This window comes from Rhipicephalus microplus, chromosome 3 (genome assembly GCF_043290135.1).
Source record: "Rhipicephalus microplus isolate Deutch F79 chromosome 3, USDA_Rmic, whole genome shotgun sequence".
Lineage (NCBI taxonomy): Eukaryota > Metazoa > Arthropoda > Arachnida > Ixodida > Ixodidae > Rhipicephalus > Rhipicephalus microplus.
In genome coordinates, this window is record NC_134702.1 from 64,326,261 (window position 1) to 64,470,439 (window position 144,179).

A 144,179-nucleotide genomic window follows, 5' to 3' on the forward strand; every position below is an offset into this window, starting at 1 on the left:
TACCAAGTAACAATGCCAGAATTACCCGCTCGTTTCCGGCGGCTCTCCGTCGCTCCTTTCTAGTTCCTCTCCTTCTTCTGCTTCTTGTTGTCTGTTGCTACCTCGTTCGCCCGCTTGTTTTTTTTTTTTTTCTCTCTCTTTTTTTTTGGAGGGTCTTTAAACTGTGAGGGTGACCCTCTGCTACGGGAACTTGTATCATTTCACTTACATCCTCCGAAGAAGGCTGGTCCACCAGCCGAAACTGTTAGGATTAAATAAATATTTTATTGTTTTGTTTGCACTATTCTCGAAGTTTATAACTTTTATTACGGTAGCCGGAAGAAACTCTGATCATCTATTTCATCTATATATATATATATATATATATATATATATATATATATATATATATATATATATATATATATATATATATATATATATATATATATATATATATATATATATATATATATATATATACGAGGAAAGATACGCTAGCCTCCTGTTTCTGCGGAGCGAACATCGCCTTTCCGACCGTGGTCGTTTGCGCGCGCGCTTATCTCGTCAGCGAACAAGGGGAGGGGGGGGGGCGCTCATAATTGCCAATGCTTTCGCAGCTGCGATGAGCGCGTGCCTCGTGCCCGCATTACAGGCGGGAGCTTCTACGGAATGGGCTCTCAACAAGAAAAAATGGTGCCAAACGTGTACCTTAGGCGGCCACGTTCTCTTAAGGTACGTTTACAACAGCGAGACATGACACCGATTTTGGTACACCGACTGTCTTTGGGAGGGCATTTCGGCTTGTCGTCATAATTACACAACGACACATATGTTCGACCGATGGTCTCTGGAAGACTCCGTCCGTGTTTTGTCGTGCTCGCAGCCTTTCGTTGGCCAAGTCTGCAGTCACACTGGAGGCACACGCAGCGACACTGACTAAACCTGCACCTCATTTTCAGCTATGCTCCCTGCTCGGCCATTGTTCCTCTCCGGCTACGCGGCGCCGCCCCCGCCATAATCCACGGCGTCGAGGGATGGCAGTGGAGATAAACAAAAGTAAAGCGAAGTAGGGTGCGCAAGATGCGTATTCAAACGCTGTGGAAGCCTCGGAAAGGGCATCAGTGTCTCTCCCAAGATTTCACCCTTCTTGGTCAAGCAAAGACATGGACAAATTTTCGCTCGGCCGCAGATTTCCAAACGACACGCCGATGACAGATCTCCCGATGCGTTTTGCTGGTGTTTTTGGTCTCTCATTATGTTACACTACGACGACACGCTTTCTTTTGAGGCGTCATCGTCGTCGCCGGCCTAGTGTGGTCATGGGGTCTGGCGACTTAGTCCGTGAGCGAATCGTCAGCCTTAGGTCTGTGGCCGCCTCGTGGCTTTGTCAAAACCGTGTCAGTTTCGTGTCACTCTAGTGTAAACGCGCTTTTACACCAGCGCTTTGTTGAGTTAAGTGAGGTCGGATGTTATCCTTTCCTTGTAAAAAAATTATAATATGTTGCGATCGAATTAATTGCTTCGCCGTTTTGGCGAAACTGTGACACGTTTTAGGCGTCTCTGGTCTTCATTATCATAAGCTTTTTGTGAAAAGCTGCAGCCAGCGCTATATGCGGAGGTGCAAACATCTCACGAAAAACATATCTTTAAAAAAATGGCAGCATATCCACGGAGTGAATGATGGAGAGTGGGGCGAAGAATTCGTCCGTCCATTCGTTCTTGCTTCCGTCCGTCCATGCGTCCGTCAGTGTGACCGTCCATGCGTCCATCCGCCCGTCCGTATATGCGTCTGTTCGTGCGTCCGTCCCTGCGTTCATTCATGCATCCGCTCCTGCGTCCGTTCATGCGTCTATCCATGCATCTGTCTGTGTGTCCGTTCGTCCATCTATTCAACACTCAGAGTACCACCATCTCGCATCTTTTCATCATATATTCCCCATATAGAAGCACCGCCATCCAGCGGATATTCCAAGGACTAAACGAGAGGTGGCACACGCACACTTTCTTACGGCTTGCGCTTCGGGTCTATTTCCCACCGTTAACCACCTCGAGTTCATGGTATATACTAGTTCACTGTATTCATGGCACTGTGGCCAAACGCTCGCTAAACCTTTCGAGAACCAAGGAGGTTACGCCCAGCGAGTATGACGTAGCAAACTTTTTCAGTCAGATAGTGCTCAATGTACATGCCAATGGTTGCTAATGGGAAATGAGAGGCGGAGAATTCTGCTTTTACTTTCTTACGGCTTGCGCTTCGTATCTACTTCCCACCATTCATGTGAGACTGCGGGCCAGTTGACGAATCTGCCTCGCCGCGTTTGCTCTTGAAAGCGGAATTGGAACGCTGTTTGCTTCTTCTTTTTCTTTTCTTTTAACATATATTTTAACATATATACTTAACTTCTTCTTTTTAACATATAGACACACGTAGTGATTTCCATTGAGAGACGCTACTCTTTGTCGAACAAAAGTGAGTTCTCTACAGATATGCAAAGCAACTTGACTTCGCTCAATGCACGATGAAGAAACAAATGATTCATAGCCCGATAGTCGAGGTGTTTTCGAAAAATGCGATTCACAGATGACGATGATGGGAAACTTATTCTCGAAGAACTGTCTAAACTCGGGCATTCTTGACTGTAGACTCCTGGTGTTCCACTGAAATACGAAAGAACGCTCAATTTTTTTCTCAGAAAGGATGATGAAGCTTACGGTGCGCCATCTTGTTACTGAAGGCTGGCAAGACTTGATCCTAGTGTGTCCATCACTTGCAGCGAGCATTTAATGGCAGGGATCTGTAGACTAGCCATGGGAGTGCAATACCACCATTGAACGACCTCAATACAGAAAATAACTTGTACCTTTTGGGCGGATAGATTGCCTGCTGGGGGCGTAGCCGTTGTTGACTGTCAACGCTGTGATTCCGTAGACACGTGTCCCCACGGTAAAGCGGGCCAGTCCGAGTCGGATGTTCTCTTTTATGCCACAGTGTCTTTCGGCACCTCTGAGCGTACCCCACCTGGTGGCGGGGGTGGGGGAGGTCACTGCGGTAGTGGCGGTGGTGGTGGAAGTGGCGGCGAAAGTGAACGCAGATTCGGCCCAAGACTGCTTTTTTTCTTTTCTTCGAGCACCGCCGTCGACGGTAATGCCGTCATTGAACAACCGTTACCGCTTCCTTTCGTGAGGATCCGTCTTTCATTATTTACCTCAGAATGATCCTGTTCTTCTTGAGTACAGTGCATTATTTGGATGAGGTCTCATGGTTTCCGCTGCAGTTGTGGCATTTTAAGAGAGTTGCTTGGCAAGCCTCTGCTTTGTGGAGTCCAGCGCAACGTGGGCATGCATGCTTGTTGTTACACACAGCACTAACATGACCCAGTTTTAGACAGTTGTGGCGCTGCAATGGCCTTGGGATGTATAGTTGAACAACGGGTTAAAAGTGGCCAACCTTTACATGTGATGGGATAATCACCTCTGAAAATCACCTTGATACAACGGAATTTACCAAGCCGGCATACTTGCACTTTGTCCGTTGGCTCAGTGCCTAGTTTTATCAGCACAGGTAGGTCGGTGTTCCGTATGGAAACATCAAGGTCATAAATGACGCCCGTCGTCGTGTCACTATCCTGCGGAATGTAAGCACTGAGATTGATGCATCTAAGCTCCATGACAGTTCACAAGGTATGTAGTGCAGCCGGGTGCTCAGCGTCTATGGCCGAGATATTTTTCCATGGGTTGAGTTTAAAATCCTGTACCTCATTTGGCACGATAGCTTCAAGACGTGCCGATATCACTTGCCTGTTTATGTTGTTCTGGTTGATCGAAGAGTCAACAGAAATAAAAGGTGTGGAATGGCGTTTAGAACTGCACGCAGCCTTCACGGTAGAGATGCTAGCTGGCGAAGACGTGCCGACGATTCTCTTTTTAGCTTTGTGCTTCACTGCCGGGATAAAATCGTCTTCACTATTCGCCGTGTAAACGTCACTAATGTCACGGATGCTGTTGACATCTCGGCTATTATACTTCCTTCAGGTTGACGTCGAAGCTGACGCCAAGTCCTGACTGCGTACTGTTGGGTCTGAATCCATCACTACCCTCAGGAGAGCATGGATTCTCGAAAAATGCGTAAATTCACAAATAAACCACCGCATGAAATGAGCAGCATTTGGCAGAAAAACACTTCGCGCGAAATTAGAAGAAAAATTAAGCACCAATGACACAGTGGAGCTCAAACCCGGGTCCGCTGGGTGCCAGCCCAGCATTCTACCACTGAGCTACGCCGGTGCTTGTGACTTGTTGGCAAACTTGCCTTAGGCAGGCTTGATATCTGGAAAGCAGTCACGTTATTGTGACTTTAAAGCGATTTAAAACAGTGAAATAACAACCAGTCAGTTCACAATGCTAATCGCGTAACGAGTGGGCCATGTAATGCTCCAACCCAATACAAAAGCTTCTTCTTGTTCTCCGTTTAACTGCGGCGCGTACCCACTTCCACCATAATTCCTCATCGTCGGCAGCCAATGCATGAACAATTAACACAAAATTTCTTACAAGTGTTTTGCGGATACCACGCTTCTAAGAAGAATGACGAAAAATAGCATAGCGAATGCCAGCCTACTACCCCAAAAATTTTATTAATAATGCCCTAGTGGGTATCAAGCAAATGTGCTTGAAGTAGTTGCCCAACGGGTGTTTTGAAAAGACTCTGAAAGGCCGCTTTTCTAGCTTTCGCTGTGACTGTGCTGCGCCTTCCGTGAAAGCCTGTCATTTTTTCTCTTACGAAGAATTGATACGTAAGATGTTTTCATGATTACGTTCGATGCTGAGGCCACGCTGGCCGTCATTAGCTTTTTCAGGTGACTTTTAAGTGGCATCGGTAATTTGAATCACACTTGGAAACCAAACTCACGTAATACAAAAATTACAAACACATTTTTACTTTATTGATGCTTGTCATGGCACAAACTCGGATGGCATCGCCGAAGCACTGTTAAGTTTAACGTCAGTCATTGTCAATTCTGAGGATGACTTTCTTCCAGCACCATACTTCAACAGCACAATGTATAAAATATACAACTCAAGCACGCACCATGTCCATCGCGTAACATCATTGTCCTTTCCGCAAAACACCTTAAAACAAAGTTCAACACCATTTCACTGCACAACACACTAGCCCACTGCGTATGAATATCCCCATTTATGTGGCCTGCTGTATGGTTCATCGCACTGCCAGCAGCGCCAGCTACAATGCTTAACAGAGTACTAGTCACTACACGAACAACTCACTGGTTGCACAGAGCAATAATCCGCAGGGTCGCGCACTGGCTTCGACACAACAAAATGATCACCTTGCACCTCCCAGAGCACATAAAGTTCTCCAACTGATTAGTGGTGAATGAAACCTCTTTTTGTCCTTGGACACCTGCAGTACTTATCGCTATGCGCTTTTCGATCTGTTTGCTTCAAGCGTGGTGGCATAAGTACGTTCCACTCCTCTGACTTCCGCATTCTTCCAGAAAACAAGATGGACAGGGAATTACGGGTGATTCTAGTCTCGGAGTCTGCACAACGCACTCACTTTAAGCATGTCACACAAAGATTTCGGAACTCGTCCATTTTTGCCATGTTCGGGAGCCTTCAAAAGATTGTCTCGAACGCAGTGTCCATCATTGAGAGGCCAGTAGTTCATCCTAAAGAAGAAGAAGGACAAAACCGCTGCTATCATTTCTTCTTTTTCCCAATCTTGAAGACAAATCTCCCATTTGGTAAATCGAAGCAGCACTTAGCCGGCGTGTCTCTAGAAGACCTCGATTTTAGTAGACTGCCGTTGTCTTCGAAAAGCAGCTGCCCACTGTCCGTCGTCAAGGGAGAGTTCAGTTGACCATTTATTTGAATCGGATGTAGATTTGTGTTGAAAAGTGTCATCGGATCTGTGGTCAGACGCAATGGTGAGTTAAGTGATGTCGAAGGGAGAAGGTGCGCCGGTGTGTTTTGCTGGATGGTGCGCAGTCGGTCGAGGAAAATGCCCTGCTGAGCATTGAGTAGCTGCGTTGGGTGCGCCGAAAACTGTTGCGTGTTGGTGAAACCCCCACCTGTGACTGTGGGTCCTGGTTGTGTGCTAGGATTGTTGAAGGCCTGCTTTGTAGGTGGCGAACTAACTGGAGTCATTTTTTCTGGGGGCGAATGGTCCGGTTTAATGAGGCGGTGAAAAATCGCTATGGCTTTTGCGAGCTCGGCGCTGTATTCCTCTTCGCTGCTAGGCAGGGGCGGTGGTGTTGTAGGCGCCCTGGGTCTCAGAGTTGTATGCCCATTGCTGTGACCGAAAAGGTGTGGAGGTGGTGCCAGCGATGAGGGCGGGAGTGTGGTGATCACGCTTGGTGGTGTTGGAGTAGCTGGAGTAAATATGTCGTGAGGCACGTACCGAACATCCTTTGAAACGGGCGCTTGAGATGTCAACTCCTGCGAAGTTAGTGTTCCAGTGTGATGACCACCAGAAAATGATTCGCCCGCAGAAGGTTGCTCCGTCACAAACTGTGCCGGTGTCGACGTGTAAATACTCTTTTCCGCAGAGTTTCTATGTTCTTCGTGAGAGGAAGGTCTGTCAAAAGTGTGCGTATGTTTGGGCAGCTCACCGAAGCTGTTTGAAATGTCTGATGGAACCCTGCTAACGGGACGATTCGCCAAATGTTTCACATGAATAACTTCTCCTGAGTGTCCAGCAGTTGAGAAATCTGGAACTTTGCCTTCAATATCGGGTAATTCAGTTGAAGTTTCTGCCGACGTTGTGGTCCTAACGTTTTGATGATTTCCAAGCTGAGGTGGCACGGTGTGAACCTCCTGGTGGTCGTGGTAGGCCATGAGCGATTCGGGAAAAGCATGCTGCTCAGGGTGTCCCGTCACGGGAGGTGATCTATCTTGCGTGCGCACGGGTTCTATCGTGTACGGATGATGGTCACCTTTATCTCGAGATGCGCCATTCGGGTGGCGTGTTCCGTCTTGATAGGGACGCATGCCATCTACGAGAGATGCGCTTAGCTGCTTTTGCGGTAAGGGATGAGTGTGCGATGGAACACTGGAGACAGAAGAAGAAGTGAAAGTTTTTGGTAACTCAGCAGAAGTAGGTTCGTAGTGAGATAAGCCCAGGTGAACATTTCCAGCAATTTCGGTTTGAGCGTTCTGTGGTGGAGTCGCTTTGTGTTCCGGTGGTGTTAGTGAACTCTCACGACTAGCGTCATTCTGGTTCTTTAACGAGGACGTTTTTAGGAGAAGAGCAATGGCTCTGCGCAACTGTTCAGGTGGAATGTCTTCAAGGGTCAGGAGTGCTGGAGTTTTTGTCTCGGTTGTGTGGTGTTGGTTTTGAGGCGCATGTCCACCCAGGCCACTTGCAGATCCTCGGGTTTTCGGATATGCAGTCTGGGTTGTGTGCTCCTGTTGGCCATGCAAAAGTTGCCTTTCTTCTTCATGTTGGGCTGTAGATCCATGATGTGATACCGTTGGCAAACCTGTCGGTTTCTGATGCACAACTGCTCCTGTGGAGACTGTTTCGATAAGAGGATCTTGCTGAAAGTTTTGAGTTGTTGTCTTTTCTGGGGCCGTCACTAGCCCATCGTTTTCCGTAAGACCTGTATTTCTAGAAAGCTTGTCAGTTTCGTTGGGCACCTGCGTATTGTGGGTAGGCACTGAATACTGCATTCTTTCAGGACGCTGTTGGCTGTGTGGTACATGCGTTGAAACGATGTTGCCACCCCGAGTACTTCCAGAAGACGCGCTCTGGTGCGTCACTTTCACATAATCTCGAGTCTGAGGATCATATTCGAACAAAACAGGTGTCGACGAAGGACGGACTTGAAGTTTTTCCTCAGGCGTTTCCCTGAAAGGCTGGTGCTGGCGCTGTGCTCCATAAGTAGACTGGGTCATTGCGGGTCTCTCACTTATCTGGTGCTGTTGCCGTATGTCTTCAGCATTTTTCGCCGGCGTTGAAACTGCTTCAGGCTTGTTTAGTCCGTGCTTTGTCGTGAAAGCGTACTCATTGGTGTACCTTGGAGTCGAAGTGTTTGCTACGTCTTGTTGTCTCTGTGTCACTGTGAATGCAACCGTGTTCGGTTCTTGAATTGCGCGCAGCAGAGTTGTTTTAAGTTCTTTAGAAGGTACATTACGAGTGTGTTCTTGGAACATAAATGGGGGAGATTGAGGGGGCCTGATTGTGCGAGAAGTAGGAGCGAACTTCCCCTCAGAAGCGCCTCCGTATGCTTGTCCAGTTCCACCATTCGCGGTTGCCGTTCCTTGAGTTGATATGTCCGAGTCAGTTGGTTGTGGTGGTGATGCAGTCTCATGATTACCTGTGACTAACTGCGCCGTTTCTCGAAACTGATCAACTTGCGCCTGTCCTTGACCTTGACTGCTTGTCGGAATATATGTGTGGTCTGCGTAGGAAGTTCTTGCGTGCTGCTGATGTTCCTGATTACCTTGGGTCGTTATGTAACCTCTAGATGTCGTCGGTACGAGACCTTCATTTGCCTGAGACTGTGTTGATACTGCAGGAACACTGTTAGTGCTTTCATCAACATACTGGAGCTCGTCCCCGCGACTCGCAGGACTACTTTTTGCAGATGCATTAAACGTTGACGGTGTTCTATCTGCTGGTAATGTTTCAAAGTAACTGTGTGGCTTCTGTATACTGGATGTTGAGAATCGCGGTGGCACAGTAGGCCTATAGGGCCGGTTTTGACTCGCCTCGGTGTACAGCGGTGGACTTTGCGTTCCTGGCCGTGTCGGTCTTGACGGTGTTCTCGCTGGGAAAATTCGATGCTCATTTCCATTGCTTTGAGGAATTCCTGTGGCAATATGCTGATCTATTGTAGTCTGCCGTGAGCCATGACCAATGTCAGATGGTCTTGGGGTAAGCGTCACACTTATAGGCATGCCACTTGTCGTATCTTGTACTCTCAGGCTTGCATTTTCTAGCGTTACAGTGCCTTGAATCTTGAACACCTTTTCTGGATGGCTAGAGACCTGTGCTGCTGTTAGCTCCTTTAATACCATTCTTCCAAGTCCCGTCGGTTCTTGCGATGATGTTTGTTCATCTTGTTTTAGATCGATATTTTTATACGGGAATGATTCCTGTGAATGCGCGGATGCTTCGCTTAACGTTTTTGGCCTTGTGAGTTGCTCTCTCGGCCTAGCGGCAATCGTGACATGTTCTCTTGGTGCAGGTCTCGGTGTACCCCGTTCATATGTCGCTGATTGAGACTGTGGAGGCAGTGATGGTTTGTACGATGTGAACGCTGTCGTCGGGTAAGCTGGTTCTCGGGAATGGGAAGTGTCTTGGGACTCAGCCTTGTCGGTTGGCATCGTTATATCTGTAAGTGGTTTCGAGTTATCTAGGTCATACGGTGAAGTTTGTTCCACACCTGCATATTGCTTCAAAGTGTCTGCGCCAAGGTCTGTGTTTGCAAGTGATTCTGAAGAAGTCGAAGATACCTTGCTTTTTGTGACTGCCTCCCGGTAATGGTTAGGGTATGGCCCGGAATTCGAGGGGGTGGTGTCTGTCAAGGGCTGGTCAGAAGGACGAGAATTCATAGCCTGGTGAGAAGATGAAGGTTCTCTATGAGGCATACTGTACGATTGCTGCGACACTTGAGGCGTTTCGGTGATACGCTGCTTTAAAACTTGTGACGAGTCTTGGGATGTTGGGAGAGCAGTCCTCGGCCTCGCTGTCAACGTTGTTTGCAAAGTAGCCGTATATGGCGTGTTTTTCTGTGCTTCAGCAAGAGCGTGCTGAGGCCGTTGCGGCCTATTAGTTCGTCGTGGCTGAGTGGATTGAGGCTCCTGGATAAACGGTAATTGCGATCCTTGAGTAGGAGCAGGAACATAGCTGCCCTTATCTGCTGCGTTAAAATGGACTACGGGCCTTTTAATAGGTCTGACTGTTTCCGTTTGAGCATGCTGTGGAGGCCGGGACGTGCGGCGTTGTGATGAGCTCGGAACAGTGCCTTGAGCCAGGCTTGAGTGTCGTATTGCGCTGCTTGTTGCCCTCGTGGAGGACGTGTATTTTGCCTTGTTTCCGACTGTCGGTTCTGTCATTGTTACTACGCTCCCTCGTACGACAAACTCTTGTGGAGAATGGGGCTCATAGGGAGATGACTCGGTCAGTTCTCGTTCACTGTTCAGCGAATCTTCTTTCGCATGTTCCTCAGGAAAAATTGATCGTGAATGTTCTGCGACCACCGGCCGCGAGATTGCTACCGACGCTCCTTCTACTCTCTGCGTGGTCCGTGCTGCTGTGGCTCTCGTAACTGTTGAACCTGCACTTTCACCATTCTTTTGGAGCAAAGTTTCGATACCGGTGGTCTGTTTACCATGTGATTCAGACACTTGTGTGCCTGCTGGTGGCTCCTCCGTCACTGAGACATATGGACGTCGTAGATGACTGCTTGTCATTGGCTTTGGTGCAAACCTATGTCGAGGGCCAACTGAATATTTCTTCGTTGTAATAAAGGACCTTGTACTTGTTGTCGCTCCGGTTCCCTCGGTATCCTTGGTTTGTGTATAAGTGAGCGACTTCGAGCGCTGCTCCTGGTGATCGTCAGTGCCTTGTGTTGACGATGCATGATGTAAACCTAGTGAACTGGCCTCATCCTTTTCTGTGCTGTAATACAAAGATGCTCCGATAGTTTGTGCGGTTGGCCTCGGCTGATCAACATCAATAGTTGGTGTTAGTGGCTTATGTGTGTGGACTGTCATTTGGCGGTACCTCGACGTTGTGTGTGCAGGCTCACCCTGACTGACTGATGCTGTCGAATGCACTTTTGCACCTGCATCGTGGTTCTTTGTCGTTGCTCTAGCTTGCGCAGTCTTGGATATCCTCCTGAACGGCTCGTCGTCGACACCTTCTGAGGAAGTTCCTTTCGATGGCTCTATATTAGATGGAAACGTGCCAAATGCGACGTTTCCTATTTTCGTCCAAGAATAAAGAGACGTGCCGAAATTTGACGCTGATTCTCGTGTCGGAGAGGTCAAATTTCGTGTTCTCTGCCGAGTCCGCTCAAATATCTCCGTAGGAGAAGGTGGACTCCTGTGGGACAACTGAGGTCGCTGCTTGTCTTGTGGCTGGACTGTATATTCTGGGTCATTTGCCTTCGACTTACCGGTGTTGTTAGGTCGCCTACTCAAGGCTCTAGGTGTTCCTTGTCCTTCTACTCCGGTTACAGTATCCACCATCGGTAAGCTTGCAAGGTAGTTACGTTCTAGTAAAGTCGAAACACCTGAGACAGCGTTTTGCGTTGGTTGTCTTGTAGTAGTTACGGTTGGCCTGCCACTCGACTTTGTTCTTCCTGGTGACAGCGAATCTTCGGAGTCATATTCAACGCTACTAGTCACGTCTTCATTGTTTAAGTAAGCCTCTTCGGTAGGCCTTATTCCTTTTGTGGTAGTAACCAATGAAGCAGTTGGAGGCGAGGCTGATGGGGGAGCCTGTGTTGGCGTTTCTTGAACCGGTTGATCATGTGGTCGACTTTCGGGGGGAGATGGAAAGTGTGTGCCTAAATCTGCACCTGGTGCATCTGGCAAACTTTTTTCAGACCCAGACAATCTCGAACTGGTCTCCGGGTCGGTGAAATATGACGTGGACGCCTCGGACTCCGTAGTCTTACTGGAAAATATAGAAGCGGGAAATGTGTCTTGAAGTGACATACTGACCATACGGTGTGACTGCGGCCTTCCATTGGGAGGCTCTGGCATGTAGAACACCTTCTCTGGCACCTGTCTGTTAGGTGCAGTATTGACGCCCCCTTTGTTATCAGAGGGAGGAGTCATTGTCTTGTATTCACCAGTAACTGTGATTATACCTTTGGTAGTTCGTGCAGTTTTAGAACGCTGTGAAATGCTCTGCGTATCACCATCTGCTATGGCGTATCCACTATTAGTCGTATGACTGAGTGTTGTGCTGTGTGTGCCAATAGTTTGGGCATGGTTTGTTGATAACGTCCCCTTCTCGCGACCAGTTGATTGCTCATATTGAGTAACACCGGGTGATGAGATTGTCATTTGGGTCCTGAACACGGAAGCATTTGTGGGATATGGGGTCGACTGGCGTTGCTGGGCCTGCCACGTTGCCACCGTTTTGTTTTTGTCCAGTACAATAGTAGTATACCTCGCCGGCCCTCTTTGTCCACTGACATTCATGGTGTCGGTCATAAGGGTCATTTCCAGAGGACCACCCGTCACCCATTTTTCAGTGCTAGAAATCGGTGGTATTCTGGTAGCGGCAGAGACGTCGTCAAAAGTGGCGGTGTCAGAAATGCGTGCATCGTTCTGCGTTACGTCACGATTCGCACTCGTCGTAGTCGTTTGGTTCTGGGGGACTCCGCTGTTGGAAACAAACGAGATGGTCCGTTCTTGAGCGCCACCATGGTGAACGACTTCAACCGGCTCTTCTGACCGTGTATGGGGCGGTAGTGCTGTGGGAGCGGGTGTCGCTCTCGGAATGGCCGTCACTGGGTAGCTGTAGTTCAGCGGGTCTTCGAGTTGGGTGTTTTCGAGGAACTCTGGCTCGTCGTCGACGGAGGTGCGACGCTGAATCACCGTGGTGCCAACCGGACTGCTTCCTGCGGACGTGTACGCCCGCCTCTCGAGTGGTAACTCCTGGAAATTGGAAGGCCCATTAGTGTGCGAGTTTGTGTTGAAGTCCACTGGCTTGTGGCGTGCTTCTTCATTTGAGAGAGTTCGTATTGCTTGGTAGAGAGTGCGATAGTAGTCCGCTATCGACTGTTTAGGGGAAGCCTCCGTTTCTTGAACTGCCGCGTTCTTGCCTTGCGAAACGAAGGGATCCAGGTTGTTAAAGTTGGGAGCCGATAGTGAGTTGTCGGTCGTGTCGACGTCGTATTCGTCTTCGAGGTTTGGCTTTACGTTGCTATAAAAGTCGCTGTGGCTGGGCCTAGACTTGTCGTATTCGACGCCGGACGGGTAGTAGGAGCGGACCTTGCGAACCAGCGTGATGTTTACGACTGTCGTTTGACCTTCGACGATCTGGACGGGCACCTCAGCGTCGTTGTGTTCAGGAGACGATGCCTGGAAACACCAGAAGAGTGCATCAATATACAAATATAAGTGACAGATCATTAAATTTACGAATTGGCTATGTTAGTTGACTCAACATTGCTGGTTACAATTTTAACAAAACTGTTGTAAAATACAGTATCGAATACTGATGTGCTTTCCCATTGTATATAGTGCCAAGGAAAGACATGAAGGATGTATCTAGTTGAGTCCGAGAATAATGACAATTTCTGGTGCCATTATCGCATGTTCATAGGTGCACCTTATTTTATCGTTCGAGTTGAAAACACTTGCCTAGCGTGGATATAATGACAGTGAGTTTAAAGCACCGAACGTTAGCATAAGTACCAAGCGAGGCTTCCTGATAGTTCTTTAGCATTTTGCTTCGTGTCAGATACTCTTTGATGGTCACTTACTTACAGATGGTGATTTCACTCATGTGATAGCTAAGCTGAGCGTTACTGGAATGATGTGTAGTGTAAGTTTTCTATTGAATTCATGTGACACTAGTAATAAAATAAATTGTAGGTGATGTTTCATTTCACCGTTACTGCGCCCATTTTAGAGATGGGTTAATACTGTCCCAGGGCCAAATATTAGAAAATTAACGCCGAAGTAGAAAATTGTTCAGCTGTTGGCGCAATAATCGCAGTTATGACGAGTGAACCCACGACGATCAATGTTTCCATTAAACATTGCTTAATAATTTCAGAAACATCGTTATCGATTACAGAACCCGTGCTCACCATCAGTGTATACGTCCCAGGCAGCAAGATCCTCCAGTACTCGCCTTTGGGGCTTGTTCTGAACGGCATGTAACGTCCTTTGATCATGAGCCTGACGTTTGTCACGGGGTACCCTTCATCATCCGTGATAATTCCTCGCAGACCTGCAGTCATAAAGCAAGAAAGTGAAACGATGTTCCTGCGAATTGCGTAAAAGACAACAATACAGTTCCTGAGAATGTCAAGCAGTGGTGTTCGCCAGCGAGCATGTAAATATTGGTCGAATGCCTATCAAGGGGTTCGATGGCGTCCTATCACAATCGTTCCTTTACTAATTAAAGTAAACGAGATTGATCCCTCTTTCTAGGAATCGGTGTAACACGAAAAGGACACGTGTCTTCGCAGAGGTAGTTGAGCATTCCTTCTGCATAGTTTCGCTGCATATATGAATGAATTAATGCTGCAGTAATGAACTGCAATGTGATGCAAAGAACGGCAAGCAGCTCGAAACTTACGGCGCACGCCTCAAGCAGAAAACACGCACGAAATGACCGCACACAGAACGAGCGCGGGCAAACGACTGTCACGATCTTACGTCGTATGTGAGCAGTGGACTCCCTTCCTTAACGCGGCCGTGGCAGCGAGTAAATTGAAGCTCGTGCTCTGTTTAACTACTGTAACTTAAACTTGCGGTGGAAGCACAAAACCTACAAAGCACCCGAATCCGTAGATAGGCGCGCGGGCTAGTTGGCCACCACGCCAGAGAACTTCTATACGCACTTTGACCACGCCATGTGGAGGCGCGCGCGCACAGTGACGCGTAAAGTGGCGCGGCGCGACGACTTTATAGCACGCGCGCGCCCAACACGGACCCGTCGTACCTCACAGTTACTGATTACCAAGACGCGCTGAAGTATCCGAGCTCTGAGGACCACCAGTGATACTTGGTGTATATAAACGGCTCGCCGTAGACATGTTAAAGAAGGGTGTCTATGTGGTGTATTTGGTAACGCCGAGCGCAGAGGAGCGCGAAATCGGTGGTTCGATGCCACGCTGCAAAACTGTTCTTTCTCGTTTTTTTTTTTCTCTTTCCAATCTGTTAGTAAACATTTTACAACATCATATTCGTGACGGAAATACGTCATTGTGCTGTGGTGGACACCGGCACAAAAGACTTTCGTGTTAAAATTAAGCTTTGGCATTTTCCTTCAATCGTATATTTGTTCAAGCCAACTGATAAAGAGTTTTCACGTAGGAATGGCGAGCATGTTATAGAACAATATTCTTAACATGCTAATGGGAACTAGACTATATGAAAGACTATTCGTTTCATCTGGACATAACCAAAAGACAGAGGCAGTGATTGTGTCATTGATGATACAGGCATCAGGCAGTAATGCTGATCGCTGCCATAAATCCATTACCTTGAAGGCATTCAGATAAATCAAAACACAACCCGTCCGGACCAGGGTTGCACTGTAATAGTTGGCTAGCGCTGTTGTTTTCGTCGTTTAGGTTTGATGCTATCTATGAGACATTGCCTCTTACAAGATAACAACAGATTATGCTAACGGCCAGACCTTCTATCAAAAACGCCGATAACACAACGCAATGTAAGAATAGTGTTAGTGATTTCGCATTAAAGGGTTCGCTTAAGGTCACTGGCTGTCCTTCGCTCGTGCGCATAAACGGTGACCGATACATGGAGGTTCTTCCGAAACCACATATAGTGTCTTAAACGTACGACGTCGGTAACATATGTTGAAGGAGCAAGAATATATACAATATCGCGTGAGCGCACACATATCCTTCAACTTAGTGTCGTGGTACCTTGTGTATTTTCACGGGCCTGGATTGACTTCACATTTATGAACGAAGTTGATTTCCTGCATCTACGCGGAAAAACGTAATTCTGGCAGAAATTCAGCAATATGCTCACTTGATGGAACTTCGAGTTGAGTACGCCGAGCTCAAAGCTGGCTCAACGGTCTTTTGTGTTTCGAAGTCTATTCGGAATTGGAGAGCAAGGAAAATAATGTTATTCCAAAAGCTAAAGCACATGCTTCCGTCGCTCCTAAGTTTCGATATTCTCCTTACAGTTCTCGGTTAAAGCAATAAGAAAACAAACAATTGCTCACCTCTGTGCGATTCTTCAAGCAACTTCATGAGAGGCTTCCTGTTGTCCGTCCAGAAACGCTTCAGCTGATACGACAGCGGGTGCTTGCAGCACGACAGCTCTAGAGTCACCTCCATGCAGCCTCCTTGCACGTACGTGTAGTCCGGCATGCTGCCTGCGTGCGTTTGCTTTAAATGATTTGCAAACTAGATCTGGCGAATTCAGCCATTCCATCGAAGAATATATGAAATAAACGTGCATGGCGGTGGACCAAGGACCCTTTATCATACACAAGACTTAAACCCCTACAGCGCAGCTGTTTGAGGGGAAGTAAGGTCTGTGCCGTGCGAATAAAACTCGGCCTGTGTCGTACGAGTGAAACTCGGTTGGCCAGCGCCACAGAATGAGAGTATGTGTCAAGCAGCTCCTAGAATAGGATAGCCATGTATAGTATAGTATAACAAAGAGTATGGGGAAGGAAAGCGAGAATGGGGAAGAAAAAACTAATGTCAGGGTCAGGATGCGGTAAACAAGACAAAAAAGGTAAGGGGAGAGAGTAGATCATAACATAACAATGTAGAGTATAGTGTGGAGTGGTCGTGACGTTGAAAAGGGCAGCTGTCAATGGGTTTAAGAGGGAAATCTTTGTTTGGATGAACTTCTGGTAAAGGAAATTAAAATTCAAAGTCCGTCTACCTGAGGAACGTCTGTTGAGACTGCAACAAAGCTCATCAGTCAGATGCATTCAAGATGAGGGTAACTTTTCGGTTCAGGAAACATTGTGCGACCAACCTAAGTACACTGGTTCTTTTCCTTTCCTTGGTCTCACGATATGCCAACGTTGGTGAGTAAATAGTTTGGACGCAGTGAATGAGTGACACAACTTTATTAGTTGTCCTCAATACTGATGACCTGCGGGGGCAAAACATTTACAGGTCCGTCAGCTAACGCTAGCGAGAACACAGGCGAAGGGCATATGCCATATGATTTCACTTGACGCTCAATGAAGTATTATAAGGTTACCATTTGCATAGCATTTAACCTTTTTGCATCTTTCTCGGTGTTGCACTACCACCGTGATGGGCCCGACTTCGAACAAGCAATGATGGGATATGATGACGTCGTGATGACGGCGGGACATCACCTGACATTTTGCTCTTAGGATCACTTGACGTATCTGTTACGTCACGTGTCTCTTTGTTTCATTCATGCTCACGCCGCCTCTAACGCGGGATCTTTTTTTTTTTACATGTGAGACCTGAGGATTCTGACATTACAACAGAAATGCGATGAAGAAGATTTGGTAAAAGTGGCGTATATACTCGCCCTTGAATGGGTACCACTTGGCGCCGTTGACGATGCCGTCGTGGAAGGTCTGGCGCTCACATGAGAACTGCCGCATGGTCGGGTGGTTGAAGGAGTAGGTGCGCGCCAGGTGCTGGAACACGTCGTCATCGGGCGTCTTCGACTCCACGGTGTCTGCGGTCCAATGTAAAAGCATATAAGTACTCATCACGTACGAAGTTGAGACGTTCCACTCATTAGCGTTATGCAAGTGCTTCACATTTCGAGTATCAGGCACAAAGGTCACATAAATGCAACGAAAAAAGATATTGAGAAGGGAAGAAACAGTTTTTATGGTAAAAAAGTTGACAAGTGGGCTTTGCCGGATGTTTCTTTTTCTTGCTGCTCACCGTTGGGGAAGGAGATGTGAGAAAAAGAGGACAGTGAAGGTGTTGGTGAGACAGAAACTCATTTGTTCAAAGACTATTTATGGTATCTTGTTCAGTTCATCCTCTTGCACGAATTAGTTAAGAGCTCTGACAATCTTGAGCTGACGACGAAGATCAGGTGAAGATCGCAACACAACTTTTTTTGATAACTGCTGCTTTGCGAAATTCAACATGGTCTTCAGGCGATTTTGTTTGCCCAGCATATCGTGGGCAGGTGAGCAATTGGTCTGCAATGGCATCCATAGGGTGACATTCTTTATTTTCGTGACCTTGATCTAGACATGCACGTGGGAATAACACCGACCACAAGGTGCAGTGCAAGCTTACTGCACAGATTATGACTCGGTAGGGCTTTCACTCATCGTTACCTACACTCGTTAACTACACTTTATCTACACTAAAGACAGTACGAACTGAGAGGAAAAAGAGTTAACAAAGTACGAAGAAGATGGTAGAAAGAGAGGCAAATATTTTTTTCTGCCTACCTGTTATACATGCTATGTAAGAGACAAGATATGACAATTTTTTGCTCAATATTTAATAGTCCATTTATATTTCGATCTTCGGTAAAGCTTGCCGTTGATGCACTGTCCCACTCTATGCTTGTCACTTTTTGTTTATGTCATATGATGAAAACAGCACACAATTTACAACAGAATCTAATACAGTGCATCGTATTTATAGATATTGTTGGGACTCCAGAAGTCCAGTTAAGCTTTTGAAAGAGTCGCTGCGTTAGCGCGGGTCGTGTAAATATGTGTAACAAAATTTTAAAGAAGGGTACATGTATAACAAGATTTAAATAATACACAATATGTGATAAAAATATTGACTGTATATTTTCCCAAGTTTAAAAAAAATGTGAAGTCTGCTTTTGATTTTCCGCTCTTTCGTCATCACTGTATGCCCCACTCTGTCTGCAATTTCTTCGTGACAGTCGATCTTCTTCGAATGGACCTATAGCTAAGTGTGCTAAACACGCAACCGGGTTCATTCGAATACCGCGCGTCTGCGGTTCACTCACTCTGTCCATACGTGTCGTCATACGGGTACCGAACCAGCATGGCGCCCCCGTGCAAGTTGCCCGAGAGCACGAAGGGGATGGTGTCGATCCACTTGCGCACCGCCGCCGTCTCCGGCTCCTCCACGTTGCGCACCGTGTGACTCGGGTCCGGGAAGTTGCGATTCAAGTCCACGCCCGCACTGTTGTACCTGCAGTGTTAGGAAGTTTGATATTAGGGGCGAAGTTCCTTAGGCCCCTACGATGTTCGAGAAGTCGTCGAGGGTAGTCGTCGTCCTTAGTCGAAGCGCCGGTGCGAAACATTTGTGCTTAGTACTGTCTATGCAGAACCAGCACATGGCGGCAGATTTCGACGTCAACATCTCTGTCAGCGATTGGTTTGTCCACCACGTGGAAGTGTATAACCTGGAACTCGTTTCTCAGAGGAGACACCACAACTAACATAAGGTCACGCATAGATTCGCGTTTGCCAAATTTCCTCTGCAACTCCTTCCTCTGAAACTTTTCCTTTCTCTCAACTCCTTCCTCTGCAACTCCTCGACCTCGCCTTCAGCCACCAAGCCGTTATACTAAAGAGAAGCATTAATCCGAGACTTTATCAGCAACAACAACAGGAATCATGGTCGTTTTTTTAGTAGTCCCGATCCGGTGCATAGTGCATAGTCCCGATCCGGTGCATAGTGATTCGCGAGCATTCACTTCGTGGATATGCAGTGATTTGCGTTGCAGTCACTTCAGATTGAGCGTCAGGGTCTATCAGCCTGTTAGTTATCTGCTGGCTATGAGACTACAATATAATAACAACCAATAGTTGATTAAGCGAGTGAAAGTACGTGTCGCAGGTTCGATACCGGCCGGCGGCAAGTTGTCTTTTCGTCCACTCCATTTTCTCCACATTTCTATCATAATTACTATAAAAGACGTCACTTTTACTTTTTTGGCTTGTTTGTCTGTTTAAAGTCACATCTGGGGATGCAGAGAGATATGGCTGCATAGCTCTTTGTTGGTTCTCATTAATGTTGAGTTTAACCCCCCCCCCCCCAAAAAAAAATATACCCTTAATGTCTACTTTTCTCGTGAGATTGAGCATGGAAGGTGCCAATTTCCTGACCGTCATTTCCTGACCACAGGACTTTGTTACGACACAAATGCGCGAAATTCAACGGAGGCAAAATGTTAGAGGCCCGTGTACTGTATTTGGTGCGCATTAAAGAACTCCAGGTGGTCGAAAGAGCCGGAGTTGCATCGAGAGAATAAATTCCATAAACCAACCGACCTGCATCCGCACAGCTTAACTAGCTATCTGGACGCTTGTTGTGAAGGAACATGTGCTCATTTCGTTAATAAAATAAAAAGGGCATATTTTGAACTATATCTTATACAGAAAGCAGTTGGACAAATTTAGGAATATCAGACAGCTTGAGCTTATTGCGAGCTCTAATGCTTGACTCATGCTTGCGTTTAAATACCTGTAGTGCTACGTTTTTTTTTTTACATAATCACGCATGCAAGCTTTCTCGTAGACGTCACACTACACCAGTTCCCATGTTATTGAAGAAGTCCGATAAAACAGCGAGATTGGTGCACTCGTCCGACATATAATTTAGAATGCCACGACTTGCTTCTATATTTCTCATAATACCTGACAACTTTTCATCTCTATAGGTCGCATCAAATCAAGCTAATGTCAGCGTCAATGTCAACGGGAAACGGGTAAGGTGATGGGGCGGGGTGTGGCGAGGGAGGTTTTGGAAAGGATCCCCGCGTGATCAACTGGCTCCTTTAGCGGCGGCTGCATTTACGATGGAGGCGCAAATGTTGTAGGCCCGTGTGCTCCGATTTGGGTGCGCGTTAAAGAACCCCAGGTGGTCGAAATTTCCCGGAGCCCTCCACTACGGCGTCTCTCATATTCATATGGTGGTTTTGGGACGTTAAACCCCACATATCAATCAATCAGCTGGCTCCTTTACGGCCTCCACCAAGTTGGCAAAGACGAGGTCGATGCACGACCTTGTGTTGGTTGTGGCATGTTTCCCCTGATGAACGCATGTGCGTAGAACAGGACATGTGCGTAAAGAACAGGAGGCAGTGAAGACAGGAAAACGTTTAGCGAACGTATATCGTCATAGGGACTCACCGACCACGTAGGCCCACGCACTGTCCTTCTCTGGAGATGGACATGCCATCGGGGTTCATGCTGGGCATGATGTGGACGTTGGTGTTGTCCAGCAGCCACCGGATGCGCGGGTCGTTGTCGTATCCGTTGATCAGGTGGGCTATCAGCTGAAGCATGAGCTCCTTGCCCACAACCTGCATGCGTGTACGTATATTGAGAGGAAGATAACAGGGGCCAAGTTAAATGACAAAAAAAGGTGAAAAAGGTGATGTATTGGTGAGAGATGTCTGCAAGCCTCTCCAAAAGCCTCGAATGGCAGCATCGTAAGCATTTGGAGTACCATGTAATCAACCGCCTGCCAACGTTCGCTACTCGAACGCTCACTTTTCGAACAACCTCGAACACGCCCTCGAAGATGACTAAAGTTGCGTTAAGATTTTTCTGTTACGGCTTTCTGGCAAGAGTGGGCTCGTGCAATGAAACATGTAATGTTATCGCATTACAGTACAGACAATTTGCAGCACTGTCTTCTAGCTCACCGTAGTACTATCGTGCTCTGGCTTGCCGAGTGTGTTTTAGTATAGGCTGTGAACGCTTTAAAGCGCTATGTACACTCGCTACTATACCAGAGCCGTAAGTTGACTCAGTCACAATGAGACGCGTGTAAGTCGGACAAGCTTTATGGATGCTTTCACTGTTTACAAACACGGGCCCTTGATTACATACGGTTTCTTCCACCGATGTGCCATATAGCATCGGTGGGCAAAAAGAGCTGTAAAAATAGTCTGCTCATTTTCTACACTTTTCTTCCTTTATTTGGCGAAATATATTTGAAAAAATATTCTTTTTAGCTACATGAAATTGAACTTCACGCGCACTCCTAATTTCTGAAAAACTAAAAACAGGCTTTCCTTACCCTTGAAAAACACTTGAATGCGTGCCTTCAGTTTTGTCGTTAAGAGCTGGTAAACGAGGTGACAGGAAGTTTTTCGTGGTACAACGCTTGCGATATTGAAACCCTCTGTTTAGCAAAAGTGGTACTGGTTTAGCGTACTGGGTACTCTATTATGGGAAAGCATGAATCCATCCCGCGAGGCCTCACACTTGATGTTTTTAGAAAAGGGGGTTAAGATATAGAGTACTAGTTACTCTACTAAGGGAGAGCTTAAAGCCGTCCCGTAAAGGATTTAGAATATTTGATACCATACAAACAACACAAAGCGGAGGAGCGTTTTCCTCGTACTCCTAAGGAGTGATGTGTGTTTAAAAAAAGTGGTTGACGATTTGGAGTACTTAGTACTCTATAATGTGAGAGCTGAAAACCGTCCCGTGGACCTGCTTACCAAGCAGTAAGCGGAAGAGGTGTGAATTTTGTGTTTAGAAAAAAAAATGAGCATTTTCCATGTACAGGGGGAATCGGTGATATGTGAAGCACGAATGGGAAATGTTGATATGTCACTTTAAAATAACCGCAACGTTACGAGGTGGAGGTAAATGATGCCGTACGTGACTTCCGTGTCATGGTTATCATGTTTGAATGTGTCGTTTACCTTCGTCATCTATTCACGTCCCGTGACACCAAATTTAGTGTTTGTGGAGCTATCAAAACGGCTGCGAGCACGCTATGAGCGTGGTATGTTGTCATGTTCTTACATGAAGCGCACGTCAGGATTGTCATGTTTGCACCAGTCATGTATTTCGTCATCCATCGACATCACGTAACACCGAAATTTGTATATGTTGAGCCAGCAAAACTGCCGCGAGCACATCACGAAGGGCACAGTATACTACAATGTAGCGTTGACGCGTGCGCATTGGCAGAGCGACGCTACGTTAGCAAAACGCGAGCACTCTTTAGTCTGACGCCAGACGCGACCAGCGTCCGTCGGCGCGGCCCGACGGCAACCAGCGCGAAATGCGACATGCTGCATTTCGCGCCGATGCGTTACCCATCAACACTGCGTCTCCCTCTTTTCGTGATAGAGGGACGCTGGATGCACTGAAACGCGCATGCGTCGAAGCAACGCAGTGCGGCGCGTGCCTGCGAGTATATGGCAGGACCGGCGCCTGGCGTGGCAACGCCGGCGAGCAGGCGCACCGCGTCACGTCTAAGTGTATTGGCACCTTGACTGTGGAGTGTAGTCATGTTCTCACATGACAAGCATCTCATGATTATCATGTTTGTCCCAGTCACATACCTTCATCATTTATTGGCGTCACTTAATGCCAAATTTGGCATATGTGAAGCTAGCGAGACGGCCGCGAGCGCATCTAGAGTGTGGCATGCAGCTATGTTGTTACAGGACACGCATGTCGGGATTATCATGTTTGGATGTGTCATTTACCTATGTCGTCCGTTCGCGTCACGTAATACCGAGTTTGGTACAAGTGAAGCTAGCGAAACGGCCGCGAGCGCATCATGAGCGTAGCATGCAGTGATGTTCTCACATGACACGCACCTTATGCTTATCATGTTTGAACCAGTATCATACCTTCGTCATTCATTCACGTCCCGTAATACCAAATTTGGTATAAGTGAAGCTAGCGAAACGGCCGCCAGCGCATCATGAGCGTGGCATGTAGTCAAGCTGTTTCCTGACACACATCTGATTATTATTATGTTTGCACCAGTCACATGCCTTCGTCATCCATTCACGTCCCGTAATACCACATTTGGTATAAGTGAAGCTAGCGAAATTGCCGCCAGCGCGTCATGAGCGTAGCATGTAGTCATGTTATTACATGACACGCATGTCATGATTTTCATGTTAGGGTCTGTCGCTTGCGCTCGCCATGCAATCATGCCATACTATACTAGTTTGGCAACATGCCATGTGAACTAGACCACCGTAAGAACTGCAGGACAATAAAATGTAAATCATGTCATTCATGACATCCATCTTTTCATTTTCATAGTATGACTAGTCAAATATGTTCTTCATACAGTCATGTTAAGACATACCAAATTTGGTATCGATACGATTATCGAAACGGCCAGGAGAGCTAAAAGTCGTAGGCGGCTATATAGATACGCTCAAAGTCGCCGAAGTTCGCCAAGAAATACTTCGCATTTAAAAGTGTTTTACAATATCGAGTACTTCGTACTCAACTATGGGAGAGCACTGGGCCGTCCCGTACAAGGGGGGGGGGGGGTGTTAGAAAAAGAGGTAACGATTTAGAGCACAGGGTACTCTACTATGGGAGAGCTTAAAGCCGTCCCCAGGCAAAAGGTTCACAGTATTAGGCTTCTGTGAAACACCGTATAAATGCCTTTTGTGTGACAAGTGCTCCATCTGTGTTTAGAAAAATGTTCAACGATTTAGAGTACTTGGTACTCTACTATGGGAGAGCAGAAAGCCGTCCCCACTACATAATAAAATTCACAACATCGAGAGATGCTGGGTTCGGTGAAGTTTATTGCTACAGAACGTAACTGCATCGATTGCACGGAGTCAAGTAAACGAAGGAACACATAATTTGATACATCCCGGAAAGCCTCTGTTCTTGGTCTGGTTTTGTTGTAGCGTTTTATTGTTCGTCATAATAGCTTTACATATAACGTCCTCAACAAAAAATACCAGAAAGAATAATTACATTTCCATGTCATCCTTTAGGAAAATCTGTGCACTGTGCGGAACCCACCTGTGATTCGGCCATTGAAATGCCTATACAAGAATTTGTCACCAATCAAGGAGTAGGTTCAACCTGATTCTTTTTAAACCTTCCATATTTAAAATAGGTTTAGACAAAATAAAACAATTAGATATTAACTAAGGAGGTTTTAAAAAATGCTGGAGTCAAAATTTTTGCCCACGTCTGAAGTGGTAAGGCCGTGCCAACCGTAAGATGGCGGCTGGGGCAGCCATCTTACTTGGTGCATGATGAGCTGTTGGTGTTCGGCGATTGGGAAGGAGCGTTTTTCACGCATGCTCAACAAGTTTAACATGACAACCTTTTCGGGTTAGATAGTGCTTAAAGTGCGTCCTTGTGTTACTAGTTTTCCTTAGGAAGCCTCGATGTAAAGGCAAATTTTATTGGAGATTAAGTCACCGACACTACTAGTCTCGGCAGATTATTTCTTCGAAACAACTATCTTTGAATTTATGATTAACGTAGCCTGTAAACTAACAGATAAAAGCCACTTGATGTCTAAGTGGGCACCACCAAAAAATGGCATGTTTCTGAGATATTTCGAGGGCAAAAGCTGGCTTCACTACTGCTGGCAAAGCATTGCGGGAGCTTCCACTCCAGAAAATTTTTTTCAACTTCCTTAGTAATAACCAAATAATTAATGAAAAACATTTATGATATATACACGTGTGGTGGCCTAAGAGGATGTTACGTGCGTCCAAGTGACACGCACGGACTTCCCAAGCCTAAATTACGCGGTGACATAATTGGGTTCCGATGCTTTACATGTTTCATGAGGGTCGCACCGCTTCTATGGCACAGTTTTTGAACAGGTCCTCGTCGAAGTCAGTGGTTAGGCAGTACTGTAGCATGCAATATCTAACACTATGACCTACACTATCCGTCATTTGCTGGCACAGTCAATATTAGTTATCATTTCACAAACAGTAGCGAGAATTGGTGATTATTTATGCTACACTATAGCTCGTAGGGTATCGTTGCTTGTAGCTGGCAACTGCACAGTACTGCTTTCCTCCTGCAGCAATTCCGCATTGTCATATAATAACCAAAGTAAGGACTGACGCACCGCTTGAGACTGCAGCACGTCACCTTGAGAACATGCTGTTTTATTTTTCTTTTTGGGAGGGGGTTGAGGCGGTATAACTTGTCCTAGAATGCTGAAACCTTTAGTAAAACATTAACGTAACTTGCGCTGGGGGTGCAATGCTAAAGAGAAAGATGAGCTGGTGAGCAGCTTCGCAATAGTGGGGCCAAGCCTGATGGCAATGTGGAACTTGGCGACCTTCTATGCTTCTAAGCAGATTTACAGCAACGCTCTATACTTCAAACTGGTCGGAAAAGTGTGTGGCGTTAACACAAAACGCCTGCTTAAAGGGCCCTTACATCACCAGAAGATGCTCGCACGCGCCCCTGCTAGAAGATGCGCGCGATCTTTGCGTTTTCACCTCGCACGCTGAAGAAGGGCATTCGGAGATGTGGAGAGACGAGCCTATGAACAAGTTTGCTGTAGAATAGAGTGCCTTTATCCAGCGGTAGTTCCAGTGCACTACTACAACACCACAACTAAATTTCGACCTCTTAGCAGTTCAAGGTTTCTTTGCAATCAAGCATGAAACTTAGAGCTCAACAGTCATTTCAAAGAAGAAAACCCCAAAACGAGCACCGAATCCGCATGATGGATGATAGTGCGTCTTTCAAAAACGGGAACATCCTCTCATGCGTTTCAGATTATGTTGCAGCTGCCTTGAACTTCGCACAAAGGCTTTGAATGACGACCAACGGTGCCTTCTTCTCCCCACGCGTTTTTACCGTTTTCATACGAAGAAGGGAGGCCCCTGTCATGACTGCCATGGGTAGATTGCAGAAATTATTGACACCAGAAGAACAGAGTGAGGCTCGACGAAGGCAACAAGCTCGTCTAGCTAAATATGGTCGCCGTCTGCCACTGCGACTGGTCTGCCACAGCGACCACAAATGTCGATGTGGCAGACTTTTGGCAGGTAATATCGTCACGTCTGCCACAACCACCGCAAAGGGATTATCACCCACATTATTCTAAAGTAATGACAGAGCATACCCCTTTTCCTTCCTGTATACAGCATGTGTTGCGTTTGAAACAGCCTTGCTAAACATTTGCGATCGCAGGGTGGGATGGCGGCCAACTTTTTGAGGCTATAGTCTTAGATGCCTCATCAAGCGCGAAAAGTAAAGTGATCGTCGGCAACCCGCGGCGTCGGGGACGATCAAGGGAGTAGGGTTTTCACATCTCCCGTTTTAGACCAACAGGCCTAAACCAACCGGCTCGGCTGGTTTCTTGGCCAGCGAGCTGGTTGCCGGTCCACACCCACCGTCATTGACCAGTTTTTCTTTGAGAGCAGTGAAGGAAGTGTCATTCTTATCACAGGTATTTTTATGCCGGCAGTTAGACAAGTACTTATTCTCATTGTGCAGTTTATGTTTGCGCATCTGGTTTATTTGCTCAAGGAAAGCAACGTTATTTTAACCTGCTAGCCGTGTCAATACACATAAGTATTCTTTATTCCCAATGGCCATTAGTTTTCGGAATAGGCTGCCAGTCAATGCTGTGAATTGTTCTACGCTGGAATCTTTGGTCAACCGTCTAGAAGAGATTGATTTTTCTAAAAATGTATACATGTGAATCGTGAAGTATCCTATGTGTATCAATACTTTCTTTCTTTTCTTTTTGTGGAGCGTTATTATGCCTCATGTTACTTCTATGTATCCACTCCTGCATGGGCCCGATTAGGGCCTGCAGTATGTACAAATAAATAAATAAAAACATTAAATGGCACTGGACGCCAGTAAATTGGCATGGCGTCTATTGTTCAGCAATAATTTAGTCTCCTGGTAGCTCATCACCCCTCCCCCCTCAACATTCGAAGGACTGGCTTTTTGTTTCAGAAAAGGTGACTACCCTACTGAAAAGGCAGAAAATATTCAATTGATGACGTCACTATATGACGTCACGATGCCGTTGCAGATTGCCGATATTAGTGACGGTAGTATGAAGTCATCATGACACCACTGGGAGGTCACACGACGTATAGCCACATGATGACGTGATAACGTGACATCTTAGCTTGGTCAAAGGTGGTTCGATTGCGGAGGCAACGCAAAAGCAGGTCAGGTGCCTCCAAACTTGGCATTGCGGAACTACGTAAGGTGCAGAAAGTTTTCGAAAGCTGACAGGGCAGCATCAATACATCGACTGAAAAGAAAAAAAAAAGATGTCTTTACCTTCGAGTTTTCTGTCTAGCAAATGCATGACTGACCCTATAAATCTTTTTTTCTATTTCCCCTTTCTTTTCTTTTTTTGTCTTTCTGTTGTACTGTTTTCCTTATTATTACTTATTGCTACCCCTTTCTCCTTTTTTCTTTCTTTATAACTTTCTCTTCTTTCTTTTCTTCGTCTTTCCCTCTCTTTATTTCTTTCTCACTGTTTTTATATATATAGCGAAGCTCTCAAAGCTCGAGGTAAAGCGCCGAATGTCCTTAAAAATTTTGGTTCCGTATCTGCATGTTTCACTGCAATTTTCGTATAAAAGGCGATAGTCTTGCGCCTCAAGAAAGTGAACAAAACTTTTATTTGATGTTCTGTGCGAGAAAATCGGTGAACGTGATTCTAGAGGCAGCGCCTCGATGCGCCCAGTGGAGGCGAACGAGCGCATCGAGGCACTCGGCGGTGTGCGACATGATCACCGTCAAGCAGTTACATTGGAAAACGAAAGAATGGCCTCTGATATACAAAAAACCTCCACGCATTTGCTTATCACGCGCCAATGCTTACCAGCCACGCCCACCGACGGAGACAGCCTGTGTATACCCATCGCTCAGAGTTGGCCCGCAACGCGAACCGAATGCGAGCAACGAAAGACCTGTTTTCTTTTACCAATAATGCCGCAGCCGAAAATAATAATATCTGGGGTCTTACCGCCCCGCCGTGGTGGTCTAGTGGCTAAGGTACTCGGCAATGACCCGCAGGTCGCGGGATCGAGTTTCAGCTGCGGCGGCTGCATTTTTGATGAAGGCAGAAATGTAGGCCCGTTTGCTTAGTTAGATTTGGGCGCACGCTAAAGAACCCCAGGTGGTCGAAATTTCCGGAGCCCTCTGCTACGGCGTTTCTAATAATCATATGGTGGTTTTGAGACGTTAAATTTCACATATATGTGGAATTTAACGTGATATATCAATCTGGGGTCCTACGTCCCGCAACCCCGAGATGATCATGAGAGACGCCGTAGTAGAGGGCTCCGGAAATTTCGATCATCTAGTGTTCTTTAACGGGCACTGACCTCGCACAGTACATGGTCCTCTACCATTCTGCCGTCATCGGAATGCGCCTGCCACGGCTGGGATCGAAGCCGAGACCTTCGAGGCCGCAGCCGAGCACCACATGTTTCACAGAGGCGGACAAGTGTCACAGCCAGCTTTGTAAGTTAGCTCCGGCGCTGGAGCATTCACATGGCCTCTCGGCTTCAACATGGAATTAGCCCACAGCAAGCCAGGGGTCCTCTGCCGGACTGCACTGGCTGGCTCCTCAGGATCTCAATAAGGAGGAGAAGGAACGTTTAAGCGGAAGGACAGGGAGGTTAGCTAGTTCTTAAACCGGCTGGCTACCCTGTGCTGGGAAAAGGGGTGAGGGGAATAAAAGATAATAAAAAGAAATAGTTCCTTTTCTGCCTGTCTGCCTTGCAGCTTACTTCATTTTAGACGAAGTGCCGAAGCGATTGTAGTGCGCACTTGCGTACCTCGTTCCCGTGCATGTTCGCGACGTATTTCATGGAGGGCTTCAGCAGTTTGCCATTCGTCGAACGCGACGACAGCATGAGAACCCACAGCTCTCGGCCTGCAAGAACGCAAAGACAAAAGTTCGAGAAACAAGAGGTTACTTCAGGGGCTTGAAAAGTTACGGTTAAGTAATAGTACCATTGTAAAGTAAAAACTCAAGTTAGACTTGTGCTCCACAACCCTACCACTGGCTGCTATTTTCAATGCAGGGGATCCGTAACTGGCATTTAATCACCCTGTACCTGTATTGATCAATGTACGTTCATCGCTTAGATTATTTATTTATTTATTTATTTATTTATTTATTCACCTATTTATTTATTTATTTACAGAATACTGTAAGCTCAAATCACAGCCCATGCATGAGTGGGAACAAGCACTTGTACAAAAAAATCATAGTCAATCAGTAGTCCACACGCGCATTATACACACGAAATTAATACACTCATGCAAACAATAACACATAGCAATTTATATTCAACACCATTTTCCCCACATAAATCAGTAACAATTCACTGCCAGAAGAAGTAAATGTACACAAATACATACTCGCAATATAACACATGGAACAGCAATTCGAGTATTATTACGTTAACACATTCGTGTAAACGGCTGGGATTACTAGTGCACGTACTTCCTGTACATACGAACAAAAAAAGAGATAGTGTTTACAGTTATGACGTGATGAAGTCGAAGTACTCAATGTGTTGTAGCGACTCAAACGGCAGGGCGTTTTACTCTGCAATGGTACGATGAAAAAAAAAAAAGAGAACTTCAATGTGTTGGTACGTGTCAGGAATGGTGTTATCGACGCAGCATGACGATTTCTAGTTTCTCATGATGTCAGTGGCTGTATAAACGTAGAGGCATCTAGTGTGGAACGTTTGTTTTTTTAAATTGAAAATAAATTTTTATCTCAGAATTTTTCAACGAAGCTAGAGTTCTTGTATATTATTTTCTTTCATGATAGCAGTGGGGGAGTCTGTCATAGTATTTAGAAAATATAAACCTAATGCATTTACGTGGAATCATTTCTATTGCATGAACGTTTTTTTCTAGTGTAGGGGTCCCAAATGACGCGTGCATATTCGAGAGTAGGTCTAATGATGGTATTATAGGCTAACAGCTTTGCAGATGGCGGGGCAAGACGAAGTTTGTACTTGAGAAAGCATAGCTTACGGAAGGTGAATGCGCAAATGTTCGATGCATGCATATTCCAACCTAGATTTTTGGTTATTGTTACGCCAAGGTACCTATATTCACTGAACTCTTTGAGTATGTGAGTTTGTTGCGCATATGGAAAAGAAGAAAAGTTTTTCATTTTGTTGGTCACTTATGTAACTTATGGTGATCGCGTTTGTTGATGGCCCGGGTAAAAGTTCGCATGAATTCATCATCACGTCCTGTTACTGATACCTGGGTACATTATTCTGTGCATTCGTCGCATAGGCCAGAACTAAAAATTCGCTAGGAACCAAAAATGTTTTTGTAATCCGACCTTTACTTGTTTTGTCGCGAAAGAAGCGAAATTGAATTGTAGAAATGAAAATGTAATGACAGACCACGCTGACAGAGCTGCATGCCCTCAAAGCGTTACAGTGTGTTCTTTAAAGGCACTCGGTCTGTTTGAAAGTGTCACACCATGTTGTTCAAGTAGCCATGGTGCCCGAGTGGTGACCTTAAGATCGCGGGATTTCATGACTGAATAATAGATTGGTGGGGGCAAAAATGCTTGAAGCACACGTACATAGGTTTAGGCCCAAGGTAAAGAACCCCAGGTGGTCAACACTTCCGGAGCCATGAACTACGGCGTTCCTCACAGCCATCTAATAGCTTTGGGATACCAAATGCCAACAATTACCGTGACTATCACTTACTGCAAAAACCGCATTGCCATGTCATGCCATTCGGCGATTTCGTCGTCAAGTCACTGTGAATTTATACACCTTATCTGAATGCATTATTCTAAGCATCATTTGACGCCTCCTCCAAACGCTTAACAAATAAACCGAAATGATAGTACACGTGGGCTTGTTGGCAATATTTTAAACTATACGGCGAGAAGCTGCACAAGTCTAGAATTTCTATTCATCGTGTGCAGTTACACGCTATACTTTCAAATAGGCCTCCATGAGCCGTGTACACTTGTATACTAATCGTTCACAGACAACTGAGATATGCGTTGTCATTATCGCCCCCCCCCCCCCTACCTTGTCTTGACTGTCCGACAGAGTAGAGTGTCGCCAGGTCCGGCCTGACGGACGTCGCGTTGATCAGCACTCCCGTCATATCCTCGTAGTTGTGGTACTTGAAGGGCACTCGCAGCCATTGACTTCCTCCGTACGGGGCGCCCGACGCGCTAGAAGCGAGGCACGACAGCAGCACCACCGTCCCAAAGCATAGCGCTGACATTGGCAGCACGGCGACGGCTCGCCTCCCGCACCATAGTCGTAGCGACGCCATTGCACTGGGTGCCGGGACTCTCTCGTGGCGCCGACGCTGTCGGCAAGAGTTCCTTGCCGATGTGTTTATCTCGGCAGCATGAGTCTGGCCGGTGGGCTCTTCTCGTCACGAAAGTTCCTGCAAATGGTTGGGAGAGGAATTATGATGCTTGGAAAAGAACAGAACAAAAATTATTAAAGCATCTAATATTGTTTTGGTGGGACCAATATAGTTTGGTCAATAAACGATGTAGCCTATGGTGCCTACTCATGTCCTTGTATTCGCGCCGGCCTTTCAGGTTGCAAAACCTGCGAGCACAATGCCACGAACTCCGTGAATATCTTCTCATGTGCATTACTTGCACTATATGCTACTCGATGTGTGATTCGTTTTCGTTTTTATTATGAGCCTCTGTTTGCCTTTCGTCTTCCTTTTCTGAGGTGATTGTGACATCCTCGCTGCGTACATAGTGCTCGACTGCTAACCCATCAAATCCCGGCTGCGGCGGCTGCATTTCCGATGGAGGCGGAAATGTTGTAGGCCCGTGTGCTTAAATTTGGGTGCACGATAAAGAACCTATTTCCGGAGCCCTCCACTACAGCGTCTATCATAATCCTATGGTGGTTTGGGGATGTTAAACCTCAACAATTATTATTAATATTGTTCCGAGAACGCTTATCTTCACTTTCTCACATCCCCTTCTTATTTCATTATTGCCCCTTAGGCGGACTGCAGAGTTAAAAAAATACAGGTTCCGATGTTTAAAGTAGCTGGTACCCGTTTTTATTCCAAACACTGAAAGACACTCAGATATGCTTGGCTACACTTCTTCGGACTGCCCATGACAAGGTTGAGAGTCTCCCGCTTATAACGCGTTCCAATTGACGCTTATCTCTCAAAAGGAACAACGAAAGTGACAACAAATATGCGTGAGTGCTCATTCATGAGTAGGATGATCTGATTATGTAGGACCTGAACTGTATTCGTAGGGCTACTCAAATATAGAAAACTTTCTATCTCAACAATATTGAACGCGAGTCAGTTGGTATGTGTTAACAACAGTTGAAAACCACGTAAAAAAATCACAGCATATCCACGGAGTGAATGATGATGGGTGGGGCGCAGCGTTCGTCAGTCTGTCTGTCCATTCGTTCTTGCGTCCGCCTATCTATGTGATCCTTGGTGCATACGTCCGTTTGTTCATTCGTCTGTCTGTCCGTCCATCTCTTTTTGCGGCCATCCCTCTGTCTGTCCGTCCGTGCGTGTGTCAGTCTGTTCGTCCGTCCATATGTCTAGTGAAAACTTCAAGCACAGCCATCTCACATCTTTTCATCATGTATTCATCATATACAAGTGCCCCCATTCAGCAGACATTGTAAGGACCGCTATTTCGGGTATGTGCCACTGGTGGTTACGTACTACGAGGGATGCACAAGCCACGCCATAAGGAGCTTCGCCCCTAAAACGAAGACAAAAAATCACACAAGATCAGCACTGGTCCTGTGTGAATTCTTGTCCGTGTCTACCTCGCGCTGTTTCTAATATGAAATATTTTGTAGTGAACGGGATACAAAATGCCTAAATGCACCAGATTCAGCGTCTATAACAACGTGCATTTAATTTCGAATGTTTGTGTTTTGGACTCCGAAAAAATTATGTTGAGAAACTTGAGCGAAGAAAGACTACGAAGCCGCAAACTGGTTATCAGCTTTATCTGCTGCGTTGGAAGAAGCCGCAAATTGTTGCCGGGCAATCACGACGATTTACTATTTCGACGAAGGCATAGCCAAGTATAACTAAAATTATTGGATTTGCCACTGTGAAGAGACACAACGACCACTGCCTTTTTGTCTGCCCTCCAGTGGCGATTGCCTGTGTATTCCTTCGAGCTTTGAAAACATAGCACAACTTAAAACGCACTCCGTTTCTTTTTTTTTTTCATTTTTACTGTTTTCATCTGTTATGCTGTTTTTGAATGCGATATCGTGAGCAGAAGCAAACACAAGTTATAAAGTGAAATACGGTAATATAAATTGCGCGAAGCTACCGCTGTATGGGAATCGTACGTCGCGCCAGAGAACAGGACAAGACGGCACCGCCTTAATGACCTCCGTAAATGGAAAGCTGGGACACTTATCCACAGGAGCTGTACAAGGCCGAGCTGAGTAATCTCGTCGGAGCTAACGCGAATCGTGACGACAGCGCGAACAAGCTTTCTCGTCGACCCTTCGCGCATGCTCAATCCACCCACTTCGCTCAATCAAAGCCCGAAGAAAAAGATTGCGGACATCCGTTAAGTACAAATCGCCAAGATCCTCGAGATTCAAGCGATGCTATCAAGCGTTTATTATCGAAAGTGCCGTGCCGTGAGAACTGCGCAGAAGAGTGGAGCATTGCAATATTATTTACAGGCGCCACTCAGGCGACTACGCCACTACCGCAGAATGTTTTATGTAGAATAACCACTGGCGCCGTCTCGCCCTATAGGTAAACCTGATCCCGACGCCATTGAGTCCAGTGAGATTTGATATCATCGCTCCGTATGGGGCTCTTTGTCCTCGCCGTAGGATTTCTGCACGAGCTTTGACTCGAAATGCACCTGTTATGCATTACGCGTTTGCGATATAGAGAGCTGACGCTACCGTCTTCCAGAATGCATTACGTATACCCAAGCGAAACGGCATAATTTTCGCATTAACGCAACGAAATCGAGCGCTGACTGCTCGAACTTCGCTGTTTATGGGAGTAAGGGCGTTCTACTCTTGTGAATGCACGCGGCAAGACCAGCGGCGCCCTGTCGCTAGTCTATTTTTCTAGCAGTGCGTTCTCCCACTTTGCGTGCACGTGCTTCCCAGCAGGGGGCGCTTTAGTATATGCTCCCACAAGGCCCATTCACGAACTATCGTACCATCGGCGCAGAACGTAGCCTTCGGGTGTCACTGTGCAGCGATGGTGTATAAATCAGCATCGGTGTTCTCAAAACGATCTTCCCTTTTCTCCCTGTTTCTTTTCGTCTGTCTTGCTTTATTTAATGGGTCATTTTCGTACCCCGCAGCGACGGGCTAACTATTCCTTCCATACGCCACATTCAGCACTGTAGTTTATTTCTTCTTTATTGCTTTCGGGTGATCCTGTCGACTACGTATATGGATGTTCATTTGATGGTCAAGAATGCAAAAGTCTTTACTGAACGAATATAACTCCCCAGCCCAAAGGTCAAAGCCGCAGGGCTAGCGCCATGTTTTCATCTGCCCTCTTTCCGACCCTTTTCCCCACCCCCGTACAGGGTAGCAAACCAGTTCGTCTAGGTTAACCTCCCTGTCTCTTCCTTTTAATTATTTCTCTCTCTCTTTCATCTGCCCTAGCTTTGGTGGGAACTAGCACTGACCATTCATGAAAACAAAATAGGTATTTTGACCCCGCTACTTGGGCCTCGTTCACACACAATTGTTTTTGCCACGGGTTATATTGCCCGCGCTTTATTTTAGTTTGAACCGTTTTAGCCATGGATGCGTATACCAACCGGTTCTCATTTAGATGCTATAGAATCGGCATGTATTTACCTATGCCACCCCATTCCCCACATTCTCTACCTCTTCTATAGACATGTTTCATGTTCCTAAACAGCGGTACGCAGCGTCGACGTATACTGAGGCCCTTGTAGCGACGTCGCTACAAGCGCCTCAGTATGTCGACGGCGCCTGCTGTTGTTTACAACCATGAAATTTGTCTTTACCAGTGCATATATGGTACATGAAATATGGTAGAATAGTACTGCAGCTAGCTCTGGTCAGCAACGCCGCAGCACTGACAACAGAGACTAAGTTGTCACTATGTACTTGGGAATAAATTGAATAAAACAAAAGCCAGAGACGGACAATGCAAAGCAGCTTAGACGCCTGAGTATAGGAAAAGCCAACATACAGGCCTTGCTGGGCCGTCCTCTCGCTCTGCCACTTCTTACGTTGCGAGACCTGCGCCAAAATGGCCACAGCCCTGCACATTGGAAAGGGTGCAAACGCGTCCGTGTCGTATATTCTCTCTTACTATGTAACTACAATGTCGCAGTGACATCAAGACGCCCGCCGATAGGCACCACGTTGAAGAAGGCCCGATACAATATCGAGACAAGTTTGTTGCTGAAAACGCACAGGCAACTTACGCTTCCAGGTATTTTTATATTCTGGACACACAGCCGTATCGCTGTAACAGAACCCTGAAAGGTGTTGTCGTTGCTCTCTGTTTAAATTTGGCGACCGCTAGTAATCTTTCTTTAGTGCGTACGTCTCTCATCATATACCTTGCAGAAGGACAAGTATTCAGGCCTTGGGCAATCTATAGTTGCATTTCTCAAAAAAAAAAAACCACCATGTTATGACTGATGGCACAGAGGCTTGCACGTGTACTGCTAGCACTTTACTGGCTGCCTTAAGTGGGGAAGATCAGCTACTAATTTTCGGTGAATTTTATGTACACAGCTTGTTCACTCAAGTGATAAGCAAGCACGATAACCGTGAATGATTTCCCCAGGGCGAAAACTTCACCCCTTCTCCTCTCCCCACTTTCCCTTCTCCGCGTGGCCGAGAAGTATATATGCTAACAACGGGATATTAGCGCAAAATAAGACGAACGCGAATACAGGGCAGTCAATCTTCTCTTGTGCTAATTTTGGTTCGTTAAAATGTGAGACGAATGAACGAAACAGCTTTTCCCACTGCTAAAAGGTGCGCGGATGTTCTCGTTCATCACTGCGCGTATTTGAAATGCGTGAGCAAGTCCTTTCGGTATAGCATAAGAGGGCCGAGCCGAGTGTCCAACATTCGCGCTCATGTGTTCCCATTGGTTGTGCGTAACACTGTTTACGCTAGACTGAGCAAGATATAAACAGAAACCGCTGTAAACTTCTCGAAGACCTTGGCATAGGCGCTTCATTTGTGTAAGTTAAAGGGCAAGCCTCTTGTCGTTTCTTTTCTGTGAAATAGCACATGAAAATATGAAAGAATATCAACACTAGGGTTTTGCTTAAAACATAAAACGTAATAGCTAATCCCAAGATGCATCTGATCGGTATCGTTGAGTCGAAACACAGGCAAGATGATCGTGAGCCGTGCATATAACGCGCACACTGAATCGTATTCAGGACCCATATTCACGAGATCGACTTACGCTAATAATATTATTGAGAGACTATTTCAGGTAATCACGACGTGGAACATAGGATTAGCGAATTCAGCTGACCAATGGGAAAATTCACTTGTGAAATAGGGTTTTTGCGAATTTGACGCCAAGAATGTGAAATGGCTACACGCAGCGTACAATTTTTCTCCTTATTTGTAGCACACACATAGCCATAAGTTGCATCTTGAGCTCGAATGGAAATTTTTTTATTCATCCCTAATTTTTTTCACTCTCTGTTTTCCTTCACATATGTATGTTTTTTTTTCATTTCTTTTTGTCTATCTTTTCTCCCTGCACCAAGACACGCTACCCACAAAAGAGTGAATTCATGAAGGTGTTTCGCGCGCTCTTTGCGACGCTTCATGACGTCTCTTCCGTCTCCTCTTTTTTGCTCATACTGCAGATGCATACACATCTGCAGTGCACCTGTATACTTTATTCATAAGACAATAATGAACTCGCCGTCTCAGAGTATGCTAGATGAAATGGTAGTGGGGGGGGGGGGGATGTGTGTGGGTGACGTACTCTGTATAACGTGTAGGCGTTGATCTGTAGGGCGCTCGCCCTCCCACTGTGAGTCGCTGCGTTTTCACCAGCAGTGCCTCCAGGCGTATGTATCGCACATCACAGTGGGGTGCATCCGGTCCCACGCATTTGCCGACCGCGTGAGTACTGCTTGACACCAATTCACGTATCGCGTCCCGTTCTCAATATCAACGCCGGCGTGACTTCACCTTTCTACAAACTGGACGGGACTTTCACTCACTGGGCTTATAAAACCTGCGGGAAGTGCACTCTGCGATTAATTTATGTTGTTTTTTTACAGCGAAACTCTTATCAGATCGCACTTTGATTTTGGTGGCGTAGTTATCTGCCGCCGTCAATTTACATAAACACTGTTGCCCGTAACAATTGTATTTTTTATGTAGGGTTTAACGTCCCAAAACGACCATATGATTATGAGAGACGCCGTAGTGGAGGGCTCCGGAAATTTCGACCACCCGGGGTTCTTCAACGTGCACCCAAACCTGAGCACACGGGCCTACACCATTTCCGCCTTCATCGGAAATGCAGCAGCCGCAGCCGGGATTGAAACCCGCGACCTGAGGGTCAGCAGCCGAGTACCTTAGCCACTAGACCACCGTGGCGGGGCCCGTAACAATTGTAGGAACAACAACAACAACAACAACAACAACAACAACAACAACAACAACAACAACAACAACAACAAAATCCAGTATTGAACAGGACTGGAAACCTGGCCCCCTGCTGGACAGCCGCGTGTTCTATCACAGAGCCATGGCGTGGCCTAAAGCTCCTTTGGGAAAATATCTTACAGATTTTATGTAGGGCAAGCAATTAGGTTAAATCTAATACACCAAGGTAGTAGAGAAAAATGGCAATTAGGCGTCGCACAATGCGAATTTAGTATTGAGTGGGTTGGTTACTGCTTCACACCCACTGCAAAAGGGTGGGCCATAATTCTTCATCGTCATCAGCCACCACATCAACGAAGTGGGCAACAAACCAGACGTGTAGCGGACACGTCGCTTCTCCGCAGAATGGCTGTTTTGCAAAGTTATAATTTATTGCGTAACCTGTACCTTGCTATTTTAATTTCAATTGTACTCGCAAATATCGGTTCAAGCGAGTTTACAAAGGATTTTAGAATGACCGGTTCTCCGGCTTTCACTGTGGCTGCTCAGCGCGCCCCGCAGAGACCAGACGTCCTTTCTTTTCTTCTCTCTCTCTCTCTGTCTCTCTTTGCGTATGAGGCGCAACAGAACAGAAGGCGAGTTTTGCGGTTTGGGAGAATACGACAGGCACAAAATAAAGACATTTCTTATCAAAAGAAAAAGAAGAACACAGTTAAAAAAATAGCGGGTCGAGAAGTACTTTTCAAATATGGATAAATCCGTGACATAACAAATTAATCGGTTTGGCAAAACCAGCTGTCCGGTCGGCTCCCGAAATCAAGGTATAGCTAATAATAATAATAATAATAATAATAATAATAATAATAATAATAATAATAATAATAATAATAATAATAATAATAATAATAATAATAATAATAATAAACTTTTATTTCTTCAAATAGAACAGTACATGTGAGTAGGCCTGCCAAAGCCAATTGGTGGCTAATTGAGTCAATTAGTGTCTACTTTCTTGTTGATTTTTTTCTCACTATCGGAATCTTTGGTTTCATTTCTTTTTGTAATATACTGTCTTAATTCTACAACTTTTTCCCCCTTTTTTATTGTAAGCAATAGTGCAGTTATCGTCCATATGAGACTATATGTTCTCTTGGCCAATCCCCCAGCGTGGATTTGAGCCATGGATTCTAGGCTACAAACAATCTTTCACAATGCATAGTTGACGCCAAGCGCATACGGAAAGTCAGACGATGCGACAGATGCTGCGGAAGATTCATATCGGGGGTTTAATGTCCCAAAACCACCATATGATTATGAGAGACGCCGTATTGGAGGGCTCCGGAAATTTAGACCACCTGGGGTTCCTTAACGTGCACCCAAATCTGAGCACACGAGCCTACAACATTTCCGCCTCCATCGCAAATGCAGCCGCCGCAGCCGGGATTCGATCCCGCAACCTGCGGGTCAGCAGCCGAGTACCTTAGCCACTAGACCACCGTGGCGGAGCATGCTGCGGAAGAATACGCAAGCTCCTCAATAAGGACCGTCTGAAAACACTTTCCGGATTTAATTGCGGCCTGTGTAGTCGGTTGTGGTTGAAAATCATTCTTCGTTTTTGTGCCGTGTGGGAAACAGCTTCACTGGGCACTTAGCTAAACAGAGTAATAATAATATCAGGGGTATTACATTCCAAAACAATGATGCGATCACGGTAGACGCTGTGGTGAAGTCAGTCAGTCAAGAACTTCATTAATTTGTCTGGGGAGTTCAAGCCACCAGTGTGTCCACGAGCGACATCGCAGCAGCAGCTACTGTAGGCGACACCTGAGTCGGAGCGGGAACGTGGTGGCGTTCCGCCAGTTCTTGAGCCCTCTGGACTGCCTTTTGTTAATTTCGGAGGTTGGGGCTTCTCAGTGCCTCCTCCCAGTCGGAATCACTGGTGAGACGTCCTCGAGGTGACGCGGAACATTGACAGAGCATGTGCTTGAGTGAACGGTACACTTCAGAGCAGTCTGAACATTGTGAATCTATGTCCGAGCTGTAACGGCTGAGTTGGCCCCGTAATGGGTACGATCTATTTGTAGCATGCAAAAGGCTACCTCTTTCGCGCGTTGGATTTTTGCATGAGGTAAAGGGTATTGGCTTCTCTGGTTTCGGTAGTAAGAGGCAATTTCGTGAGAGGTGAGTAAAGGGTCGTTAAACTGCACGTCTGGGCCCAGCTCTTGGGTGACTGAATGATCGTCGCGGTAGGTGAGTTCTCGCGCTCGATCATGAGCCATTTCGTTGAGGTAGGGTTGCGGTGGGTGGACGTCTTTGGCCATGTGGCCAGGAAACCAAGATAGGTATTGCAAGCTCACGTATTTGCGCGTTTGTAGAATGTGGGCTGCTTCTCGAGCGATGTTGCCGTTTTCCAAATCCCGAATGGTGGCGCGAGAGTCTGTGAAGACGTGGGTGTGTGAGAGGTCGATCATCGCTAAAGCTATAAAAACCTGCTCGGCTATGGCGCTCATTGCTAGCTAGGGTTCTGAATATCTCGACCATATGATGTCCTTTGATGTGAAATGTCATCTCATGGTATACACGGGTCTCTTCTATTCTGCCTCCACCAAAATTTTATCGACGCGGCTGAGATCTAACTCGTGACATTTAGACCAGCAGCTGAGCGCTCTAGTCACTGATCCACACCGTGTATAGTGTACAATAACACAGCGTACAGTGACTTCTCAATTTTCGCAGTTTCTGCACCAATATTGAAACAAGTTCGCCTCTGCATAACGCAAATAAACAAATATTATTGGTTAGTGCATACACACGGTCCGTGCCTTTTCGGTGTGCTTCAACCAATTTTCGAACATGAAGGTAGGCCAACTGGCCCACCTTGCTATCTTGCTGACACATCGTTTGTTAGTTAAAAATTGCGTATATTCAATTGTAATGGACTGTCGTCGACTATACCGTAACCCTACAAGCCTGCACAAGCCAACGAGAGTACCACGACCGGCGACATCAGCTGAGTGAAAGGACATGCTATTGTAAGGTATATATACCCTTCACGTTTTGAATCCATATTTGTCATGCAAAGAACTTTTGCTCGTGTTAAAGCTTTGATGTCGAAGGAGAATCGAAGCGCAAGTCGTCGGATCGAATTCTGGCTACGGCGGCTGCATTTTCGATAGATGCGTAAGTGCTGTAGGCCCGTGTGCTCAGATTTGGGTGCACGCTAAAGAAACCCAAGTGGGCGAAATTTCCCGAGCCCTTCATTACGGGGTCTCTCATAATCATATGATGGTCTTAGGATTAAACCTCACGTAACAATCAATCAATCAATCAATCAATCAATCAATCTATTGAAGGAGCATCGAAGATTGACACAAATTCGAGGCAAAGGATTCACTTGCGCGTGTGCTATCAGTGCAACAGCACAAAAGAGCAAACGCAAAAAAAATAAAAGCGCATGATATAAACTTAATTCTACGCTGGATACTGCTCGCTTGATAATTGCTTAAATTAAGAGCTCAACAACACTTCAGCAATGTGCGCCCAGCCTTCAGTAGGGCACACGGAAATTTAGATTTCACCTGCATCGAGGCACCGACCGTTAGATGCCTTCAAGGATCCCGGATTCTCGGTCGCCCGACAGCGGCCTTCCTATATAATTTTTTTTTGTTTCTTCTCAACCGTGCTCTCCTTTCACCCTATAGTCTTTCTTGTCTCGGCCGCTCACTTTCCTCGACGCAAGCTGCGGCGCATCTTATCTACGCACTGATGACTCGCGTTGCATTCACAATAGGTGCCTTGGCCCGTTTACTGAATGCGAAATGTTTCTCCAAACGGTGCCGCGTTCGTGCACTACGAATACACAGAAAAATCAAACCGGGGTGTTTCCTTGATGCAACTTTCTGGCATTTAAAAAAAAACGTCAAAAGAAGATATTTTCTTTTTCTGTGGTGAATTAGCATACCCATAAACTTACTTCCTTTGTAGATATCGTATCGTTTGTTGCGCGTGTTGCGTGTGTACGAAAGAAAAAGTTACTCACTGTAGGAAGTAAACGTATTTGAAAGCGTAGTAGACGGACTTAGTGTTGCCGCTGTTTGTTCTGTGTCTGACTATGCCTGCAATATACTGACGTGATACAACATTCAGCAGCTCTTGAATACGTATACTATTGTTCGCTTCATATATATGATATAAATGTTCGAACGTTCAAAGAAAGTGTCCTGTATAACCGTTTATATTTCGAGGCGACAGGGTACACATATGGTCGGCATTTCACAATTACGCGAAGTGAATGACGTTTCTTGAAACGAACAATTCTTGTTCAACTGAATTTGTCCTAATATTAGTCCTAAAGGCAGTTAACGCACGTTTTCTTGGACTCAGAAATTCACCGTTGAAATATAAAAAAAGGTGCCCCCTAGCCACGAATAGAATCTGAATCCGGGACCCACCCCTCATTGGAGTGGTTGCGTCAACAACATCCTATTTGCGCGGAGCAGATTAGCAATAGTATATAATGTTTCGGTGCTTCAATTGAATTTTTCTTTCTGTACACTTATTCCCTGACGCTGTTTCTATTCAGGCGAAAGCCTCGCGTGTCTCGTGATACACAAAAATTGATCGTCGGTGGCCACGGCGTCAGCACGAGTGGTGCAAAAAATTATAATCACGTGACGGCGTAATTATATGATGGCACCAAGACGTCACGTATCACCAAATTTGATGGCTTTACTATGACGACATGACGACGTCCGCGAAGTGGCGTCACAGGTCAACGTCATCACATCACATCGCCGCGTGGTCAGAGGTGGGCAGGTCCCGGAGGCAATGCAAAACTAGGTATAGGTGCAGAAAGCTTTTGGAGGGGGTGGAGGAGTGCACGTCGACTGGGAACAAAAAGAAGGTGACTTCGCCTTCAATTCGGCTTAGGCGAATGCTTAAGGGACCCTGTTAGTTTCTGCTCTTGGGTGGTGTAATTGTGCCGTTATGTTTGATATATCGCTCCTACACTCTTTAGGTTCACGACTTTAGGTTCACGACAATGAAGTGATTATTGTACGGTAAAGATGAAAAAGGGCTCGTTGGGACAATTTATGGCCTCATCGTAAACCTCCACAATATGTCAACGACCTTTTTTTGAGCAACCAGCTCAATGCGAATACGCAGACAGAACTTCTTCGACCTCGACAAACGCTTTGACCGCCGGTGTGAAGAAACTTGACCGTCTGCATTCATGTTCGCTGCTTCGGAGGCAAACGCCAAGAGATGACGGCTAAAGATAGAAAACTCTCGAATGTCGTTATGCATTGCTCTTTTTCTTTCCCGAGTCGATAAGGCCAACCTTTTTGCCGATCTGTTTCGCATTATGTGAAACTAAATCACTCATAAAATAGGTTTTTTTTTTCATTTCATTAAGAACGCTCGCCGACTTATCAACGCCCAGTTCTATACCTTGTTTCAATCTCTGAGATCAACTAGCTCTCCTCTCAATTTGGGCGGTGATGTTTTTCTCTCTCTCTCTGACTGACGCGTGCATATACGTATTCAGTTCACGATCACAGTTCATCGTCGTCTGGGAGAAACACAAGCCGTGCGAACAGTGAATTCAGCCTGCAGCATGCATCACGAGCGCGCAGCGTATGTGTCTACAGCCTTCGGCATGGGGCGTTCCCCGAGAGCGCCACGCAACACAGGTATACTCTTGGAAGCGCATTTCTTACCAGCAAGGACATCGCTGGCAGCAGCGGACTGCCAAGCACTCGCTCTCTTTATGTGAGGCTGCCTTCTTCCTCCTCCCTGCAGCCAGCAGCATTGTCTGTACGCCCCCGACGAAGATCTGTGGCGCGCGCTAATCTTCGTACTCGCCGGACAGAAATGAAAACTGTATACTGTATAGGAGTGTGGGGTGGGGGTTGATTGAGATTCGTAGTGGTGCTAGCTGGCGCACGCCAGCTTTGTGTGGGAAACGTTTCTTTGAGTAACAATACCACTTATCCAAGCAAAGAAAGGAGGAATATATGGCTTGATCATCGTTTTTGATAGTATTATAAGCAAAATTATGCTTTATATATTGAAATGCAGCTAAGATAAAAAATGAACCCAAAGAACAACATGTGCCATAATTATCGAATGAATATTGATCCTAAGATCAAGGATAGAAGCGGCTAAAAGGATAAGTAACGTGTAAATTTACGCGTAGTCCTGTTGATTGTTGATTGTATGGAAAAATTGTGTGTATGCTTGAGGAGGGGGAGGGGGGGTGGCGCTTCATGAGTGCACCAATTCTAGGTAGATGAGACGGAAGAAGCACGTGCTGTATGATCTTCATACTTGTCATATTTCTGGGCTGTTCCCCTGCACGAGCCATAGGTAATTTATGCACTTTAATAAGGTAACCGTTTCCTATTCCCAGTGCAATAATGTCGATTGCCCCTGTCTAGTCAGCTCGGTGGAAACAATTCACAGTGGCACGCCCATTGCCGCCGTTCATCGTCAGACAACCTGCCCCGCAAAGCGGCAAACAGTGGTTCTCCCTTGTCCTATTTAGCCCCCCTGCGTTTTATTTTATTGGTTTATTTTTTTTTTGCTGTTCTTTTCACAAATGAAGATAAGCAGCCTGCCCCAGTGGCAGGAATCGGTTCGGCATCCTTGCCAGCGGACGTGAGCCGACTGCAGCGCGCTTTCAAACCTGGCAAGCGCCGGCCTTCATTATACACGGCGCGGAGAAAGCCCCCGTGAAACTTCGCGCGCATGAGCGGCGTGCAGCGGCGATTGCGTGACGCCGGCCGCCGTCGTCGAACGCTCTCGTCTGGCGTCACCGCCGCCAAGGTGTGGGAGGCGCACGCATTCATTAATACAGGAAGCCGGCTATGTCTCGCACTCGATCGTTGCTGCTGCTGCTGCCGTTCCGCTAGCGGTTCATATACGAGGCGATCTCCTCTCTCTCTCTCTCTCTCTCTCTCTCTCTCTCTATTTCTCAGTACACGTATTTGGACACGCTTCGCGCCCTGTAATCACTTCCCATTGGCCATTGCGCGGTCACGGGCACGCTTAATCGAGCAGCCGGAACCGACGGCACTTGGGGAGTCCGCTGCATGTGCGCGCGTTCTCACTGAGAAGGCCGGATGTTTATACGCACGAAAAGGCCTCGCGAGGTTATAATTGTGGCCACTGCGCGTCCGATGCCAGGTTATATATATAATACGGGATTACACGAGTAGAAAGAACGGACTAGCAGCTGACACACTGGCACTGGTACACAGTGGAAGTGATTGATATGGCGCGTAAGTGCGCGACTGTCCTTGTGGAAGGGTGCCGGTACCGGCAGGAATCGTGTGATCGCCCGTATGTTGAGCGCCATAATGCTGCCTGGGCACGCGTTGCTCCAAAGTAACTCTTCTTATAAACGCGAGACATTTGCTTGTGTACTGCAGGCACTTTGATATCTATCTATCTATCTATATATCTATCTATCTATCTATCTATCTATCTATCTATCTATCTATCTATCTATCTATCTATCTATCTATCTATCTATCTATCTGTCTATCTGTCTGTCTGTCTGTCTGTCTGTCTATCTATCTATCTATCTATCTATCTATCTATCTATCTATCTATCTATCTATCTATCTATCTATCTATCTATCTATCTATCTATCTATCTATCTATCTATCTGTCTGTCTGTCTATCTATCTATCTATCTATCTATCTATCTATCTATCTATCTATCTATCTATCTATCTATCTATCTATCTATCTATCTATCTATCTATCTATCTATCTATCTATCTATCTATCTATCTGTCTGTCTGTCTGTCTGTCTGTCTATCTATCTATCTATCTATCTATCTATCTATCTATCTATCTATCTATCTATCTATCTATCTATCTATCTATCTATCTATCTATCTATCTATCTATCTATCTATCTATCTATCTGTCTGTCTGTCTGTCTGTCTGTCTGTCTGTCTGTCTGTCTGTCTGTCTGTCTGTCTATCTATCTATCTATCTATCTATCTATCTATCTATCTATCTATCTATCTATCTATCTATCTATCTATCTATCTATCTATCTATCTATCTGTCTGTCTGTCTGTCTGTCTGTCTGTCTGTCTGTCTGTCTGTCTGTCTGTCTATCTATCTATCTATCTATCTATCTATCTTGTGAGTGAGTGAATGAGTGAGTGAGTGAGTGAGTGAGTGAGTGAGTGAGCGAGTGAGTGAGTGAGCCAGCCAGCCAGCCAGCCAGCCGCCTACATCTGGGCGCTCTCGTGATCACCCCCTTAACTCGGAGTAAAACAAAATCAGTATAGGGCGGTAAGATAGTTTGACAATTATGACTCGCTGGTCATGGCATACGAATAATCATTATGTCACAAACCTGTCGCGTACACTGTCAAACCCTTTACGCCAGACGTGTGGTACATACGAGCGGGTGGATATGTACCCCAGGTAATTGACAGTTTATAGTTTATATCTACTCAAGAACGGCGAAAACAGACAAGGGTAATTTTAACGCATGAGCGTTAAGAATAGCCGACATCGGCAGCGTTCACCAAACGAACGCAAAGAATAAATGTCAAGGTCGCAGCAGGAATCAATCCCGAACGTTCTGCTCGGCAATCAAGTATTATACCACAGAACCATGCGAGGTCTCTGAACTGCTTTTCGAATAGACGCTAATGTTCGAGAAAGATCAATCACGTTTGCAGCGCCGGCTATCCAAGTTCATAAAGATCACATAAGCACTGCTATGATACAGCCGTCACGTGGGGTAATGTGAATTGTAAATAAGCACCACCTGCTGAAGTTGAGAGAGAAAATAAAATGAGGAAAAGTTAGGTAGGTTAACCAGAAATTGGAGCATATGGTTTGCTACTCTGCACTAAGGGAAGAGAGAATGGGGAAAAAAGATGGAAAAAAAGTGAAGAGCGAAATAGACGCGTGAAAAAAAGAGTGAGCAGGGGTGCTATAGCCTGTTCAATAGGCCACTACCACGCAAAAATTTCAATAAGGCCTTCACTGATTTTCTGTGCGAAGACAGATTATGTCACCTTTCAAGCACTGATTGTTCTGACAAAGGTCTTTCGTCAAGGCGAGCTAACGCAGCAGCTAGCTGCCATCTTTGCACGCTATAACGAGGGCAATGACAGAGAACCTGCTCCATCGTTTCATCGCTGCCGCAATGATCGCAAGCAACACTGTCTTCCACGCTGATTCGGAAGGCTAAAACTTTGGTGAAAGCAACAGCAAGCTCCAGTCGGCAAAGCATCGTTGTCGCAATTCGAGAAAGTACGAACGGAGGCCGAAGTCGACGAGATGGGTCCAGCTTATGTAGTCGCGTGGGCCGTAAACTTGCTGTATACCGCAGAGATTTTACGTCTTCATTAACTATATGTCACGCTTTTATGGCAGCATCAGCCCTCGAGATTGTGACAAATTCTTCTACACCGTCTTTGTGTGCCGACCGAGAAGCGGCGTCGGCATATTCGTTATCTAATATGCTGTAGTGACTTGAAAGCCACTGAAACGTGATTCCGTGTCCTTCGTCGAAAAGGTGGTGAAGCAGCTCTCTGATTTCCAGCATTAGTTGTTTATGAGGTCACGGCGTAAGGCGGATGCCGAACACTGTAGTGCTGCCTGGAGTCCGTCAAAACGCATCATTTCTCGGCTTCTTGGTGTTTAATAACTTTAACTGCGCTACGTAAAGCAGCAAGTTCCACAGCTGTCGATCTCGTCTGGTGGGATAACCGAGTCTTCGTCGTCGTTGCTGTTGCAGGAAAGATCACCGATCCTGCATACCCATCCACTTTAGTTGAAGCGTCACTATATAGATAATTATGCTCACTGCAGTTCTCACACAAAAAGAGACGAGAAAGCTGCTTTAGCTCTGGAGATGAGTGCTTGGCTTTTGACCGTATGCCTGGAACCGTGTGTTAAACCTGTGGGTGAGCCATACACCATGAGGGTGTTGCAAGTCTGGCTGAAGTTGATTATATAGCAATATCTATAGGGCAACAATCGTTTTGAGCGCCAGCAATTCATATCAGCTTACCGGTTTTGGTGTTGCTAATATCTGTGTTGCTCTCGGCATTAATAGATAACTGTGAACAATTGGTTGCATAAAACGTATATGCCTGTCTAATGTGCGTCTGTCTGTGCGTTTGTACATATCTTTAGCGCGACTTCGTCACCTTTCGCACAATAATAAAACTACAACACAGTCACCTTCCATTCATATGCTTCGCTTAACATCGATTCCCAAGATGTGTCGGATCTGCCGAATTTTTTCTACGGTTAAAGACAAGAACTAACTTGCTGCGTTAGCGTAGAAAAGGAGTACAAAAGTTTTATTAACGTCAAAGAAAGTTTTTTCTTTAATTGCGGGAGGTGACGACGGTTACTCCTTGTGCCAAGGAGCAGGTATCCCTTTCTTGGCGCGAAGTTCGAATCATGGATTCGCTCAATAGTGAAACAACTCGTGCATATGTTCAGTCTTTCAATCTTGTACTCATGTTCAGGTGATATGTAGAAGAGCAAATGTCGTGCCAGCTACCACAGTTATTCGCTATGGTGAGTCGGGATGCCGGAGTTGTGATTGCTCTATTCGATCGAATTCTGCTGACACTTTAACCGATATAGCTACGATGTGGTGTTATTACAGCGGTTAATGAATAACAATAAATTTAAAGAAATATAGGAAGAGATAGACAATAAGAATAGAAGAAAGCACAGCAGGCTACTCTGCACGTGGGTAGAAAAGTTATGGGGTAGAGGAGAGAAGTCATGGTTTGAGTTTTATTGTACACGTAAGTTGTGCATAAATAAGCGATGCATCTAAAACAAGTAAATACATTGTATACATCTTACAAATGAGCGCCTAAAATCCCATCGATATCTGTGTATAGAAATGCTACAAGTTAAAGAAAACTCAAAATGGATTGAGATATTCACATTTCAGAAAATACCTCGCATGCATGCGTACTATAGTGAGCACATGCAAGGCTAATAAGGAACAACTGCAAACTCCAGCTGTTTCTTCCTTACTCTGAAGAAACGTGTGTGCCGCCGTCGAAGAAAAACCTCTTCGTCATGTGTTTCCAGCTGCTCATCGAGGTAATTCTACACAACGAGCCGTATTTTTTCGAGTGCGGAATAAGTGTCTCTATGAGGTTTGTGACGTGCTTCCGGTAAACAGCGTCGCTGCCACAGTACGTACAAGGTCACTGCAAAGACTCGTCTTGTGCACAGCCCACGTTCTGGTTCCATGCACGTTGTCAGAAAACCGTTGTGTTTAGAACAAATGTTCGACTATTTAGTGTACAAGGTACTGTATTATGAGCTTTGTTTCGAACAAAATAGCAACGATTTAGACTCTATAGAGTAGTACGGGCTCTGCTACGGGAAGAATTAGCCGTTCGTGTGTTTATAAAGGAGTGGTTAATAGCTTAGAATACTAGGTACCCTACTAATGGAGAGCTTAAAGCCGTCCCGTGGCCCTCACGCTTGATGAGGCCCTGTCCGACGACCCCAGCTCTGTTTAGGAAAAAAGTGGTTAATGATTTAGAGTATTTGGTACTCTACTCTGGGAGAGCAAAAAGTTGTCCCGTGGGTTTCACCTTCCTAAACGAGGAATGTGTTTATAAAGAGTGGTTAACGATTTTGAGTATTTGGTACTCGACTATTGAAGAGCATGAAGCCACCCACTTTGCCAAAGCAGCTGTATATGAATAAACATCTTCGGAACCATGGAAGGTGCTGAGAAAAAGACACTGAGCATCTGAGGCCTCGTCAGAGGGTGTTGCCTCGTCCCTCCCGTGTGCCCTAGTTTTCCGATAACACGAAAACACAACTGGATTTGTGTTTTCGGCACTACTGGATTAAACCGGCCTTCGCAGCCTGCCTTCTTCAATTGTGTTCTTTCCTTTATTTTTCTCTCCAACGCCCCCCCCCCCCCCACCTTCCCCTTTCGCAGTTTCTCTTTCGGATTCTTTTCTTCTAAGTTATCAGACCCTCTCGCCATGGATGCGTCTAGTTCCTTCTTTCGCTGGTTGCTTGCCGCGATTCGCGTGCAGACTTGCTGGGTGGCAAGGAAAAAGAAATTTCGAAGTATAAACAATAATAACAAAAATCTAGATCCATGGCAGATCACGGTCGGACTAGAGGAGTGGCACGCATGCACTCTGCAGACGTACGCACAGAAGCCTCACAAAGCCCTTGCGTGCAGGAGAAATCCTTGGTGCAAAGGGATCTTCCGCGTCGTAGGCGGTTTGATACAAAGCACCTGGCTTTATATGAGGCACTCTGATTCCAGCTTCATTGGTTCACGCATGCTATCGATACATTGAGAACGTGCTATATTCACTGGCGTGGCCATGGTTGTGGGCGTACGCTTTTTTTGTTTAATATTTCAGACGTAAACCCCGCCTTGCCTTGGTCGCATGCATTACGTGATCGCGCCGTAACAGTGCAGGTCTCGACCGGCGATCGCTTTTGTTTTTTCGTGGTGCGTTTTACGAAGACTGGGGGGAGAGTAGATCGTGTCTTTCATTGCTGTTTATATTTTCCGGAAACCATGCCGTGGCTGTGATGTTACGGCTGCTGGAAAGAAGTGGGACGTTTCGGTGCCCGTATATCGTACTCTTTCTACTTTCGGTTTTCTGGTAATGTGCCGCGTATAAGAACACGTTAGCCGTGGTGCTTTTTAGATGCGGAGCATCTAATACTCGAGGCTTGTAGTGCGGCGCCGTCCGCAAGCTTCCTCCTCCTTATTCCACCATCTGTGCACCCTTCCTCCTCTACACACCGCGTGCGCTTCTCCTCTTCACGAACATTCGCTAGCTGTATAATGTAGCGCGCATGCGCCGTCACGCTTCGAGAACATCGGCAGCTGACGCGCGCGCATGCGCCGTCGCGCTTCGAGAACATTGGCAGCTGACGCGCGCGCATGCGCCGTTGCGCTTCTCCCCCTTCTCGAACATTCGACAGCTGATAGTGCATGCGCCGTCGCGCTGTATATATACTCAAGGTCGGTGCTCGCTCGCTCAGTTGCCGCTCGTCGGTTGGTTTGTACGGCGCGTCGACGTCCGAGGTCGCAATGATCGACGTCCCTTCGACCAGCGCCGGCCAAAGTGTTGGCGGAACCGCAACCAAGTCGTCGTCCGAAGACAAGGCAGCGCGGAGAAGAGCTCGCGACGCCGAACGTAAACGTCGGCGTCGAGCGGAAGATTCTCAACTTAGAGAATGTGAAGCCGCTGAGAGACGTCAGCGTCGAGCAGCAGCACCGGATTCGGCCGCTTTGAAACGTAAGCGTCGACAAGAGGACCCGGACTTTCGAAAACGGGAAGCCGAGTGCAAGCGTCGGCGACGAGAGGCCGATCCCGTTAACCCCGTTAACCAATTATACGCTCCGCATCCTCCTCAGTGTTCCCCCGAGGGAAGCTGCGGGCAATTTTTTTGCACGTCTGGTTGGTTTGGTTGCCACAAAAAAAAAGCGTGAAGAAGGAAGCCAGAGTTTCACGTAAGCTTGCCGATGGAGCAGTTGTTATATAAAACGGTGGTGGAACGTTTGGCCCCTCCTTGGCTATAGAATCTTCTACGAGTATCACACGAAAGATTTTGATGGTTGCCCGGCATAAAAAACCACGTTATTTAGTTGGCATGTTACCGCGTAAAAAATTATTTTTGTTTAAGTCATTTATTGTCCAGTGGCCGACGTAGTGACAGACGTTGCGTTTAACCTGTAAATAAAACTATAGGGGCCATGATTAGTCGGTTGAGCTCTTTACGTGCGATAGCGTATGTGATGATGGTAGTACCGATGTTGCCATAGGCAAGGTAAGCCTGAAATTTCTAGTCAGCTTTTTCAAATATAACCTTCCGTTTTCATTTCAGTGTACTACAGAAATGACAGCAGGAGGGACACTTCTCGGGCACTATACATGGTCCTTCCGAAAAGGTACGTGTTACACATAGTTGTGTTAAAACTCTTTTTATTGGGTTGTCAAGAGGCCCTTTAGCACAGAATTATGTTGTGGTAAAAATGAGAGACTGAGACAGAAACGAACGAAAGACAGTGAAGTAAACAAGGTTCCGCGTGGCTTCCTACCCTACGTGGGGAAAGGGGTTAAGGGAAGGAATATAGTAGAGAATTAAATAAGGAAAGCGAGGTAAAGTAATACACTTGAACGAATAGCAGCTTCTACCACGCATGTCTGAAAGTCATAAAATTGCGAACTGCCGCAATGGCCTAGTGGCTAAGGTAATCGGCTGCTGACCCGCTTGTCGTGGGATCGAATCCCTGCTGCAGTGGCTGCCATTTTATGGAGGCGAAAATGCTGTAGGCCCGTGTGCTGAGATTTGGGTGCATGTTAAAACACCTCAGGTGGTCGAAATTTCCGCAACCCTCCACTACGGCGTTTCTCATAATCATATGGTAGTTTTGGGACGTTAAACTCCACATATCAATCAATCAATCAATCAATCAATCAATCAATCAATCAATCAATCCCAGAGCACAAGTTGACTTCGACTGTTTGATATGACGTGCACTCGAACCCATGATGTCAAAGAAGACTTGCAAAGACTGGCTCAAAAGTATCCAAAACTTGCTGTGCGCTTCGAATGCGACGAAGACCTATGTGTAATCGCTGTTTTCTTATCACTGATTATCACAATGCACAAACTCGTCGCCGAGGGGAAAAGGAAGAGCTTGGTATGCTCAATAACCCTACAGTCCCGCGTAAATGAAGACTTTTCACGCTTCCCGAGACAGAGACCGTTTTCTGGCACCTTGCTTGTTAGAGGTATTGCGAAAAGATGCCGTATATAGCTATGCCACCCTATTGTCATTATAACTTCGGCTCCAGGGTATACTCAGATATCGAGACAAATAGTCATTTGTTTTCTATACCGCAGGTTTAGCTCGGGAGTAAAGGGTTTGCTAGCCACCGTGCCATACAGTTGTACTACCATTGTTGTTCCAGCTCTATACCGTAGTAGTGCCGTTGGCACAGCGTTGAGTACTGTTGGCACCGCAACAGCGAAACTGTTGTTGTACTGCTGTAGTGACGTTATTATTCGTACTAATTTCGGGCTGTCGTCGTGCCAGTGTCATCACCGTGTTATCATAGAAACGCCCTGGAAATAGCAATAGCTCTCTTGCGTCTCGCGTGCCAAAACTATGATATTCTATGGTTCTGAGGCACGCCGTTAGTGGAGGTCTCTGGAAGTTTCGGCCATCTGGTCTTTTCGAACATGCACTGGCATCACACATTGCACGGACCTCTAGCTTTTCACCTCCATTGAAAATGCGATCGCAGTGGCCAGTATTGAAAACGAGAACTTAGGGTCGTAAGTGCAACACTGTAACTATACTGCATCATTGCTGTGGACGTTCTTTGTGATTATGTTAGCAATATTCACTATTTTATATCGACACGTCGCATGTCTACGTCAGGCCTGTTATCCCCGTCTTCTCGGCTTCTTTATGTCGTTCGTTGTAGTGGTCTTCCATATTTTTTTTCTTCTTGTAAACCTAGTTTGCTAAGAAGTGAATGATCGCAAAATGTGCGATCTAGCCAGAACAGCCGTCATAAAACATTCATTGGGAGCGTGAAGGCTTTTCACTCGCACTGAAAAGAAACATGATGGGTGGAGTAGAACCGCAAGCACCTAAAGGAGGCCCCGAGAATATCGCCGTTGAAAAGAGGGGGAAAACACACACACAAGTGGTTGGACGCACCATCGTCAAAAGAAGTGCAGGGCGTATGGGCGTGGTGGCCTTTTGAGCTCGCTGCGTCGACACCCACGCTGTATACTGAATAGCAACGAGTCGTGGCCCCTAAAGCGAGCAATCGTGCGTGATGTATCTCACCTTGGGAGACGCGCTAGAGCCACCCTTGTATAAGCACGCATATCCCGAAGGTGCGTAGCTGAACGAGTCTCTCACCAAAGAGGTACCGCTACTAATGCGCAAAGCGAATTACAAAAGCAGAAGATAGACTGGTGATTTTTTCCCACGTGCCAATTCCGAACGCATCTTAGTACGTAAAGCCTCTAGATAAGCTTTCTCAAAGCAAACAAACCAGTGGTATAGAGTGCATTTTTTTTTTGCTCACGTGCCAATTCAGAATGCATATAGTATGCAAAGCCTCTAGATAAGCTTTCTCAAACAGAGCAAAAAAACCAGTGGTATTTTTAGCGACAACTGCACCCGAAATTCCTCACTTAAATCAACATCGTACAGGAAAGCGGTGAAATATCTAGATATTACGACAGAAAACGGGCAAGAGTGGACAACACCGCGCTGCATCTACTTGGTCATCTTTTTCTTTCTTGTTCTGTTCCTTTTGCGTTTGCTTTCTTTCAGAAGCGCAGATCATTCTTGCTTACTTGTTTGCCTAGTTTGTGCAAACCAACCATGAAAGTACAGCGCGTGGTGTCAGTTCTCCGCATAAGTCTGAGGAAGGAGTAAGGAAGCAGACAAAGAAGTCAGGTAGCTTAACCAGAAAGACATCCGGTCTTTCTGAAGAAGCTCTTGAACATATGGCTATGCCCTTGCCTATGTTGTGACATTCAGCGCACTGCATGGTATACTTCAAGACCTGTGTGTGTGTGTGTGTGTGTGTGTGTGTGTGTGTGTGTGTGTGTGTGTGTGTGTGTGTGTGTGTGTGTGCGTGTGTGTGTGTGTGCGTGTGTGTGTGTGTGTGTGTGCGTGTGTGTGTGTGTGTGTGTGTGTGTGTGTGTGTGTGTGTGTGTGTGTGTGTGTGTGTGTGTGTGTGTGTGTGTGTGTGTGTGTGTGTGTGTGTGTGTGTGTGTGTGTGTGTGTGTGTGTGTGTGTGTGCCGTGCGTGCGTGCGCGCGCGTAGTAGTGCTGCCATGTGTCGGCCTCTCTGCACGTTGGTGTTCTATATTTTGGACCACTTTCGGCACGTCTTTCACACTCTGCGTACGGTAACAAAATCTGTGCACGAAACGTTAATGCCACGCAGCCCAAATAAAGCAAACTAAATTACTTTGACATAATGAAACATTTTAATTTTAGCAATCGCTGTCGTTTTTGTGCTACACGTGTCACCAAACAGCGCACACGTTAAAACCACACTACGGCGGTTCTGCTCTAGACAAGTGCAATATAATGTGGGTAAGCCCTTTTTCAAACAGCACGTCTTCGCCTCACAATTGTGCTCAGTTCGTGTTGCGTGGACGCCGGAGTTATTTTTACGCCTTAAAGATTGTGGACATATAAAGGATTATTCAGCATGTTGCCCTAAACATAGGCACTGTGATTTAACCAGTTGCAGAGTGGTATATGAAAGAGACCAAACTTCGCAAGCGTCCGTACGTGAAATTGTTGGTTCGTTATCTTTATGGCCGAGTTGTGCTAAATTTCGGCAGCGAAACAGACAAGACACAACACTGTACTATGTCCTGTGTGTTTCATTGTACATACTACATTTTCGGAAAGACGATGCTTTTTTTTTTCTGCAGCCGTCAACAACCTTCGAGCTAGCTTTGGGTCTCATCAACGCGTTCTCATTTTAAAAGTCTGTTGTAAGTTCAGCCATTGGGACCTCTGTGTGTCTTTCTACGCCCTATTCTATTTTGTTTTTGTATATCGTAGGCGTTGTGGCCAGCGCAATTGCATAAGAGACTTCTTTAATTGGAATTGCTTATCGCAGCTGCTAATCAAACAGCGTATAGGAGTGCCAAAAATAGCACGGACATTGAGTTGTTCAACCACGGCTCTTGCTGAGAACGTATTATTTATGTCCGCTGATGAGAGGAGGGCGTCTCCGCAAGGGCGACGCGGGGAAATCCGGCTAACTCGATCGTTTTTCTACTGAGACCTTGATGCGATCAGAAGAACTCTTAAACGAGCACGTCGTCTAAGCAGTCGCTCGCAGCTAGCTCGTCCATTAAAGCCGCGTCATGTGTTAGCCATGAACAAAGTCGAATCGAATGAGCTATCGTGAAAGTACGTGCTAGCGGCTTGCCTGTTATTTAAGAATAAACTAACAAAGAGGTTTTTCGTTCTATATATTTCTTCAAAGAGGCGGAGGCCTTGAAATTTGTCATTTCAGGATGTTTGTTTGGTATTATAAGCAATATATTCATGTTGTATTACTACATGAGACATTGTTCCATGTTTGTATGACTTTATTAGTGAAAACGTTCTTTCGAACCACTCAGAAACAGCTGGTTGCGAGTACGTTTCCTATGCTGCGATTTGGCTGGCGTTACCATGTAGACGGGATAGCTGATCCAGCCTTAGCTAGCTCGAACCATTCTAGCCGCGCATGTAAGTGTGGGTGCTCAACATTTGTTCTAAATTATTTCAAATGGCTGGTTTAGTTTAGATTTAAGGTGGCCTCGCAGCGATTACGTCTTCTTTCCTCATCGGGTCGCTGACTATTTCTGCGATCTGATGTTGACAGGTGGACAGGTTCATGTAAGAGTTTTTTTTTTTATCAAAATAGCTTGCCGACTTTTTAGTCGTCCCGCTGGTCTCAGTTCATGAAACGAAGAATTTTTCGCATGTTATGTCTTATTCGATATGAACATGTTAGTTTTCGAATTGGAAATTGACATTACAAGAAAATTATATGAATATTGCAAATCTAGTGATTAGCGGTTAGCAGTGCTCATTTTGAGTTGCTGATTGATTTGCGCTCGCGCTGCCACCTTCTAGCGTCCTGCTTTGCTCAATCGGTAGAGCGACCATCTTGGAAATACGTTGGTCTCAGCTTTTAACCCTGGACGAGGGTGAAATTTTCGTCAGAAGGTTGGTTGTGTTTCTGGAAACTCCATATAGATTTCAAGTTAGGTTTGTGCTACATACGAATGGCTGTTAATTTTCTCTTGATTGTAAACAGCTTAACGTCCAGATGAACTGGCTTTTTCTCGTATGCGAAAGGTTTTCAGAGCAAGAAGGTCTTCGTGAATGCGGACTCTTTTACGTAATTGACCTCTGCAAATGCAAAAATCACGACTGCAACTTCTTTCGCAATCGATTTCGATGACAATCGTGTGCGGCAAGTGTTCGAATACCGAGATCGCTTTCACGCCAGTGAATAGCCAGTGTAATGTCATGCTTCTATTCAAAATCTATTGTTTATAAGACTTCATAAGTGGTTTCATTAGATCGCTGGCTACGTAATAACTAGGGTCGGCCAGTCGTGAACAATGAATCAAAATAAGTGTAGAGGATAGGGCAAAAAAGATCTGTTTATTATACCGGCCAAGGCTGCCATTTTAGCGATGTCGTCATAAGGAAACTGACGGCCAAGTAGGTCTGTCAAACTTGAGTGCGTGTTCGTCCTATATCTTAGTAAAGCATCTAGTGAGAGATTCAAGGTTATGGAAGGGAAATAGTCCGCTGAACATGCCACAGTTCTCGTTTACATCGTGTCTAACGAGACTCCAATTGGGCTCATAGTAAACAGGGTCATATTGTTTCGTCCCTGCGTGACGGACGGCGGAGCGCATGCCTCCTTCTTACGTCGGGGGTCAATCACGTGGAACTCGTAGTAAGCACGTAGTAAGCACACGCACGATTGTGTCGAAGCAGCGAGACAAGAGGCCGTACTTTGTTTGATCCGTTAATTATGGGCACGCTGGAGGACGTGCTTTCCGAAAAGGACGAGCGAGTCCGCGCCCACTCTGGTTTGTGCGCCTGCGTCGTGAGTACGTAGACAGTTGCGAGACAAAAGCAGGACCCAACTTTGTGGGAAACGCACCTCTGACCTTTGATGCAGCACCGCCTCCCTGGCATTGTCCGGAGGAGGGCAATAACCATAGCCGCGGCACTTTCTCATACGCTTTGTTTGGGCTCGCACCCGAGGCCTATGCGTTTGAGTGAGAGTGCCTGTGAAAGTAAGAGGCCAGGGCGCCAGAGGTTAGTGTACACAGAATGACTGGGCAAAAGGAACGCTTCGACCAGTGCGTTATGACTCTTTCACAACGAAATATCGCGTGAGCTCTGGTAGTGGAGCTGAGACCGTCAGGGTTGGCCTGGCATGCAATGTCAACAATTGTTCGTATCGAGCTCTGTGGTAATCACTTTCGCCATTGGACTATAGACAATATGACCCGTCGTGGTAGCTTCCGTAAGTTGTAACGTTGTTGAGCTATACGGCGCGGGTTCCATACCCGGTTACGGCGGCCGTATATTGATGCGTGCGAAATTCGAAGAACGCGCGTTTGCTTATATTTTGGTGCTAGTTAAAAAAAACTCCAGGTGGCCGATATTGATGAGGAGTTCCCCGCTATGGTGCGCCTCATATTTATATTGCGATTGTGGTGCGCAAAGCCCCAGCAAAGACCGTATAGTTGCTTTGAACTAACTTGAAAAGAACTATCTTACTGAGCATGCGGGACAAGCGAAAATGTCATCATACTTGGAAAACTTCCAATTTCGGGTGGAAATGCGCTACGAGAGAAACACGCACGAAAATAGCTTCTCGTTGTACATATATTACATGGTAAAATAGATGAGTGTCTTGTACCAATTAACTGCGTACATATTTAGTCATTGCGCATAAGTGTCAAAGTTTGACAACATATATGTGCGCCATAGGTGGTGGCACTCACGGCGCATTCACGTGGGCGCTGAGTGTGGTATGCGAATGTAAGTGTTCTGCATTAGGTTCACGTTTTCAGTTATCAATCGAGCAAGTGCAACTTGCTCTACCAAGGCAAAGGAGAGAGAGAGAGAGAGAAAGAAAGAGAGAAATAGAAAAAGCGTGGAGGCCAACCAAACTTGGCTTGGTTAGCCACCCTACATTTGGGGTGGGAAAAAGGGGGAACAATAGAAAGGAAAGAGATAGAGAAAAAATAAGAAGAGTAAGAAAGAGGTGAATATATAGTGAGCTCGACACTACGCAGCACGGTCTCGCGCTGTTTTTTCACAAGCGCTGTTGAAAAAAAAAAACGACTGGGCAAATATAGCGAACGCATGAGTGACTGACAGATTTCAACGCGCTCTTCTTGAAGAACTAGGACAGTAGGAGCATCTGGGTAAACTATACAATCTCCGCGAGCCTTGAGACAGCCGCATAGACGCGTTTACCTCGCCTTTCTTCAAGAGTATGTCGCTAAGTGTAAGATCATGTCCTCACAGTTGTCGGTAGTTGGTCGCGTCGTACACCCCTCGGATCTATGTTTAAGGTTGCGAAACCTGCAACAAACGACAGCTTCGTTCGTCTCCGATATCATCAAATATCGCAGCGCCTTTTATCTCTTCACCTCTTCAACTCGCTTTATATCTCGAACTTATCTGCATACTATAGACTAGAGAGATCGCTCTCTCTTCTGACAATAAGGATAGTTACTCCATTTCCTTTCATCCTCCTCCCCTTATTTCATTTTGCGCGGCACAATAAAAAATAACAGCGAGAGGAAGGTGCCCAGTAGGTTATACGACTCAGGCTTTTCGGATTATAGTGTCGCCTGCCTGATAACGCCCCACTGCGTATCGATGTTTCAGTATAAAAGGTCCACGCCAAGGCGGGGGGGGGGGGGGGGAGTTTCTTCCGCAAACATTTCTCTGCGCTTCGTGCCAAGCAAAAACAAAACAGTCAAGGTCTCTCAAGCGTTGTTTCCAAAGATGTCCTTGCAGTTCTACCCCCCCCCCCACCCCCCCGTTTCTTTTCTCATAAATTTGAAGCAGGAAACAACTGGGATAATGAAGGCAGACTGGCGCCTCGCATCGCCTGCAAGGCCAAGTTGTGGTGCGGCTGCACTGCATCCTGGAGTTTAAGCCACGAATTACCAGTGCTTAGTCTGGAAGTTAACGTAAGTGCCTATCTGATGGAGACACTTGTTTTGTCGTAGATGGTCGCAGCTTCCGTATTACGCACGTACTTTATCTTGCGGAGCTCACCGACTATTAATTTTAACCACGACGAGTCGTATGTGGTTCCCTACGCGATCTAATAATGATCGCATTCGCAAGCACTCCTTTCTCTGTTATTGCACATGCGCGTATGTGTACTTGCGTCCTATCTATGCACTGTTGAACAGCTGTACAGTTCAGTGGTCATCACTATTAGTACCTATCAGCGTACAATCAAGAGTTGGGACACCATTTATCAGAAGCCATTCAAGGATCAGGAAAATTCTAATATGGTATCCAACGGAAACTATATCTAAGTGTTCTTTGGAACACTTCTGGAACTGACATATAGTTCCCGTTGTCTGTGAAGGTTTTCACCTTCTCGATATTTGAGCAAAATGTTACTGCTGTTAAGATGACACAACACGATGCCAACAATGCTCAGTCGTTCATTCGTGACAGTTAAGAGCACTTCCATGCGTTCTCTCTTTTTTCTACTTTTGTTAAATAGACTTTTACTCTTTGAAACGTGACCTGCCTTTCCATAGAGAGTATAGCCTGAAGATGATCTGTTGTCATCTATAGGCATACAGATATTGAAGACACTGTCTACAAATCGAAATTTTTTTTTGTGATTGGGGCACAAATAAGAAAATCGTTCATTATGTTGGTGGCAACGAGCATGCTTTTGACCCTTAAAAAGGAATGATAATGTGAACTCGGTGTTAAAAGTCGACAAGAAGTGACCGCTAGCGTCATCCAACATCGATGTGGTCAATCGATTGGTCGGACAAGTAATCTCCACAGGTTTACTATTTTGTTTAAAACCAACACGTATACCTTCAAAATTGTATTTTACGCGCATGAGACAGCATAAAGAAGCACCAGAAACTAGTTTTACTTTTCTTTCTCACGCGTTCAAAGGGGCGCCTGGTGGCGCTACCGGCGGTCTGTTCACTTGCCTGCATGCCTGCCTAGAAACGGCGGAGAAATGCACGCATGGCGTCCGCTGCCGCTCGTAGGAACTTTAAAAAAAGTGTGTTCGTGTCTTAAACGACCACTAAAGTGTTTGTTTGATTAATAAACAAAACATGACGAAGCCTTCAAAAATGGTCGGGGTTTCAGTTTTTGACCTTCACCAGCAGTACAATTTTCATCGCCTCCGTCTATTAGTGTTGTGGGCATTCATCCCACCGACGAAAGGAGACCTAACACAGATCGAAAAATTTTGTTTTGAAATTTTCTACACACTTAAAAAAAACACTGCAAGGTTTGGCACTTCAGATGGTATAAGCTTTTTATTGCGACATGAAGTGAAGTGAAGAATAGTAGACAGTCCTTTTAAGGGGAGTCTTGATGCCTTATTGAACTGAAAATTTGACTCTCCTGTGACCTCGGGGACGAGTCATGCGAAAAATCACCATCGCGTGATAACGTCACTACGAGACGTCAACATGACATCACAGGTCACAAAAACTTTTAACTCATCATGACGTCACAAATTTTGGTGTAGCGTCATGTGACGTAACGCCACACGATGGCGTGGTAGTGCCCTCCGTTGGTTGGCAAACATAATCGGTGAGCGTGTGACCTCACAAGAAGAACATGAAGCAGGCGCTTGACAGTGACTCGTGAAGCCATGGCTCGAGTTCCCAGCTCCTCCATTTTGCACCGTTTGAGAAAAAAAAGAATAGCGTTTTTGCCTTCAAGTCGTCTTAGGCGAATGTACAAAGGTCTATTGGAGGTTTGCGTTACTGTTTAACAGCGCTGCGTCTCGTGTCTGTTACTCGGGTGGTTGTGTGAGTGCTTGTGTGAATGTTTGCGAGAGTCGAGGTTTCACCAAATTTCTAACAATATCACGAATAACCAACTAGCCCAACAACAAGTTTTATTTTGTTTGACAGAACAGCACAAAACTGAAGGATGACTGTAATCTGTCACTTGGTTGTCTGGAAGTGGCACTCACACGTCGGCGATTGTCAGTTCTCGTCACGCTACCGAAGTTGGTCGCGGAAGCCGCGTAGAAATAAACGCATGATTGAAATATGCTCCGACAGGTGGCGCAATAACCCGAGCGGCTCTCAAGGTAACCATCTGCAATTTTACTTACTCATTCAATTGAATTTAATAGTTACTTCGGTGGTTGTTTGGCCGCCAAGGTAAAAGTAAATTTATGCTCTGGTATCGTATTATTCAATACAACTCTCATCTTGAAGTGTGGCAGCTTGGGCTAGTTGGTATGGCATGACGATAGTTATAGCGCGAGAACAAAACGACGACACAGAGACAAGAAGGAAGAAGTGTCTTTCGTGTCCTTCTTGCCTCTGTGTCCCGAAAAACGTAAAAAAAAACTGCATTTGCTATGGGTACCAGGCCACCGCGGATTATATTTGAACGAAATGGCGGACTCTTTAGCAGCAGTATCCCTGGGTGGGCCCACCATCCCAGTTTTGCCAGATACGGCTTACGTAACCGCGCTAAGGTTCCGAAATGCTTGCCTGCAACGGAGAAAAGGTAGTTTGGATAAATTCAAAGATTTCGAGCATGTGAGCTATTGCTGGAATAAACAGTGGTGTGTATCTCGCCAGTTAGAGGTCACTTATACCAGATTGCGCTGTGCAGTTCCACAACTAAATTATTACCTTAATAAAGCTCAGCTCAAGGCGTCACCGCTATGCATTTGGTGCAACGAAATTGAAACAATTGAACATTTCTTTTTACTCTGTCATCGTTATTCTTATCAGAGAAAAAGATTTTTAGTAGCCCCATTACAAAAGCTAGGAATACAAGTAAATTTACCAGTAATTTTATCACTTGGCGGAACTTTATTTGGTTACTGCCACAGGGATGTATGCTCCGCTGTGTTTGATTACATCAACGCAACTAAAAGATTACCATGCTAGTGAACCACTACCTTTTCAGATCTTTAGTTTAAAATTCGTAGTTCTGTCTTTCAAAAACAAAAGATGGTTTGACCGCTTGCTCAGCACACATTTTTGTTTTTTGGTAGTATTATTTTAAGCTACTTTTTCAGATTGGCTTCTTTTTCAGTTTAGTTTTATTCAAGTATCCTGCCGCCCGGTTCTTGGCCCATCCCCCTTTGTAGGTAAGCGCCATCCATCAGAGGTCATCAGCATCAGCATCAGTGTCGTCGTTTTGTTCTCGCGTTATAACTATCGTCTCATCTTGACCCACAAACATGAATTTCGTACCAGTTTTATATTGTAAGGAAGCTTTCTTGTCTTCGGGAAGCAGGAAATAAGTCTTCAACCGGAAGTGTTTGGAAGAGAAACAATTGCTTCACTTGGTGTTCATGCAACAAATGCGATGATAATTGCAAATACGTTATGCAATAACATAATAGCAGAGCCTTTTGAATTGAAAAACTTTATTAATTGTGTGGCAATATAATGACCCTGTTTCAAGTCAACCGTAGTTTTGAAAAAGGTTCGTGGGCCCACAGCTGTTAAAGGAAATGTTAAATTTCGAATGCAGCCGCTCTTTCTGCTTTTGATCCCTGATTGGCTTCGACGCCGTCATTCACGCCTCCATTAACTTACCAACTCACCCAGCTTGCTGTGCTGGTTCATCCGCCGCACCACAATCTGATCCTCCAAACTCATTTAGTAAGAAGGGTGAGAGCTCATGAGTCACGGCGCGTCGCCATTAGCGTTGTCCTGCTTGTAGCTGGCCCGTAGCCAGGTGAAAAGGGGAGCGCTTGGGCTCCACGCCTCACCCCGAATTTTCAGGACCACTTTCGGGATATTAAAATTTCAGGGGGAGGTAGACTACGGATTTGTCCCTTTGCCCCCAAGCCTCGTAATTTTGATGGAGCTGGGTGTTTTACCAAAAAGGAACAATTAGAATAGGTTGTTTTCTTAAACAGTCCAGGATGGCACCAAGTAGACCCTCCCACCTTCCCCAAAAATAGAAAAAGAGAGAGATAAGTAGAGAGAAAAGGCAGAGAGATTAACCGGGATTTAGGTCGGTGGGCTACCCTACACTCGGTATGGGGGAAGTTTTGGCTACAGGCCTGGCTTGCATTATTGTACCAGACCCGAGGAACCCAACAGTATTGGTGCACGACATACAATACGTATGGCTAACTGATGCATCATGAAAAAAAAAAAGCACTTCTTGACACTACTTGATGCACCATTTTGCTTAGGAATCGCATACATGCACTTCAGGCTGTAATGCCAGAGGGTATACTTCAATTTATTCGCACTCAAATAGGAACATATCCATTCGGGTCACGTTTGACTTAATCCTACTTATGAACAAACACCAAATATCAGTCAATCCTACGTATAACGGCAATATATTATGCGCTCCGTGTGAAGCATCGCAAATCAGAAGGGACAGGATGAAATCCGGCAAAGCTAGCAGATTGACTCTCCACCCGTTCTCCGTCAAGTCCTTTTAGTGTGACTTTCGATTATTTGTTTTCTCTCGTTCTTTTCTTCTTTCTTTCCTCGGGGAAATCGGGAAACCGGCCAAGGCGATTCACCTGTTCTCACGAGAGCAAACAAAAAAGCCTTCGTTTAACAATTGGCGTCGGTTTTCACTGGCACCCAGTTGGCATTTCTATCATAAGTTCCATTTCTGAGTAGTTGAAACTGTTTTCAAATGACGTCTAAATGTAATAGGTTGCATTACGTCCTTCGTATTATTCTTGCAGGCGTAAGGATGGTAGCGGCACTGCTTCGACTGTCATGATGTACCTTTCTTGCAATAGCGCATTGCTGATTGTGCCTTTGTATGTACTATGACAAATATTTGCTATTTTTCTGGCCTCTTTATGCGTTGTTTAAAAGTAGACGCGAATTTTCTTGAAGCTCTGAGACGTTCATTAGTGCGTACGAACCAGAACATTGAAACACTGTTTAAAAAATTTGTTTCCAAATTACCGCTCTATTTCATTTTTCTTGTTGTTGTCGTCGTCGTCGTCATCGTCGTCGTCGTCGTCGTTGTTGTTGTTGTTGTTGTTGTTGTTGTTGTTGTTGTTGTTGTTGTTGTTGTTGTTGTTGTTGTTGTTGTTGTTGTTGTTGTTGTTGTTGTTGTTGTTGTTGTTGTTGTTGTTGTTGTTGTTGTTTGCAAAGAGCGCATTGCTAGGCAGGACTCGTCTAGCATCGTACAAAACAAGGAAAACGACTCAAGACAGAGAACTGTAAAAAACTTGGCAGCTCGCGGTTGTACTCCGTTGAGAAATTTACTGATGCATTACTTATCCGAATCGGAAATAAATATTCATGAATCCATACTTTTTGCATATAGAACAAAGAAATACTGGTACAACTAATAACACAGTTGTCAAGGTTAATTCGATTATCACTAAAATACTTTAGTGACGCACTATGGTACGTTCACACTCACACGAAGTGGAAGTTTCTATGCCCGATACCAACTTCTAACCAGAAACAACGTACTATATTGTCACTATTGTACACTCGTAGAAAAATAGCAGCGTATCTCTATAGCACCCTGCCCTTACTGGAAATTATATGAATTGGCTATTTATGGTCAGCCGCGATCAACGCGGCAGTGTCCGTTTTGAGTGGAATACTAACGCTTAATTTCGTTCAGATGTACGTGTACCTATTGTGTCTACTTGGCTCAACCATTCTTAGAGCTTGGTCAAAGAGCATACTAATTAACCGTAAACAACGCTTATACAGTATGGCGAATGCAGCACGACCTTGATGAAAACAGGAGACACAGGTAGACACAGACAAACGCAGACTTACGATTGAAATTACTTACACTTTACCTTTAGCTGTGAAGCTGTATCTGTGAGCGTCTGTGTCTATCTGCGCCTCCTGTGCTCGTCTAAGTCGCGCCTCCTTCGTCGGAGTATATACCGACTCACCAAAGTCAAAGTAATAATGACCATGTGCTGTCTATTAGGGCGTAAACCCAGAGACGCAAATTGTCTCATATATTCGTCCGAAAGTATTTAGTATGCACCGTTATGTACATGTGAAACGTGAGCACGAAATTACAAAGTAAAACAGCTTCTGAAAGCCGGAAACTACAATCTCTCATCAGTGATTTTGTGAGGAGGAAGGAGGAAGCACAGAAGAGAGAAATGCAGGGAGGTTAACCAAAAAGACATCTGGTTGGCTACCTCACACTGGGGGATTAGGGAAGCGGACAAGAAAGGTGAAAAGGAGTGAAAAGAAGAAAAAGAGAAAGTGAGAGACAGGCAGTAAATTCACTGCAGCATGTAGAACTTCACCGCAAGTCAGAGGTGTTCACACAAACCCGTCTTCCTCAAGAAACACAAGAGAGCTTTCACTGCCTTGTGGGCAGTCGAGAGATGTGGGCGGTGCTGTAATAGCACCTGAACAGAAAGAGGCCGATCATCCAGTCACCGCAATGCGTTGTCAAGCACTTGTCTCTCTGTGGCAAATCGAGGACAGTGGCAAAGCAGGTGTTCGATGTTTTCATCGGTGCTGCAAACATCGCACGCCGCACTGTCAGTTATTCCAATCAACGTGGTATAAGCTTTTGTCAAAGCAACTCTCAGCCAAAGGCGATAGAGAAGCGGAGCCTCACGTCGATTGAGGCCGGGTAGAGGCCGGATATTTAGTGAAAAGCATGTGGTTCATGTAGTCTGGTACGTCGTATGCTTGGTGTGTTCCACTCAGTCAGTGTGACACTGCGAGCTATCCGACAAGTCTGCCTCGCAACGTCCGATTTTGAAAGTGGAATTTTAATGCTGTTCGCTTCCTCATGTGACGTGCGAGTAGCAAGATTGGGAGAATAATTTCCGCTCACACCGCAATGCCCTGGTAACCACTGAAAGACGATGTCGTGGCCTTTTTGTATTAAGAGGTGGTGAAGTTTCACGGTTTCATAGGTCAACTGACCGTGGCATCCACGTCAGAGAAATGACCGCAGGCCCTGTAACGTTGGTTTCGAATCGAAAAACACTGCCCATTCACTTGGTCTTTCTTCACAATGTTTGAGTTCAAGGGCACTACGCACTGCCTCGAGTTCTACGGCCGTGGACGTCATCGCATGCGAAGTTTTAAAACGCCGAGTTACCCCTTGTGATGGTATAACCACTGCTCCACCTAAACTGGATGGTGTAGTCGAGCCATTCGTGTAGATGTGCACGTGGTTACTGTAGTTCAGGTCTAGTAGGAATAGACTCAGTTGTTTTAGGGCATGTGTCGGTAATTCTGATTTTCTCCGCATTTTCCGGATCATTAAATAAACTCGCGACCGGCTCAAGCTCCAAGGAGGAAGCAGTGGCTTTGGTGCAGCTGCGTACGCCTCAATAAAAGATTGGTGGTTCTTGCAGACAGTGGCACCGTATGTCGTGCGGGGCTTTTCAGCAGTGAGGCTCGCCAGGTGGTGGGAAGGGGTCCTGGCGTAATGTCTGAGGCGCATGTGGATTGTCTCTGTAATAATATGAGTCTTGATTGATTGATCTTGAGCGATAGAAATGGTTTCAGCCGCCGAAGCACTGCGCGGTAATCTAACGCGTATCTTAAGTGGTTGGATTTGAATGCTCTGAATTGTACGCAGGTTAGTATTACCGGTGTTAGAGATTGTAAGTAAGCTGTGCTGCAATAACCCAATAAAAACACCCTGTAGAGCAGTAGCATGAATGGTATGAGCACTCCCCATTTCTTTCCTGCAATAAATTTGAACATGCGACATGTTGCGATCAGCCGATTCCTCAGATAGTTCACGTGCGGAGTCCACGACAGGTTTGTGTATATTATGACTCTTAAGAACCTGTGGTTTCTGTTGAACGATATGTGTTGTCCATTAATGGTTATGCTGTAAGCAGACATTGTTTTTGTGTGAATGCTACAACTGCACATTTTCCGCAGGACACCTCGAGACCTTGTTTACGAAGGTAGCATGACGTCGTTGTGGCAGCCTTCTGAAGGCGGCGCGAAGCTGAAGCCTTGTCACACCTGATGTCCAAATGCAGCTGTCCTCAGCGTAGATAGAAAGTTCTACAGTGATTGGTAGATCTTTGACTAGTCCAATGAGGATTAGATTAAAAAGCGTAGGGCTTGGCAATCCTCCCTGAAGGACTCCTCGGCCACTGTAATACTCAGGTGATGGGCCATTTGCTGTCGTCACGTAGAATGATCTCAGTTGTAAGTAGCTGTACACCCACATACATACCTTGCCACGAAGGCCTGCTGTTTCCAAAGCACCAAGGATGGCTTCATGGGTGACATTGTCATAAGCCCTCTTAACGTCTAGAAACAGGGCAGCACACAGTCTCTTACAGGCTTTCCGGTGTTCAACATATGTCACCAGATCAACAACGTGGTCGATTGATGACGTTGCTGCGCCTGAAACGTGTCATGGATACTGGATAAATGTCGTAGTGCTCTAAATACCACTCCATTCATGCTAGAATCATTCTTTCAATTGTTTTTCTCACACAACTGGAAAGCGCGAGAGGACGGTATGAGGCAATATCTGTAGGAGGTTTACCAGCTTTGAGAAACGGAATTAAGTGACTTAACTTCCATGCTTGGGGAACCGTATCAGTCAGCCAGGAGTCGTAGTATAGGTGTAAGAGTGTCTTCCGAGCTTCGTCTCTAAGGTAGCGAAGGGCACGGTACGTAATGCTGGCAGGTCCAGGTTGTTTTCTGGTCGCAAACGATTGTTCCGGCCCAGTTTAAAAGTTCAAGCCCAAGTAATGCCGGCATTAGGCATATGACACAACTCAAGAACGAAATGATGTGCTTTTAGAGTTATTGCTAATTTGTTCATATATGAGTTGTCTACAACCAAACTTAGTTTTCAAAGTTATTAGACAGCTTCAGTCACTGGATTAAAATAGATACAGTGGGGCATTGCGCAAAACTCGTGGGTTGATTGATACGCGGGGTTTAACGTCCGAAGACCATCATATGATTATGAGAGACGCCGTAGTGGAGGGCTCCGTAATTTCCGACCACCTGGGGTTCTTTAACGTGCACCCGAATCTGAGCGCTCAGGCCTACAGCATTTTCGCCTCCATCGGAAATGCAGCCGCTGCAGCCGGGATTCCATTCCACTACCTGCGGGTCAGCAACCGAGTACCTTAGCACCAACGCGGCGGAGCAAGCTCGTGGGTAGAATAAATAGGTTTCCAAGGAATGCCAACCACATCGCAAGAATCATACAGTGACCAAGTTTAAAAAAAAGAAACGAAAAGTAGTCAATATTACCAATTGCGATTAATCTATTAGGCTTATTTGCAACCTAATCTTGTCCTAATCTTGTCTCTGCAGCTTTTTTTCCGGCCACCATCTTGTCAGCAAGAGCGTGGACAGCGCGTCAGTTGCGACATAGCTATTCAGTGTTCGAGCTTCAGAATGACGACACTGCAAGGCAAGCGCTGATAACACCTCGCTAATAGGCTCAATCCAAATGTACGCGGTTTTCAGTATTCGCGAGAGCTGTTATTCACGTCCTGTGTGACAACATATTGGTTGAGTATGCCAGCCATTTCGATGTTGTGAGGGCTCTGACCGTTCCAAGAAGGATGTGGGGCAATAGCTGAAAGACGAAATGTGGAGACACGGGGATGTTCTATTCGTTTGGCCAACCCGCCTTGGCTTTTCTGAGGTTTCGTTATAGTAGAGAGACCTCTACATGAGATTCTGACGGTAGCGAAGAGACAATCGAACACGTTCTGGGCATCTGATCTCGCCGAGACACCCAGAAAAACACGCTCGGGGTGCTTCTGAATCAACGGGATTTGACCTTTTTCTGCCACAGGGGCACCGAAGGGTGGACTCGAAAAGGCGTCAGAACTCAATCCAAATGTAGCCACAGTAGCCACGTCATTTAATACCACCGCCAAATTTGTAGCCAAATAGAACAGGAGTGGTATTATGGACAGAGTCTTCAGGGTCGATCAATTAATAAAACCATTTTGAATGAGTGAAACCAGAAGTTTAAAAGCAGACGAAAAATTGACATGGCGCCAACTCGAAATTTTCGCCACCAAACTGGGTAAAAAAGGAGCCAATTTGGCACAAAGTAGCAACCAACGGTAACTCTCTCTGCAACCAAGATTCTATAGGACAATGTGCAGAGGTGTTCAAAAGTTCCTAGGCCGCAATCCCGTGTAATCATATGGTAGCGTGGTCTGAGTATTTTCGAACAACCCTATACGCATTCCTTTAAGACGTAGGGGGCATCAAAAACGTTGCTAACGTGCTTAATGCGAACAGGCCTGTTTGACCACCTAAAAACAATATGATTCCCGATCTTTTCATGGGATTCTGTCTATATCTCTCTTTTATAGGCTCTCTTTTAGCGCCTTTATTCCTTCCCCCCGTGAAAGGTATAGCAAACCGAGCTTCTGTATAGTCAATCTATCTGCCTTTTCTTGCTTATTTTTCTCACTCGTTGTCATTATAGAACAGCCATGACTGCCCCATTACATCATATTGAGTTTAGATAATAATCAGGTACAAACCGGAGCAGAAATGTGAAGGGGTCCTTGCTTTTCTCGTACAAAAAATATAAAGAATCATTGTGAATTAATCCTTCAAAACTACGTTAGTCTAAAATGCCACTTAGCGGTCAAAACTGTAAAACGTACTCTGCTAGAGAATTTCTAGTCGGACGAACAATCGGCAATGAAGACACAGCTGCCCGCCGTGCAACCGCTGCGGTTGAATTTTGTTTTCGCATTAGTCTATTGTAATACGACTCCCTTTTTTACTTGTGAGGAATTCAGCGGTTGGGATGGGACGGGAGAACTAGACAACACATTTATTTCACTCATCGTCTTCGTTGTTTCACCGTATCGAACGTAAACCAAGTAACTCGTTTCAACATCCCGATATTCTTCTAAAACGTCTTCACTAAAAGTATAGCTCATTGCGGTTCCTTTCGTTGTTGCGTCATCTTCACATTTGAGTCAAGCGTGGTACGAGAGCACGCTTACAATTATCGACTGCTCTACAAAGACAAGATCTTCTTCAATGGCGCAAGTGCAACTAGAAAGAAACGTTGAAGCAATGCGAACACACATTGAAACGAAGAAAAGAGCAAAAGAATCCGACTGAAGCGTTTATCACTGCGTTGAAGAGCAACGGGCGATCGAAAAGACGGTGGCGAAGAAAACGAGGCCGCACGAAGTGCAACGGCTTTGCATTAACGCCGCACAGATAAACTCGCTTCTTTCGATGTTCCCCACGGCGCGCGCCAGCATACATGCCCGTATCACCTCCATCCCAGCACGCAACGAAGAAGTTCAACGCACCATATAGTGGCGGAGGTGAGAGGGTCAAAAGTGGGTTGCTCATGTAAGCACGCAAGCAATCATTACATCTATTCTCACTCGCACGTGGCGTTCGTCGAACGTAACCCAAACCCTGCCTGCGCTAAACAGTGGTACGCCGAAATAACCGCCACCATCCCCGATGGCCACGCAGGCATGAAATCCATCGTGGTTTGAGGACTCCCTGCCGAGAAAAAAAAAGCAATACAAATAAAAGACAGCGTCAATACGAGAGAAGGTATATTTAATATACGGGTTAAGCAGGGTTGCCATAAAATACCGGCGATGTATAGGGACCTGTTTAATTAAGGCTGTCTTCAGGCCACTAGAGCACAACTGAGGGGAGGCAATCCCAGAGCCAGTGGCGCGCCCGTGTTATCCAACCGTGGTAAATAGTAGACCTGGCTTCTTCTCCGCAACTTTCTTCGGGTCGCGACGCAATGAAACGACGCGGAAAGTATGTACGGGACCGACTGCGCTGTGCGTGAACTGGAGTAAGAGGAAGAAGATGACCGCTCGTTTCCTCATAGGTTACAGTTGGCACGCTCGCCGTTCGCGACTTGTTTCCACTTCAGACGCGCCCTTGAAGTGAAAGACAGGAGTGTGCCGGGGAAAGGGAAGCTAGACGAGGATGGGGGGGCCTAAGGCTGTATTCTCCTCGCTATCGCTTCGAACAAGGAAAGGAAAAGTTGGTGGCCGAGCGGCCAGTATACCCGTCGCTGCCAGGTTGTTCACCCGTGAAGTATGGCTATAACGGGCCGAACGTTACCTTCACGCCGAGATACATTGAAAGGGGAGGAGGTATTGCTAGAAGGTATGCGTGTGTACCGGTTACCTGAGTCGATGCTCTGGAGAGCGACAACACAGGACACCTATACGACACTTGGCTATTCGCTACTTTGTCCTCGGCTTGTGCATGGTCGTGCGCGCGACAGATGCCAACCGTAAACGTTCCCCGTCACGTGCTGCTTTCTCTTGTTTTGTCTAACGGGCTTTCACTCTCAGGCTCAACAGCAAAAAAGAAGGTGTGCGAAGGACAGTGTGCGGTTGCTCCCTCGATGTCAAACTCTGCCAGCTATGTTAGCAGTGCCTTAGTCCCGAATGTTTGCCAAAACACTTAATTAAAACCGCCAAGGTGGTCTACTGACTAAGGCAGTCGGCTGCTGGCCCGCAGGTTGCGGGATCGAATCCTGGCCGTGGCCGCTGCATTTTCGATGCAGGCGAAAAGGCTTGAGGCCCATGGGCTTGGATTTAGACGGATGATAAAGAAGCTCAGGTGGTCGAAATTTCCGGAGTCCTCCACAACGGCGTCTCTCATAATCATATAGTGGTTTTGGAACGATAAACCCAAATTATTATTATTATTATTATTATTATTATTATTATTATTATTATTATTATTATTATTATTATTATTATTATTATTATTATTATTATTGTTGTTGTTGTTGTTGTTGTTAAAACTTAATTTTTATTTGTTGTAAAATCAATGTCTCACGCGGGATACAAACAGTTCTCTGCCAGTGTTTAGCTGCTTTCGGCTCCTGTCAATGCCAATTTCTTCGGTAACAAGTAATTGTGACGCAACTTTCAAGCTTCCCCGCTTAGCATCAACCATACTTTATGTGTGTTCGTGAATGCTTATGCATGTGGGTACGTATGTATACACATGAGAAATTGAGAACCTCCGATTTTTGGCACTACGTGTTATCAGAAGAAAGCGTTTTTTTTTCCCATTTTGTTCACTCTGTTAGTGTCCGAGAAAGTGCACCCAAATTCCGTAGAGATGCAGTTGCGCTAACTGTCGACATAATACTGTTAGAGATTTGAAGTAAGAGAAGGCAGCCGTCGTACCGCGAAATGTGTCAGCGAGGGCCCCAGGAATGCCCGTGGAATCTTTCGTCCTCGCGTTCTTTGACAAGGGCAACGGCATCGCAGGTGTGCAGTAATCTGGCCCCTCCGGTGGCGGCTGCTCTCTTGTCACCCTCAGGGAACAACAACCCGCTATGCGCGGTTCCCTCTCTGCTCCTCGGATTGCGAGACACTCCTCCGTCGTGTACGACCGAAGGACATGCGGGTGTCGACGGCGTACCAACGGGCTGCTCGGGAAAAAGATTTGTAGACGCTAGACAACGGAATAATCGCGACTCATACTTGCAGCGTATGGGCAGTAAGCCCGTTATGAACCAGGGGCGTAATTTACAAAACTTCTCTTTCGTAAGTGTTCGTTGCCATTGGCTTCCCGAATTCTCCTACACAATGTCTGCCATGAAGGTTGAGCTAAATGTTCTCTTACCAATATTTCTAGCGTGAGACGGCTCTGTGAATACGAACTTTGAATACTAGTTGTAGATTATAAGAAACTGTGGAGCTTAATCTCCTGAATTTCTGTAGGTGTTTAAAATCGACACTACCGGTAGGCTAAGGGTCAATTTTAACCACCTGGTGTTGCTTGGAATGCTAAGCCTAAGTACCCGACTACTGGTTAATTTAGCCCCAGGCTGAAATGAAAATAGAACCCGCGATCTCACACTAAGCTCTATAGAATATACTTTAATATAGAAGCCTCGGTGGCACAGTGCCGTAACTACTACACCAGTTCAAAATATCGTAATTCTATGAAACAATTCACACCCATGCATGTATTTTATTCTTCAGCGTTTTTATTTATATCACCATTTTGGAGCTTATACTTTGTATAAAGTGAGCCACCTCGGGGCACTAAACGAAGCTCTACGCATCCTACACCACGCTGCACAAAATCTCGCCTCGAGCAACACGGGACCTTATCTGCGCCACATAAAATATATGAGACTCTACGGTGCTACGTAAGTCAATTTATAAGCCGATCGCAGTACTCCCTCATTTCTTTTTTTCTTTTTTGACGATGTGCGAGAATCAGTGGCGACCACGTCTATGCGAAAACCTATTACTAGAATCACATGTGTATCGCTTGCTTTAACTATGAGTACTCACTGACGCAGTATAAAGCTCAAAACTGACCAGAAAATGTCAAAACATTTCTTTTATTGGTCTCTGTCAGGGGGAGGTTGTCCTGGCCCACCAGGTCTGAATCACGAGCTGCTCTGAAGGCGTTGTTGTGGTTCTTGCAAGCAACTGGACTTAGAGATGTGACCATTCGCGGACAGCATTGCTACCTATAGTGATCGCATATTGCTCCAGTCACTACATCTTTTTTCTTACTGTCACCAACTCTTTTTCTTCTGCTCCTTCACTATTTTACAGCTCTTTTCCCCTTCCCAAGTTCTGGGTAGTGAGCCGGAACCTTTTGCTTAACTTCCCTGTCTTTCCTTTAGCTTTCTCTCTCTCTTTTCTTTAATGTATCCAGTTCTTAAGATAGCGTCGTGTCAGCAACCCACCTGAAAGCTTACTCCTCGCGATAAATTCAATAAAAAAGTATACGTCTTCATGACTTTGCAGTCTACTGAATAATAATTTTCTCTTGGCAGCCGTGAGTGGGTGCACTGTTTTTCACTACCATGTGTAAATGTTAGATGTGACTGCGAGCGAATTTCCACAGATTGTATTTGTTACACACTAGGAGCAGCCAACCAAGGCACGGCCGTGACTGTTGTGACTTATACACGCCTCAATAAAACATTCATGCGCTCGCTTCGTCGTTTATATTAAGCCGGTACGGCTGCACTTGGTTCACAAACGAAGTAGAATCTGGCACCATACAGACATCACGTGTGTGTGTTTGTTTGTTTGTTTGTGTGTGTGCGTGTGTGTGTGCGTGTGTGTGTGTGTGTGTGTGTGTGTGTGTGTGTGCGTGTGCGTGTTTGTGTTTCTTGCCCTAAAATTATTATATTACGGCGTTCCAATTTTGTATAATAGGGCATCTTGTGCCAACGCAGGCGACAACGAATGGCATTTATGTATTACCTTGATTATCGTCATTTGTGGCATGACGCGTTAACTTTCCGGGTGAGTACACTGCAAAGATTAGATGAAAAAATGTTGGCTTCTATCCTTGTTGGTGCGATCTGTTCCTGCAGCAGTTATTTGTTTTATAAATTTATAGAAACATCCCTTACATGCCCAAAAGACGTTGAGTTAGGGGGGTTACAGTTGAATCAAGTGTAAACTTATAGCGAACAACGTTACAGGGCTGGTTAATAATAACAAGAACGAAATACGTAGAACATAGGCTTTTGAGAAAAGAAGCTTTTTGCCAACAAAAACATACACACAGATTTCAAAATATTTTTTTTCTCATGAAAGTTTCTGGTCTCTCTTTCGAAAAAAAGAGGTAAAGAAAGAGAGAAAAAAGGCGTGTGACTTCGTGAAACAAGTTTCCTACAGGCCTACACGCGTATAATGAACCAAAGAGTTTGTTGGGGACAGTGGTCCTCAGGTGACCGAAAGCTGCAGTAGGTGACCTCATCCATAATGAGTGATACGATCGAAATTCTCAGCGAAAGAAGAACACATTGTTATAACGTGATGATCGATACGTGCAACTCCTCTTCACAAACAAAAAACTGCGATTACTTTTCAGCCCATAATTACATAAAATGTAAATTACATAAAACGTATTCTCCTCCTTTCGCGAACAAGGTTCGTTTCTAAGTGACTGTGTCAGACCAAAATTACCGAAACGAAAACGCAGGCGGCAAGGCTTCCAAAGCGCTCGAAATTGATTTGTGGGCTTCTGGAAGACTTTGGAACACCGTCTGTCATTAAACATTTCGATTAGAGATCCGAACATCAACCTGAATTTATGAAAACCACGCTTCAAAAAAAAAAACAAAAAAAACGAAAGGATCCAATAAGATGACCTTGCGTGATCGACTGCGGGATTCATATTTCATCAAACGTACACAGCTCTTATCTTCCATTGATCTGCCTGTACCGATTTAATGCGTGCTCGTTGACAGTTCGCCTGCACTGAGTGTGCGCTTGACGAATGAACTGCTGCCACAGATGAAGCGCCGAGTGGATTATATCGTGATTAAGTGTGCTGAGCGTTTACCTTAGCGATTAGCTTCTGATCAAGAAGCGAGGTGAAGGTACAGCCAGCGTGTACCAATAATCCTGCAAGGCGGGATCAAGGGCGGGATTACAGGTAGCTATGGCGTATTTGCATGCGCGACGCTTCCTGCATGAGTTCTCAAAAGGACTTCGTTTACTTCATGTGCGACGCGCGCACGGAACGTGTCAGTTGGGAAACGTAAAGGCTAATATTCAGTATCGAGGGAAGGATTACCGCTCGGATTCAGCACAACGTATCGTGCAGTCATGGTTATTTTAAGCAGATGGGGAGCAGCGAGCCGTACATCGGGCTGATTTAATTTGGCCTTCTTTTTTTATTTTTTCGTCGTTGCTCTTGTTGAGAGCGTACATGAAATACTGGTATCATCATCATTATCATCATCATCATCATCATCATCATCATCGTCCTGACTACGCTCACTGCAGGACAAAAGCTTCTCCCATGTTCCCCCAGTCAACTTGGTCCTGTGCTTGCAGCTGCCACTTCATAGCCGCAGACTTCTTAATCTCATCTGCCCTAATTTTTTGTCTCCCCCTCACCCACCTGCCTTCTCTTGGAATCCAGTCTCTGATCCTTGATGACCATCGGTTATTTTGCCTTCGTGCCACGTACCCTGCCCATCACCATTTCATCTTCTTTATTTCGACATTGATGTCCTCAACACTCGTTTGTTGCCTGATCCACTCTGCTCCCTTCTTGTCTCTTGAGGTTACGCCTGTCATTTTCATTCCCATCGCTCGCTGCGTCGTACTTACTATAAGCAGAATCATCTTTGTAATCCTCCAGGTTTCTGATCTCTAAGAGAGTAGCGGTAAGATGCAGCTGTTATATTCTTTCCTCTTGACGGACAGTGGCAGTCTACCATTCATGATTTGAGAACGCTTGCCGAATGTGCTCCACCCCATTCTTATTCCTCCAGTTACTTCACTCTCGTGGTTAGGCTTCATGGTTTCTACCTCAAGTACACTGCTACCTATCTCGAAGCGCTGTTCTCTTCCGAGGCTGTGGTACATTACTTTCATTTTCTGCAGATTAATTTTAAGGCTTACTTTGAAGTTCTCCTTGTCTAATTCACTAATCATGAACTACAATTCGTCCCGTGAGTTACTCAGCAGTGCAATGTCATCGATGAAGCGCAGATTACTAAAGTACTCTTCATTAACTTGTATACTTTACTCTTCCCATTCTAGACATCTGAAAACCTTCTCTGAGCACGTGGCGAATAGCATTGGGGAAATTGAATACCATTTTCTTACCCCCTTCTTTATTGGTATTCGGTCAATTTATTTATGGAGCACTATGGTGGCAGTTTATCCACTGTAGATTTCTTCCATGGTCTTTATATATGCTTCATCAACACCCTGATTCCATAGTGTCTTCATGACTGCTGATATCTCTACTTAATCAAATGCCTTTTCGAAATCTACGAAGGCTATGTATAGGGGTTGGGTGTATGCTGAGCATTTTTGTATCACCTGACTGATAGTATGATTGTGGTCAATTGTTAAGTATAGCCTGTAAGAAATCTTGATTGATATTTTGGCTGATTGAATTCTAATGTTGTCTTAAGTCTGTTACCTCTTACTTTTGCAAATAGCTTGTATACGATGGAGAGCAAGCTGATATGCATGTAATTCTTCAAGTACTTGTCGCCCTTTCTTATGAATTAAGATGATGTTAGCATTCTTCCAAGACTTTGGTAGCCTTCCCGTCAGGAGACGCTTCGTAAACAGGGTGGCCAGTTTTTCTAACACAATCTGTCTTCCGTCTTTCAGCAGATCTGATGTTACCTGATTCTCTTCCACGGCTTTGCCTCCTTGCACTCTCTTCAAGGCTTTTCTGACTTCTTCTATCATTGCTGGTAGAATGCCATCTGGGTTACTGCTAGTTCTTGCATTATGGTGTGGTTGTTTTGGATACTGTACAGATCTCTGTGAAATTCTTCCTCTATTTTAACTATCCTATCCATATTAGTAGTTACCTCGCCTTCCTTGTCCTTCAGTACATACATCTAGTTTTTGCTTCTACCAAGTTTTCTGTTCACCGCTTTGATACTTCCTCCCTTCTTTAGAGCGTGTTTTCTTCATATTATACCTTCTTACATCAGATACCTTACGCTCATGAATCAATTTAGCAAGCTCTGTCACTTCTATTTTGTCTGTTGTGTTTGAGGCTTTCATGCTTTGACGTTTCCTAATGAGGCTCTTCGCCTCCTGGGACAGCTTGCTAGTGTACTGTCTAACTGCCGTACCTCCAACTTCCACTGCACACTCCGTAATGATAGTCGTCAGATTATCATTCATTGCTTCAACGCTGAAGCCGGTTTTCTCGATAAGAGCCGAGTATCTGTACTGAAGCGAGACTCTGAATTCCTGTATACTTTCCCTCTGAGCGCTACCTCATTATTTGGCTTCTTACGTATCAGCTTCTGCCGTTACTCCTTCAAGTCTAGGTGGATTCGAGACCTTATACTGTTCTATGGTCACTTCATCGTACCGTGCACAGCACTTCCACATTGGCAATATATTGGCATTAAAAACAACAAGACGTTCGTTCTAGCCGTACACTATAGCGTGCAATGCGTTGCCAAAGCAGAGGCCGCGGATCCTAAGCTGTATAGGCTGATAAGTGTCGCTGCAATACTGTACATGGAGCTCGCGCATAATCATAGGCGCATAGCGGACGCCTGTGCCACATCTATAGATCGAGCGATGTCTACTCGATGAATGATGGACACCCCTTCTCTTCTTATTCCCTGTTCTCTACATCTTTATTACCCTGTCCTCATTCCCCTACACAGGCGCTGAGCGGTGCTTCCAACTTTAGGGCCGCAGAAGTTGCGTCTTTCCTTCTCCTCAACTTCTCCTACTCCTCTACTCGACATGTGCCGTGAAGCTCGTGTACTTACTATTTCAACAGCTCACAGACTTCCGTCTGCATTTGGCTAATATGACCAGAAAACGTAATACATCATCTTTTTTTTCTTTTCAGTCGACGTATTGATCCTCCTCTCCGAGAGCTTGGTTGTTCGTTGCTTCAGCCATAGACTCACTCTTGACCAAGTGATGTGATGCGATGACGTCACAAATTTAGGACGTTTGAAAATTTATTATAGTTTCATGTGGTGGCGTCGTCACGTGATCATGAGTTTTTCCTCGTTCACATTCACTCCTCTGATGCGGACGATCCATTTGTCAGTTCAATGAACCATCTGTGGCTTTCGCCCTAAAATGCACGATTCACGCGAGAAGGCCATGCCGTCCCAACGGCGCCAACTCGTCTGCAGATAGAACACGCGTCCCTAGACCTCTCGCTAACGTGGTTACTTTGTATGCGCGTCACTGCAATCACGTGTGGTACAAAATGAAAAGCACGCTTTGTCGCTTGAGTACGTGCGTTTTGCCGTGTAAGCGTGTTTCTCATTGGCCCGCACAGGCGCCCTTTCGAGGTGCTTGGTTATCGTTGAAGAGGTCAAGGCTAGCTTCTGTTCAGCCACACACAAATGCAAACAGAAGAAACCCGAACCCCGCTCCAACTCGGCCACATTCCCTTCGTTCTCTTCGCTCGCTCTCCTTTCATCCGTCGTAGAAGCTCGGGAGGCTCATTAGCATTTCATTTAGTTTCCAGCTCAGGTGGACTCGTGTGCGTTTTCTACGCTATGCGCTGATTAACTGCTCGAGCAAGGCCTCGTCTGCGCGGCAGCGGAAAGGCGTGCCTTCCTTCCTTAACAATCGCACGGAGCCGAATTTCCGTCCCTCACCCTTTTGTGGGCTTTCCTTTCGGTAATCACATAGTGCCGGACTGAGAGACAGAGTGACGCTACTATTTCCTGAAACTGGGTTGCAAGACAGAGACTGGCGTCACAGTATGTCCGCTGAGAGAGGATTTTTCTTTTTTATTTAAGAGAAGCTCTGCATATCGAGAACATTCCGTTTTTCAGTGAGCGGAAACGCATGTGGCACAGAAATAGGAATAACTTCCGATTTCTGTGCCACATACGTTTCAACTCAACTGGTCGTCTGAAAATGACGAAGGAGACACGCGGACGTCGAACACGAACGCATGCACGCAAAAAGTCAGACAAGACGAATCAATGTCACGAAACTATTATTGCTGCAGTAAGACGCACCGTGTTTTGAACAAACACGCTCAACTCAAGAGGGAGTTTCTAGACGGACATTTCGGATTTAGTTACAGTTGCAGTGAGTGGGATCTGCTGTGGTTACAAATCCTGTGCTACCTCTGTGACGTATACGTTAAACAGTTTCGCAGGGCAGAATGGCCCCACAATTTTTTTCAAGCATATTGCTTATCGCGTTCACGGGCATAGGATGGGTAAGTTGAAACAAAAATAAAATAAAATGCAGAGATGAGTAGATTTTTTAGATAGAGAGATTGAAATAAAGAGAGACGAAAGGCAAAGGCGGGTAGGCTAATAACACTTTCGGTTGGTTTGCTACCCTAAACGCGAGGTGGGACAAAGGGGTAATAGTAGAAAGGATAGAAAAGAAAGCTTAGGAGTGGGTAAAAGAGGAATGAATGATTACTACATACACAAAACGAGCTCGCTCTGCTTCTTCACAAGCGCTCGAAAAGTCGGGTTGTCTTATAGAGTACAGTAAGGAAGTCCTGCAGTGATATAGAACAAAGCGTGTCTCTGATGTCCTTGAGCTTCATTAGCAATAGACGTTGCATAGAGAGTGTGGCTTTCCACGCTGACTGAAACGCCGGCACGAAGTAATAAGTTTGCGTCAATTGCATTCCACTGCTGGCTACAAAGTGGACTTCGTAACTTCGCAAACAAAGAACTTATGATCGTGCATAAAGATGTTAATGTGACTGAATTCTAATAATATTTAATTCATGTGGAAACCGATCATTCTACGGTGGGATAAGAATTGAAGGTGTTTGCTTAGAAAATTAGGAACCTATTGCGCACTAAACAGGCCATATTAACAGCACGAAGCAAATGCAGGAGTTTTACATAGGTTTATTCATACATCTTGCTATGAGCTCATGACACATCGTATAACTGAACACATAACGTGTTAATTTTCCCAGTATACAAGTGAACGTCAGCGCTAGTTTCACTAGTAACGTTTCGTAGCAAAGCTTGCTCAGCGAGGAGGAATGTGCTGCGCTTTTCTGAGACGAAAAGGAAAGCGAGACAACAGTGGCGACCACCGCAACTCTATTCACAATGTCGGGGTTCAACAAAAACAAGGTGTCACACCCTCGCGCTGGCCTGTTTATTCACTGCCGCAGTTTCTTTGTCTCTTCCGTATAATGTGTGGGCAAAACTCAGAACCCGCGACAAATATAAACAGCACCCCGCACCCGCGACAAATATAAACGGCACCCCGCAGCCAGATTGTTGCGTTTTAACGTCATTAGTATGCATATGCACGCAGCATTATTTAGAGAAAGAACTCAGGTCTACAGACATGCATGTTATGCAGAACTGTGGCTCCTTTCTCTAATTGTAGGCGTGCTAAGAACCTTTGCATATGCAGACATAGACAATGGACATTTTTGCCATTGTTAGCAATCTTGTTTTGCCGTAATTATTCTTGCTTCTCAGTCGCTGTTGTTGCGACTTCTGTCCTCTGCGACCCCCATCGTACACAGCGAGAAACATGACAAGAAGAAACAAGGTTACGGCACTAAATAGCACTTCAAGCGTTTAACTTTTCGCAAGACATGCTCTAACAAGGCCAAAATAAACAACTGTATATAATCTGCGGTCACCCATTAGCATCTTTGTCTGTACAGCAAACGCGGTGTCTTATTTCAGCTTTTCTTCAAATTCGTCCGCTACTCAGAGATGGTGAGTATATGAGCAGGAATGATGACGGAACTATAGCAGTGTATTGTGGGAAAGATGGAAAGCTGTGATTTGCAGACCACAAGGTTTAAATCTCTCATCGCCTTAGTCTAAATCTCTGAAGCACTTTAACGAGCTCTGGGAGTCTGTTTCAGTTCATCGATGCTGAAAAAACAGTTTTTCGTGTTTGTTTGTTTGTTTGTTTTCTTCCTTGTGAGTCAGTTCGTCAAAGTAGAACTGCAACAACCAACACACCTTCTTCCGTTTTGTAACTCCTGTTTTAGTTTGCAGAACTATTTCTAAACAAAAATTATTTGTTGGCTGATTCTAGTCGATCATGTAATTTGACAATATACGAACGAACTGCCAGCTAATTGCAAACAGCTCGACGAACAAAAAGTGTTGTGACCCCACCTCTTTTTTGTTTGTTTGTTTATAAATGTTCGTGCTTTACGGCCCAACCGCCCCCACTATATTCTTTGCACCGTTTTAGTACCATCATCCTGCACAAACAGATTCTGACCTTAGTCAGATCTGTCTGTGAAAATCGACACAGTGATGACATCAACGCAATGATGACTTCGACACAGTGATGAAATCGACACAATGATCGTTATCGTTCCCAGAGACCTAATTGCCATGGGCAGAGTGCGCTTGAAACGAATAACGTATTCTTGCAGTCATCATGCGTTGCGTAATTACCAACAGCTTGTACGACCTCTTAAAAGGCCGCTGCTTCCCCCGCTGACTGCATACACCGACATAAAGATAGCTATAATGGCCAAGTCAAAAGATCCCGGGGTGCGTGCCTGAGATGGGCCACACCTTTCAAGAGGTATTTGCGTGGACACGCATTATAAACTACCGGGGTCAACGAGGGTTCGGTACCATCTGGGCTCTTTCGCGAAAAATTTCGTCATCGCTTCATCTGGGCCTTTTAGCCTCCTTGACTAAAGCTGTTGCACCTTTTGGGCATGCGCTGAGAAAATTAGCGCTTGCGCAGCTTCGTTAAGCGCGAAACGCAATTATCGGCTTAGCAGTTTTTTTTTGTGTGTGGGCGTATGCGCTAAAGAGGTCCACATGTATGAAGGAATAAGACTAGAACATGCGAGTTTTACGTAGAATCAGCCCCTACGATGCCATTCATCATTGTTCTAATGGCGTCTTTCAACTCCATTCGGGCCAGTGAGTCGTTTGCGGCTGCGCTGTGAAATGTAAGCGAGATGTACTCATTGTACACAGTTCACCAAGCTCTAGACTCTACGATACTCATGAAGCCTAACACCTCCAGCATTTAATTAAATCATTTCTTTTTCTCTTTTTTCCACGGTACCCTTCCACTTGGCTACTTGTTATTAACAGTCTTTTACGTCTGTGCGAGAGTACGAAATTGAGTGTTTGAGTGGTAACCCTGACCTTCAAGTCAAAGCATCCTGCTTCGCGGACATGGCTAATACCACATCAGCAAGAAGGCGTGGCACAAAAACAGGAATGTGATATGATAATCTTGGCGATTAGTAAATATCTTAGGATTACAAAGGAAGCGACGACAAGCGAGTCAAACAACGCATCAGGAAACTGGCACAATGACTACAGGTCCACCCTTGCTACCACGAAACACATGCATGTGCACTTCAAACACAATGATCCTGAAAACTTTTTTCAAATGTACCGCTGCTTGCTCATGAAGCATTAGCCACCACCTCGGTAGCGTTCGAATCACTGCGTAAGTATCTGGCAAATTTGCAGGCGTCATCTTTGCCGCGGTTTTGTCAGCTATTCATATACAATATGTATCTAAAGATTGCACCATAACTTTCGCAGTTTAACCCAGGCACAGTTTACAGTGTCACTTCAATGTATGAGAAGTGAGAAGAGTTCGAAATAAGAGCTGCTGTAAGAGCAACCTATAGACTGAGGCAGATGTCTGCACTCGGAATCCAGGTTGTGTGGGTAGGTCTGGCTGCTGTTGTACGCTTCCTCAGACACTGCAGCCACTAAATGTTCAAGCTCGTCTGAACGTGTTAATGGGAGGAAGCTTACATTTCGAGAGAAATTAGGTCTTACTTATATAACAATCACAGTGCTGGAGAAGTGCCCTGAAGCGGCCCATTGAACGTGAACCTGCGCTGTCCTGGACACTGTCACAAAGCAAAGTACGCACAAAAGTCGTTGGCTTCAGCATGGCCTGTATTTAAGAAACTGGAAAATGTTACGATAGTGTTTACCATCGCGAAGCACGCCAACGATTTCCGTGTTTTCTGGTCCTTATATCGTCGCATTTTGCGCGCGTATGCGCTTTCAGCCGTGTCCAGTTGTCCACCTAGAAAACGAATTGCGAAAATTTTCAGGAAACGAGTTCTTTATACATATATAAATAAAGAACACGCTCACAACGACGGCGAACCAACATGAGCCTCACAAAACGCATGTGAGCCCACATCCTGTGCTCATGCGAGTCGATGGCCAAGGCGGCTGTTTCAAAATGTTTACACCCCTGAGCTGAAGTATATACACACTATACGCACTCACGCGTGGTAAGCACAACACACCGGAACCTCACGTGTATCGCGACCGTTGTAAATATATTTTGGCTTCGTTTTGTCTACCTCTGCGAAGATCGCCCACCGGCAAACGTGAGATGCGTACGTGAGTGATGCCCTCCTGCTTTATCTCTTTCACCCTCTCGCTGTCGCGTCGCTTGCTTTGATAAGCGTCTGCGAGAATTGCGTAAGTACCCGCGCGTAAGAAGTCTACTATATTCACGTTGTCGGTCATCTCTCCCCAATGTCTGGAGACGCACGGTCGTTATTTATCTGTAATCGACACTTAGTATTGCTTCAGCTCGGGCACGTTTGTGTTCCTCCTCGAAACCTATGACGTCCGTAAAGGACAATACGATAATACTATCCTTTTAATCCCTCCTTACCCCCATCTCTCGTGAGCTACTGTTGAGATGTCGCACTTTGACGCAGACAGTTACGGGGGCTCACTTTTCTCTTCTTTTCTCTTTAAGAATCGCTTTAGAAGTACGACGCGGACACGGCGCCAGCGTCGTGTGCTCGTTGTTTCCTTGTCGTACATCAACGTATTGTCCCTAATGTGCGCTATATAGGTGTTAAAATACCGCTTGGCGATCTACTGCATTAAAATATATGAGGTAGAAGGTTAGGAGGTAAGATGCCCCAGGTGGTCAAAATTTCCGGAGCTCTCCACTACGGCGTCTCTCATAATCATATGGTGGTTTTGGGACGTTAAACCCCACATATCAACCAGGTAAGATGACACCAAGGAGTCTACGGAAACTACTGCAAGCACATACCTGGTTAATTGAAGAAACACGGGAGAGGCCCTTGCCTTGCAGTGGGCGGAATCAGTCTCAATATGACGATCATTATGAACGATCGTACGCGGATGAGCAACAGACGCACATGTTCCACCATAATATCACCTTCTTTCTTCTTCGGCCTTTCTCCTTATCTCTTGATTACCTTCGCCTAGAGTGGAGTAGCGAACCGGACGTACATTTGTTAGGTTGTGCTCTTTACCTTTCTTTCCCTTTTATCCTCCTCAATCGAAGCTTGCATAATCGGCTTGAGTGTATAGCTCGGTGCATGATGTCTACGTGCCGCAGTATCTGCGAGAACTCAAACCCTTTATAAAGATCGAAGCGTGGTACACCATTCCAGAGATGTCCGCTCCGATGCTCGATGCCAGAAGAGTAAGACGTGCACTGACAGGTCCGGATCATGGCATAGCAGGTGTCCCTGAACGTGCGAGCATCGACTGTAATTCACACTTGCTGACCATCCTTTTAAACTTCGTCGCCTTCCGTCGACCTTCACCCGATAATGGCTCCACGCACAGTCAATATGTACGTACTTACATTAACACGCGCACTACTTACTCTCCGCCCAGACGGGCATGGGAGCGCCGCTCTCGTGATGTATCTGGCCTTAATCTAGCGCTACTGTATTAACATTCCGCGGTGTTACTCACCGCATACTTAAACGTGAGTCACCGCATACTTAAACAATTAGAACTCGCTCAACTACTGTTACCAAATACATTTTGCCTTACATTTAAGTCTGCTCCAAGCAACTTGAGGGAAAGGCATCAGCGGGCAGTAGCTGCACCTCTCGCCGTGCCCCCTTTTCACAAGGTCTTTGCACGCAACGTATAAAAATCACCCCTAATTACTCGCAAGTACGCTCGCATTGTTCTCTGGACCACAGAGGTCAGCCTAATTTAGTCCTGTCTGCGACTCCCTTCAGTTACGAGTTAGGGGCAGCCCTTTCAGCTGCCGATAAGATAATTTCTTTTGATGTGCCCCAGAGTCCCGGGTGGCTTTGTGTCTGACCGAAGCCTGCACTGGCCACAGTAAAGCATTCGTGCTACACTTTGCGAACACCAGGTATTCTTTACTCGTTTTTCTAAGTTCCATTGTTTTGTACCATTCAGCCTATTTCACGCGACCTCTAGCTCTCTAATTCACTGGTTCTTGACCTTTGAACAACGAGCCCCACCACCACAAAATCAAGAGAGAGAGAGAGAAACACCTTATTTCTTTCTGTCGGTTCCTCATTTTAGAGCATCTAATTTTCAATCGTTGTTCTGGTTTTCGTGTAAGGCTGCGGGTAGAATGAATGCCACTTACACTAAACTTGACTTGCGCCTTTACATGTTACCTCACATGTTAACTTACTGTTGTACGCCAGGGAAGAAACCGGCCTTAAGGATATCATAGTTAACATCAAAAAGAAGAAATGGTCATGGGCTGCGCACGTAGTACGTAGGCAGGATAACCACTGATCATTGAAGGTAACTGAGGGTAACTGACTGGATTCCCTGAGAAGGCAAACACATGAAGGAGAGACAAAAAGTTAGGTAGGCCGATGAGGTTCAAAAGTTAGCAGGTATAACGTGGCATCAGAAAGCACACGACCAGATTGATTGAAGGATTATGGGAGAGGCCTTCGCCCCACAGTGGGCGTAGTCAGGATGATGATGATGATGATGATATGATGATGCTGCTGCTGCTGATGGTGATGATGATGATGATTGTGATGATGGTGATACGTTTCTCTACCCCTATTTTGTGTTACCTCGCAGTGTATAGCTGTTCGAACGTGGAAATTTTCACTGATGTCCTGTGTTGCTCTGCTTGTCAGTGAAGTTTTGTCAAAGAAGGGCGATACAATATGGTAAATGCACGGGGAAAATGGCATGTCGCTCTTGGCGGCTTAACAACAATTTTGTTGACGCAGCGGCTATAGGTGAAGACGCTGGCGAGTGTGCGGATATGACACGCTCACGGTACAACCAGCGACCACTAACACTGCGAACCACGCTTGCGTGGCAGAACGAAATACGAATCGGACGAGCCCTTTCCCATAAATACGTCGTTTCCGATAAGGACCCGAAAATTTCGTCTACGACGGCCCACACGAACACACACACGTTCGACACAAATTCTGCGCACATTTAGTAGACAAGGAGACATCGTACCACTTTCGCGGGGAACTCGGCGATCCGGAAGGCACGACTTCACCCCGAGGGAGTATCCCGAAGGTGTTTGCGTCGAGCGTGTATACATACATATACCAATACCATACAGATACAGGGGCTGTGTTAACTGTGTTTTGCGTATCGGAATCGGGTCTCGCGATTGGATCATTGTTCCTCGCGCGACGCTTGTCCTTCCGCGTTCTCTCCGGCCATTCTCGCCTGAGACGACAATGGTCTTGCGGGTGCACGTTTGTATAATATACGAATGCGTGGGGGCGCCCTGAGCGTTCGCCTTCGTCCGCGCTTCCGGGACTGAGTTTTAATGCGTGCTACGAATCATGCGTGACAACGTCTGTGGTCGTAGATGCGCGCAGGCCAAGTAACGTTAAATCGTCGCGCGAAGAAGGTGCCAAAAGTATGAGTGGGTTGCGTATTGAGTGCGTAGGTAACGACAGATCTGTGCCACTCCAGTTACGCCACGTTTGCAATAAAACCAAAAGGACGTTTGTAGATCTGAATTGCTTCGCTTTTTCGCTATGCGAGCATATTCAGTGTATGCGGTCTGCGTCAGTAGTTTATTAATCGCGATACACGAACGAAAATCTAAATATCCCTGCTGCTTGGAGAGGCAGTAATTCAATTATATTTCTGGCTTGCAGTTCAATTCCATTCAGTCGCATGTTGCTGAAAAAAGTTAGAGTTTCACTATACGAACATATCTCTAAACTCTTGACGCTGGCCATATGTACAATTGTGTTCAATATAATATAGGAACACACTGTCCAGGCTCAAAACGGCGCCAACGCTGCAAATCAGCGCCTACAGAGAATAAAAACGTTCGTGAATTAAACAATCACAGCGGTACTTTCTTAAACTAATTTAGCATTTGTTAGTGTTATTGTTCAGGTTTGGGGTCTCTTTAATCACGTTCAGTGTGTTTCAACTCTTATTGAGTCGCGACTGTACATGACACGCTTAAAATATGCATCTATATTGAGAAAAGGTATCGTATATCAGCTCTAGTAATAATACAATATGAGAACATCCCGCTTACCTTACGGTACACCTTCTCATAGTTCACATATATAAAAAGAAAACGTGCAATGACGTTGGAAGAAATAATGCGAAAGGTGCACGGGACGCTGAGAGCAGCCTGGCGAATTGGCCGCCGCGGGTGGTCAGTAACCTTTTGCCCGGATGTTTCAGTAGGAACAGTTCTTTCTCTCGTCGTCGCCGAAGTTTCATCTTTGAGAGCTCCAGTTAATCTCTGGTGCAGAGGCCACGGCTGAGATCCCAGGTAAAAGAAAGCCACGTCAATATTCGGAAATACGTTCAGTGCGAAAATCATGGACTGCATTGACACAGCGTTCTCGTACATAACTCATTAATGTTATTAGAACCATACTACCTTTACGTTTACTAGCATGTCAGACAGTACGCGATTCTCGGTCATTTGCTCTTACAAAATTTTCTAGGTATAATACGTATGCACCAACTTTCCCGTAAATATATTTAGTATAAAAACATTATATGGGGATATAGATTCCGAGTACTTACAGTCAATGACATGTGTTGAACACACGCGCCTGTTGACAAGCAGATATTATTACAAGCATTTATGTGTCATCACATTTGGCAAGCACTCTCAAGTCAAGACAGGTATATTGTCACTATCCCTCAAGAGGAATGTATATAACAGCTGCAACTTGCCGGTACTTTGCTATGGAGCAGAAACCTAGAGACTTACACAGAGGGTTGAGCTTAAATTGAGGACGACGCAGTGAGCAATGGAAAGAAAAATGGTAGGTGTAACCTTAAGAGACAAGAAGAGAGCAGAGTGAATTAGGGAACAAACGGGGGTCAAGGATATCATATTTGAAATCAAGAAGAGGAAATGGACATGAGCCGGGCATGTAGTGCGTAGACAGGATAACCGCTGGTCATTAAGGTTAACTAACTGGATCCCCAGAGAAGGCAAGCGGGTTTGGGGGAAACAGAAGGTTAGGTGGGCAGATGAGATTAAGAAGTTTGCGGGTATAAATTGGCAGGAGCAACCACAGGATCGAGTTGACTGGCGGAACATGGGAGAGGCCCTTGTCCTGCAGTGGACGTAGTCAGGCTAATGATGATGATGATCATGTGCCATCAAAACGAAAATAAAGAGGATTGCATACCTTGTGACGTAGCTGATGAAGTAAAACATGAGAACCTCGAGAAGTGCCGACATCAAATGTAAACAAGAAACGAAGTTTTCAAACTGAATTAAGTCACGACAGTTTGTATGATGGCCAATGGTACTTGTCAAATAATTTAGTAGTCTATAAGTAATCAGTAATATATATATATATATATATATATATATATATATATATATATATATATATATATATATATATATATATATATATATATATATATATATATATATATATTGTTATGTTAATGTTAGACTCATTGCCATTGCCAATATTAATTCTGCCAGCACCTCTACCAATTGAGAAGACGTTGGTAGGCGGTACGTTTCTGTGGTGTTTCTGCGAATACAACGCTGAACGCTGTGACTCAGAGCAGAGCACAGTATAGACAGATGCCAGGAACCATAAGCGCACGGCCAGTCAGCCGACCCAGCCCAGGACTTGAGTTTTGACGGAGGCGCGTCTACTTAAAGGGTCACTCAACACTCCGCGTTCAAAGAAAATTCAGGATTTCACGCTTCTCGGCTACGCGCGCTGTTGTCGCTGCTTGCGTACTTGCGAACAGACAAAATGATGTGTGACCGGCTGATCGTGCACGATATTCATGCGAAATCAGGAAGAATGAATGGGAGGCTGCATGGGAAAAGAGTGAAGGAGAGAAATAACATTTGATATCCCTACTGAAACGTTCCGTATGCGATGTCCAATAATTCAGTATGTTTCCGTAAAAATCTTACGGAAATATATGGGAAATACATGGGAAACATGTGTATTCTTTATGGAAACATATGAAATTATAGGACTCGCATACGGAACGTTTCAGTAGGGTATTCCATATATGAGGTACAATCGAAAGCATGTACGCTATCAACGTCACGGGAACCACTATCGGCGTCACAGAAGTGCGCAAGAAGGCGAATAAATATCAGTAGAATATATCGTGCTCGTTTTTTTTTTTTTGTAATCTGGGAGCCAGGTGCATTGCCCCTTAACATCCCTATTGTCGCAGCTGGCTGGCACTTGCACTTACGAACATATTCCCAAGCTCGAGCGTAAGAACGTTCTAGCTAATATGCGTTGCGGTTGCCTCACATTCACGTGCTAATGCCTCTTATTTCAACATCTGTGACACATGCCTGAGTTATCTGTCAACTCATCTTCACACGATGTACGTATTTTATGATGATTTGTTACAGCTGCTCGGCAGCTGATACTTGAAGTCGAAACGTAATGAAGCCCGTAGTATGTTTCTAGCAGGCAACTTGAGCGGGGCACTCACTCGCCGTTTTCATACACTCATTTGTCTGGAGAGTAGTGAGAATAGTTGTATGGCATAATTACGGCAATTATAATCCATATCGAATATAAGGGTACTGTCGCTGTATACCTCAACTATAAACATCAACGACGAGGATAAGCGCAGAATCCCGAGATATTTCAAATAAACCACTTGTCACAACTATACATAACTATATTTCTCTATTTTTTCAGTCACTGTAGTTTCAAACATTCGAAATGTCTTCCGGTTACTGCACAGCTTGTTGCGATAAGCGTCTCTTGGGTGCCGGCCGCTAACCGACCACAGTCGTGATTAACGCTGACTCTATCATATACAAAAGTTGTAGACTTGTTTGGATGACAGGCTGCTTGCTTGATCTTGAACACCTTACCTTGACCGAAGAAAGTACATGCGTGATCTTGAGACATCCTGGCATACTCATGAAGAAAGTGAACACCAACGACTCTCTGACTTTTTCGCGCACACACAATCTCCTGCTCTCGGGCTCATCTCGGCATAAGTCAGAAAGTCGTGACTCCACGAGCGATGTCAGGACATGGCGAATGAAGAAGAAAAGAGAAAGAGAAAGAAATGCAATTAAGCGCATCTGCTGTGGAATGGCGATGCTCCAGTACTTACATAGCTGTGGGAGTGACAGCAGCAATCAGCACCGATGCGAGTTGGTATATAGAAAGGCTTGAAACAAGAAAAAAGAAAACTGGCCGTTTCCTTTACAAAAGACGGTTCTAGCGTCAGAAAATGAGGCCTGTGTGACTTTAGGAACTAGTGTAACTTGATTATATTCGTTTTCTAATGCTCACCACCCAATGAAATGGTTCAAAATATTGCCAATAAAATATACGAAGAGCGTCTCTCTGGCCTGTGAAGAAGCTTGAGAAGTTGTGGTTTGCATACTGTATCTAACGTCCGCCCTATATATATACAGCCACAATGTAAAAAAAAAATACTGAAAAACTTCCTGTTTAATTTCACAGTATTCCACTGGCCATATCTTGCGTCTGTGGTAGCAGCGCAACACCGACAAAGCCTCTAACTGTATCCTGCTCATTGGGTGCATATACGACAAGCTTAGTGGCACTTTCAACGTCGATTTTTGCTTGCTCCAATTATCGCTTTATTCGCTAATCAACGGAACGACACAGAGGGATACAACGTGCAATCAGAATCATCTGTGGACTGTTGGACTATGAGAAACCCTTCAGTCGTATTGATCACAACGTGCGGTAGCAAATAGGGTGAATGCCTCACTTTATACACTTTTGCCTAAGCTGGAAGATTCGCCCTTACTAACCCGGACACTAGCAGCGTAAACAATCGACAGTAAATCTGGAATTGCACAATTGCAAAACAATGTCTACATAAGCTATCATAAGTCATCGAAGTGTGCTCAACGGGGGCTTACGAAACAATGAAAGAATAGGGAGGCGTTTTTCCCGAACGTTTCATCGCTTCTCGTACACGCTGCAGCAATAGTGCTCGAATGTTTCTTTCTTGCAGCGCATCTCTTATCCAAACGTTTTCTCCGCGACATGCGCTCCAGCGAGCATGAGGAGCTTCGAAGTGCGGAACGTTTCGCCACTTATCGAACGGCTCGCTCATGTCCCGATCGTTCCGCTAAATGCGCCACCTTACCCCACTTCCGTTCTTCATTCAGAAGACGTCTGCACGTTACTCCGCACATCATACGCCTCACTGCCCGTTTCCTACACTTGCGCCGTGTATATACGTCATCAGTGACGAAACGCCATTGTTCTTCACGGAATGCGGCTCGCACACCGCGCCTTTCGAGCCGTATACGTATGCATGGACATGCTCTACTTCCTTACTTTCGTTTCCTTCGGGCATCGTATACGAAATATTGCGTACACATACATACGTATGCCGTCGGTTGTCTATTATGCATCCAGGCATTGCGGGGTGATCAGTTCCTCTTGTCTTTATGGATCGGAGTAACCTTGGCTTCGAATGTTACCTGTTCCACATTTCGACCCCTCTCTCACGCGGAATGAATGACTGTTCCCTTCAGCTTCCCTGTAGAGAAAAATTACAGCAATGTGCGTAAGTGGTGGTATGGCGAAAGAGAGAAGGTTCTTCTTCGCAAAAGCTTACACGTTCTTGTCTACGTGAGAGACTGACGCAACCTCTGATGTCATGGAAGCTCAGGAGGTGGCCGATGCGTGGAGCGTAAACCGAAGCCCAGCGCTATCGACTGAAATGAAGCTTATATCATTGTCTATAGCGGACAGGTAGTAATCGCGGAGCTGAACCATCAGAGTGAAATAACCAGAAGAACAAGGATGGGGTGGATCACATTCGGCAAGAATTCCCAAATTATGAATGGTAATCTGTCACTAACTCTCAAGAGCAATGCATAACACCTGCATCTTCCCGGTACTTACCTACGGAGCACAAACATGGAGACTCACAAAAAGGGTTCAGCTTAAATTGGTCACGATGCAGCGAGTGATGGAAAGGAAAGTGATAGGTGTAACCTTAAGAGACAAGAAGAGAGCAGAATGGGTCAGGGAACAAACCGGGGTTAAAGATACCATAGTTGAAATCAAGAAGAAGAAATGGACATGGGCTGGGCACGGAGCACGTAGGCAGGATAACCGCTGGTCATTAAGGGTAACTGACAGGATTGCCAGAGAATGCAAACGCACGAAAGGGAGGCAGGAAGTTAGCTGGACCGATGAGATTAAAACGTTCGCAAATATAACGGGGCAGCGAAAAGCACAAGACCGGGTTGATTGGCGGATCATGCGAGAGGCCTTTGCCCTACAGTGGGCGTAGTCGGGCTGATGATGATGATTGTTCATGTGCCAATTCCAAGCCCATTTGCTTCAGAAAAAAATTACTCGTGAAACTCTCATCTATCAGTCAGTTCTCGATGTTTAGAGTCAAAGCAGAGCGATACATACTATGCGCCCAGCCATCCGCGTCGAATCAACCCTGCTTTCGATGCTCGAACGAGTTCGTTTCTACTGAACGTTCTTTACGCCAGCTGAATTGAAGGACGTACCTTCGACTATAGCGTTTTGTGTCATTAGAAAAGACGACCTTCTCGAGATAAGAAAACTGTGCACGGTCTGTTAAAAATGAAAAAAAAAAAAGGGGACGTCCTTTGTTATCTGATCGCGCGATGGAAAGCCGCGTTAACCTATAGCCCCGATCTTATTTAAGACTCAAAAAACAAATCGCACCGCTTGCCCGAAAGTTACTCAGTAGCTAATCTGACTTTTCCTAAAAAAAACGTTAAGGCTAACGGAGTAAGTTCACGAGGCCTATAAGAAGCTAAACAAAGCACCTATAACTATCCTGTTTGCGGATATTCTTGAAACATTTCAATGTGCGCATCTGACCCTGCAGTCGAAAAGACAAGAGCTTTCCGAGTGATTTCTTTCATTGACGACGCCCGATTTGATGCTAACCAGAACATGTCCATATGGACGTGCCACGGCTGTGCACGTGGAAGCTGAAGAGGAAATAACTTGAAGAGCAAACATGCCTGGGAAATTGAACGGAATTACATGTGAGTGGCGTTCGTGTTCCTTTTGCCTGTGTGCTTCATTGATGTTTCTTTTCTTTGTTTCCTTTTTTTTGTAGAGTGAGGGCAACTCGATCTATCGGCGAAAAGAGGTCGACGTTGCGCGGTGGACGAAACCTGAACAACCGTCGCAGGTACACCGATTTAGAAGCTGCAGATCGGCTTATCTCTGCACGTCGTTCTGTGTCCCCGATTCCAGAGAGGCAGCTACCGAAAGTGTTGGACACCGAAATAGCGTGTTTGTTTGAGGGATACACGACCACTTGATGCACGAAAACAGCGTCGACGTTCTCGAACGCAGCAAGGCGATGGCCTGTGTCGGTGAGATGAAAGGCACACGTAGACAAACTGGGGAATGCACAGGCGTGCTCTGAGAGACGTGGGGCGTACATGCGTGCGCCTCGCGTAACACAGCGTCGGCGTTTGCGTCCAAACACGTCGGTGTCTATCTTCAGGGTCACGTGTCTTGTACGACGGCTGGGAAAGGGAAATAGAGCTAATCAAACACGAAAGGCTGTATCTCACCACCTTCAAAGTGGTCTCTCGTGGCTGCGTATATAGTTTAAAAAAGAAAGAAAAACGAACACTTCAACATCACAGCCGCTCTGAGAAAAAAATGTATTTGAGTTGCCGTTTTACGCACAAGACTGGCGGTACTACGTACAAAAATGTTAAATTATACCACCATAAATGTCCATGTTTCTGCATTCGAAAAATTCCCGATGAGCCACCACAGCTCACCCGTCAGGATATTTGTTGAGCTTATCTTATGACACATGCTGTATTTTGAATCATGACGCTAGATGCAAGCCAGAGGTAGTTATTGGGTTGCTTATTTCACAAAGCTCAACTGAACGATTATGATGGACCTTAGATATGACATTTGCATAAGGTATTTTGGGTCCACAACTGAAACCACGGTGAAAAATGACAATGCATCGCTTTTATAAGCATCAACCACCTACCGCCAGTCGCTTCATGAAACAACAGTTCAATATTAAATAAATACATTTTCATGGATGAAAGATGCTTGCTGTCCCATAATTACTTTAGGTTCTGTAACATGGCAGTGAACATTTAGTCAGTGAGGAGGCCAACCTATGAGAAACCACTCGTATAGTATCTTTATTTTCCAGGTACCCTTTACCCGCTGCCTACTTTACGGTGCCCATCTTCAGTTAACGATAGGCCACTAGTTCTCAGCTAATAATTAGAGCATCAGGACTAGTTCAAACGCAAGAACGCTCAGTTTTTTTTGCGCCATTAAACTTACTTTATATTAACTTATTTTCTTTTAACGCTAACTCCACAGAATATTTGGTATTGCCGTTTCTTGCACCCGGAAGAACGACAATTAAAGGTGTCTTAGCCTGGCTTTGCATGAAGCTGATAAACTGATGTTCCTCCGTGTTGAAAACAGTAGGCGTGCCAACACGGATACAATGGCCAAGACACCAGAGACGCCATCCGTGGCATTAATGGTTCCTTGACTCGTGTCTAATTGTTTGCACTTCCAGTCTATTTAAAATAAACGCCTAGTATTAGCAAAAACTTCTTCTGTTCTCACCCGCCATGATTGTCCAGTAGTTTATGTGCTCGGCTGATGACCCGCAGGTCGCGGAATTGAATCCCGGCTATGGCGGCCGCATTTTCGATGGAAGTGCAGATTCTTAAGACCCGTGTATTTTGATGTAGGTGCACGTTCATGAGCCCCAGGTGGACGGAACTTCCGGAGTCCTCCAATAGGGAATCGGTCGTAATTATGGCTTCGGGATGTTGAACTCCCCCAATCGTTTTAATCTTTCTTCTATTTACAGCTCCACGTCCCTTCCCATTCTTCTGTTTTCCCCCTCTTCCTCCTCATCCTTACCAAAAAAAGAAAAAAAATGTGATAGATACGTAGAGAGTTAGATGAAGCGCTGCACTGGTTTTGATAGCCACTGCAGCCGTAGGCCGATCACCCTCGTTCACTTTAACTACTCGCAGCCCGATTTGGCGCCTGTTCTTCATCGCCGCAGTTGCGTAGCTTGTTACACCGTCACTCGAACTTGCTCGCTTGCCTGTCCGGCGACCTCAAAACTAGTACGTTATATCCAACGAGTCCGTACATATCTTAGCGCGCTCGGCACGACGCGAAGCCAACAACCTGGTCCTCTGCTACACGGTGCTGAACTTGACCGGTTGGCCTATATTTACAATATCAGCGCCTCGTCTGAGAAGAAGAACTGCTCGCGCTCACTTGATTTGTTTTTTATTAGACTGGAGACAAAGAGCTTCAAATTGACTGTGCGGAGCGTCATAAGTTTGCAAATTGGATCTGGAGTTGCAGTACGAGAAGACCATGAAAATAACTGGGCCGTAAAAAATTTTTCTGGAAGTAAATGAGATAAAGCAATTGCTATCTTGCCATTCTACGTCCACACCACATCACTTCAATTGTTTACTGTGTAGAACGCCAGTTCGATTGCTGCGGAAGTGTTTTTTTTTTCATATAATTTTTACACCCCTTACTTCAGCCCCCACCATCTTGCGCTACGTCAAATTTACTCATGAAATCACTATTTAAGCGTAGTGCATGCAGTGATAGAAATCTGCGAGAACAAAAGCACTTTTCAAACTACAACTCCGCTACATTACATAAAATCAGAGTTGGATTACACATCCGCAATTGGTTCCGTAGCGTCCATCAAAACATGCAATTAACTTCGCCCACGAACAGACAAAACGCTTTGTCGTCAGAACAACGCGTTGATCCCACTTATACTTCTCGAAAAAACAAGGACAAGGTTATTGTGATGCGTACTGTGAAAGTGCGAAGATGGACCATGGCGATAGTAAATTAAATGGGTTATTACATGGCTACTGGGTTTTGAAGACGCAACATTTTATCAAATGGGAAACAGAAACATGTATACGCTTGGGCATGACTGTACGTGTGTTCGTTGCCTCTTCGTGCAATGTTTCTCCGTAGGAAGTACTTCAGCGCCTTTATTATGTACACCTAAGCAACCTTTACGAAACCTCAGTAATGTATCTTCTCATAGAAAATTGCAATGAATAATCGAAGTAATATTTATAAAGTGTACGCCTAATGTTTCGTATTTTCCGCTTTATCTGCATGCAATTCTACTACATATGTAACTTCCCACTGCACGGAAATAAGTAATTGCTGTAGATGCATTAGGACAACAATCCCCGCATCCCGAATGAGTGGTTTGTAATCCAACCAATGGCAAAGAATATCTATAGCGAGCGACTAACATTGTCCGGGCCTAAAAAACGTGCCAAACGCGTACGCTCCCGCGCACCACGTGAGAAGGAAGCAGTAAGCTACCAGTTGTTTACGAAGAACACATGCAAAAAGAGCAAAGAAATGCACACCGCACATAACACGAGACGTAATTCAATATACAATCGATTGTTGTGGCGGCCGTTAAGAATCCACGCGCCATCGGCGTATACGATCGCCGGTATGAATGTTGTGTACGGGGCACTCATTTGATCCTCCGCTTGAAGCAAAGAGAAAAGAATGAAAGCGTGTCTGTGGAACGGAACGGCCCAGTGCTGCTGTGCAGCATAACATCGGCACAAATCGCTGATGCGCGTAAACGGTACAGTGACCCGCCTCCCGTCACGGCGTGGCGGTACGTGTCAAGTAGCAGATGACGGAAGGTGCCTGCGAGTGCGAAACACGGGCGGAAACTGCACCCGCTAGTGCGTGCCAAGCACGCCCCGCAGCCACGTCCGTACAGCGAAGCCAATTACACACACAAGAAAACCGCCTGCCCCATTGTTCGTTCAATGCGCGTTGCGTGCATATTCGGACGGAAGCGCGTGCGGCGACACCGCGTCAAGCAGAGCATGGCCGGCCCGACCCGCTGGGCGCAGTCGCTGTTGTGTCATATACGTCGCGAGGAAATGACTTGGGTGCCCGATCGAGTGACACACTCTGGTCACAGGTCGGTCGCGGTGGTCGCTAATATGGAACGCTGAGAATGTTCACGCTGACTCCATTGTCTCGTTGTGTGTGCCGGGAAAAACTATTATGGCATACGTTGAAGCTCGAGGAACGTACCTTAGAGGAGAAGTAACAATGCCTCCAGAGTCGGCGTAGCCTTTACCTGATTATTTCATATTACATGTTACAAACGTGCCCACGCGTTTGTGCGTGTGTGTGTGTGCGTGTGTGTGTGCGTGCGTGTGTGCGTGTGTGTGTTTGCGTGCATGTGTGTGTGTGTGTTTGCATGCGTGTGCGTGTGTGTGTGTGTGTGCGTGCGTGTGCGTGTGTGTGTATGTGTGTGTGTGCATGTGCGTGCATGTGTGTGTGTGTGTGTGTGTGTGTGTGTGTGTGTGTGTGTGTGTGTGTGTGTGTGTGTGTGTGTGTGTGTGTGTGTGTGTGTGATTTTTTTCTGGAGGTACCGGCTGCTGCATAGCTAAAGCAAACTGACGGACTAATTACGCACTTTTACGATCCAAGGCACCGATCTAATTATTCTACGCGCCATAGCAGTCGATTACCTGTTTATTATGACCATCTTAGGTTCCTTAATTAATTTAAGCTCATAAGCTATCACAGCGACACTTGTGAAAATTTTGTGCACAAAGCTATAGGTTGTGCGAATGAACAAATGACTTGTTGATAAAGTGAATCCTTGATCAATTCAGCGGTTCCCTATCATATGCATCATATCTATCACTGATTAATGTGAGCAGCGAATCGACCACTTTCGCGTATATTCCGACCACATATGTCTCTATAACAGCGCTGTGCTAATTTGGTCTTCATACGCTTCAGATCGCCGCACCACCACCTCGCTCAGTGCTTTTTTTTTTTTTTTGTAGATCAATCGCTATTGCCAATCATACAGTGCAAATTAAGTGCAGCGCCCTTATGAACGCGTGTAAATTGTCTCTCTCCTGTCTCTGCTGTCTGTTTCACTTCTCTTGAAACCGTGTCAATCTTCTTTTGTTTCCGAAACAACTCTATTCAGACATAACTTCCGATAGCCAGTCGAGCGCATGCTTCTGCGACTGCAACAAGGCAACGCAACAGCTGTAAGTGGAAGAGCTCTAGCGCATGTGTAATTATCCTTTTTTTTCGTTCAGTACAGCATACAGCGACGGATATATTGGCTCAAATATCGGTAGCCGCAGTACTCTAGGACATGTGCACTAACTGTCGCGATACCATAACATTAGCGACCAATAGGTTATTCTGTGCAGTTTTGGAAGCGTGAAAGAGGGGGGAGGAAAAATTACCTGCACCTAGAAAATTCGATGAATACGATACCTTCTTATGTCAGGTCTGAGCGCAGCTTCGTGTTGAATCAACACCAACCGTGTTTGAAGTTCCGGCTATCTGCAGTTCCATCAATGAAACGTTTTTTTACGTACTGCCACATAAACGGTCAGTGTTCGAGTGGTACGCACACCACTCTGCATTGCAGGCGTCGAGAAACAAGCGAAACACCGGCAGACCCGTCACGACAAACGAAGCCAGCCGCAGTGCACTTGCCAGTTCTGCATGTGCACGAGCTCCAACCATGTGGCCAGCCAAAGCCAGTTGAAAAATAACTAAAGGGTGCTGGGACAGCTGACTTGATCGAAGAATGATGCGAGGTTATAGGCCATGCGGTTTAGCTTGCTGATGACTACACACTCGCATGAAACGAGAGGCGTAGTTTGCTCTATGTGAGTATCTGTTATGCGATTTATTGTTCTCAAGAAATATGTGCCATTTCACCGAATAACAAATTTTGTTAACCCCTTTTCGACAGTAGCCGCAGAGGAAACGCCTGATACCGATACCGATTAAGGAAGAGAAGAGAACTTGAGGAGAGATAGCACTACACCTAGAAGTGCTGCAATAAGTTAGTAATATACAGGAAATGAAGATTTATCAAGCTTACTAGAGTGGTATCGGAATTTATTCAACAATGAGGCAACTACGGCAAGGTTCCCGTATTCTTGGTTGCGCAACAATGACGCGCGCAACGTTATCAGCAACGGTACAAATGAAATTCACTTGCTGGTTCACCTATAGGGCTTCGTGTCCACATATTTCTCGTAGTAGTCACTGTGCATGTAGCCAAGGGAAAATATTCACTAGTTGCTTTGATGTGTTCAGTTGCCACACATGCGACGTTCTCGAAAGGATTCCACTTAACAAAAGTAAGTACCCCGGGTAGATTTTTTCCACAACTTCAATCCCGTTCTACTCCATTTTTTTCCTATTGCCTTCTATAGTTGTCGCTATCAGCGTCAAAAAGAGGAAATTTAAGAACAGGTTTTGCGGAAACTGTAAACGTGGTTGTACATTGGGTCTAACTAGTACAGTATCGAGTCATTTTATGATTCAAAAAATTTTCATTGTCGTGGTGTGAGAGTGAGCTAATTTAAAAATTTCAAAGAACTTTGCCAGTCATATACTTCTGCCTTCTTGCAATGAAATTTGATCACTAGACTTATTTTATCCAATATATATATATATATATATATATATATATATATATATATATATATATATATATATATATATTTCATTTCATTTCATTTCATTTTATACCTTAAAGTCCCCAGGGGGACAATACATAACATATATGTAATGTATGTATATATATATATATAGTCTTTGACTGTAACAATGTATACGACTGTGCGACTGTTAACACGCACTCTCAGTTACTACACCAGCCATGTGAACCTCCAGGAGAAAGGAAACTAGGTGCCAGTGATGAACCACGGGACATGCTTAGTATTTCGATTCATTCACATACGATGCTTGGCAAATCAAAATTAAAAAAAAGAACAAGCATAGATAGACGCGTACTATTCTTGAATCGGTGTCAATACGAAGCTTCTATGACTTGTTCAAGTCACGATGAACGCCATAAATAGGATCCACAGCCTCTTCACACGTGACATCAAGAAGCTGTCCTTCAATACTTGTTTGCCGCTCATTCACGGTCGAGGTGAATTTGAAAAGAAATGGGTCACGTCAGTTTACGCTCGCGGAAATTAGACGTTGGTCACGCCGGGCGCGAAGTCAAGGCGAAAAGAATTGACTCGCGCGCCTTGTACGTTGGGCATGCGCTCTGTTCGAGAATTCTGTCACGCACACTACACTATACGGTGTCGCTGACCGCCTCACTGCATGCATAGGCTTGTCGATGTGTGACAGCTACCTATGCTACTTGCGCGAATGTTGATGGTGTTTGTGCACGAGTGAAAAGCTCTAACTATATAGGTTGCGGTCTATACAACTGTGAAAGTACAACTTCCATGGCATCGGCTTTACTGCACGTATTTCTTTTTACTTCTCCTTGCCCCTCGTAAGGGGTAAGAAATCGAAAGTTTCAATGCCAGTTCAACTCCCTGCCTTTTTTCTTATTAATTTATTTCATTATTTCAATAAGTTAAAGGCTCACTAGAACGCAACACCCCCATGTGTGTCACGTTACAAATTGTATGATTTTTTTTTTTGTATTAGGAAGCACGTGGCTCTGCAAGAAGTTTCGAAAGCGTAACAAATTTTGGTTTAGAGGAAATGTATTGCTAGTGCAACCACTTTCGATACCCCAAGCGGAAAGTAACGGGAAAAAAGTATCCCAACAAAAAGGAAGTGTAGGTGTATTATGAACTTCCAATATTACTCCGAGTCCTACTCTAATGCTCAGCGAACATTGAGCAGTGCTTAAGTAAGCTAATAACTTAGCTTTTGCTAACAAAATCTACACTTCACTTTCGCTTTTAAGTATAGCAGTAAGATGATGACACACGTCTTCGGTTCTACAAACGATAGTCTCCCTCGAGATATTTCAACGCAGTAATTTTGGTCTTTTTGTCTGTCCGTTTGCCACCCAAAACGACTTGTCTCTTGGCCGTTTATTATGATTGCATTTAATTTAAACGCTAACCACATCCGCCACGCTCACTAATATTGCTCATGGTTTGGCGTTCATACTTGTGCGTAGTATTGATTGAAAAGCAAATGTTACGCATTTGTGAGGCAATACCTCAAAACTTCATATACTGTGGCGTGTTTCTTTATACTATAAAAGGTAAAAACAAGTAATTCTAAGGAAATAGCTTTTAATACACTAAGCTGACAATGCAACGCTATGCTTTAAAAGACGGGCGTTTTCTGCGCTTTGCTGAGACGATGCGGTGGTGGCACCGGCACGTTGCGCGGATCATCGAAAATTACATTCACCGACTTTTTGGCACACAACATCAAATAAATGTTTTACTCACTTTCTCCCCCTTTCCCCAGACGGAACTTTATCGTCATTCAACGATACTTGCAGTGAAACATGCTGATACCGGGCCAATTTTTTTTATAGCAATACTACTTACAAGTAAGCTTCTTGTATCAAATTTTATGTGGTCATAAATAACCCGCTGTTTAGACGCAACTTCAGGAAGCGACAGTACGAAATGTTACTCATGTTCATTTACCGATATCTGAAGACAATAAGTACTTCCTCAATCAAGCATTCAACACACTTCTTTTCGCCCGTAATTCGTATTCTTTTCCCCGTTATAAACAGTTATATAAGGTACAAACTATCCACAGAAAATCTCCTCATGCTCCTTCACCTCCGCTCGTAATAATGAGTTGACCTATCATCTTTTAAATGGGTCATCCTACTTTGAAAAAAAGAAAGAATCGCTGAAAATAAGGACCGAGAGGTTTAGAACAAAAAACTGGTAAAAATGGTCGTTTTTCCAAAGCAACCTTCAGCGAATTGCTATATGTGGCACTGGTAAGCATTGCTGAAAGCACAAAGTTAATGGCAGTTTCGTGTTTTACGGAATACCTACGAACATCATCAGTACAAAAGCAGCAGCTCTTTGTCCAGATGCTTCCTGAACGAACTAGATGTAATCTTATAAATGCAGATTTAAGCTGTCCAACATGCAATCAAGATTTAACGGGTTGTGTTATATGGACATATTTGTTAATTTTTTTGCATGACCGCAAACTACCCAGCATCACTGAATTTTTGAATATAGGCATCTGCGCTGCATGCAAAGCCAGCCTGACGATTATTGTTGTGGTGAGGTGTGTGAGTTTGGGAAGTGGAGAAGGAGCAATGAACCTCGTGTAACTCTCAAAAAGTGTTAATACAGACAAGGCCTGACTTCATCACTTCTGTAGCGCATCACAAGTAATCGTGTCGTTGACTACATCAGTCATTAAAATCACTCTATGTCAAGACATGAAATCAACATTAGCTTTCAGTTTTCTGGCGTATGTGAAATGACTTTGATAAGTGACCGCGTAGCATCATTTGCTAAGTGCGTGTTCGTGATTGGGTGCCGAAGAGAGCACTTTTTGTTCGAATCTAACCAACACTCATAAGCTCTCTCAAAAGATGCCTGCTGCCAGGGAATTTTCTTACCGAATAAAAACTGAGCGTAGCAAATCACCCATAACACTGTACGCAGAACTACAGTCACGCTTGTAGTTTTCTTACACATCTTTTCCAAACCTTCAATAGGATATGTGAAGAAGCCATCTTTCACGCATTGAGTTTCATAAACCAGCAACTCACCCTTCCTTTCTTATCATCCACGAGTAGATGCCGCCTACCCGGCCTTCGATGCAGCGCTTGACTCTCTCCGTATGTACCACACGTCAAACGAAACGACCGATGCCGATGCTTCAGGACAGTGTAGGCACCCAATTGGTCGCAGCCGGAGCGTGCGCGCGGAGCGCCGGATAGAGATGCCGTCAAAACGTCTGAATGGTCTCGAAGACGAGAGGCACGGTCAGCTCACACACCAACCACTCGAGTAGCGTCTCGCCACGCGATTGAAAGTGACTGCTTCCCAACGGGATCCTTGGAGTGGTAGCACAACTTTGCAGGACCACGAAGGGGAGCACGATTCACCGCGGTCCGACGCGCGGTGATGCAGCCACGCGACTGGCGGTCACAGAGGCGCGGATGAAACGCCCTGTTACTCCTGTTGGCAAAGGCCGCCCGGCGGGTCTGCCGCGGCGCTGGGTTTTCTATCTGGATCGCCATCTACGTTGGCACTGCTGGCCCGCTTGTTGGGAGAGGCCCTCTTCCCTGCCGAGCTCCTTTCTTTCTCGATTCTTCTCGCCCCGTACGAAGCCGCCCTTCTTCTCTTCTTACCTGGGCTATTGCAAGGTGAGGAGGGGTATCGTATACTGCGCCCAGCCTGCGACGGTAACTCTCGCTCTTCGGTGTGGTGGATGACCGAGGACGAAGCGACGTTGTTGGCTTTCGCTGGCACACCTTCGTCGCCGGGCTGCTTTAGAACGGCAAGGCAGTCCTTTTCTCGCTTCTTTCCTCGCAAAGACAATACGGAATACCCTGCGTGCTGGATTGAGACACGCAGCTTCCAGAAGGTATTCTTCTGCGAGAAAAGCGAGGCGCGTAAGACGAGTGGTCTGTGGAAAGACGCCACGTGCTCGGCCAGGCTTCAGACAGACAGTTCATTCACCGAGGCGTTCGTTAGTATTCGCTCATTGGTCGACGTTGACCTTGAGGGAAACGCGTTCGAGAAACAGGGAACAGCTATATTGATGAATGCACTGGGTAACTGGTTCAACAGCGAACATCGATCTCCGGTCAAATGAAAAATGAAACTTTGTGAACGTGCGTGTTTCCCTTCGATGGATAAAACAGCTGATTTCTCGGCAGGAGAACTCGCTGTACTCGGCGTAAAAAAATTGCGGTAATGCCAATACTGTTTTGAAATATTTCTCATTCACTGCGACACAGTTCTCCCACTGCCGTGAGCACTTGGAAATCACTGTTTTATGTTGTTATTACATATACTTCCCACGTCTTCCTCTTCACATCATCATACTTCATCACTCTATTTTCCCTTTCCTATATTTCCTGTGCAGGGCAGCAGAACACAGGAGAGAGCTCAGGCCGACCCCTCTGCTTTTTTAAAAGAAACTTTTCCTCTTTCTATCTCGTGTTGTAGTCACCAGAAAGCAAAAAAAAATATGTTAGATGTTACCATAACCGAGAAGTGTATTCGTGCTCATCCTCCTAAAACTAGTGCTCTGAGATGAAGAGGCCCAGTAAACAGCGATCGCCAACGGCATTATGAATCAACGGCTTCGTGGATATCCTTGTCAACGCATTCACCAAAAGGCAAAAGCTTTGACAAAAATAATTCCGCACACCAAACCGCCGACCAGCGGCCTGCCTAATACACCTCATTCCTGTTCACGCACCTCTTATTCCATAATGCGAACGAAAGAGTTGCTAGCAACATATGTACCAATGTACCATATTTAGGCGCGAATCTCCTGATAGCGGCACCCGTTCATCCCTTTTAGCCGTTGTAGTATGTAACAAGTATAACATTTTGACCTCCAAGGTAGTGCCGGTGAGAGATTTCTTCTGTGCGTTGTTGAACAATAAAAAATAGTGCTCAATGTACATGGCGATGGCTGCTAATGGGGAATGAGAGACAGGAGCATTCGGCTTCTAGTTAATACGCACGCTGCCATCCCCATTAGCAGCCATTGGAATGTACATTGAGCACTATCTGACAAGAAAGGGTTGCTACGTTAAACTCTCTGGGTGTAACCTCCTTAGTTTTAGCAAGGTTTAGCAAGCGTTGCGCCGCAGTGCCGTGATGACAGTGAACTAGTATATACCATGAATGAACTCGAGGTGGTTAAAGGTGGGTAGTAGATACGAAGCGCAAGCCGTAAGAAAGGAAAAGCCGAATTCTCCTGTCTCTCATTTCCCAATAGCAGCCATTGGCGAGTACATAGAGCACTATCTGACAGGAAAAGGTTGCTACGTTATACTCGCTGGGCGTAACCTCTTTGGTTTTAGCAAGGTTTAGCAAGCGTTGCGCCGCAGTGCCATGAATACAGTGAACTAGTATATACCATGAACTCGAGGTGGTCAAAGGTGGGAAGTAGACCCGAAGCGTAAGCCGTAAGAAAGTGTGCGTGTGCCACCTCTCGTTTAGTCCTTGGAATGTCCGCTGGATGATGGTGCTTCTATATGGGGAATACATGATGAAAAGATGCGAGATGGTGGTACTTGGAGTGTTGAATAGATGGACGAACGGACACACAGACAGATGGACAGATGCGAGGATGGACACATGAACGGACGCAGGGGCGGATGCATGGACGAACGCAGGAACGGACGCACGAACAGACGCATGCACGGACGGGTGGATGGACGCATGGACGGTCACACAGAGGGACGCATGAACGGACGGAAGCAAGAACGAATGGACGGACGAATGCTTCGCCCCACTCTCCATCATTCACTCCGTGGATATGCTGCCAATGTTTTTCTTTTTGAGACCTAACTATAAATTCTTATTAAATAAAAGTTATCTTGCTTAACTACAAATCACAATTATTTCGCAAAGTTTCGGTCTTCATTTTTGTTTCTCTTCGCCAGCAGGTGGACTTCAAAATGGCCAAAACACCGGGGTCTCTGTGAAGGATCATCACTTGGAGCATCCATCAAACAAGCCAGTCGCACTTTGAAGAATTGCTTTTTGCACTGTGTCGTGGCCTGAACTGCCCGCCACCTCGGCGTAATTTTTGTCGACATGGTATATGAAATGTCAGGTCTACGGGGCGGCTCTTAGCTCTCCCATAGCAGAGCACCACATACTCTAAAGCGTCAAGTTTTTCTAAACACCAACTGGGACAACCCAAACAAAACTCACCCATAGCCGAGTACTTCGCACTCTAAATAGTCGAACGTTAGCTCTGGATACCAGGCTTGATCGTTTCTCGTCATCATCATCAGCCTGACTACGCCCACTGCATGGCAAAGGCCTCTCCCATGATCCGTCAATCAACCCAGTCTTGGGCTTCTGCTATCCTTAACCCCGGTTCGTTCCCTCACCTGCTCTGCTCTCTTCTTGTCTATTGAGGTTTTCATTTTCCTTTTCCAATCATTTTTCTTTTCCATCGCTCGCTGCGTCATCCTCAATTTAAGCTGAACCCTATTTGTAAGCCTCCAGGTTTCTAGTGCGTATGTATAGCGGCAAGATGCATCTCTTATTCACCTTCCACTTGAGGGTTAGTGGTAGATTACCATTCGTGAATTGAGAATGCTTGCCGAATGTGATCCACCCCATCTTAATTCTTCTAGTCATTTCTCTTTCATGGTTTGGCTCCGCGGTTGTACCACTCCTTTACAACTGCCAGCTACTTTCCACCTATCACAAAGCGCTCTTTTCTACCGAGACTGTTGTACATTAGTTTAATTTTATGTATATTAATTTTCAAACCTACTCGTCTGCTTTCCCTGCCCAGTTCAGTGATCATGAGTTTTAGTTCGTCCTCTGAGTTACTCATCAGTACAATATCGTCAGAGAATCGCAGCTTGTTGTGGTACTCCTAAATAACTCTAATCCCCTATTCTTCCCAGTCTAAGGCCCTGAAAACCTCATGTAAACACGAGATAAATAGCATTGGAGAGATCGTGTGTCCTTGCCTTACACCGTTCTTTATTATAGTTTGGTAGCTTTCTTGATGGACGACTATGTTGGACGTGTATCCTAATGTTGATTTCTTCCAGTATGTTTGTATAGAAATCGACGATGCCCTGATTTCATAGTGCCTGCATCACTGCTGATGTCTCGATTGAGCCAAACGCGTTCCCGTAATCTATGAAGGCCATGCGTTGGGGTTCGCGTATTTCACGCATTTTTCTATCACTTGATAGATAGTATGAATATGGTCTACTGTGGAGTAGTAGCCTGTATGAAATCCTGTTTAGTCTTTTGGCTGGTCAAGCTTATAGTCGCCTTGATTTCATTAGCTAATATTTTTGTAAATTGTTTGTAGAGAACGGACAGTCAGCTGATTCAACTTTAATTTCTTAAGATCTTGACGTCTCCTTTCTTATGGTTTAAGGTGATGTTGGCGTTCTTCCAAGATTCTGGTACCTTACCCGTCAAGAGACACTTCGTATATAAGGTGGTTAGTTTTCCTAACACAATTTTTCCACCATAGTTCAGCAGGTCTGTTGTTACCTTGTCCTCACCAGCGGCTTTGCCTCTTCGCATTCCTTCTAGGGTGCTGACTACTTCTTTTGTCGCTACTGGCATGTCGAATTTCTCTGGGCTATTATTGCTTCTTATGATATCACCCTGGTTGTTTCGGCTACTGCATCGCTTACTGTAGAACTCCTCCGCCACCTCAACTATCCTATCCATATTGGTTGTGGCATTGCCTACCTTGTCCCTTAATGGATACATCCTATTTTCGCCTATGTAAAAGTTTGCCTTCGCCGCTTTCAGGCTTCTGGTGCTTTTAGGGGCGAAGCTCTTTAACCTGTGGGTCGTGCGTCCTCAACGTACGCAGTTGTAGGTATCCACCTCTCGCTTAGTTCTTGGAATGTTCGCTAGATTGCGGTACTTGTATATGATGAATATGCAAAATAGAGTATTGGTGGCAGAGAAGTGGACATAAAGGACAGAAATAGTGGGAAAATGCAGTCATTTTTCCTCAACAGCAGAGAGATAAAACGAAAATTTATGTTTTTCTTTGTTTCATAAGATCAATTTAAACGAAGTAGATAAGGCATTGGGCCAACATAAAAGGAAACATTTCTTTTTGTTTGTTTTTTTCTTGTGAGCCTCGTGGCAGACATGCCGGTGCCCCGTTATAAAGGGGACACTCATAAAATCCATCCAATATATGATAAAAATATGAGAGATGCCGGTACTTGAAGTGTTCACTGATCAACCAACGGATGGACGGACGGACAGATGTTCAGACAGACGGAAGGACAGACAGACAGACAGACAGACAGACAGACAGACAGACCAGACAAGACAAGACAAGACAAGACAAGACAAGACAGACAGACAGAAAGACAGACACGGTTTGAGATTGAGATTTGAGGTTTATTTTTTTCTTCCTGTACATAGGAAAAAACGAAGCAAAAGCAAAAGGCTGTAAGGCCTGACGTAGGCTTTTGCTCTGAAATACAGTTTGGCACACAACTTAGACGCAGATAAAAAAAAACTATTTACTCAAAGACTAAAAATCAGCAAATTATCTTCAGACAAAGAAACACCACGATGTTAAAAAGAACAGAACAGTATGCGTAACAAAAGACAAAAGACAAAAGACAAAATCATTATCGCAAAATGTACAATAGGTGAGATCAAAAACAAATTTGCAGACATATACATTTCAAAAGCAAACAACAGCATTGAAACTATACAGTTAACCATTAGTACACATAAAGTAATAACTAATAAAAGTATTATATTAAACATATTCAATGCAATTATGAAGGAGAATTTCCTTGAATGTATTTTTGGATTTTTTTATTTAGGTCAACGACATTTTCAAGTTTGTTGAAGAGACTGGGTATTTGATAGTTTGTATGTTGCTGACCATAGGTGGTCTTAGTTTTCGTTGTTCTTATGCCAGGTGTACGGAGACAGTACTCAACACACCGAGAAGAATCAAAAATGGGGTATGGTTTGTTATTTTTTACCAATAAAACCCTCCGAAGCATTCCCACGCATCATCGTTCACTCCGTGAATATGCTGTAATTTTTTTACAGTGTATCCAACTGAAGATGTCGTTATATTATCCTGTCTATCTATCTAGTTTCAGGGTTTAACGCCATTCGTCACGTATTGAGCCATGTCAGGCTATAGAGTTGCGTGTCATTTGAAAGACGTTACTCCTACCCGGCCACCTACAAAAACAAAATAAGCGTTAAAAAAGCTGTTTTTGCCAGGAATCGAGCCTAGGACTGCACGTTAGGCGTATGGGATAACTACTACACCACAAAAACAATACGTGCCGTTTCCGCTTTCTATCACGTCTTGCCGGTTGGCTCGCCGCTGTCACTGAGTGCGCATTGTGTCCCTCTGCGTGCATGAAGTGCTCCCAAAGGCTGCCTCCCATTCGCATGACCTTCTTCGTTCCCTTGACGACGACTGTGTGCAATCGAGCACATTAAGCGGGATTACGTGCAGATCGTACCAAAAGCAGCGAACGCAAGCTCGCACTTTATCGCCAAAAGACACCACGAAGCAATTATAGTTTCGTCACCAATGATGGAAGGCTTGTCATCGCGCTGTCAAGGTCGCCCCGTCCTATTAAAGCGCTTGAAGCGGAAGTAATCAGCGCTTCGGGCGTTTTTCCTATTATGCAAGAACTTCTCGAGTGCATTGTGCATAGGTGTGGAGTGAGTATTGCTGAAGAGTAAAAAAATCTTGTTTTTAGGGTCACGTGAGTAGTCAGTTGGCGATTCTACGCTCTAAGATAATAAGAGTCGTTTGACTCCCTTGGGAGTCTCGACTTTCCATGCGGTTGACTCTCTTTAAAGAGCACGTGAACTCTCTTTGGAGGTCGTGATACCCTCTCAAGGAGAGTCGTGCGACCCACAAGAGAGCTAACGTCTATCTTTAAAGACTAACATACTTGACAAGTGATGGCTCATCTAAAAATGTCCAACACACTTTTCTTTGTTGTTAGAGCGTGTTTGGAAAGATGATAGTGTGGACGCGAGTCTCTGCATGCTTATCATTTTTTGTACCGCACCCTCGTCAATGAATAAGATTATGTACCGTTCAAGAAATAAAATCTTACTAGAAGACATGATTGCTTCAATGCCATGCAGCGCAGTAGAATAATAATCAAGCTCTGGAGACAGAGAAGAATTCGGAGTGAAAACAAATGGTGAATTTCCAAGCGACATTCGGTATACGGGTTATAATTCCTTGTTGAGTAGTTCTGTAGATCACTCACGATCAGAAATCGAGGGACTTTGTCGACTAATCGTGAGCGTGAGGTTATAAATTAACATTCATAAGACAAAGATAATGCTTTGAAACTTGCTAAGAGATTGAGAATGCTCTACTAGAAGTTGACCTGCGTAAAATAAGCGTAGGTTGTGCTTAGGGCGAAGCTCAAAGAAGGTTTGAAAATACAAGCTCATAATATTCGCATTCTATCGGTACAAACATTTAGGGCAGAAACCGGAAGATTAGTACACACCTATTATTTTTTTTCCTTGCTGTAGAAACATTATCATGAATATTTTATGGCGCGCTGATTCTCTGCACACAAAGTGATTTATTTGACAGCCATAATCTAGTTAGTGCACGTTAGCACAATGGTAGAAGGAACCGAACTCTAGTACCATTTGCTGTCGAGCTATTTGGTGCCGCGTAGTTCTTAGGTATAACAGTACTAACATAAAAAGAAACCAAGAAGATAGAGGACAGAATGCTGCGTCCTGTATCTTCTTGGTTTGTTGTTACGCTGGTGCTGTTATGCCCGTAAAATTATTGACGGCTCACACATTTTACTTAGCGTTAACTTCTTGTGCACGTATAATAATTAGGTAGATTAAAAGCAGTTTTGATGTTTATCCGAACTTCTGAAATCAAACCCAATGATTTGTCTCTTGCCAAGTAGAGTGTCTATCCCCTGCCACCCCCATTTTTTTAACAGCTTGTTCGGTACACCATGCTAACTCCCAATTTATGTCTTCATAATTACACCAATATCTCGGTTTAGTCAGTTTCATTGTAGGATACCACACATTATGCCTGGGAACACCGCTTCATATACATCAACTCCGTTTGCTTTGTCTGTTTTTGAAGGGAATTGCTGCGCCGGCAAAAATAAGCAGCTTTCTTTTTGCGCTATAAAAATGAAAACTGCTCGGTAGACTGAAGTACACCAGTCTACAATGAGCCATAAAAAAAGAGGTTCACTTCGAAAATCATGCTATTATTCGACGTTACATCTTTCATCCTTGTCAAACCTAGCGGAGCGAGGTCAATCTCACCAGCAGGCTCTGCATTCAGTACATTAGTCGGGCTCACCGAAATCTATTGAAGAGAACGCATTCAAACTGTTATGTGTGAAGTTGCAAGCAGGTTTCACTTACACTAAGTCACCTCGTTCATTTTTGTCATCTTGTCTCATTTCGACGAGACACTTGAAGGCGACTGGAGACTCTTTAGAACAACAGTTATAGTAAGGTAAGTGCTTTGCCAGTTGTTCATAACTCGTCGTGGAGCCATCAGATGAACTGGGAAAGAAGTGTAAATTTAATGGCTCGTTTGCTTTTTCAGACAAAATATTAATCATAATATTTTACATAAATGTATTTTCTCGTTAAATGAAATAGGGTAGTTTAAATTGTGAATTCTGTCCACCTCAGTGGTACAGTGGTGTTGGTGCTCGGCTGCTGATTCGAAAATCATGGGTTTGACCCGAGTCGCATAGGTCGCATTCCGGGAGAAGCAAATGGCCATGGAGACCCTGTTTACTGGGCGATTTCAGTGAACGTTTAAGGCGCTCTGCATGCTCGAAAAGTTCGGAGGCTCTCTCCTATAGCGTGCCTCGTTAATATATCGTGCTCTTGGTTAAGAAAACAATACATATTATTATTATTATTATTATTATTATTATTATTATTATTATTATTATTATTATTATTATTATTATTATTATTATTATTATTATTATTATTATTATTATTATTATTATTATTATTATTATTATTATTATTATTATTATTAAAGAGAAAATGTATGTGCTAGAAATTTGGTTATACGAGTATTCGCCCGATAAACCACCCTCCGTCCAGAGAAGGCTTGAATGGAGAGAGGAAACGATGTTTCGCTCTCGTAGATTTGTTGAGACGTCTCGCTCCGTCGCTTGCCGTCCTATGTCACCCGAGGGAGTCACTGACTTCGAAAAAACAGACCGACGTAATTCCCAGCCTTTCAATACCCGTCTTTTCTTGCGATCTGTTTCTTCGAGCCGAGCTCTCAGGGAGGGTCTTGCAGAACCGCTCAGACGCCTTAAGCGAGGTTGTTGAGTGCTTACAGTGCTGTGCGGAAAATACATGAGGGTTTTTTACACAGCGTGAACACAACCAAACCTACGTCACGCCACCCTTTCCCGACCATTCCAGCGATACTTTCACCGCGGCATCTTGAATCACTCTTAAGGATGCGCAGTGCGGGAACCAAAACACCGCACGTGATACCAAAACCCCAAACGATGGCTTACCACTAGCCACCAACATGATATGAAGTCAGCTCCTCCAGCGTCAGCTTAGCTTTAGTCTATAGGTAGCTCCATTGTTCCGGAGTGATGTGGTGTGCCCATGTTGGGGGCGGTTTCTGATGTCTTGGTACCCGTTATTGTTCAGTTTTGACTTTCCCTCGTACACTCCTGCGACTTGCGGCAGAGGTCGCTTATGAAGCCGTGTGCAAGCAGATTCTGCAAGGAAATGGCTGATTCATGACGTCTGGGTGCACTTCACAGTCGAGGAGAGTAAATGGTGGTGAGAAACGGGGACTCGCTGTCTGTGAGCACTGCATTAGCAGCTACGCTTTTCTCAATGCGACATACTAATGTGATGAAGAAAGCTACAGGTGAAGCCAGTGATACTGACTCTGCATACGAGTTTCTTACCATCTTGATCAATGTTTCTGTAGTCTAAACCATGACGAAATAGACATTTCTGGGTTCTTTGTTGTAACTGCCGTAGCAATTTTAGGAAACCACACCCATTGAAAGAGAGCTAAATGAGTTCGCGGTGAGGCTTCCGGCTGCCTTCGATCTGTTAAATGCCGCATCCGTTTGTGAAAAGATTGATTGATTGATTGATTGATTGATATGTGGGGTTTAACGTCCCGAAACCACCATATGATTATGAGAGACGCCGTAGTGGAGGACTCCGGAAATTTCTACCACCTGGGGTTCTTTAACGTGCACCCAAATCTGAGCACACGGGCGTTTGTGAAAAGAGAAGAAGGATTTAATTTCTGTTCATTACATAACGAAAGTGATTGCTTTTGACGCTTGGCGATAAACCATTACCATATGGCAATAAATAATTGTCATGTGCTAAAGAAAATCTTTTTACTAAATTGAAAAGAAAAAAAACGTCCTGAACGTTTTTATAATTGCTCAAAATCACTGGAAAATTCCCATAATTATTAACTGCTACTGCGATGAGCAGCCACTTTACTGCTTGGCTACTGCCATGAAAGCGTGATGCTGTATGCCTCCACATATGCGTGTGCGCGCATCTATCTATCTATCTATCTATCTATCTATCTATCTATCTATCTATCTATCTATCTATCTATCTATCTATCTATCTATCTATACCTACATAACTACCTACCTACCTATCTCTCTATCGATTGAAGTATGACGTATTGGTGAATCCTATCTGGGAGCTGTTACTTCAACCTGCCACTAAAAAAAAAACTTTTTTTTGAAAGAAAAAAATATTGTTCCTGCCAGGGATCGAACCTGGGACCTTCCGCGTGTTAGGCGGATGTGATAACCACTACACCACAAAAACAACACGACCGTGGCCGTCCTGTCTATCTGTGCGGTCTCTCAAGTCAGCTTGCCGCTGCGTCTCATTGTGCTTCGTGCGTGCGTGCGTGAAGTGCCCCCAAACACCACCTTCCATTCGCACGGCCTTTTTCGTGCCCCCGACGAGGACACCACTGAAGGCGCGTGCTCGTCCGTGTGTGACGCCCGTATGTGACGTCACGGGCGTCGCGAACTGCGACGTGAAGAAATCCGGTGTCATCACGGCGCCGCTCATAACGATGGCACCCTCCTCCGCCATCCGTCCAATTAAGGGCCGACGACAGCGGCGGGGACTGCTCGTGCGCTGCCTCTTAATACGCCTGCCCGGGGAGTCTCTCTGTGAAACGTCGCGAGCCGTCAACTCTATATGCTCCCCGGCGGAATGAGAGTAACTCTCGCCTTTCCCATCTTTTCTATCTCTTCTATCCCCTCAGTTTGTCGTCGCTCGCTCTGGCTTACCACCTCACGTCTCTTCCTCTTTTCTCCTTCTTCCGCTTTTCTGCATCTTTACTCCTACCCTTTTTATCCCTCCTCACCCCCATCCCTCGTGAGCTACTGTGGCGGTGTCGCTCACTGAAGCAGACAATAACGGGGCTCACTTTTCTCTTCCTTTCTCTTTTAAGAATCACTTCTCTCGCCTTTCAGTGACTCCGCGGCCAAAACGTGGCGAAATAGCCGTTTCTGCCGAAGTTCCGGGTTGAAATTTCCGGAGCCCTCCACTACGGCGTCTCTCGTAATTATATGGTGGTTTTGGGACGTTAAACCCCACAAATCAATCAAATCTAAGTTCCGGGTTCGCGCCTTTTGCTTTGAAAGGGCAAAGGAGAAGCGATAACACGTTGTACAAAATCGCGTCTGGCAGAATAAAAAAAAAAACCTTCGAATGATAAGGAAGATGCGGCCAGCGACGCTTGGAGTTATGGCCTGTTGCTTATTGAAAACGATCGTGTGCCTACGTGCACGTGAATCGACGACACTAGCCTTTACTGCAAACAATATCCCATGCTGGGAGGTTTCGGGATGTAGGCGTAACAGCTAGGTTAAAAAACGCCAGGACTGCGTGGAAGGTGCAGCACAGTCTCAGAGAAAGCTAGAAGAGCGGCCTTTCAGAGCCTTTTCTAAACACCCATTTGGTAATTGCTGCAAGAACACTTGCTGGATACCCACCACGACATTAATAATAATCTCGTGCGCTCGCCTATTCACTTCTATGCGCACCACCAGAGTTGCCAGATGCTAACGAGCTAACAGGCGAATAATTTTCCCCCAGAAACCACCGCTACTTTCGCGGAAAAGCACAAAGAAGCGGAAATTATGTCGATTTTTACATTCCTGAAAATATTGTAGTTATAATAAAGAAAAGTTTCAAGTACAAGGGTAAGTGGAGAAAAATGATAATTTTTGTTATTTCACACAGTGTAGATGTGTGCAACTGTGAACAGAAGCGAGAATTGGCTCGCTAACTTTGTCTCCAGATGGTCCAGTTGATTCGGTTGTATGCACGTTTGCCATTGCACGATTGGTGTTGCTTGTTTATTCCCGTAACGTACGCTTGCCTTCAACACTCCTCTACTGGAAGTCATAGACAAACTCACTATATTTTTGAGCTTGATGATCACTAAGATAACTGTATTTGCTGAGAAAAATGCGAGAGACAGCCATGAAAATGCGACAAGCGACTAGAAAACTTCTACGAGCAACTCTGCGAAATAAAGAAGATTGAATCCGCTTATAATAAGCTCTACTTCCAACTCTGCTCAGAACCTGCCATGATAGCTTAGCACCTATATAAGGTGTCGCACTTGAGAACGCGGGCTCAATTTCCGGTTAGGCGGCCACATTTCGACAGGGCGTTAAACGGAAACAACACACGTGTGCCTGGTTTAACCAGGAGTTCCTCACTACTTATTTGCCGTCTCTTAAATTCATTAGGCCGTCCTGGCACGTGAACACCCGTAGGCTGCTTGATTTGTGTCCACGTTGACTAACGTTCATTGTTCAATTGCAGTAATCCTATTATGATTCTGGCACGTAGATCCCAAAATCCAGCTTGCTATATTTTTAGGGTTTCACCTAAGTAAAACGTTAATCAGCGCTGCAAGCAAAGATAGCAGTTTCCAAAAAAATAAAGATGTTCATAGATTTGAAGCGTTCTTCGTGACATCGCATAATGCCCTATAGAGTGTGAAAGAAGAAAGGATCAGTGACCGCTTGACCGGGGCACTATTTATCTGAGGAACAAACCGAAGGTGGCAAAAATCAGAAGCTGTTATCAGCCGTTTTATTCCTACTTCTATACTTGGTAAAATTGATGCTCAGCGAAAAAAATTATTAGCTTACGACACAAGCGGAAATCTACAGTCACTTTTAAATGGCCCCGCCGTAGTGGTCTAGTGGCTAAGGTACTCGGCTGCTGACCCGCAGGTTGTGGGATCGAATCCCGGCTGCGGCGGGTTCATTTCTGATGGAGGCGGAAATGTTCTAGGCCCGTGTGCTCAGATTCGGGTGCACGTTAAAGAACCCCAGGTAATCAAAACTTCCGGAGACCTCCTCTACGGCGTCTCTCATAATCATATGGTGGTTTCGGGACGTCAAACCTCCCATATCAATCAATCACTTTCAAATGACATAGTGCGTAGGTTCATTTGTAAAAGAGAAAAAATGGCAGATCCCACGTACAAAGAGAATCAATGATATGTAATGAGAAAGGTTAGTGTCACTTTAAAATCAGCACAATGTTACGAAGCAGACGCACGTATTACACACTGAACACAGGTACAAATGTTATGCGCACTCACGTATCTAGATAAGATGCTAGTATGTTGCTTATAGCCGCGTAATGACGGCACCTCTAATGCTTGCAATGCCAGCACCAGCAGTGATAGGCATGTAAATTATGCAGTAGATCACTTCCATGTAATGATTATCATGCTTGCGCCTGGCCCTTGTGCTCTTCGTCCATTCACGTCACGTAATACCAAAGTTCGTTTATCTGAAGCTTGCGAAATCGCCGCGAACGCACTATGAGCGTAGCAGTATAGTCATGTTTTACACGACATGTATGTCATAATTATCATGTTTGGACGTGACACTTACCTTTGACGTCTGTTGGCGTAACGTAATACAAACTTTGCTATAAGTGAAGCTAGTGAAACGATCGGGAGCGGATAATGACCGTGGCATGTAGTAATGTTCTTACATGACATGCATGTCATGATTATCATGTTTCACCTGTTATATACCTTCGTCATCCATTCACATCACATATTACCAAATTTGGTATATGTCAAACTAGCGAAACGAAAGCGAGCGCACCATGAGCGTTGCGTGCAGTCATACATGTCATGCATGCCATGATTTCCGCGTTAGGACCTGTCACTTATGTTCGCCATGCAGTCATGTCATGTCATACCAGTTTCGCAATATGTCATGTGAACAAAACACCGCAAGAGCAGCAAGACCACAATATGTATATCATGACGTTCACGACGTACGTGTCATGGTTTTCATGTCGGCTACAAGTCGGATTTCTTTTGCTGGTGAACTGAAGAATCAGGACTTGCTCAATTGACATAGGATTACCAGCGAATTTATTTCCACTGTACTTTGCACATATACAATTTAAAGAATACGTATACTGAAGGTCCTTTTCTGTTCTGCTATTATTAATTATTTATTGCAATGTGCGTTTATGGCCACCGTAGCGCTGCAAGCGCAAGGCGCTAACACTGAGCGGAAAATTATATTCGAAAACTTTTACTTTCTGATTGACCCAAAGTCAGCTAACGAACGCTGACTCGGTGTCAAACTAACCACACTAGTGTAAGTTTGCAGTTCACCATCTTTGTGCCCCAAGCTTTTGGCACCCTTATTCGAAAATTCTTCATTATCTCAACATCACACAGAGATCGTCTCATTTACAAATCCCCACCCCCCCTTTTTTTTCAAACTAAAAAAGAAGAAAAAAACGTTAATATCCCGTGCAAGTGCCTTTCCTTTGGCGCAAAATCATGCCAAATCGGCGAGATTATGCACCTTTATGTGAGCTTTTACGACACGTTCATTTTTCGTGATGCTAAAACGCTGGATATGAAAGGTTAACCGGCCGGCGGCCGGAATTTGTTCCTCTGCGTATTTTGTCGGTGGTCGTGACGTGCCAGAACCAGGCCCTGAAAACTCGGCACTATTTCCGGTTTCAAGGAACATGCACGCTCGTATCGGTTGCCGGGCATCCTAATATCCGGTTTAACGGAGTGAGGTTGATGTGAATGTTCGCAATTATTGGCTTTCAGATGCTTCTAACCATAAAACGAACCGAATACCCCTGTGAAGAACTACTTTTTTGTTTATATCTCTTTTTTATTCTTTATTTTGTGAGTTTTAAATCAGGTGAAGCGCGGGAAGTGATTGACTTGAGTTCTAGCGCTTCCCTCCACTCCTTCTCGGCCCTCGGTCAGCGATATTAGAAGTTGAATCACGCTCAGTTATCTCGCTCGGTTGGCATGCCATATACGAGAAAGATAAAGACAGCAAGTTAGGGTGCGCAGGGAATGCAAGACACAGTGAGCTACGCCGAACAAGTGAACCGTGCACTCGTCGAAGATGGGTGAATCATGCAACACATGTTTTCCGCAACTCTGTGGTGTGCTAACCCGGGAATTTTTAGTTCCGCGAAGGTTCTTCCAGAGTTTCCTAAAGCGAACTGGGGAGCACAAGAATATGGACCAATTATTTGAGTAGTTATTGATTTTAAGTAAGTGCATGAGTAATTCCAGTTCTCTGCAAGCCTGACTGGACTAGCAGACGTGCAGTGTCGCTTGACTAATTGGTGAAGACGGCAACCAGGCTGCTGTTGCGTAAATGTTTTTATTGAAATGCTCTAATTCGAGTAGGCTAGGCTACACAGATTTAGCTTCTTTTACTTTTGGCGTGTAGTGCAAATGGTGCCAAGTAATCATGGGCTGCTTCCTGCTCATAAAATTCTTTTTGCAGCGGTTTGAAAATTTGTGAGTCATCAAATACAGTCACTCAAGTACACGTGATCGACTAAATGTTTCTAAAAGTTATTCCAGGGAATGTCCATGGAGCCAACGTTTTGACAAGTGAACTTCTCTTCGTCAAGGCAGTGCTGTTGACTGTCGAGGAAAAATCAACTTGCCAAAACACTGTTTCCAGTAATGTTCTTTCTCGAAAAACTTCTGATCGCATCAAGCCTCTCCACGCCTCTGATCTTCAGTCTCGTTCGGTATTCAAGTTCTGTAACAAAACTGTGCCCGTCATTATAACGAACTTTATCGAGTCAAGTACGACGCGTCCTACTCGCGATTGTTGATAATTTTTGCATTGGTTCGAATATTCTGAGTACAATGTTTCTTCATTATGTCCGTGCACCAGTTGTAAGGTAAAGCTGCTTTTATAGATTGACGCTTTCATACTACGTATATGTCTGTTATTTTTCATACAAAACGTGCAATAAAAAACATTGCAGCATATCCACGGGGTGAATACTGGAGAGTGGGGCGAAGCATCCGTCCGTCCATTCGTTCTTGCTTCAATCCGTCCATGCGTCCGTCTGTGTGATCGTCCATGCGTCCATCTGACCGTCCGTGCGTGCGTCTGTTCGTGCGTCCATCCCTGCGTTCGTATATGCATCCGCCCCTGCGTCCGTCCATGCGTCCATGCGTCCGTGCAGCCATCCGTGTGTCCATCCATGCATCTGTCTGTGTGTCCGTTCGCCCACCTATTCAAAACTCCAAGTACCACCATCTCGCATCTTTTCATCATATATTCCGCATATGGAAGCACCGCCATCCAGCGGACATTCCAATGACGAAATGAGATGAGGCACTCGCACACTTTCTTACGGCATGTGCTTCGTGTCTACTTCCCACCTTTAACCACCTCGAGTTTATGGTATATATTAGTTCACTGTAATCATGCCACTGCGGCCCAACGCTCGCTAAACCTTTCTAAAACCAAGAAGGTTACGCCCAGCGAGTATAACGTAGCAACCCTTTCTTGCGAGATAGTGCTCATTGTACATGCCAATGGCTGCTAATTGGGAAAGAGAGGCAGGAGAATTCGGGTTTGGCACACGCACATTTTGATACGGCTTGCGCTTCGTGTCTACTTCCCACCTTTAACCACCTCGAGTTCATGGTATATACCAGTTTACTGTATTCATGGCACTGCGGCCCAACGCTCGCTAAACCTTTCTAAAACCAAGGAGGTTACGCCTAGCGAGTATGATGTAGTAACCCTTTCTTGTGAGATAGTGCTCAATGTACATGCCAATAACTGCTAATGGGGAATGAGAGACAGGAGAATTCGGATTTTAGTTAACGCGCTCGTTGCGAATTTCTTATTGTTCAACAACGCACAGGAGAAATCTCCCACCGGCACCACCTTGCGGGTCAAAGCGTAAGACATGTTACGTACTACGACGAGGGACGAACGGGTGCCGCTTTAAGAAGCTTCGCCCCTAAAAAGTTGCGCAACAGCGCTAGGTAATCGGGACGGCATGATGCTCTCCCATAGTAGAGTACGATGTACTCCAATTCGTTAAACACTTTTTTCTAAAAACACCTCGAAAGAAACTTTCACAAAAAGTTAACACGGTAACGCTTACAGTGCACGGGACGGCTTTGTACTCTCCCATAATAGAGTACGAAATACTCTAAATCGTTAACCCCTGTTTCTAAATACGCATTTTATTTGTGCCAATCGAGTTTCTCCTTACCGAAAAATCAGTCAGCTTAACTTTCGCCTTTTCAGAACACACAAAGAAAATTTTTGAAATTGATTATGAAAATGTTACGAATGGCCGCATCATCCAAGCAGCCAGCAGCCTTCAAAAAAAAAAGGCACAGGGAATGCAAGTGGGAAAGAAGTGGGAAAGAAGGAATTGGGGAAAAAGTGGGAAAGAAGGGATTGCGCGGCCACCCTCCTCCTCTCAATTTTTCGTCTTTTCCCTCTATATGATAAACTCACCAGCGATGATAAACAAAATTCTCTGTTAGTGTTTTATTTTTAGTTGGATACCCAGCAACCGCCTGTGGTAAAACCGGGGCTGCCGCTGCGCATCAGCCTGCGACATTGAATACATGGGAGGTATTGGGAGTTTCCGCCGCCGACCATAACCTCGACCACACTCGCTTTACAATGGCTCTCGAGAACATACGACCCCCTAATTCTGTGTTCAGAACAAGAAAAATTTAGGTGTACTGTCCGATCGACCGAAGGCAGCCTCGGTATCTGATAGTGGATCTTGAAGCGACGTGAATATTTTGCTTCTCGCATCCGCACGACCCACCCTTCATCACTTGCACGAGGGTCTTAGGCCCGCTCAAGTTAATGAAATGGCTTAGCCCCGTTCCAGTTTCACTTCACACGTCAGCCTCGCTTTTTTTCCCGGTCTTCACGCCTTCGTCTCCAACGTTTTCGCGTATGGCACGAAAGCGAATTAAGAAGCGTCTCACCTCATCGCATCCGCAGACGTTATCTTCTTTAGTCGACCAAACCGTCGATGTTCATTTCTTTTTCTTTTTTTATTTCTGCAGGTCGTACGGAACGGGGCGAGGTACGTCATGAATTTCATCACTCTGCGCAGATGTCGAACACTGCGCACATCCGTCTCAAATCGTAGCGCGTGGGGCCAAGCAAGTCTGACGAAACAGAGAACGGGCGAATGACCTCTCAGAAGAGTGACCCCTAGTGCAAGGCTCGAGTCTCGCTGCAGAACCGGCTGTTATACGTTTACGACACGAAGAGAGCATCGGGCACAGGTGAGAGCCCAGTTTGCCGCGTCCGGATTCACTTCGCTAAAGCTTCGGGCGACTCGCATCGCCTTCGATACCCGCGATGCGATGCGCTTAAAGACACATTCATGTGCCTGCGTGCTCTCCGACCGTACCGTTAGGCTCGAACCAAATCGCATTCGCTCACGCACGACTAGAAAGAGAAGGTGCACGCCACGATTCCGAGGCACTGCGCGCAGGTATATCGCGGACGGGTGGTCTTGTTCCGCCGAGCGTGATGAGGGATAGAGATGCAAATGAAAGTCGTATAACGTGGGCACGCGCAGCTGCGGTGAACGGGTGTTCAGAGATGTATGCCCGGTCGACGCTGGGCACGTAGACTACGGCGGAATTAAGTATGCATCACGTATGGATCTAGACCAACGGAAGAAGGCGGCACGCCACGCCCAAAAGGGGGCCGCTAACATGAAGAGTGCGAGCGGCGATGTTCCGTTTCTCTTTCGCGACTGCACTGGTCTTCCTTTCTTTCTTTCCTTTTTTCTTTCTTTCTTTCTTCCTTTCTTTCTTTCTTTCTTTCTTTCTTACCATGGGCAGTGAGGTCATCCAAGGTCTGTCTTCTGCCTCGCCGCGGGCGCAATCTATCGGGAAGAAAAAATAAACAACTGCAACATTTGGCCACTTCGATTGTGAAAATATTTAGGGCGTCTCTTTTACCTGTGAATTCTGTGAATCAGGGCTCAGTCATTAAAAAATAGCCAACGAGTGCGTTATGATTTCTCGTTTACCGATGGTGCTTTAAAATTAAGTTATTATTTAAGTATAAAACAAGCTTATAAACAACCCCCGTGTCGTGCCGACATGCCTATACGCTTTCGTTACGCACAATCAGCCTTATGATCGGCTGAGAAGTGGGATGTTTCTTCTTTCCCGGTGGAAGAAACCTGGATATCAGATTAAACAGACGTGTACCGTACCGAGATCGCTTGTTTTTGCGAGCCAGAAGACAACGCTCTCTTACATAGTGTGCGTCCTGTGCTGCGCTAGTACGTAGGTCGGTCATTGTTTGGTAGCACGGCAGGTGGTATATGTCGAAACGCTTCCGCTTTATCTCGATCGTGGCGGAGTCCCATTTTCACAATCTTCTCTGACCGCAATCACACGGGAATTCCGCAGGAAGAAGCGATGGCTGCTTCGATGTTCTGCTTCACAGACCCGGCTTGTTCGCTAGTGCGAGCTCTTGTACTTAAGGTTGAGCTTCTCGGGAATTTAAAGCCTGACAGATTCTTGAACGCTTCCCCACCACCACGCTGCCGATTTGATATATTCAACGCCGTCGAGTGTTTTTGCTGCGTTTGCTTTCGATGGTTTGTCTATTGAGCCTTCTCATCCCTGCCTAGAACCTAGTATACTAATCAACGAAGAAGTTATGCATCACAAGTCGGAATTAACAGACTAGCCTTGTGCTTAAGCTTTCAGTAAGCTCGTATCTTCTTCGTCTTTGGTTAATCATTGAATATTCACTTCATGAGCAACTCCTGTATTAGCTTGTACTGGGCCGCTACTTCTGGCTATGCCCTACACGACAAGGTATGTTGAAATATTTAGGAAGAAAGAGAGAGCAAGAGCGAAAGAGCGATCAGAGGATTCAGTTTACCGAAAGCCATGGCAGGCTACTCCAGGCGAGGCAGGTTGATTTAAAAGGAAAAAAAGTAAAAACAATGGTACAAATGCGCCCATATATAACATATCACACGCTACATCACATACCTGAACATATGTGCACCCAGTTTACACCATGTCCATCACGTGGGTGTAGCTGTTGCGGTGTTCTATTCGCTGCTGACTCGAAGGTCGTGGGTTTGATTCCGGCCACGGCGGTCGCATTTTGATGGAGGCGAAATGTTGTGTACGATGTTAGTGCACGATGTTAGTGCACTGTACGATGTTAGTGCACGTTAACAAACACCAGATGGTCAATACCTACGGAACCATCCATTGCGGCGTCCCTCATATTCACCTCTTGGCTTCGCAATGTAACATCCACCATATTATTGTAGTATTTATACCGAATTTGTATATATGTGTAGTGCACAGTGACTACGCCTTCGCAAGGAGCTCAGCAAACTAGATAATCAACCTCTTTCGGAGTGAAGAATTTCACAATACCGCCAGGGTTCAGCGTCACAGAAGAAGGGCCTTTCTGAATGGTTGTAGCCAGAACACCCTTCCTGTGTGCGGTTGTGTTTTCTCCTAAGTGCAAATGTGTTTTTTGTTCTTTTTTTTCTCTCTCTCTACACCCTCTTTCTTGCCCATATTTTTTTACCCCCAAAGCTGGGTAGCAAACCGCATGCCAATATCTGGTTAACCTCCCGGCCTTCATTTTCTCTCTCTCTCTCTCTCTCTCTACCATATATGTACCATATGGTTGCAGTATAATCTGATTACAGGTGCTACAAAGCAAATAATATTCATGAAGATGTCATCAACTGAGTATTCTCGACGCACATATATGTGTTCCTGCAGGGAAGAACCAAATAAACTTAATGTAAATATTGCGGGAGCTACTCAAACTTTGAAATGTGAGAGAGAAATAGATAAATGCGTTCCTTTCAGTCTGTCAGAAGAGTGTGGTAGTACATCCTTCATATGCATATACGATCATGTTCCAGCACAATCTCATGTGTTCTCAAAAAAAGTCATTTGTTCGTTTACAGGAAGCGTTTGTTATTCGCCATATTGAATGTTCAAAAACACAGTTGACAGACACCTGTAATTACAAAGTATATTCTTTAGCAATGACGTGTGGTGTGTGTGTGTGTGTGTGTGTGTGTGTGTGTGTGTGTGTGTGTGTGTGTGTGTGTGTGTGTGTGTGTGTGTGTGTGTGTGTGTGTGTGTGTGTGTGTGTGTGTGTGTGTGTGTGTGTGTGTGTGTGTGTGTGTGTGTGTGTGTGTGTGTGTGTGTGTGAATACGGGCCTATTTGTTCAAATGACTGTGGTTTGGGACGGTTTTTTTCAAGCTCTTTCTGCGAACGCCATAATATCGAACGAACGAAAGAGAATACAGACTCCAACGAAAAAGAATTTGTAAAGATTTCGTTAAGTAAGATATCAGATTAAAAGCAAACCAGCTATGATATTTGCCCTTCCAATGTAAGTCAAAAATAAGGAAACATAAAAATATAGTTTCTCTCGATTACAATAGCCTGAAGCCAAAAAGAAATAAAAAAGTCTTTTTTGAACTGCCAAACTAAGCTGATCGGAGATACCAAGTTTGACTAATCCAGCCCGTTAACGAGATGTAACTAAATCGTAACTTTCCCACGCCGACGCTTTGAATGGTACTGTGTGAATGACATATAATTCGCTCAGAACAAGTGCCTCTACCGTCAGTAGCCACCATTTGCATGGGTGGTGATTGAACGGCAGCGCTCGTGTTTTCATCGCATATATTGATGGAGTGTCTGGAAGCGGGTCCCTTCCAACGTGTGCACAAAGCTGCTCTATTAAACCTAATGACGCGTCACCCTTATCTCTGTAAGCGTCAAAGAAGAGAAAAGGAGGGACGAACGGGTGCCGCTACAAAGAGCTTCGCCCCTAAATGTGCGATTGGAAACTGTCAGCTGCTTGTGTTCCCTCGTTGTCGTCGTTAGCGTCTCAGGGTGTCCCTGGGCTGGCGGACGCCCGTAATGGCAAGCCAGCCCCCGAAGAAGGCGCTAGCCTTCTACGTAGTCGTCCCCGAGGGGACTAGTCCCGAAGAGGTCGTTGACGCGACGTCGTCAATAGTAGGAATCGAAGAGGTCTACTGTGTGCAGCACTTTGGAGGCCGGAATTACCAAGTCACCGTTAACAGTGAGGCCGCTCTGGCTCAAATCGTCGACGCGTCCCACCTCATCATCAGAGGAGAGCGCGTTGCTGTCGTACCCTTGGGACCCCAAGTCACTCAAGTCACCGTTATGTTCCTGCCGTGCCGCGTCCCCAGCGAAGTCCTCGCGCAAGCATTGTCTCCCAAGGGAAGGTGCTGCACATCAGCAGAGGACTCATGGGATCACGCTGAACCGTGACCACTGGGACGCGATTCATCCGGATGGAAATGAAGACATCGTCGCCGGTGCCCAACTACCTCAAGGTCGCTGGCCATCGCGTGACCTGTGACTATAAAGGGATCCAGCGAGTGTGCCGTCGATGTGGAGACAGCGGGCACTTCCGCATGAATTGCACAGCTCCGTTTTGTGGAAGGTGCGGCGTTTACGGCCACAACGGGAAGGGCTGCTCGCTGCTGTGTCGCCGTTGTGGTGACCCGCATGCCACCGTCACCTGCACCATCAGGCCGTCGTATTCCGAGGCGGCCTCCAAGAATTACCCGCCACTTTAATTAGGCAAGAATAAGGACGTCGTATCATTGACGCTAGGCCCGGATATTTGCCAGGACGAATTTGGGTGCATCACAATGCCACACCAGACGCCACACCAAACGCCCACAGCGTCTCCAGCCAGCCCCGACCAGGCAGCCCCTCAAGGTGTGGATGATCCATCTAGCGGCCCGCGACCAGTGGTGGTTGCCACAGAACCACAGGTCGAGCCCTCACCAGAGGAGGCGCCACTCGGCGAACGCGTCGCAGATGCTGACGTGATATCTGTTGCTCACCCCATGGCTATCCAGTCGTCTGTTAGGCCTCCTATCATTGAAGATACTTTGTCCCAAGGTGACGAGGTTTCCATCAATGAGGACACGAGCAGTACTAGGAGCGACACGGCCCTGCAGATAGACACCGACAGCACTCCAAGCGAGATCGGTCGGGACAGTTTTGACGAATTTGTGCCATCTTCACTCAAGAGCCTCGGCACCAAGCGCCACCGAATATCCAGCAGCGACTCGGAAGCCCCCAGCAGAGACAGAAGTCCCCTGCGGACTTCGATGCGGCCCCGGAAGCCCCGCGCTTCCGGTAGGTCGCCTGGTCGTAAGAAGTGATTGAGCTGCTTGCGGGGCACCCGCTCCCGCGTCTGTCAGAACTGTGAGTCTAGTATCCAAATTTGTCTTCATTGTTTACGATGGCTACCGCATTGAATATTATTTCCTTCAACGTAAAAGGTTTTCGCAGTCCGGTAAAGCAGGCCGAGGTGATTGGTGTAGCCCGTGCTGCAAATTGTGATGTTTTATGTCTGCAGGAAAATGGTTTCTGTTCACTATCCGACGTTGGGGCTTTTAAGCAGAAGTTTGACTTAGATTGCTGTTTTTCTTTCGGTACAACTCGTTTTGCGGGAGTGGGCATCATTATTTTTGGTCGGGCTTTATTGAGAGGTCGCCACGTTGTTTGTGGGGGCGTCGGTGGAGTTGTTGCTCTGGATTGTGCCTGCTTTTCTTCTCGAGTGAGGATGCTGTGTGTGTATGCGCCTGCACAGGCCGGACAGTCTGATGATTTTTTTTCGAAAATTCGATGTTTTTTTCCTTGACGGTCGTCATGTAATTCTGATTAGAGACTTTGACTGTGTGCTGGATGCGCGATGCGATGTGCAGGGTCCTAGCTGGGGTCGGTCTGCTTGGAATTCACGTGAGCTGCGACGCCTTGTCCAGCATTTTTTATTGCTGGATGCGCATGGTGTCATGCACGGGAGTGCTTTTGTTTGGACGTGGCGCCGCGGGCACTCCTCCAGCGGACTCGGCCGGGCTTGTGTTCAGCATGCTTTGGAGACGTTTGTCTCCGACTTGTGTGTTCCGCCCATCCCGCCTTCGCCTGTGTGCGTCTCTGACCATCGTCCGATTCTGTTGGAGCTGGAAATTCCATTTTCTTTTTCGGAGGGGCCATGGCGTCTTGGTGTTCGCGTCCTCCGGGGCGCGCGCTCTCGCTCAGGTTTGTCCCGTGCAGTGCGCGTGTAACTCGCTGCGTCCGATTTATTTGACTGGGATGCGCTTGAAGCGCAGTGGCGCCTACACTGCTCAGTTGAGGGGCGTTCCCTTCGTCGTCGCGTTTCTGAGGAGCTGGCCAATACTGCAGCGAAGTTACGCATCGCATTGCGCGCTGAAACGCCGTCTCCCTTGATGCGAGCTTGGCAACATGAATTACGTGAACGCTTCCAGCGTTTGATTGCCACCTCGTCTCTGGCGGCGGCTGCATGGCGTTGTAGGCACAACCCTTTAAAGTGCTTTCTTTAAATCTTTAAAGTGCTCACAGCCCTTGGTTTTTCTGGTACTTTTGTTGAATTAATTAGACATACCTACTTTGGTATAAAAAGCACACTAGTTCTAGATGGTTGGGAGAGTGCTGCCTTTTCTATTACACGTGGGGTCCGTCAAGGATGCCCCTTGTCTTCTGTTTTGTTTGTCCTCAGCCTTGAGCCATTTTTGTGTGCTCTAGAAGCAGATTCGCATGTCCGGGGTCTTGCGCTTCCCGGCAGCAGTACCGTAAAAGTCACAGCTTTTGCTGACGACATAACCCTGTACCTTTCAGATGAAGATAGTCTTTCTCATAGCCTGCGTTTATTCTTCCAGTATGAGGACATTTCAGGTGCCGCGCTAAACCTCTCTAAATCCCGGTATTTGTTCATCGGCTATCCCAACTCCACACTTAGGTTCGCATCTCTTCTTCAGCCGGCTGCGTCTCTTCGCATTTTAGGAATTCTATACAACCACTACGGCATTTGTAACTCCGTTTGGTCAAACGCCCTCGATGAAGTAAAACAAGAAATTGAGAACGCCCGGGAATTCTACTTCCCGCTTCTTGAGCGGAGGTACCTTGCGCAGACTGTGTTCTGCGGTCGCATTTGGTACCTTTCTCACGTGGAACAGCCGCCTTTACGCATCGTGAGGTCATTGCAGTCTGCCTTGCGTTCCTTCTTTTGGTCTGGCGGCACTGAGTAGGTTTCTCGTGCGGCGTTAGGACAGCAGCGTTCCCAGGGAGGTTTTGCTTTCCCTCCGGTATCAATACGCTGCAGGCTATGGCCCTGCGCTTCCTGTTGGGCCTCGTACAAGGAGAGGAATCCCCCGCGCGAACTCTGGCATATTATTTTCTAGGCACTCACCTTCGGTATTTATTGCATAATGTGCGCCTTAATAAGGGCCCACAATCATTAGTACTTCCTTCGTTTTATGCAACAGCTGTCACATTTTTTCGTCATATCCAGTCGAGTTGCCCTGATTTAGATGTGTTAGACAATTCTATCGTTGACACAACAGCCGCGTTGTTGCTCCTGTTAGTTCCTCTGGCACGCCGCACCCGCTCTAGTCGTGTGTCTTGGAGCACGCTGACGGCATCATTTCTACCTGGCCACCTCCGGGACTTCATGTGGCGGCTTGGGTGGGGCGTTCTTCCTACTCTTGACCGCCTAGAAAGGTGGAGAATGGCCCAGTAATCAACATGTCCGAACTGCTCCCCACGGGAAACAAATCAGCATGTGTTAAGGCAATGTGTCGTTGGGTAAGTTGTGTATGTTGTGTTCCGTTTACATATGTACACATATCTTTTTGTAACAACTTTTGGTGTGTCTGTGGATGTTGTGTTCTGTCGCAATGTTCTGTTGGATTGCAATAGATGTTCCCTGTCTGTGAGAATAAATTTCTCTAAACAGAAGAGCTATAGCACATAAAGAGAAAAGATGAAAAAAAAAACGAGAGTATGCGCACAGCGAAAGTGCCGACCAGCGAAATTTGTCACGCAGCCCTGTAATCGAAAACTGCCGCCTTTGAAGCAATTAAGTTGTAGCTCCTTGATGACGAACGTCGAGTATGTAATGGTCACTACATTGCTGGATTTGGTGGCAATATAAACGTTCAAATTCACATATTCTCCTGCTGCTAGCGATTCTTTTCATCTTAGTTGGTTGTCAGTTTATTCGGCAACATAAAAAGGCAGGAAGAGAAAACATTGCTACACATACAGACAGTATCACAATCGGGCTTATATTATGCACATGTTTATTTCCTTTTCTGTTTCATCTTATATTTTGATGGAATTTAGTTACTTCTGTTTCAGAGTTCTTTTAGGGACTTTCTGAACACTCCTTGTGGTGAAACAAAACAAACTAAAGAAAAAGTTTTTTGGCTATGAAATGCCGAGTTACCACCAAGTTGCCCAAAAGCTCTAACATGTATAGGCAAAAACAGCTGCATTGTGTAGCGGTATCGATGCGTTTTGCTGACTTTTAAAGCTGTCCATGAGAGGAATGTGAGATATTTCAATACTGATCCTTGCTATACCATTGTCCCATCGCTGGGTACAAGGTTGGTGGTGGTGGGAAATTTACACAGCGGGGCATTTAGATGCATATACACACACACACACACACACACACACACACACACACACACACACACATATATATATATATATATATATATATATATATATATATATATATATATATATATATATATATATATATATATATATATATATATATATATATATATATATATATATATATATATATATATATATATATATACGGCGCTTTCTGTAATGTTAATGTCTGTTAATTCAGTTACTCGTATACAAAAGCATTGGGTGGCCCCTGACTGCATCGCGCTTTGTAATACCTTAAAGACTTAAAGAAACATCAGGGTTTCAAGGGATGCCGTGGATTAAGCTCGGTCACGGTGGTTATTGATCGTGCATCCCCGATTCGAATCTCTTGCTAAGCGTCATCATTGTATGCCGCTCCTGTCTGCGTTTTCTTGAAGTATCGATGTCCCTACAAACCACTGAAGGCAAACATAATGAGCCGTCCGTGCAGATTAGCAATCGTTCGACGGTCGATTGTCAACCATCGATCGCACACTGTCGTAATGGCAGATCCGAAAGAATGGAGAAAGCAGTTTGCTATTTCCTGCCTGGCAGTAGCACCTTTCCGCAATACACCGCAGATGTAACTGAGTTATTCTACGCCGATATGATGTAATTGCTTAACGTGTCTCTATCTCTTTAGAAGTTGTCGAGTCGCGACAAACTTCACGACAGCTGATGATTTTCTCTCTAGACTATTCTCTTTGTACACGAAGAGGAAACAACATTCGCTTCAAAACTTGAGAATTGTAGAATTCCGAATGTGCGGTTTTTTTAAACATTTTTGTGAATGATAACAACGCGAAATGTACTTTGTAAAGTCGCGGCGATTCCTCCTCGAAAAAAACCAAGTTTGTTCGGCCGATTTCTTTCTTCGTCGCTGGCAAGGAACGGAAGGTCGCCGTTAAGTAGCCATGCGCGACGGATCTGAATCGGGCCAGGCTTCAGTGGTCCGGAACACTTCCTGCAGGCTTCGTTTTCGCAGCTCACCCTTCCGGCTTTACCCTGTGCGTCTTTCTTCTTTTCCGTTCACTTTCAGCGTTAAAAAAAATCTGCATGCACAGTCGCGCCTCACTGGCTGGTGCCAGGACTGCTAAAACACAGAGGAAACAGTCGGATTCGAGTGTGGAGGGAAAAATAAAAGAACAAACCAAGGGCAAATGTCTCGAGCCGTTGTGTTGTCATGACGACAACGCAAGGGCTTTGTGTGTGTCTCTCTGCAAACGCGAAAGTCGTGCGCATCTGTTTTATTTTTGCCCACGCTTTCAGATGCACTTCGTTGTCTGCCGAGCGAAAATGTCGGTGACAGCATGCAAGTAGAAAGAACAAGCGCATATATACTCCGCAAGCAACGTCGCTGTATACATGATGTCGGTCTCGCGAACAAATTGTCCGGGCTCAAGGATGAGACCGTCAAGGCTTGCGCCGCGGAGAAGACGCAACCACTTGTCATGGGGCCTCGCGAGACATGTTCGTATACCTGTCTCCCAGGTGACACATTGAGCGTAGAGCGTGTGCATGAGACCAACGCAGGTGCATGTGGCAATGCACCGTTTTTATGTTAAGGCAGCTGTCAATGTTTTGGTTGCTTTGTTGCTTTGTGTTGTTTTGTCCCTTTTTCGTGGTCTAAATATATTCAGCTTGCCGCTGCTCATTCTTATCACTGTTCTAGTTTTGTTTTGTCATGGCTTCATAGATCGAGTTGCGTCGCTTAGGCTGCACAATTTCGAAGCGCTTATGACGGGCTAACACAAACTGAGCACAGATGAAGCCTTCGCTGTGCATGAATGTAGATGTCTTTATGTGGGTTATTTAGCAGTGCAATTTACGGCATAGAATCCAGCCATATGAACAAGCCTTATTTCGAAGCGCCTATGATTGGTCTTGTTTAGTGAACAATCTGAAAATAAAAAAAAGCGAAAGCGAATTATCCTGCGAATACGGGCACTGTAAAGGCGCGGTTAGTTGCGAGTAATTACTTCGAGATGACCGTGCCAAATAGCCGAAACTACTCACTTCGACAATGTTGGTGTGTTTGGTCTTGAAGGGTGAAAGTTAATTATTGACCGACTAGCTGCAGTTATGAGCCACTGCTTGTAGTCGTAAGCAGCAAAATAGTACGCCCGTAAATAAATATGACCGGTATACAGTTCACAGTCGCTAAGGAGTTTAATGTCGAAACTTTATTTGAACAAACCTGCAATACAAGGATGCATAACAAAACACCGGAATAATGAAAATTAATATTAGTAAACAGTTCAGAGCATGGATAGTGAACAAGGTATTACCATTTAGGGGAAATAGATTATCTTTTTTTTGAAATTTATTGAATACTTTCTGCGCAAAACCCAAGGTCGCATAATTTCTCACACTATTTAGAAGTCCTACAAGTGTTCGAAAACGCTCGTAAAGATTCACAGCAAGGGTAACACCCTTTTTTCCCACTACAAACTATACAGACACCGCTTGAGTATATCCGAACGGTAACATCAACTTGTATACATTTAAGGCGTCATTAGAGAATCGGCATACCTAGCGTGTCTCATGACATCCGCTACGGGAAGGCCTTGCCAATACTTCCATTTTCACTCCCTAACAAACAAATAACAGGTTGCTCGAAAAGGCGTGCCCTTCGAGGCGGTGGCTCCACGCCTTACGCAAGGTTTCATCTTTCATATAGGACACCCACTGCGATCAGATGTTCCGTTCACTGCCGCGCATACCCAGACGCAGAGCGTTACAAAGGCTAGCATCCTTTATCTTCGATCACGCTCGAATTCCGGACCCTGCTTTTTATTCAGTGGCGCCGAAGATTCGGTTAAATCGAACAACGCTCCCTGCTCCCGCCTCTTTCTTATGTATACTTGAAAGAGCGAGTGCTCCGCAGTCTTTGCCGAAGGCCACCGAATCGATCCGCGTGCTTGTTCTTCCAAGCGATTGCTGCGTTTCGACCTGAGACGCCCAGAGAACCTCTCGTTCGCGTATGAGTGCAAAAGAGCGTACCGAATATGTGCGCGCACGTGGTAAAAAAAATTGCAAACGCATCTTTCTATAATTCGCCAAGCAAGAACACGGCTGGCTATAACGTGGCAATGCTGGCGTTCAAGCGCTGCAGAACTTCATTGTATACGGTCAATCCTGTTTCACGCCCGTGATAGGCTTGCAGTGAAATGTATCTCATACGTGCGTGGAAGGATCGTTTTAGTAGATGAGATACAATTAAGCCACAATGTGGTGCCGGAACCTTCAAGACTACATTCCCATTGCGCTTTTTTTTTTGGTGGTGGATGCAGTGTCCCGCAAAATTATGCGGAACGCAATAAGTTGCCAAAGTTATTCCCATTATTTTTCTTGCAATTTTTTTCTTTGTTTTATTGTACTTGTCAACAAACTTAAACGAGAGTTACATTGCTCGGTACAATAGCATGCACTACATATGACGACAGGGACATGTTAAGCACAGAATAAATGCATAGCGGTACTGTCCACGCGTATATACTTTTTGAAGTTGCTGAAGTGTACAGAAAGCCGATGCAAGAACTTTCAGCATTATCTCTCCTATAGATAGATATGTCTTCCCTGGAAAACCTTTTTCCCAGTCGAATACAGTCTGTCATGTCTATAAAAAACTGCATTCTATTATTTCTTATCGCATGGTCATCAGTTAATTTACTAAAAATAAAGACACAGAAGACAAAACCAGTACTCTTTCATTCTAAAAGAAAACAAGTATTTCTGCGGCCCTGCTTGTACCTATAGGCGATACTGTAATTGAGTACGTGGACATGTTCAAATAGTTTGGAATAACGTTCTGCAGCACAATGTGATGGGATGCACGTCGATAATCTTTCTTCGACACTCTCTAGAATCTTAAGAATTACTTCGCGTAACAGGTATATATTTTTTTCCTCCAAAAACAAGCTGATTTTGTATTATGCGTCCTTTTATTGCCACATTAGCTTTTGTCTGCTCGTCTGTGACAACACAACTTTGTCAAACATAATGAAACTGCAAAATCTGCAGAAGAAGATGCTCCGCACAATTGTTAATAGGTCCTATGATTCACCCACTGAGCATGTGTTCTTACAATACAACATTGTACCAGTAAACAAATTATTTGACTACAGATTTGCATGCTTTTATCAAACAACAAGAAAAAATGATTCATTTCTTTTTAAAATTGTTTCATTTACACTTCGCCATTCGTTATATGATACCAGAGTACAAGATAGTTTCGTATTACCAAAGTGTAAACTAAGAATGGTTTCTCGATGTCAAGTTATATTGTGGCATAGTTCTTGAATACCTCATTTTATGACCGCCTAAATACTTCGTCTCATCGTGCCATCCGCAAAGGTAATATTCAGCAATGTATGTACTATTAGTCACAATGTGTTTTCATTTCTATATACATTGTGTCAATCAGTGTTGTTGTTTTGTACTCGCAGTACAGTTGCTAATCAGGATACATATGTCTGCAGTGCCAGTTTTATTTCGTTTTTATTTGTTTTGCAAATGCATAGTGTTTTGTATGAACCTTCTGTGCAGTAATTGTCTTTCGCTTTATGCCTACTGCAGACATGTACGGATGGCGAGGCCCGTCGAGGGGCATTAAATTCGCTGCTTTTTCCTCGCCATCTCCAGTTTGTGCGTACAAGCTGAAATAAAGACTTGATTGATTGATTAATTATCACCCCCTCCATCAACCATGTATGGGTAGGAATGAAAACCGTTATTATTATTATTATTATTATTATTATTATTATTATTATTATTATTATTATTATTATAATATTATTGTAGATCCCATTTCCTTCGTCTTCTCTTTCTACTGCTCTCTTCCCACTTAGCATTGTCGCGTAGCCACAGAGGTCGCTGTGCTTTGATAACGGCCACGTGAGAAAACACAGGAAATTAAGCCAAACCAGCGACGAACCTCACACCTGTGTAAGTATTCGCAACTTATCTGTGGTCACGATAACGGGACACCTTCCAAGCGCAAGCCTCCTGTGCCCGTTAGGAAGCAACTCATTTGAGTCACACCATTGCGAGAGCCTGCGACACGTCACCCCCTAAACGAAAGTAGCGACATGTTCGTCTCTAATGCCGCGCTAAATGAGGTCGACGACATCTAGTACCCTACGAGACTCCGCGGCGTTTATCTATCGCACGGTACAGGAGAAATGTTTCGGTCCTGTATCAGCGCAAGCTTCCACGAACGTGCTTTACCGGGAGGGCTTGTTTTCGGAGATCGCCCGAAGAAGAGGCGTTGGAAGCAGGTCGAACGACGCCTACAGCTTTCACGCTTTGGCAGGTTGTTTTTCTTTCCAATTTTTGGGCAGAGGGGGGGGGGGGGGGGCTCACTACGCTGAGCGGGCTACGAGTGCCGTGCGGTTGTCCAGGCACGCGCAGAACGGCGACTCGACCGCCGCTCGTGTGACCCGGTGACACTGCCACGGCTTGGAGCGAGTGGCCGCCACTGCCGACCGACGACGTATACGTGCAGCACGAACTTAGTCGCAACACGTCGTCGCGAGGGTCCAGTGATTGCGCTCCAGTACGTATGACACATAGCACGCGGAGAGAGAGAGAGAGTGCGCGGAGAAGAATTTCTGAAGAAAACGCGCCACGATCCGCGAGGCCCACAGCAACCCAGGAGTTTCTTGGCTCGTACACAGCCTTCCCACCTCTTCTGCCGCGTCCCTTGATCTTCGGCATACTGCCGTGGTTGAAGAAAGTGCCTTGCGCATTGGGCAACCCCTGATTTCTTCTCGATATCTCTATGGCCGTCTCGGCGGCATGCACTCGCTCTATTCTCTGGAGCAGCGTGCTTTTTAATGCGCCGGGTTACCGATGTATATGTTTTTCTGACACCTTGCTTCGGGTCGTGGTCGCTTCGATACGTACGCCCGCGCGGTGAGGTTTTCTCGGGGTCGTGCACGTTCGAGCGAAGCTCTTCTCCCACAGGGTGAGAGAAGATCTGAAACGGCGATAGAAAGTGTAGGGTGTATCACGTCGGCCAGAGGTTATACGGCAGATCCCTCACCCCCGAGTCGTGGAGAAACCTATCGTTTTCAATTGGAATCCCGCGAATTACTTCTGTTCGCAGAGACGTGCTCATCTCACCTTCAGTTTGACTTACCGTGTGTTCGAATTGCCTTACAACCCAAAGGCCATATCGTACTTGGACACTCAGGCCTTCCCCTTAAATATGCGTAGTTTTCGAAGGAGGAGGCTCGCAAAATCGCTGATATACGCATGCGTTGTCTTCCGATATATCGGCTGAACAAGACGTTCCGTAGAACGTTTTTTTTTTTTTCGATACCGATTTCACGATTTGTTTTATTGTTTCAAGTTCACGCTCGGAGAAAGCATCGAGGCAGTGTGGACGCCACTCTTAAGTCAAGAGCCATGAATTTATGTGGAAAACCTACAACGTGAAAAATGTATTGGAAATAATAGAACGTTTATATTAAGGGAATGTTAAGAGGACGGTTGGCGTATAGCGTATGTAACTGCAGTGGCTTGCTAGTCACACCAGCGTCCGGTCATCAACTGTATTGCCGAAAGAGTTGATCGACAAGGCAACAGCAATAAACCCACAGACAATGCTCTTGATATTATCTTCGAAGACGATAACGAAGATATTTCACTGATCGCTCGTGAAATTTCACTGACTGAGCTTTTTGGAAAACTGCCACGTGTTCAGAGCACTTACTTTCGGCACTTTGGGCCGAAATTGTTTCAAGGTGTTCCGTAACCGTGTATCAGTGATCAAGGTGTTGCCGCAGTTCCGAAAATCACGTGTTCGATCCCGGACATGGCACTCGCATTTCGATTGAGGCGAAAGTGTGGAGATCCGTGTATACTGTACGAATGTCAGTGGACGTTAAAGAACACCAGATGGTAAAAAAAATCCGGCGCACTTCACTACGGCGTCTCTCATAATCCTATAGTGGTTTCGTTGCGTAAAACGCTATTATATTATTATTATTATTGTTAATATTATTATTATTATTATTATTATTATTGCTATTATTATTATTATTATTATTATTATTATTATTATTATTATTATTATTATTATTATTATTATTATTATTATTATTTATATTATTATTATTATTATTATTATTATTATTATTATTATTATTATTATTATTATTATTATTATTATTATTATTTATATTATTATTATTATTATTATTATTATTATTATTATTATTATTATTATTATTATTATTATTATTATTATTATTATTATTCCGTTTTTCATTCTTGAAGTAGTGTTCCGCATAGTTGCGCATATTCTCCTTTATTTTTTACTGCCATTGCATGATTCTCAACTTGTCTTTTATGTTTGATTGATTGATATGTGAAGTTTAAACGTCCGAAAACCACCATATGATTATGAGAGACACCGTAGAGAAGGGCTCCGGAAATATTGACCACTTGGGGATCTTTAACGTGCTCCCAAATCTGAGCACACGGACCTACGCCATTTTTGCCTTCGAAAATGCAGCCACCGCAGCCGGGATTCGATACAGCGACCTGCGGGTCAATAGTCGAGTACCTTAGTCACTAGACCACCATGGTGGGGCCATCAAATTAACGGGTATGTACCACTGCGTGGCCTATCAGTAAACTATGATCATCGATCATAAGCGAATCTGTGCCACAGAAATTAGGCGGATTCCGCCTCCCATGACTGGTCCACTAAAAAAAAAAAGGCAACTGTTAGCCCAACAGATGGCTGATCGCCCAGAGTAGGTGTGAGACGTGCATTTAGGACATCATCATCATCATCATCATCATCGCCAACATCATCATCACCATCTTCGCCATCATAATCACCATCATCGCCATCATCATCACCATCATCATCACCATCATCATCGCCATCGTCTTCCTCATCGCCATCATCGCAATCATTATCGCCATCATCTTAATCATCGCCATCATGATCATCATCTTCACCACCATTATCATAAGATGGCTGGGGAGTGACGGCGATGAGCCGAAGAGATCTGACTACAGCAAAGAGTTAAGCCACGGTGACTACAGGAAGACCCCGAAGCAATGGAAGGCCTACTTCGACGATGACGTGCCCATAGGCCAATGAGAGGCGTGGAAGCTTGCTTTTAGCGCGAGTTTCTTTATCTAGAGTTTGGACATCTATGTCTTGTCTGTCACTGTGCGTGCTTCAACTCGAGCCTATCTGTGCTGAGAGTCAATGTTGAGACAACCTAGCATCGCCTAGTTGAAACCTAGCAACAACCTATAGAAGCAACCTGCATCACCCACCTAAGGTATACAAACAATCCTATTTGTGCTCATAATCGTCCAGTTTCGCTGTTTTATGTCTTTCGTGGCTTAGTGCAAGCTTCTCTATTGTTATTATCGTCTCAATAGTGATAATGTTGTACTAACCAAGGTTATATATGTTCTACAATATACACCATGGTCACCTCAGAATAGGGCCAGCTATACCACTTGATGATTGAGGCCGAGTGAGCACCGCGAAGACGCCCCATTAAGATACTCTTTAACTGCGTATTTATTTGGCTGCTATCGAAAATACTGATCGAGACCTCCCATTAGCGCCTTTCATCGCCTAACAGTCCTGCAACGGTACAGAGGTGCAGCGGAGGACCGCAAGATGCAGTATCCGTAGACCTCGAACTTAGTGCCGTCTCGGCAAGTAATCGGAAGGAAGGCGATTAATTCTCGCGGACGACAGCGCACAGAGGAGCGCGCTTCGGCGTCCTTGACAAGTTGGAACGGGGTGTAAAAGGGGGTGTTCAACCACTGCAGCGAGGGTTTGCTGGTCTCGTTTTAGTCTTCTGACCGTCACCCTATACGAGCGTGCGCGCCACATGTACACTTGCCGAGCTGGTAGCGGCATCGCGTCGTGTCACTGAGCTCATGAGGAACGAGTCTCCAAGACGCAGCGAACGACAAGAGTGGTATGAAGAGAGAGAGAGCTTCGAAGAAGCTGGTTTGCTGGTGTCTCGCTGGATTGTCGAGACAGTGAGAGAAGAAAGAAGAAGAAAAAGTGGTGATTTTGCGTTGTTTAGCGTTTTAGCGCGAGGGGCCAACGGCCCGCCGGTCTTGTACTCCGTTCATTATCTCATTTCCGGCGCGTGCGCTGTAGCGTGCGTGCGTTGCCGCGTGGCGCTAGTTCTCGAGAAATGAGCGCGTGCACGTGGTTACACGCTTCGCTTGCGTCAGCGCGCTCATCGGCCGCATACTAAGTGCGAAGAAGATCGGGGCGATCACACCGTAACTAAAACCGAATACCGACAGTCCCTTGCCGACTTTGCCAGCCCGTACAAAGATGAAGCGAGCCGCGAGGGACCCCATCCCTGTACTGAAGAATCGGTGCTCTTCTTCTTCGTCGTCTTCTTCTTCTTCTTCAATAGAGCAACTGGTGATTTCCGAGAGCCACTTTTATTTGCCCAGAAAATTGCACTTAGTTTAGCACTTATGAAGCATAAAACCCTGCATCCACACTTTGATTTGATATGTGGGGTTTAACGTCCCAAAACAACCATATGATTATGAGAGACGCCGTAGTGGAGGGCTCCGGAGATTTCGACCACCTGGGGTTCTTTAACGTGCACCCAAATCTGAGCACACGGGCCTACAACCTTTCCGCCTCCATCAGAAATGCAGCCGCCGCAGCCGGGATTCGAACCCGCGCCCTGCGGGTCAGCAGACGAGTACCTCAGGCACTAGACCACCACGGCGGGGCTGCATCTACACTTTTCTTTTACTTTTGTTGCATTATAGTGTGCTAATTTGTGCAAAGACTGCGCGGTTGAGATATGCAATATTTCTTGAACGTTCGCATGTATGGCAGCTTGGCTCACTCACTGCCGAGTACGTACGCGTGGCTTTCCCACGTCAAAGCTCCGGCCAGTACTGGCGCGATGGTCGTGTTGGAACGAAGGAGCTAACCCGCTGGCAAAATATATACAACCTTCACTTTTCCGCTCTGAAATCACCTCTAAATATTTCCCTGCGATGTGTTCCCGGTATGGTGATCCGAGCGATGCCAACAGTGATGTCCATAAATGCATGTACGTGTGTTTCGTCGAACCGTCGGAACAATATAAGCGCTGTCATGTTCAATGGTTGTTGTAACTGTCACTGCTCTCAGGGCATGCATAGACTGCTTTCAAAGAACTGGTTGAATGTAATAATCACAGGAAAACCGCAAAAATTACCCGACGTTGTTCCTGTAGGCTGTTCGGGCACACTACGGCTGGTGTGAAGACATTGCTCTGAAAGCACCATTATACCACCTCCCTTAACGATTAGTAGCGTGTGTCATCAGCAAAACTGCATATATATATATATATATATATATATATATATATATATATATATATATATATATATATATGAGAGACGCCGTAGTGTAGGGCTCCTATATATATATATATATATATATATATATATATATAGAGAGAGAGAGAGAGAGAGAGAGAGAGAGAGAGAGAGTAGGTAAAGGCTTAGAACTTCCTAAAATGCCCGCTGACCAGCCTCTGCCACAATACGCGGCCCCCGTCCTTCTACGACGAATTGTTTACGGGACCCCGAGTAGTTAAAGGCTTAGCACTTCCTGAAAAGCTCTTTTTTGCCCCACACCGAACCACCAGTGCCAGGAGGGGCCGTCTGATCGGGAGGAATGCGCTAGTGAACGGAAACATACACAGACCGCTGACATCAGAAAGGTGAAGGGGAGAGGGGGGAGAGAGATGAGGGGGGAAGTGGAGGAAAAAGTGGAAGGGGGGCACCCGAGGGGCGTCCACCGTATATTATTTTTCTCTTTTTTCTTTTTTTTTCTTTCCTTTTCTTTTCTTTTTTTCTTTCCTTTTTTTTCCCTCTTTCCTTGCCCTCTGATTTGAGATTGTATAAAGCTGAGCACCAACAAACTGTATCTTTATTCCTGATGAAGGACAGACTATAGGCCGAAACGTCGAAATAAACCACGTTGTGACCGCTCACGGAGGATCTACTAGACTATATATATATAAATATATATATATACACCTAATTAGATAATGACCATTAGCAGGTATAGGAAGCCAACAGACTATATGGAGAACAACAGACAGTAATGTCTGACCTGCTACTCTACACTGGATAGTGTTCATCAAGTTACGTAAAATATCAAGCGCATCGCATTTAAGGGATAAGGAGAAGCCAGCACCATATCGGTGCAGCAACTTCTTACATCATATCAATAAAAAAATGAAGCCTAATTTGATTATATAAAACTAAACTATACAAAACACCGTTGATTTAGCGCTTCCGGTTTTCAATGCAGTGATGATTACAAATCGAAACAATGTCCTACTATAGAGCACAGCACCAATAGCATTACCTTAGTTAAAGAAGTGTATCCTTATAGAAATTAAAAGGTTGATTTCGTGTGTAATACACCCTCGTGCACTCATAATATTTCAAATAATAATTGGCTCGGCAGGGATTTCAAATAAAGCTTTATCTTTCTTTTCTATGTTTGTTACAAGGGCCATTTCTAATGCTTGAAACCTACTCGCTGTATACGCGGTGTGTACGATGTGGTAGCCAGTCTTATATAGCCATCTCGTCAACTCCCACGCTTGCCCGTGAGTTTTTGTGCGTTTGTATGGTTCCTCCTCTCCAAAAAATTCACTCTGCCCTCTGTACCGTACTTGATCATGAAGGAAGGAAGGAAGGAGGAATAAATGAGGAACGACAGGGAGGTTAGCCAGTTCTCAGACCAGCTGGCTACCCTGTACGGGGGAAGGGGGGAAGGGGGATAAAAGATGAGAGAAAAGAGACGTTGTAAAAAAAAAAGGAGAGAGAAGGTCATCAGACGATCCACGACGCTGTTTACAGTCTGTCTCTAAGACCACTTGCCCGCAGAAAACGCAACAACGCTCTCAATGCCTTGCGTGCAGAGGACGGTCTCGGCCAGTGTCCTAATACCCTTTCTTCCGACAATTGGCGATTGTCTATTCTATCTAAAGCTTTTAACAGTTCTTTTCTTGGCACGCTGAAGCGGGGACACTCGCAGAGAAAATGGGAGAAAGTCTCTGCGCAGCCACAGTTGTCACATGTCGGGCTTCTGGCCATTCCGATTCGAAACGAATAAGCATTTGTAAAGGCCACCCCCATCCACAGACGGCACAAAAGTGTCTCCTCTGCTCTGGTTATTCCTGATGAAAGACGGAGCTGTGGGTCCAAATTATGGAGGCGGACGTTGGTGAATGCCGGTGAATTCCACTGAGCGAGTGTCAGTTCTCGTGCAAGTGATCGAAGCCTTGCAGCGGCGTCCGTTCTTGATAATGGTATAGCTACACAAGGGGCATCATCATGAGCAGTTCGGGCTGCTTCATCTGCACGGTCGTTTCCATCAATGCTGCAGTGGCCTGGCATCCATTGATACGCTATGCATGTTGTTTCTCTATAGCCCGGTGATGGAGGAGTCGTATTTCAGCAATTAGCTGTTCGTTTGGTCCATGACGATATGGCGAGGCAATTCCCTGGAGAGCTGCTGTGGAGTCGGAGAATATTGACCATGTCTGTTGCGGTTCTTCAACTAGGAACTCTAGAGCGGCACGAATGGCGGCGAGTTCTGCCGCCGTGGATGATGTCAGATTCGAGGTCCTGAACTTTATCGTGATGGATTTCTCCGGAATCACCACTGCGCCTGTTGAACTTGTTGAAGTGACCGACCCATCCGTGTAAATGTGAATGCGTCCACTGTGTTTCTCATGCAGAAACAGTAATGTTGTTTGTTTTAGGGTCAAATTTGACAAATTTTTCTTCTTTTGCATTCCGGGGATGGTTATCAGGGCTTCCAGTGGATGTAGACACCACAATGGTAACGACGGTCTTGCTGCGTGCGTGAAGTTCGTGGGAATCACCGTGCGATGTGGGGCAATAATAGAGCAGAACGCAGAGCATGGCCTGGAAGTTGGAAGGGAGGCGAGGTGATGCGATTGAATCCGGGTGGCATGTCTTATGTGCGTTCTTAAAGCATCGACACGAATGTAGGTTGTGACAGGGTGTTCATGAGCGATTGCGGCAGTCGCTGCTGAGGATGCGCATCTCGGCAGCCCGAGGCATATTCTCAGTGCTTGAGTTTGTAATGACTTGAGGACGTGTACGTTTGTTATGCGGGCATTGCCAAGCACAGGTAGGCTGTAGCGCATGAAGCCAAGAAAAAGTGCAGCATACAATTGAAACATGGCTCGTACCGATGCACCCCATGATTTTCCTGCAAGAAACCTTAGGACGTGGGTGATCATGGTCA

At 45.4% G+C, this 144,179-nt stretch overlaps 1 protein-coding gene and 1 non-coding gene across 2 annotated transcripts; both read right to left on the reverse strand.

Annotated features, from left to right (window-relative positions):
• Positions 1-4,903: 4,903 nt before the first annotated feature.
• LOC119174076 (uncharacterized) lies at positions 4,904-104,449 on the reverse strand. The gene is made up of 9 exons (XM_075889660.1): positions 104,030-104,449; positions 31,420-31,789; positions 29,170-29,267; positions 20,771-20,943; positions 18,637-18,824; positions 17,206-17,358; positions 15,902-16,054; positions 13,785-13,927; positions 4,904-13,050 (listed from the first exon to the last, which is right to left on the reverse strand). Exons 2-9 carry the CDS (start codon positions 31,670-31,672, stop codon positions 5,704-5,706), a joined length of 8,508 nt encoding a protein of 2,835 aa, XP_075745775.1. The 5' UTR covers positions 31,673-31,789; positions 104,030-104,449; the 3' UTR covers positions 4,904-5,703.
• A 10,296-nt stretch (positions 104,450-114,745) lies between these two features.
• On the reverse strand, positions 114,746-114,818 carry TRNAV-AAC (transfer RNA valine (anticodon AAC)). Its single transcript has one exon. It is a non-coding gene; the product is annotated as a tRNA-Val (tRNA).
• Between the last annotated feature and the right edge of the window lie 29,361 nt (positions 114,819-144,179).

Bases quoted from the DNA above. Each gene is read 5' to 3' on its own strand.
- LOC119174076 (XM_075889660.1), bottom strand. From the start codon at position 31,672: ATGGCGTCGCTACGACTATGGTGCGGGAGGCGAGCCGTCGCCGTGCTG. The intron at 18,825-20,770 runs GTGAGTCCCTAT...CTAACACTGCAG, and splicing joins TGCGTGGGCCTACGTGGTCG to GTACAACAGTGCGGGCGTGG. The intron at 17,359-18,636 runs GTGAGTGAACCG...ATTGGACCGCAG, and splicing joins TGACGACACGTATGGACAGA to ACACCGTGGAGTCGAAGACG.